We start from the raw sequence: 144,179 nt of genomic DNA, 5'->3' as shown, positions 1-144,179 counted from the left end.
TGGCCCCATCACTGCCAGCCTTGTTAGCCTGGTGGTTGTTTTTCAGCCATAGCTGTGACAGGGACTAGGAAGCTGCCTTTACTGAGGGACATGGAGGGATACCAGGCTGGGGAAGGCGTGTCTCAGACTCAAAGTCTCTCCTCCTCAGCTAGGACTGTCTTCCCAGTGCAATTTTAGCCCCATCAGACCCGCTCACTCCAGACTCGGCGCCCCACTAGCCCAGCAGACCCTACATTCAGCTACTTCAGCTCAATTTCCTCTAAGGCTGGATCAGGGAACTCTTCTGTTTTATTTGAATAAAAAATTGACCTCCATCTTCAATAGACATGATAAAAAGAAATTTTCTGTCTGGAAAGGTCCACAATATGAGCCCATTCTTTTACTATCCAGTCCTGAAACATTACCTTGGTATTTTTATCCTAAGCCAATCTTTCAATGTTTACTTTATGTATGTAAATAACATATGTTTCTTTTAGAAATGCTACATACATTCCAAAAAAGCAGTAATTCTAATTGCCCACTGCTGTCATTCCACTCTTAAGGGTTCTAATCCAGGTTCATGGGTGACTAGAGGCACTACCCTCATCCTATTGGGTTTATTATGAATAACACAAGGATAATGACACTTGTAATTACTGCCAGACAGCTTGCCATCCTCTTTGAAGTTTCCAAAAGCTAGATGTCCCAAATATGTGCTCATAGTTGTTTATTAGTTGGTCAGATTACAGAGCAAACCTTTGCTCAAAATAAAATGGCATTTTTTTCATTTTTTAAAAATTTGAATTACAGTGTTTCTAAGTTAAACAGAGTATAAATACTCATATGCATAATATAAATACATGAGCTATTTGCATGAAAGTACCATTATAAATAGAAGTCAACATATAACAACTTTTGTTTTAAGAGATTTATTGGAAAGAATTCAATGTCGGAAGTAGTCCAATTCCATTAAATAAAGATTATTTTCTTTAAAAGGCAAATTGTATGTTTCAATGATGATTCAAAAAGAATCATTTCAAATTGCTTATCTTAAGATTTTGGAGAATCTAATGTCTAAAGTCCTATACGCTCCTTGGTTTTCTCCTTCCCCTCCACATTATAGATTAAATGTCATAATATTGTTTTGAAGGTTGTTGTCCTCCTTTCTCTGACTCCACATCCTATTTTTATATAGTAAATTTGTTGACAATTTGACACCCCAAACTCTGTGCCTATTTTCATCTATCTCCATAGTAACTACATTCAGCACAATGTAAAACATTAAATGAAAGACAAAAACATATAACTAAAAAGAAATTGTCTTCTAAGTACTCTGAACCAGTCCAGTATTTTTGTGATGAATTCCATCATTAATATCTAGGTAATGTAATTAAGTATATCCTTTAATCACCCTTTTGGGAGAAATGACATAAAGCTGACATACAAAATTACGCATTATCCTAAAGGATTGCTTAAGATATAATGGTAAAGACTAAATAATTGCACAGGCTGAAATCTAAAGGGACGGCAAATTATGAGGTCAGATGTGGCCTTGGCTTCCCACAACTTGAGCAAAACTGTTACAGCACTTCCCCCCTCAAGGAGCAATTCCCCTTCTCAGCAGGAAACTCATAGACCCCTGAATCACTTGCAAATTGTTATGTTATAGATGTGACATCAACTCACCTCCACTACAAGCACAGTCCCAACATTTTTCATTGTAAACAGCTAAAGCCACGTGTGATGATTTCATAGGACTGAATGTTCTTTTGATAGCTAAAGATGACAGATTCCAAAGGAGATTTCTCCAAGTGACAGTAACCCTGTAGATGCTTGCCAGGAAGGCTGACCAGCACAAAATAGTAACTTACAGGTTTATATGTCGGCTTCCCCAGCACCCATCATTATAGTGCCTGAGTGTTGTAACACATCCAACATTACAACATAATAGACTGCCAAAGGCTTACACAACAACAAAGCCAAGCTCTCTTTGGTGAATGATTCAGATAATTACAATGAAAATAACATGAACAACATTCATAAACCAAAGGAATACTAAACAAATGAAGCTTTACTGTGTGGAAAAATACCCATAAGATTCTGACCTAGAATCACAGAATCCAATCATTGAAAAGAGCCTTAGAGTTCATCTAGTTCAGCCACCCACCTGATGCAGAAATTTATTCCACAGTGTTCTTGACAAGTGGCCATTTGGGCTCTCCTTGTTCATGTCCAGTGCCCAAGTGTATAGTATTGCTATGGAGTCAAAATTTGCCTTGCTGAAACTTCCACTCATGACTGTTTTCTAGCACTTTTAAATTAATTCTGCCAGTGTCTGTATTAGCTCAGTCATTTTTTAAAAAAATACATAATAATAATAATAATAGTAGCAGGCACTTATGCAGTACCTACTATGTATCACATTAAACTAGGTATTTATAGAACCATCTTATTTATTTAGTGATTTTAAGTGTAAACTCTGGAGCCAGACTGTCTGAGTTCGGATTCTGGTTCTGCCACTTACCAACTATATGACATTAGAAAAGTCATTTAACCTCTCTGTGCTTCAGTTCCTCAACTATAAAATAATAATAATAATAATAATGTCTACATGATAGGGTGATTTTGAAAATTAAATGCTAGTACATGCAAAGTGTTTAGAATAGTGGTTAGCACATCATAAAGACTATAAAAATGTTGTAATACACATTGTTATATTATTTCTCTTCCCATTTTACAGGTGAGAAGACAGATTTAGTTTAGTAAAGAGTTTACGCAAAATAAGTTTGGAATTTTCAATTATTGTTAAATCACATCTGGAATAGATTTATTATCTGATGTATTTGCTATTTCTTGTGTAATTGTTCTTCCATTTAGCTTTGTATATTAGTCTATTTAAATTGACTCAACTCTGAGAACTTTTTTTCAGTGTTTGATTTGTGGAACCAAGAATATGCCTCTCCAAAAGAAGCATTACTAATGTTACATTCTTTAATGAAACAAAATCATCCAGTATTACACCAAAGATGGTAATTTTTTGGTTGTAAAACTGTATTATAAAATGTATCAAGAATCATAAAATTATTCAAAACCTTTGATTTAATGATCCTACTCCTGGAAAGTTATTCTAGGGAAGTAATTGAACAAAACAGGTAAACTATATACCCCCCAAATCTTCCTTACAGCATTACCAGCTCCATTCTCCAAAATATACTAGGAGTATAGTTAGAAAAATTATGGTAAACAAACATGAAAGGAAATTATGTAATAGTTAATTAAATAATTATTATGACATATGAAACATAGAAAGAAGTTTATAGTAAATTCTTTAAAAAGAATGCAAAATTGAGTTAATATGGAATTATCAATATTAAAATATGTATGCTTAAAGATGAAACTGGGAGAAAATAGAAATAGTTCTGTTAAAATGGTACAATCACTGGCTCACTTCAATTTTTTAAAAATATTTATACAATAGGATACTATATGGTAGTGAAAACGAGCTAAAACTACATGTATCAGTATGAATAAATCTTGAGCAAAAAAAAAAAAATTCTGTAAGATGGATATGACCTAATTATATTTATACAAAGTTGTTAAAACGTATAAATACCATACCATATATTGTTACAAACACACATACACATGTGGTAAAAATTTAAATTCTGGATAAGTACAATAAACACCAAATTTAGCCTAGTAATTGCCTCTGGGACTAGGGAGGGAAATTTATCCAGGGAAAGATTCACCAGGAGAAAGTACTTCTTAAGTTAGATGGAGAGTAAACTAGTTATTTAACAACATTACCTTCTACCAGTGGTTCTCAGCCCATCTGAGAAGTTTATTAAAATACAGATGTCTGGGCCCCACCACTCTAGACTCCATTCGGTTTAGAGTAAGACCTGGACATCAGTAATTTGAAAAGCTCCCAGTCAATTGTAATGGGCACTCAGAGTTGAAAACTAATGCAAATTTTGGGTATATCTAAAATATATAATAATGAGTAAAACTGACCTTTAATGTTGCTATATTGTTTAAGCAATAAAAATACAAGGCTTTAAATTTATAGATATGTAGATACATACATACATACATGCATACATATCTTAGATTCTGCGTAACTCATAAAATTAGAGAACACTACAGCTCTCCAAGTCCAGGTATCTGTGGGCTCTCTGCTATCCACAGTACAAAGAACCAGCATGTGCATTATGCAAGAGTGGAAACCAAGCCCAAACAGATCAGGGAAACAGTACTGTTTAAATTGTCATGCCAGCAACAGCACAACTGAAAATGACACCCCCACAGTATTGTTTTCCCTGCAGAGTGAATTTCACAAGAGCTCCCTTGTAGGGGACGACTTCTATGCCTGTGGCTTCCTCCTCCTCTGGGCTTCTCTCTGACTGTAATAAAGGAGAGAAGAGAAAGAAGCCGATCTGTTCTGTCTCTGCAGGGCAGGCTTGCCAGATTTCCATGATGTCAGGCCAGCAGCTAAAGTAGCAGAATCACCCTGTGGGGCAACAAGGAAGAGAAACAACTGCCTTCTGAGCCAATTGAGGATGGTCTTGAAGTCAAGGGTGGGAGACAAAGGAAGCTACAGTGGCTGTGTCCTGGCCTCAGGTAGCTAGATGAGGAAGAGGAGCTCACATGTTGATGACAGGTCTTCTCCCACTCACCAGCTGTTTGCCCTCCGAAGCCTCTCCCTCTTCTCTGTTCCTTTCCTTCAAATTCTTTACATTGAATTTTGTCCTTATTCTTCTCCAGGTTTTCTTTAGAAACCAGATTAGGGAGGATAGTAGACAGAGATGAAGTCAAAACTTTTATGGCAAAAACAAAAATAAAAAACCAAAAACCAATTAAATAAATGAAATGTAGAAATAGTAGGGAGAAAGTCAGATTAATAGAATAACCTTTATAGATTGAAATGTGGTTCCTTCGCAACTTAAATTAGGTGCCCTTAAAGAGAAAAGAAATGCTGTCTTTTGGTGAAAACAACAACAAAAACACTAACTCACTTTTGCACTATTTACTGCACATTCTGGCATCATTGGAACCTAAGTTTTAACTGGACAATTGACACTTGAGGTTCTGTTAGTCCAGGGTTCCAGCATACCAAACTTTGGGAATATTTTCACCCAAGGGACTTGAAAATCCCACTGGGTCACGAAGGATTAAGCATTGGATTAAAAAGAAAGAAGGGACATAGGGAAAGAAAACACCATTGCTGAAATTCATTTTTATTAAATATCCCAAGGTTTTTAAATGGAGATATTTCAATAAAATATCCTGGCTAAGAGAAGTTAAGGAGTACCATGTTAAAAAAGACTTCCTATTCTCAGAAAAAGGAATTTGTATCGCCAAGTGGTTTTTATGGTCCATGTGTAGGAAGAAGTTAGTTTATAAAGGCTGAGAAAAGAAGCCCCTCAATTTTCTCCAGACCGAAGGAACAGTGGTTAATTCTGAGATGTTACAGATGAGTAAGCATGTAAACAAACGTGGGCAGAAGCAGGAGGGTAAGGAATGCTGGCTACCACTGCCATTATGCTGGCATACAATTGTTTTTTTAATTTATTTCTCCAGAGCTAATCATCCTAGCATCAGAAACAAAAGCTGAGGTATTAAGCTCTGTTCCAAGAACAGTTTTGATAATATTAATTACATTGGTAAACAAACTCAGAAACGATAAATCAAGCCATGTTTCAGTGACAGTGAAAACGCAATGTTTGCCAAAAAGGTCCCAATAACAAGGCAAAAATTATTTTCAAACTACTAAAAGAAGTCGGGCAATGAAGACTAAAGAAAACTAAAACCTCTAGAAAGGAAAGAGAATAAAGCAATTTGCTATTTTAATAAATATTGTAGTTATTTTTAAAGAAACAGAATGCTTTAATGATTAGTGTGTCCTAGTGATTCTCTGGAATATGTGATGAAATTATCTGATAAGAATATGTCTTGCAATTGAATAACAATAATTTTTTTTTAAAGACAATCTTTATAATGTAGTACCTGGAATAAAGTAGGTGCTTGATCAAAAAAAAAAAAAAAAAAGAATATGCCTTGCAGGTAATTAGTCATTTATACAGTCATCAAGCAAGGAATGCCAAGACTTTCGTATAAACTGATGTCTTCGGAAGCAAAGACCAGTTAGACAAGTTCTAGGTAGAAAGAAAAATAAAAGCGAACAAAAGTGCAGACTGAGATCACGGAGAACATAAAGCCTGTCAACAAAGAGAAGAAATATAATTATTTGTCCCATGTGAATTAAAAACTCACAGTCTAATTAATTTAAAATTCAACAAATCAATCAAATTACAAACTCAGTAAAAACTATCCATTATTATTTAGGTATCAAAATATACTACTTCATCCGCATCATTCTGAATTATAAACATGATAATAATAGTTTATACCAGCGACCTTCAATCGGTGTGCCACTGGAGGCACACCGGTGTACAGCAAGAATTAATTTTTTAAAGATTTTATTTATTTATTTTTAGAAAGGTGAAGGGAGGGAGACACAAAGGGAGAGAAACATCAATGTGTAGTTGCCTCTCACGTGCCCCCTACCGCGGACCTGGCCCGCAACCCAGGCATGTGCCCTGACTGGGAACCGAACTGGAGACCCTTTGGTTCACAGGCTAGCACTCAATCCACTGAGCCACACCAGCCAGGGCCAACAATTTTTAAAACATGCACTACCTATTTAGTCAGGGGCACTGACCTCTTTTCCCCTAAAGTATCAAATAAAAAAATGACAATAGAATATCAAATAAAAAAAATAACAATAGCTGCCTGGTGTGAAAGAATCAAAATTATACTTAATTTTTTTGGTCAAGTTAGCAAAAAATACATTTTTTGGTGTGTTGCAGAATTTTACTAATTAGTTTATATGTGCCATGAAATAAAAAAGGTTGAAAATCTCTAGCTTAAACACATCAGTTTCTTTCACATCAAGGTATAAAATGGCCATCTCATTAATCTCGTACTACTGTGAGGAAAATTTAAAATGTGATGAGAATATCGACAGTAAGTATACATACTCTAGAACACAGTTTTCAAATCTTAGGGCACAAGTCTTAGGCCATGTTCAAGTTGTTTGTCTTCCCACAATGTCATTGAATACATCTTCTGTATAATTATTATAATGCAGACTTCTTAAGTCGAGGGGTATAGACAGGTAAAGATGGTACATTAATACCCAATTTATATCAGATTTGTCCATCTCAGTTCCCATTTTGAGACAAACCCTCCCACCCCGATATTGCTTGGAGGTTGTATCTCATTGGTGGTGTCTACTAAAATAGTTTAGCTCTGCTATATTCATTCATTCATTCATTCATTCATTCATTCTTTTACTTATTCATTCACTAGAGATTCCAAGGGCTGTCATGAGGGAACATTAGCCACACACATTTAATCACTACCATTTCCTACAGCAAATACAATTTCAATTTCAATTCCAATTCAAGCTCCCTAATCTCCAATCCCAAGCAGATGATTACCCCTAAGCCATTTCTCTATTAAAATTCTGGAGACAGCACTACAGAATGTCTTGGACTTTCACAAACATTTTTTAAAATTATTTTTGTTCTTTTCATTAAATTAAGTTTATTGGGGTGATATTGGTCAATAAAATTATGTAGGTTTCAAGTGTACAATTCTATAATACATCATCTGTATATTGCATTGTGTGTTCACCCCTCAAAGCCAAATCTCCTTCTGTCACCATATATTTGACCCCTTTACTTCCCCTCCCCACCCCCTTCCATCTTATAACTATACACCACCATACTGTTGTCTGTGTCTATGAGTTTTTGTTTGTCTGTCTTGTTTGTTCATATGTTGTTTTCAATTTTTTATTGAATGTATTGGGGTGACACTGGTTAATAAAACCATACAGGTTTTAAGTGTACAACTCTATGACATATCATCTGCATACTGCATTATAGGGAACCGGTCTGCATGACAATGGCAAATTAGCTCAGCCCTGGTTCAAAAAACCAACAGGCATGATGTGGCACACAGGAGCCAGGCCCACAGATTGGCTTTCCCATGGGGAACCAGGCCTGAATTATATCTAGGCTGTTTGGAGGCTTGCTTTTGCTAAAACTCCCTCACCCTGAGTTAAGGCAGCAAATGTTTAACGCATATCTTTGAAGTAACTTCTTAAAGTCTGTGCTAAACCTCCCAAGGACAGAGTAACCAGTTCAACCACTTTTTCCCTTGCATCTGCAACATTCTTTTCTTTGTTATTGTAAGAAGTAATCAGCAACATCCTTTTCTGTGTTATCTGTAAAAGGTAATCACCTAAAGCAAACCTGTGCATGATGAATGAGTAATTTAACCAAAAAAAATTAAGTATAATTTTGATTATTTCACACCAGGCAGCTATTGTTATGTTATTTTTTTATTTGATACTCTATTGTCATTTTTTTATTTGATACTTTAAGGGAAAAGAGGCCCCTGACTAAATAGGTAGTGCATGTTTTAAAAATTGTTGGCCCTGGCTGGTGTGGCTCAGTGGAATGAGGACCTTCCTTGATGTAATGCTCCCAGAAAAGCAATAAAAGCCTGTCCAGGCAAGGCTTGGGGCACTCTCTCACTCAGACAGTGGCCATGCCGTCTGTCCCTTTTCTCCCCAGGACTTCTGCAGTCTGTGTGAATTTGTTCATCGCATCCACAACACCACGGACACTGCTGGTCGGAGTCCCCATTACTGCATCGTGCACTCACCACCCAAAGTCAAGTCTTTCTGCCATTATTTATCTCCCCTTTGCCCTCTTCCACCTCCCCCCACCCACCCACCTTTCTGTCTGGCAATCACTGTACTGTTGTCTGTGTTTGGGGTTTTCTTTTTTTCACTTAATCCCTTCACTTTTTTCACCAAGCCCCTGAACCCCTCTCAAACATTTTTTTTAGTCACTGGGCTTGACACTGGGGATGGGGCTAAGATCAAGCTCTGCCCAAGTTTTTATCCTCAGGACTGTAGAGTTAGGGGAGTCCCCACTTGGCTGAGGTGGGGACAAGATGGAATCAGGAAGAGAATTCTAATTACTCAAGATTCTTAAACTGGGAAAGACCTAGAAAAGAAACCAGGATGTAAACATTCCCTAGATATTCACAATTTAGCAAAACCAGAACCTATAATTGAAGTAGATACTCACAGTGTGCCTTTCAGAAATGATAATTAACAGTTATTGAGCATGTAAATACATAAATGGTTCCTGATTTACATGCATCTAATACTGATTGTGTCTCTAATACAGAGCGGAACACTCTACAGACAGATTGAAACATTTTCAGTCAGGTTAATTGTGGCTTTAAAGAGAGGTGGAATAACCTGCTAAAGAACACACTGTTAGTAACAGGGGATGATAGGATTGTAGTCCTGCCAGTCTGGCCCCAGGCCCTGTACCCTTAACAGCCATTCTGCACGAGCTGTTTATGCCACTAGTTTCACATTCTGGAACCCTTTACAACGGAATAACAATAATTACTTTGGACCAGGAGTTCTCTGTGATATCAGGAAAATAATTTCTGACTGGAAATTAGCCCTGTGAACAAGGACAATCAATGTCTTCACCTCATCACCTCTCAGTTCCCTCATCTAAAAAAGTGCTGACATGGAACTTAATGGTCTCAAAAGTCCCTTTCATTTGTAAAATTTAAGACTTTAAGAAAAATATATTCTAAATTAAGGATTATATATGTTAAATTAAAGAGTATGTCATAATTTAAATTATTAATCTTGGTCTACATGACATGTTTCAACTTGAGTATACTTTAAGCAAAACCCCACAGGACTTTTGTTTGTTTCATAGAGGGCTTTAAAACATTGAATTTTGATAATAATCTCAACTTAAAAATGATCTCATTTCATTCACCCTTTGCAATGCCTTGGACTCATGAAGCTCCTCTTTTGAGGCTGATCAGATATAAGCACTTTCTGAGTGGCATCTGGATACCTCCCCTGACAGTATGACATGTAGGTAGTGGTGATGGCCAGTGTTGACAGGAAATGGAGAGTAGCGGAATGTGGGCAGGTAGGAATGAGACAGGTGGTGGCAGAGGAGAGGGTGGGACCTGCCTGACAGAGTGACATCCCCAGCTGCCCACACTCATTATCAGTTGTTGACTTTGCATAAGGGAAACAAGCTTCACACATACTAGTATATAAGTGGTTACCAATTTATACACTGTGTGTACTGATTCACTCAGCCCTTCTTCTGGCATTAATGTCCCCTTTCTCCTTCTCTTATTCCAACTCTTGACTATACTTGTTTGAATCCCTTCCTAGACAGTAGCTTAGAGTTGGGGGACCCCTGTTTGTGCAAGAATGGTGACAGAATGCAGCTACAAAGAGAATTCTGGTATCTTGAGTCTCTTAAGCTCAGAAAGACCAAGAAAAAGATCCCAGAGGATGACATCTCTAAATATTCTCAGTTGTGTAAAGTTGAACCCTGAAACAATACTAGATACCATACCCATAGTGTTAATAGCTAGCACTTACTGAGAGCTTACCAAGCGGCAAGCACTGTTCTAAAGAATATATATGTACTAACTCTTTGTTTCCCCCAACAGCCCAGTCAAATAGGAACAATTATCCTATACTATAGATGAAGAATGTAGGCACTGAGAAGTTAGAACTGTGTTATAAACTGAAGTGGTCTAGTGCCAGAATCAATGCTCCTAATTGCCACCCTATGCTACCAAGATGCATAAATTATTCCGTGGAAACCCAGAATCCATCTTGTAAAACAAGGAAACCAAGGTCAGCGATGTTCAAAGGCTTGCCCACATCCACATAGCTGGTTAAAGGAATAGCCAAGAAAACCCTTACTCCCAACTTCTAGAACAGTAATTCTGTACCTTTTGCTGACTCTGATGGGTTTGGGAGTTGGGGACATCACAGGGAAATGTCTTCAGTATCTTATTCTTGCTTCCTGTAGTGCTTGTTCCTTGTGCTGACCAGTTCTGCTGCTCTTCTCTGCGAAGTTCTGGCTTTCCTAATGTGGCCTCCAAAACATACTCTGGCTGAACATCTCCATCAGCAGGGCCCAAGCAAGGGCCCATTGCCCTTTCTAAGATAGTTTGTCCCCTTTTTTAAAGAACAACAACAACAACAACAAAAACACAATAGCCACTCTGAACAGAATTTGCCCCAACTCTGATGAGCTTTTCGTTTTTCAAAGTCTCCTTCTTTCTCTCCCTCTCTCATATTCATACATGCACCACAGAATGCAGGCTCTTGAACCATACTGAAAAGGGCCTAGTTCCAGTTCTACCACTAACCACTGAGGAGACTAAGGAAAGTTACTGAGCATTTCTGTACCTCAGCTTCTTTCTCTGAAAAAGTCAAGATAATAAGCCTCACAGGATCATTGTGAGGACCTGCTGTGATTTAATATCTATCAAGCACTTCAAGTTAGATATTGTTATAGGTAACATTAGTTCTGCAAAGTTAGCCCACTCTGAGAGATGACTTATACATGTCTTGCAGATAAAACTTCAAAAAATCTCTCAAGTCCAATCAATATGTAGTTATATGTCTGAGATAGTCCAGGACAGCCCAGCATGAGCTTCAGTATTCCAAGTTCTGGGGCTCTCCAGTCTTGCCCTCTGTGTAACCTAAAGATGTGCCCTTCATTCTTTTAGGCCACTGTAGGGGTGAGTATTAAATGAAACACACACAGGATGCTGTCTAAGGAAAAACAATAATTCCCAAAGGCAATATACTAAGGTAAGGTATATTAAGAGAACAAAATCTCTCTCTCTATATATATAAAATGATCAGCATGTAGACCCATATCCACAGTGGAGATGGTTAGCATGCACATGACTGTTCAGTTGTACTAGCTTCTGTCTGTTGAGCTAGTTCCAAGCTTAACTGACCAAGCTCATTGTCCTGTATACAGATCAGGCCCAAACTCTTTAAGTGCAGCCTTTTTATTTTCTTCTTTAACAAGATTAGATTCTGCAGCAAGAACTCTCTCATCCCCTATGTTAATTTCTGCAAATTAATGATGGCAAACATGAGTTCATATAACTCTTCGTGCTGTATCCAGTCCCCAAGGAGTCAGAGGGTGGGGGTACAAAATTTATTGTCCAAGATGTGTTAATGTCAACATTTTTGTGTGTCTTTAGAAAAATTTCAGCATATTTGTTTTAATCAAATACAGTACAACATTTATGTACATGTATGCTGTTTTTTGTGTTTTAGCTGGTATATTAACACATCATAAAATATGCCAAAATCATGATAAACTTATTGATTTAGAGGTGCTTAGCCATCTCAATAAATTCAAAGCTATTTGTTTCAAATGCTTCATCTTCCTGATTAAACAATAAAAATAATTTGAGAAATTATCAAAATCAATCACTACTTGAAATGTATATCATTGCCTTCTATAAATGAAACTATGTACATCTATTTAAAAGTTGAGAACAATATTGTGGTTAAATCAAATAAGAGATAGGAAGCTGCAGTCAAACTTCTTACATTCCATCTTCCTCAGTAGTAATTTCAATATAAATAAATTTATTTAAATCAATTCCACCCTAAATTATATGCATAAATGCAATCAATGTGAATAGCAGAATGAGCAGATTCAGACAAATAACACTCAAAGACTAGTAGGATGAATAAAAAAGAAGTTGTCATTTTATTCTGATTGGTCAAAGAAAACATCGGGAATAAATAACAATTTGAGGAAGTCTGTAATACAAACAGTGACTTTGTGACCTCATAGAGGGGCCTTAATAGGAAGAAAGTCTTCAAACTAATTTTTGTTGAATCAATCCAAACAGATTTTCTGGACTTTACATCAATTCATTTTACTTGGTGCTAATCAACTTAAATTTTAAAAATAAAGATATATAAAAAGAAATCCAAATATAAAGTTTTAAGAAGTTAAATGAATTATTAATCAACATTATGAAATTTCAGCTTGTTTCTACCTTATCAGCCTATGTTTCACATTCATATTTATCTTATAGTATGCTTCCGGGTTTTATTCTAAGAATTATCATCAAAATAAAAAGTGAATATATATGAAAGTCATGTGAAGTTCTTACTCATAGAAAATATTCAGAGAGAAAATATTTTGGCATAAAGAAGCCAGTCTTTGGAGGTAACAGAAATTCTGATTTCTACTCTGCTACAATTACAGACTGAGTATGGATATTTATAAAATTAAAATTAATATAATGGCATTTTTCTTCATCATCAGCACCAGAATGTTATTTTATTGGATTTACTACCATTCTCTTGCCGGCATGTGACCCTATGTGACTGGATGGCAGAGACAGACCGTGTTTTATTTGTTCTGGGTGTGGTCTCATCCATGTTGGGGAGAACAGTGGAGCAAAGCAGGATGCACGTGAATGACCACAACAGAAGAATGCTAGCAGTTTTATGGGTTTTATGCTCAGTAGTGCTTCATATTAATTTCCTGTGATTTAGGTCTTAATCCTTAGTTATTTCATTTTGCAATCAACCACCAGCTGCAGATAATGCAGGTCACAGTCATCAGATTAGTCAGGCTCCCACTCCCAAGGCCACTCTGAACATTTGCCAACAGCATTTAAACAGCAGGCACCAAAGGTCACAACAGGCAGACGACTGGGTAAAGACAGCTGGTTTATAGCCATAGCTCTCAAAGTGTGATCCTGTACTACCAACATCAACATCCTTTGGGAATTTGTTAGAACTGCACATTCTTAAGCCCCACCTCAGACTTAGCAAATTAAAAAGTGAGGCCCAGCAACCTGAGTTTCAACAAGCCCTCCAGGGGATTCTGGTATTCACTAAAGTTTGAGAACCAGTGGAGTAGAGTGATTCCCCAACGCTATGATTCTTTTAAAATGTATAATACATTGATTTTATAACAAAGGCTCAAAGTACCAAGAAAATGCTCATGTTTTGTTTGTATATAGCTAAGAAAAATAAGGGGAGACTTCCAGCCAAGATGGTGACATAGGTAAACACAGTTCACCTCCTCACACAACCACATCAGAATTACAACTAAACTACAGAACAACCATCACTCAGAATCATCAGAAATTCAGTTGAATGGAAGTCTGATGACTACGAAATTAAAGAAACCACATCCATCCAGACTGGCAAGAGAGGGGGAGACACAGAATGGGCAGATCCTACATCCATGGGTGGTGGATAGAAATTCAGGGGGGAATATCTTGGGAGTAAGGAGTCCCAGCCCACCAGTTCCCCATCCCAGGGTTCCAGTGCCAGGAATATAAGTCCCCCAAATTTCTGGGCTGCAATAACCAGTGGGGGCTGGGTTGATGGAAGATAATTCTAGAGTCCCAAGCAGTTCTTCTTAAAGAACCCATATCTGAACTTACTCAGACTCACTCCCTCTGAGCTCCAGCAAAGAGATAGCAGCTTGCAAGGCACCAGTGGCATACAAAGAGAAACTGAAGTGTCTGGCATCAAGGTAAGAGCTGGGGGGCAGCTCTTTCCCAGACAGAAAGGTGGGCAGTGGCCATTGTCCCTTTCTTGAACACTCCCCCAACAGAGCCACAGAGCTGGCAGGTGGGTGCCATATCTGAGACTCCATCAACCTGGCTAACAGCATTGGCTCCACCCTGGAGACTCCCCAGAGACTCTGTCCAAGCCAACTTAAGGGCCCACCCAAGCTGTTAGCAGAGACTTTTCCATATGAATGGATGGTGTTGGCTCATGCTTCACAACTTCCTAAATCCTCTCAAACAAACTTCCTAAATCCTCTCAAGCACCAGCCCCTGTACCTCTTGCTAAGTGGCCCAAGGCCCCACACTAGCAGCAACCAGACTAGATTCATAGCTTGGCTTTGCCTGGGAACCTCCAATCCCAGCACAAGTAGCAGCCATCTCAGGCTGCTTTATAGAACAGGTAGGGTGGCCCCAGGCAAAACACAGGTGGGGGCTGACCTTCACCCTACACCACCTGGGAAACCCCAGAGCCTGCACACCCAGTGGACAGCTACAGACCACACTGGAGTACCACCACCCTGCCCCTGCTAAGTTGATCCTCCACAGACAGTGGAGGTTGGTGGTCAGTGGTCACAGCCAAGCCTTGCAGCTGACTGCCCTGGGTAAACCCCTTCCATTGACCTGCCAACAGCAATCAAGGCCTAACTATAAGAGGCAGGTGTACTCAGCCCACATGAAGGGCACACTTCAAGTACCCAGCTTGGGTGATAGAGGAGGCTGTGTCACTGGACCCTTCAGGACACCTACTATATTAGGCCACGCTACCAAGACACGAAGTCAAAGCAGCTCTACCTAATACATAGAAACACAGGAAGGCTGCCAGGACGAGGAGACAGAGAAACATGGCCCAAATGAAAGAATGGATCAAAACTGCAGAAAAAGAGCTAAATGAAATGGAGATAAACAATCTATCAGAGTTCAAAACACTGGCTATAAGGATGCTCAAGGAACTTAATGAGGACCTCAACAGCATAAAAAAGACCCAGTCAGAGACGAAGGATACACTAATTGAAATAAAGAACAATTTACAGGGAAATGACAGAGTGGATGAAGCTGAGAATCAGATCAATGATTTGGAACAAAAAGAAACAAAAACAACCACACAGAACAAAAAGAAGAAAAAAGAATCCAAAAAAATGAGGACAGTGTAAGCAGTTCCTGGGACAACTTCAAGCATTCCAACATTTGCACTATAGGGGTGCCAGAAGGAGAAGAAAGAGTAAAACATTACAAATCTATTTGAAAAAATAATGAAAGAAAACTTCCTTAATTTGGTGAAGGAAATAGACATGCAAGTCCAAGAAGCACATAAAGTCTCTTACAAGACGGATGTAAAGAGGCCCACTCCAAGGCACATCATTATTAAAATGCCAAATGTTAAAGAAAGAACCTTAAAAGTAGCAGGAGAAAAGCAGATAATTACCTACAAAGGAGTTCCCATAAGACTGTCAGCTGATTTCTCAATAGAAACTTTGCAGGCTGGAAGGGATTGGCAAGAAGTATTCAAAGGAATGAAAATCAAAGACCTACAACCTTGATTATTCTATCTAGCTAAGCTATCATTTAGAATTGATGGGCAGATAAAGTGCTTCCCAGACAAAACTAAAGGACTTCATCATCACCAAACCATTATTATATGAAGTGTTGAAGGGATTTACCTAAAAAAAAAATATAAAAACTATGAATGTTAAAATGGCAATAAATATATAACTATCAATAACTGAATCTAAAAAACAAACGAGCAAAACAGAAACAGAATTATTTGTACATATGGAAAACATTGGGATGGTGGTCAGTTGGGAGGGACAGAATAGGAGAAAAGGTGAAGGGATTAAGAAGTACAAATCAGTAGGTACAGAATAGGCAGGGGGGTGTTAAGTGAAAATATAGGAAATGGAGTAGCCACTGAACTTATGTACATGACCCATGGACATGAACAAAGGAGGGGGGATTGCTGGAGGGAGTGGGGGGCTGCTGGGTGGAGGGGGGCAAAGGGGGAAAAATTAGGACAACTGTAATAGCATAATCAATAAAAAATGCAATAAAACAATTAGGGGAAATGAATGTTGGAGATTTATGGGTATTCTAAAGAGCTTAATATTTAAAAACATGCCCAATTTTATATTTATGGACATGGCGTTTGGGTGGAGATAGGATGTGAATATCTTTTCCAAGACCTACACTGAGGCAAAGGCTCTTGGGAAACAGCTTCTTAGAGTCCCCAGAGATGAGGCTACTATCTCCTGGCAAGAGAAGCATGGAGACAAGAGCAGGAGCTCAGGCCATAGGACACTTGGATCACCATCACCAAATATTTAATAGGAATAGCTCATTCATGTCTGGTAATATTCCTTGCCCTCATTGAGTCTACATCATTGCTGAACCAGGCCAGGATGAGTCAGAACTGGCCCACCAAGGCAGGTTAAACTGGTATGCATACATTTTAATGGATGTAGGACACCTTTACCCATCCTTGTCCATTTCCCAAATCCAATCCTTTCCTGGAATCTCCCAGAAGGTTGTAGATGCTACCCTCTGACATTTAGCCTACTAGAGCCTTTTGGAGAATCAATGAATTTATCTAATATTTAACTGCTATGAATGAATTCAAGAATTCTAGAATTAATGTATAAAGCAAAACAAATCTTGAGTACTTTTTTCTTTATCAGACTTTTTTTTTTTTAAATCTTGTTCCTTGCCTGGGTATAGTCTACTGGTTATTATGGTTGGTTTTCCTTTTTTTTTTTTTTAATTGTTTTATTTTTAAAAACAAGCATAATGTTGCTTTTATGAAAGTGTTTATGGTAATATAAATTCATAGCCCTACTTTTTCTAAAAATAAATGTAGGCCACACAGTGGCTTCCAATAAGAGACACATATAAACACATTTATTGGGATCGAAATATAATACCAAAGTCATAAAAAGGAGGAGGAAGCATATACTCTAGCCTCAAAGGCTAACATGGTAACTGTGCATGATTATTAGTTCTCTTTCTGCCACCAGAAAATGAAGATTAATACAATGTGTTACTCTTAGAATGGGAAATAAGGAAACCAGTTTTTCAGAGGAGATTTTTCCCCCCCAGTACTAAATCCTAAAATAAAGTAAACCCATAATGTGATGCCTTATGTATGAGATATTGTAAGTTATTTTAGTCAATAACTTTACTAGTTTTACAGCAAATTTGGTCCTTGTACTCTCTAAAAGATAAACTCAGTAATGGGGATTCTGATGAGGACTAAGTTAATGTTGCGTAAATACATAGCTTTACAACGATCTAACGAAATACAAGGACAGCTCTTATAAATCACCAAAAAGTAGATGGATAACATGCCCCTTAAACAATCTTGATTAAATGTCATTTTTCTATGTTTAACTTTTGAAAAAGGTAAAGTAATGATAATCCGAGGTTACTCTCCAAATCGAATGTAGTGTTAGGATTTTATGTTGCTGACTGATACATAAATCTTTACACCAGGCAAGCAGGTAGAAAGGCTGAAATTCTATTAAGCAGGTTGAAAAGCCTGCCCCAAACTCTCTGCTCTGTGAGAAGGTGGACTGCAGAGTACCTGAGCCAAAGCCAGAATTGTCCCTCAAAAAACCTTTGCCTTCATTCTAGTACCTGGTTGAGGTCCCTGAGGAAACACAAATATGCAGAACTGCATGGGGCTCATTCTCCTATCAATGGTGCTTGGGCAGAGCCTGGTGTACATAAGCCTGACATGGAAAACTTTCAGAGCAGGTATCATCAGTTTTGCCACTTAGCCATAAAAAAGTCTGGTAATGTTCCTGTGGAACATTTCATTCTGAACAGCATAATTTCCTGACATGCCTGCCAGAGTGAATTAGCTGCAAACTGTACAGCAAGTCACCTGCACATCTTGACCTGTGGCATGGAGCTATTTGAATTTTGGTGAATGACCGTAGAAGGCAGAAACTGAAACCTGAGTCATTCTGGCAGAAGTTAAGACAGGAACAACTGCTTATAGAGACCACCCACAATACATGCTATTAAAACTGTATCATGAGCATACAGAGGTATATCTGTGTGATTTGCTATGGCAAAAGGGCTTGCATTCCAGTAATGAAAAAGTAGCCCCCTTGAGGTTATTGTAATGTAATATAATATAATATGAAATATAATACATATAATATAATATAATATACAGCAAAAGAAAGGTCAAGTGTTTAGTAATTAGAGACCTATATTAAACCCTATGAAGACCAACAGCAGGGTTTGTCCAATGAGTAAATTGGTTTGAACTGGTTTACAGGGCAATGAGATTTTCCTCCTTTTTTCAGTCGGAGGTGTTACCCTGAAACTCAGTTTCCCAGTAGAGTGGTGACCCCACCCCTATTAAGGTCTCCAGGTTCTGGGAAGCTATCACCTATGTTCAGACTGCTTTGTGCCAAGGTACATTTATCCCTGAGCCACACAAGACACTCCCATGCTTGCCACATTAAACAAGACAACAAGGGATGTCATAGTCCTTCTGCTGGTATATAGTCCCAAGGTGAGTTCAGCCACACCCCAGCCCAAACTTGCCTCTCTGAAAACACTGAGTGACTGGGAGTCTGGTACACCTGCTAACGCTGGGAGGGGTGCATCCTGTTATTTGGCCAAGCCCATTAGGAGACAAGGCCTTATAAGCCATAAAATGTAAAAATTGATTAGAACTCAGAGAATGTTGTAACAATTTTTCCTTGGACGAAACACCAAAGGAATCTCCCTTTTCCCCCATAGTTATAGCCTGGGGAAGATAGAGCTCTGTAACTTATCTCTGACACACTGTCCTATAGATTATTATTAATCCACAGTTTTCCTTATCTCTCCCTCACCCCTTTTTTGGGGAAAAGGACATGATTGGTTTGTTGTTCCTACAGTTGCTGTTTATAAGAGTTTTTTGTCAGTTGTGTTATTTTATTTTATTTTAAAATATATTTTATTAATTGTGCTATTACAGTTGTGCTAATTTTCCCCCCTTTGCCTCTGTCCTCCCAGTACGCCCATTCCCTCCAGCAATCCCCCACTTTAGCTCATGTTCATGGGTCATGCATATAAGTTCTTTGGCTTCTCCATTTCCTATACTATTTTTGACATCCTCCTGTCTATTTTATACCTACCAATTATGCTTCTCAATCCTCACATCTTTTCCCCCTCCCAGCTAATAATCCTCCAAATGATCTCCATATGTATGACTCTGTTGCTGTTCTGGTGGTTTGCTTAGTTTGTTTTTTTAGATTCAGTTATTGATAGTTGTGAGTTTATTACCCTTTTAATGTTCATAGCTTTGATCTTCTTTATCTTAAGTAAGCCCCTTTAACATTACATGTAATTATGGCTTACTGATGATGAACTCCTATAGCTTTACTTTGTCTGGGAAACACTTTATCTGTCCTTCCATTCTAAATGATAGCTTTTCTGGATAGAGTAATCTTGGTTGTAGGTCCTTGCTTTTCATCACTTTGAATACTTCTTGCCAGTCCCTTGTAGCATGCAAAATTTCTTTTGAGAAGTCTGCTGGTACCTATGAGAACTCCTTTGTAGGAAACTGTCTGCTTTTCTCTTGCTTCTTTTAAGATTCTCTCTGGAGTTCTAGCAAAGATGGAGGTGTAGGTAGAAACCCTTTGCTTCCTCACACAACCAAAAGGAGAAAAACAACCAATCTAAAAACAATAAACAACCAGAAGTGCCAGAAAGTCAAACTGCAAGGAACTCCAACAACAAAGGAATTAAAGTAACAGTCAACCAGACCAACCAGACTGGTAAGGCGGCAGACAGAGAGAAACCAAGGTGAGGTGGTGGACCGTGGGGGCAGGGCTGGCTGCCCGGGAGAGGCTGACTTAAGGGGAAACTGAGACTGAGAGCTGGCTGTGGACTATGGCAGTTGAGGAGGTGGGAGAAACTGCCAGTCTCACAAGAGAGTCTGTTGAAAAGTGAGCTAGAGATGAGCAGGCAAGCTGCATTGTTCCCAAAACTTATTGCTGCATTGTTCTGCAAAACTTATAAGGGGCCAAAACAAAGAAATAGGGCCAAAATGAAAGAACAGAGCAAAACCTCAGAAAGAGAGCTAAGTGAGGAGGATATAGCCAACCTATCTGAAGGAGAATTTAAAGCCCTGGTAATCAAAATGCTCATAGAACTGATTGAGCTTGGTTGAAATATGAAAGAACAAATGAAAGATACCCAAAATGAAATAAAGCAAAATATTCAGGGAACCAACAGTTACAGGAAGGAAACCAAGACTCAAAGCAACTATTTGGAACAAAAGGAAGAAATAAACATCCAACCAGAACAGAATGAAGAAACAAGAACCCCCCCCCAAAATGAAGGGAGGCTGAGGAATCGCTGGGACAACCTGAAATGTCCCAATATCCGAATTATAGGGATGCCAGAAGGAGAAGAGGAAGAGCAAGAAATTGAAACTTATTTGAAAAAATAATGAATGAAAACTTCCCCAATCTGGCAAAGGAAATAGACTTTCAGGAAGTCCAGGAAGCCCAGAGAGTCCCAAAGAAGTTGGACCCAAAGAGGAACACACCAAGGCACATCATAATTAAGTTACCCAGGATTAAAGATAAAGAGACAATCTTAAAAGCAGCAAGAGGGAAGGAAAGAGTGACCTACAAAGGAGTGCCCATATGGCTATCAGCTGATTTCTCAAAAGAAACCTTGCAGGCAATAAGAGACTGGAGAGAAGTATTCCAAGTCATGAAAGGCAAGGGCCTAAATCCAAGATGACTCTATCCAGCAAAGCTATCATTAGAATAGAAGGGCAGATAAGGTCAAGTTCAAGGAGTTCATCATCACCAAGTCCTTATTATATGAAATGTTAAAGGGACTTATCTAAGAAAAAGAAGATCAAAACTGTGAACAGTAAAATGACAACAAACTCACAACTCTCAACAAATGAAGCTAAAAAAATAAAAGAAAGAAAAATAACGAAAACAAAAACTAAGCAAACAACTAGAACAGGAACAAAATCAGAGAAATGGACATCACATGGAAGATTTTCAGTGGGGAGGAGGAGGGGAGGAATGGGGGGAAGGTACAGGGAAGAAGAAGCATAATTGGTAGTCATTAAATAGACAAGGAGAGGTCAAAAGTAGTATAAGAAACAGAGCTCAAATAATTTATATGTACAATCCATGGACACGAACTAAGGCGGGGATGCTGGATGGTTGGGGGGATGCAGGGTGGAGTAGGTATAAGGGGGAAAAATTGGGAAAACTGTAATAGCATAATCAATAAAATACAATTTTGAAAAAAATTAGCAAACCAAATCCAACAATATATAAAAAGGATAATACACCATGTCCAAGTAGCTTTATCATAGAAATGCATGGTGGGTCAACATTTGAAAATCAGTCAGTATAACTGACCACATTCATACATTTAAGAAAGAAAAAAAAATTCTCTTTATCTTTAACCTTTGGCATTTTAATTATGATGTGTCTTGGTGTGTTCCTCTTTGGGTCCAACTTAGGGACTCTGAGCATCCTCGACTTGTATGTCTATTTCCTTCACTAAATTAGACGAATTTTCTTTAATTATTTTTTCAAATAAGTTTTCAATTTCTTACTCTTCCTCTTCTCCTCCTGGCACCCCTATGATTTGGATGTTAGTACATTGAAAGTTGCCCTTGAGTTCCTAAGCCTATCCTCATTTTTTTTTAATTCTTTTTTCTTTTTGCTGTTCTGATTGAATGCTTTATCCTTCCTTGTGTTCCAAATTGTTGATTTTGATTATTGGCTTCATCTTCTCCACTGTTGGTTCCCTGTAAATTTTTCTTTATTTCACTTAGTATAACCTTCATGTCTTCCCTTATGTTTTTGTTGTACTAAATAAGTTATTTGAGCATCCTGACCACCAGTTTTTTGAACTCTGCATTTGATAGGTTGGTTATCTCCATATCGTTTAGTTCTTTCTCTGGGGTTTTGTTCTGTTCTTTCATTTGGGCCATATTTCTTTGCCTCAATTTGGCAGCCTCCCTGAGTTTGTTTCTGTATATTAGGTAGAGCTGCTTTGACTCCCTGTCTTTGAAAAGGACCTATAAATTATGTGGGTCAGAGCTTTAGGTAATCATCACAGCAGAGCAACCCACTTCACTGATTTGTGGCTCTGTGTTAGGGGAGGGCTCAGAGATGGGACAATGCTGTTGTCTGCCTTCCAGCTGCCTGGCACTCACCCCATTTCCAGTCACTTGACCCACTTCCCATATGTGACTGGTGTGCTTCCAGCTGTTGCCCTGGTGGTTAATACCAGAGATGATAGGTTTGTGTATGTTCTAAGTCTGTGTGGGCCCTTTAAATGGACTTTCCTGAAAATCCAGCAGTTTATTCTGTTGCCCCAACCCCCACTGATTTTTACAGCCAGAAGTTATGGGGATCTATCTCCCAGGTACAGAACCTTAGTCTGTGAGGTCTAGCTTGGGGCTGGGATTGCTCGCTCCCAAGGTATCCCTACTGAATTTTATCTACCATGCGTGACTATGGGACTGGCCATTCTGCTACCACCTCTGCTGCCTCTCACTGCCATATGCACCTCTCCTCCTGTCTCCACAACTCCACCCCTCCTACCCATCTGGATGAATGTGGCTTCTTTAAATCCTTGGTTATTGGACTTTCATACAGCTCAATTTTCTGACAATTCTGGTTCTTATTTGTTTTGAGATATAGTTGTAATTCTCTCTGTGGTTGCGAGAGGAGGAATAGTGTGTCTGCCATCTTGATAAGAAGTCCTCAGTTGTGTTATTATTAATACTTGATTGATTTGGGTCTATCTCTTGTCTATTTATTTCCATTAATTTTTGAGTAGCCATAAACTTCAAAAGGTATAAAAAATGTAGTAAAAGTTTCCTTTTTATCTTATTCTTCCAAATACTCAGTTCAGATTTCCAAGAGTATCAATTGTTAACAGTTTTCATATAGATTTTCTATGCATATATATTGTTTAAATAAAAACCCCACACACCCACCAGGGAGAAAAAAAACCCACCAAAAATATCCCTGACCAGTTTTGGTTCTGTTGGTTGAGTGTCATCCTGGAAAAGGTCACCAATTCGATTCCCAGTCAGGGTATATGCCTCTGTTGCAAGTTTGGTCCCAGGTCAGGGTGCATAGGAGAAACAACCTATTGATGGTCCTCTCACACGTCAATGTTTCCCTCTCTTTCTCCCTCCCTTCCTCTCACTCTAAAAATAAATAAATAAAATCTTTTAAAAAAACAAAAATAACAGAGCACACACTTTTGCACTTGATCCTTTTTACTCAACAATAGATCTAACAATCACTTCATTCATATTAGTACAAACAAATCTACTGTATTCATTTTATTTTATTTTATTTTTTGAGAGTATGTTTATTAAAGCTGGGGACAGTGAAACAAGGAAGGGCTTATGATAAAAGAAGCAATAAAAGAGAGCCTAGGTGGGGCTGCTTTGGCTCACAGAAAAGTCAGAGAAAGGGGGTCTTGGAGACAGGTTCAGGGGTTTGGTCTAAGATGGGCTACCACTGTCCACCAAAGATCTCAGCTCCTGTTAGCTGGTCCTCTCTACACAGCCCTCTGTGTCTCCAATTCCAGGAACCAGTCCTTCCCCTTGCCATCAAGGATGGCTTTGCTAGTTGCCACTAGGCACTGCATTATGTATGCCTTACTGCTTTTCTAAATCAATCTTATAGCTTTGTTTTTACTCTCTTCATTAAACTCTCCTTGAAAAAGTACAATTTAAATGTGCAGTCTTTTTCATGTCAGAACCCCAGTAAAACAACCATCTCTAATGCTGAGTATCATTAAGAATTTGGGCTATGGTTCTCAAGTAGTTTGATTCTTTTACCAGTGGGACATTGAATTGAGTTGGACTGGACATATGATAATGCATAGAAGAGAGTGAAAAAAAATAAGAGTGAAGCCTAGCACATGACTGGCACAAAGCTTGATACATTCTTGCCGAAATATGGACAATTTTTTGCCTCTTGAGTTTATGAGTGAGCACACACAGAGCAATACATTGTGCTGCTCAAACAGTAGCCAGGGCTGAAGGGTGACCAGGGGAGTAGCATATCAATATGGATGGGTGTTTTTATTAACAAGGCTATATATACTGTAGCAGTGATTGGTTATAACTATCTTTGGCTTGCTTAGTGTTTTATTCAGTCTTTTAACATTATCAAACATAACACCAAAGTTATAATATTTGAAACAGTGTCTTGAACTCAAAAACATCAAGAATAAGCTTAGTGTTTAAGCCTCGAATAATACTTATTGCTTAAACTCTTAGATATTAGGATTAAAATGCAAATTTATTTTGGAAGAAATAATATTAATAGATTACATGCATAACACAGTGGTTCTCAAATTTAAGAGTACATAAGAATCACCTCAGAAGCTTGTTAAAAATATAGACTCCTGACCTGTACTCCAAAGGTGCTTTTTTTCATTCAGATGTGGCCTACAAACTGCATGCTAAACAAGCTGTCCAGAGAATTCTGATACAGACCACATACATTAGGTATTTATTACTATGTAACAAATTACCCAAACTTAGCAACTTAAAACAACATATTTATTATCTCACGGTTTCTGAGTCAAGAATTCTAAAGTGACTTAGTGAAATATTATTGCCCCATGGTCTCTCATGAAGTTGTATTTAAGCTGTTAGCAGAGGCCGTGGTTACCTCAAGACTCAGGAAGGCTAAAGAATCTGACTTCCAAGCTTTCTTATATCAGTTATGTGTTTTTGGCCAGAGGCTTCAGTTTCCTGCCATAGGGGGCCTTCCCACTGGGCTACGCACAACCTGACAGCATATTTCCCCCAGAATGAGTAACCAGAGATAGAGAGAGAGAGAGAAGGAGCCCAAGATGGAACCCTTAGCTTTTAATAAGCTAATTTTAAAAGGGACATACTGTGTGACTTCAGGTCACACAGACCAATCCTCATGCAGTGTGAAAGGGGATTAAATAAGAGTATGAATACCAAGAAGTAGGGATCGTTGGAGGCCATCTCCCAGCATAGCTATTAGACATTTTGAGTAATTCTGGTAAAAATGACTAATATCAGCTCATAGTAAGAGCTGCTTCTTTCTGAAAATTTAGGTAGAGAGAACAGATGTTCCAGTAAGAAAATAGAAAAGAGATCCTGACCAACCTAGCACCAGACTGGCCCCTGTAAACCCAGACTTTAGACCAGCTACTGTAGACTTAGGCTCCAGACCCTACCCAGCATCAGGCCAGCAGAGCAGAATGCCCACATTAAGCACCACACTTAATGCCGATGGCGAGTGTCTTCTCTCCTGTTGACCTGAGCCCTTGTTTTGTATCTCATGCTCTTGTCCTGAATTTCTGGTCCCAGGGTCTGACCCTGCTGATTTGAACTTACTGCCTCGACCTGCAGAACCTCCATCACTTTTCACTCCTGATCTTGTTCCACATTCCCAGAACAGACCTCTCTGGACCTGACTTCCATCCTGTCTGCCTTAGGCACCAATACTTCCTCCTAATCTAGCTGAAATGTCCCTCTCTCGCTCCTCACACACTCTGGTCTGGCCTGGCACAACATGTCTTGATGTAGAATATCCATTGCTTTCCTCAGCCTCTCTTTTGGTGCAAAACTGAATGCAGCCAGTCTCTACCATTAAATACATCCCCTTTAAGGAAAAGATTTTAAATTGTCCAGGTACTATCTTTATATTAAAAAATATTTTCTGTCCTATGTTTTTATTATTCTATTTGTTTGTTCCTTCACTCAATGATTCCAACAGATATTGTTTGCCTACCATGTGCCCAGCATTTTTTTCCCTGCTTGAAATTTCCCATCCCTGTTCATACATGCCATTCCTCTTCATCCATAGTGGAATCTGTTTCCTCTCTCCTTACATCTGGCTGGCTCTGACCAATTGAATGCAGCAAAAGTGGCATCCTGCTATTTGCAAGCCTGGGCACCTTTGGCTTTTGCTTCTTGAGGTTCCTGAGCCACTATGTAAGAAAGTCCAGCCTCCCTGTTGAAGCAAAAGAGGCAACTGAGGCATCAAACATGTAGGTCAAGCATCTTGGATCTTCCAGCCCCAGTCAGGCAGTCTCAGTCAACACCACATGGAACAGAGACCAGCAGTCCCCACCCAGGCCTGCCCACATTGCATAATTAAAACAAAGAAATGGCTTTTGTTGTTTTAAACCGTAAGTTTTGGGGTAGTTTGCAATACAGCAATAGATGACGTATATTAAGAAACATGAAACTTCAAAACAAACAAATATGAAACTTGTAAAGTAACATAAAAAGTATATGGAGGGCAGAAGAGCCAATTTCTAGACCTATCACCTGTTCTCAGTACTAAATGGCATTGAATTTGATTAAAAAGGAAGTTATTGGTTTCAGTAAAGCAGAAGACTCAGAGTCTAGTTTATAGGGAATTAAGAAGTGAAAAAGTAAAAACATGCAGGTATACAATAATCATTCAGAAATTAGTATTAACAGAGTGGTTTCCAACCCTGAATATATCTTAGAATAGCAAGCACTAAGAATAGTCACTTGGGACTCTTCGGAAAATAAATGCAGATTTCAAGGCCCCACCCTTTAAGACCCTGTTTTAAATAATCTTGGGTGGGGTCGAGGATAGTATTCCAGATGCTTCTAAGGTTTAGAACCACAGATTGTAAGAATAAAAGTAAGCCTGTAGCTGCGGAAGTCCAGTTTGGGAAGATTAGATTATATTGGAAGTTCCAGGAAAGAGAGCTGGTGAAGAGAGTAGGGTTATAGATTTGGAGAGAAAGGAAATAATCAAAAGAACAGCAAAGAGAGAAAAGTACCAAACACACAGGATGTGTTGATTGAGTGGGTTTCTAAAGAAATTCCAAACATTGCCTGAATGAAACTATTGCATGCATATAAAATAATGCAAAAGAACGTAAGCCTAATTGGAACACAGAATATTTGGGGGATGGAGATTAGAAGGCACTTTTAGTTACTTGATCTTTTTTTCCATAGAGACAATTACTTTTAACAATTGGACAAAAGAAAGAAAGAGAGAGATTCTGAAAAAATTAAATAACTTGTAATCATCATTATTGGGGCTGGGATTGCTCCCTCCCAAGGTATCCCTACTGAATTTTTGTCCTATCAAATTTTTAAAAATATATTAAAATGTGTAAACCCAATATTGTTGAGACTAAGATAAAATACTGGAATATGAATTTGAAGTCATAAAACCATTCATACCCTTTGGCCTAATTCCACTTTAGGATTATACCTCAAGGAAATGACCAGAAAGAAAAGAAATAGTTTGTACAAAGATGGTCATAGAAATGCTATTTATAATACTGGAAAGTTGGAAAAATGTCAAAAGTTCAACAATGCAGTAAGGCTAAGCAAACTGCAGTGTATTATCAAGATGGAAAACTATGGAACACTGGCTAGTGTGGGGACTAAGTGGATACATGGAAATGCTAAGTTCAATAAAAAGACAACAAAATCCCTATGTGTGGATGGCAACTTGCAAAACAGAAATATATGAAATAACAAAGATGAGAGAATAATATAGAAGGGCATAAATTGTTATAACTTAATATCCTTTCTTCATTAAACTGGTTAAAATCTGGATTTTTGAAAAATCTGGTAGAATCAAGGGCTTGCCTTAGCAGAATTAACTACCTGCTGTGCTTCTTTTAATTTCCCGTGCCTGAGAACACCAGTGTTCTCCCGCTGCAGCAATGTGGTTTAACACCCACAAAAATAACGGGACACATAAGCCTCGGTAGAGTTGATTTTAATACATGACATGAAGTCAGTGTTTTGCAAAAATGGGTGCAGCAAAGAATATTCCAGAAAATACGACAATTGCAGATAAATAGAAGACTTTTTCTTTCCTTTTCATGCCAACGAAATGATAGCATATACTTATTAGATTACTTTATAACCAAAGGAAATGGAATGTTTAAATTCTTTAAAAAGATGAACTATCTCAAACATACCAAGAAGCAGAGAAAGTAATATAAACACCCATAAACTCAACACCCAGATCTAGCCAATCTGAATATCTGGAAATCCTTTTAGTATCCCTCCCTAATCTGACTCATTTCCCTCTCTCATCAAAGGTAAAACTATTTAAATCCTGGTGTGTGTCCTGCCCTTGTATCTTAAAGTATCTTTACCACATAAGTGTAACTCTATAAATAATACAAAATGTCATTTTGCTTATTTAAAAATTAAAATAGCATAGTAATGTATACACTCTACTGTAAGTTGTTTTCATTTAACATTGCTTTTGAAATATATCCATGTTAATGTTACCTGTAATTAATTTTGTTTTAATAACATGGCATTTAAAAAATTATTTGTATTATATTTTTAAATACAAAAATTAAGTAATGTAATAAACACTCATATACTTAAGACAAAATTTCATCATATATTAGTATTGTCCTATAATGCATATAAGTTCAGATCTTTTAAAAGCCCCAAAATTTATGGATACACTTGTAGCCCCCTGAACCTCTTTCCCTGATCTTAGTGCTCACGCTCCCTTCCTAGATACATGAATTTAGTCATTTTAATTCCCATGACCATTTTAATACTTTTCTTACTTATTTGTGATCCATAAACAATATACAGTTGTTTTTAGTGTTCTTTTAAAATTGTTATTTATTTATTTTTAGAGAGAGAGGAAGGGAGGAAGAAAGAGGGAGAGAAACATTGGCCTGCAACCCAGGCATGCTCCCTGACTGAGAATTGAACCTGTGACCTTTCAGTTTGCAGGCTGGCTCTCAATCCACTGAGCCACACCAACCAGGGCTAATGGTCTTAAACTTTATAATAATAATATATATATATTTTTGCTATTACAGTTGTCCCATTTTCCCCCCTTTATTCTCCTCCTCATTGCACATGCCCTGCAACCCACATCTCCCTCCCCTTTAGTTCATGTCCATAGGTCGTGCATATAAGTTATTTGGCTTCCATATTTCCTCTACTATTCTTAACCTCCCCTATCTTCTACCTACCATTTATGCTACTTATTCCCTGTACCTTTTCCCGCTCTCTCCCCCTACCACTCACCCGCTGATAACCCTTCATGTGATCTATATTTCTGTGATTCTGTTCCTGTTCTACTTGTTTGCTTAGTTTGTCTTTGTTTTTTTAGGTTCAGTTGTTAATAGTTGTGAGTTTGTTGTCATTTTATTGTTCACAGTTTTGATCTTCTTTTTCTTAGATAAGTCCCTTTAACAGTTTATATAATAAGGACTTGGTGATGATGAACTCCTAGAACTTGACCTTACTGGGAAGCACTTTATCTGCCCTTCCATTCTAATGATAACTTTTCTGGATACAGTCATCTTGGATGTAGGTCCTTGCCTTTCATGATGTGGAATACTTCTTTCCAGCCCCTTATTGCCTGCAAGGTTACTTTTGAGAAATCAGCTGATAGTCTTATGGGAACTCCTTTGTAGGTAACTGTCTCCTTTACTCTTGCTGCTTTTAAGATTCTCTTCTCTTTAATCTTGGGTAATGTAATTATGATGTGCCTTGATGTGTGCTTTTTTGGGTACAACTTCTTTGGGACTCTGTGAGCTTCCTGGACTTCCTGAAAGTCTATTTCCTTTGCCAGATTGGGGAAGTTCTCCATTATTTTTTCCAGTAAGATTTCAATTTCTTGCTCTTCCTCTTCTCCTTCTGGGACCCCTATGATTTGGATGTTGGAATGTTTCAAGTTGTCCTGGAGGTTCCTCAATCTCTCCTCATTTTTTTGAATTCTTGTTTCTTCATTCTGTTCTGGTTAAATGTTTCATTTCTTCCTTTTGCTCCAAACCATTGATTTGAGTCCTGGTTTCCTTCCTGTCACTGTTCCCTGTATATTTTCCTCTATTTCACTTTTCATAGCCTTCACTCTTTCCTCTATTTTGGAACCATACTCAACCAATTCTGTGAGCTTCCTGATTACCAGTGTATTGAACGGTGCATCTGATAGGTTGGCTATCTCTTCGTTGGGGGAGGGGTCCAAGAGGGAACAATCCCACTTGCTCAGCTCCCTGCTGGCTTTCAGTCACTTCCCCCACTACCCACAAGCAAATTGGGCTCTTCTGGTCCTGATTCCCAGGTGGATGGGTTTATGTATGTTCTAGAACCCTGTGGGTCTCTACAATGAAGTCTCCTGTGAAGCTGGGAGTTTCTCCCGCCCCCCACAAGTGTTTTCACTCAGAGGCACTGAGGCTTTATTTCCCTGTACTGGAACCCTGGATTGCACTGTCTCACTCCTCAGTTGTTCCTCCCAGTTTATCCACACGCAAATGTGGGACTGCCTGCTCTGCCAGCTGCCACCTTGCCCGCCCTGGTCCTCTAGCCACCACCTTGCCACCAGTCCTCTCTGCCCAGCTGTCCATCGCTGCCCCTCCTACTGGTCTGGATGAATGTTTCTTCTTTAACTCCTTGGTTGTCAGACTTCCACACAGTTTGATTTTCTGTGAGTTCTGGTTTTTGTTTTTAAATTTGATGTTGTCCTTCTTTTGGTTGTGTGAGGAGGCCCATTGTGTCTACCCACGCCTCCATCTTGGCCAGACTCTAATATACATGTTTTTAGCTATGTGATTTTTTTTCTTTTATCATGACTCTGAAATTTAACCATGCTAACAGATGGTGGTAACTCTAGTTCTTGTCAGATGTAGTTTTAGTTCATTTATTTTCTTTGCTGTGTATTTTTTTCATCACATGACTATACCACATATATTTATTGATTACTATATGGGAATTAGGTTGTTTCCAGTGTTTACTATTATAAATACTCTACGGCTGACCCTTGAACAAAACGGGTTAGGTGGGCTGACCTCCAAGTTGTCAAGATCCATGTATAACTTTTTTTCCTGCTTTAGATTTTACTTACTTATTTAAATTGAATTTATTAGGATGACCATACAGGTTCCAAGTGTACAACTCAATAAAACATCACCTGCATACTGCATCATGTGCCCATCACCCCAAGCAAATCTCTTTGTGTCTCCATTTTCCACACCTTTGCCCACCTCCACCTAGCCCCATTCTCCTTTCCATCTGGCTATCACCACACTATTGTGTCTGTGTATTATGTATATTTGTTTTTTAGCTAATGCCTTCACCTTCTTTCATCCAGTACCCCCCTCCCCTCTCTACTGATGCTGTCAGTATGTTCCATACCTCTGTTTCTATTTGTTTGGTTAGTTTATTTTTTTCATTAGATTCCACATATAAGTGAGATCACATGGTATTTAACTTTCTTTAACTGGCTTACTTCACTTAGCATAATAATCTCCAGGTCCATTCATGTTGTGGCAAAAGGCAAGATTTCCTTCTTTTCTACAGCTGCATAGTATTCCATTGTGTAAATATACCACAGCTTTTTTTATGCACTCATCTACTGATGAGCACTTTGGCTGCTTCCAAAACTTGGCTATTGTAAATAACACTGCAATGAACATACAGGTGCATGTACTCTTTCAAATTAAGTGTTGTGGGATTCTTAGGATATATTCCTAGAAGTGGGATTGCTGGGTCAAAAGGCAGTTCCATTTTTAATTTTCTGAGATAACTCTGTATTGTTTTCCACAGTGGCTGCACCAGTCTGCATTCACACCAACAGTGCATGAGGGTTCCATTTTCTCCACATCCTCACCAGCACTTGTTGTTTGTTGATTTATTGATGATAGCCATTCTGACAGGTATGAGGTAATATCTCATTGTGGTTTTAATTTCCATCTCTCTGATGATTAGTGACATTGAACATTTTTTCATATGTCTATTGGCCATCTGGATGTCCTCTTTGGAGAAGTATCTATTCAGATCCTTTGCCCATTTTTTAATTAAATCACTTGCTTCCCTGGTGTTGAGTTATATAAGTTCTTTGTATATTTTAGAAATTAACCCCTAATCAGATGTATCATTGGTGAATATGTTCTCCCATACACTGGGTTCCCTTTTCATTTTGTTGATGGTTTCTTTTGCTGTGTAAAAGCTTTTCAGTTTGATGTAGTCCCATTTTTTAATTTTTTCCTTTGTTTTCCCTGCCCTAGCAGATATATCAGCAAAAATATTGCTATGAGATATATCTGAGATTTTACTGCCTATGTTTTCTTTTAGGATTTTTATGGTTTCACCACCTACATTTAAGTCTTTTATCCATTTTGAGTTTATTCTTGTGTATGTTGTAAGTTAGTGGCCTCTTTTTTTGTGCATGTACCTGTCCAATATTCCCAACACTACTGAGGAGACTGTCTTTACCCTATTGTATACTCTTGCCTCCTTTGTCAAATATTAATTGACATAAAGGCATGGACTTAATTCTGGGCTCTCTCTTCTGTTCCATTAGTCTGAATGTCTGTTCTTATGCCAGTACATGGCTGTTTTGATTACAGTGGCCTTATAATATAGTTTGATATCAGGTATTGTGATACCTCCAACTTTGTTCTTCTTTCTCAAGATCGCTGAGGCTGCTCGAGGTTATTTTAGTTCAATATAAATTTTGGAAATATATGTTCTAGATTGTTGAAACATCCATTGGTATTTTAATAGGAATTGCATTGAATGTACAGATTGCTTTGGGTAGTATGGACATTTTAATGATGTTAATTCTTCTAATCCACAAACAAGGTATATGCTTCCACTTATTTGTATCTTCTTCAATTTCTTTCTTTGGTGTCCTATATTTTCCAAGTACAGGTCTCCTCAGTTAAATTTATTCCTAGGTACCTTATTTATTTATTTTGTTGCAATAGTAAATGGGATTTTCTTAGTTTCTCCTTCTCTTAATTCATTATTGGTGTACAAAAATGCCACTGATTTCTGAATATTAAGTTTGTATCCTACTACTTTGCCAAATTAATTCATTAGATGTAGTAGTGTTTTGATGGAGTCTTTTGTGTACAATATTATGTCATCTGTGAATAATGACAGTTTGACTTCCTCCTTTCTAATTCACATGCCTTTTATTTCTTCTTCTTGTCTGATTGCTGTGGCTATGACTTCCAATACTACGTGAATCACTGTGGTGAGAATGGACATCCTGTATTGTTCCTGATCTTAGAGTAAATGCTTTTAGTTTTTGCCCATTGAGTACGATGTTGGCTGTAGGTTTTTCGTATATGGCCTTTATTATGTTGAGTTATGATCGCTCTATTCCCATTTTACTGAGAGTTTTTATTACAAATGGGGGCTGGATTTTATCAGATGGTTTTTCTGCATCTATGGATATGTCAAGTGATTTTTACCTTTCATTTTGTTTACGCGGTGTATCACATTTATTGATTTGCAAATATTGTACCAACCTTGCACCCAAGAGATAAATCTCACTTGATCATGGTATATGATCTTTTTAATGTATTGCTGGATCCAGTTTGCTAGTATTTTGTTGAGGATTTTAGCATCAATGTTCACCAGGGATATTGGTCTATAGTTTTCTTTCTTTGCAATGTCTTTATCTGGTTGGCAATAATAATAATGCTGGCTTCGTAAAAAGAGTTTAAAAGTTTTCCCTCCTCTTGAGATTTTTGGCAATGCTTTGAGAAGTTTAGGTATTAGTTCTTCTTTGAATGTTTGTAAAGCCATCTAGTCCAGGACCTTTGTTTGCTGGGTGTTTTTTTTTTACTACTGCTTCAATTTTGTTAGTTGTAATCAGGTCTATTCAGTTTTTTTGCTTCTTCCTGATTCAACTTTGGGTATGTATCTAGGAATTTATCCATTTCATCCAGGTTGTCCAATTATTTGGCATAGAGTTGTTCATACTATTTTCTTACAATCCTTTGTAGTTCTGTGGTGTCAGTTGTTAGCTCTCTTTTATGTCCTCTTTTTTTCTTGATGAGTATAGTTAAAGTCTAGCCAATCTTGTTTATCTTTTTTTTTAATTAATTTATATTTTGAGAGAGAGGGGATAGAAGGGAGAAAGAGAGAGAGAGAAACATCAATGTGTGGTTGCCTCTCACACGCCTCACACCTGGGACCTGGACAGGAACCCAGGCATGTGCCCTGACTGGAAATCAAACCAGCAACCCTCTAGCTCACAGGTTCGCACTCAGTCCCTGAGTCACACCACCCAGGGCTTGTTTATCTTTTCAAATAACAAGCTCTTGGTTTCATTAATTATTTGTGGATTTTTTAGTCTCTATGTCATTTATTTCCACTCTGTTCTTTCTTATTTCCTTCCTTTTACTTACTCTGGGCTTTGTTTGTAGTTCTTTTTCTAGTCCTCTTATGTGTAGGGTTAGATTGTTTGTGATTTTTCTTGCTTCTTTAGGTAGGCCTATAATGCTATGACCTTCCCTCTCAGGACTTCTTTTGCTGTGTCCCATAGATTTTGGGTTGTCATGAGTTCATTTTTATTTGTTTCCAGGTAATTTTTTACTTCCTCTTTGATCTTATTGTTAACCCATGCATTGTTTAATAACATGCTCTTTAGCCTTCATGTGTTTGAGTGTTTTTGAGGTTTTTTTCTTGAGGTTAATTTCTAGTTTCATACCATTATGGTCAGAGAGGATGTTTGTTATGATTTCAATCTTCTTGAATTTGTTAAGACTTATTTTTTGTCCTAACACATGGTCTATTTTTGAGAATATTCTATGTACACTTGAGAAAAATGTATATTCTACTGCTTTGGGATGAAATGTTTCATAAATATCAATTAAATCTCTCCAATCCAGTGTGGTATTTAAGGTTGTTGTTGCCTTGTTGATTTTTCTGTCTGGAGGATCTATTCACTGATGACTGTAGGGTGTTAAAAATCCCTCACTATGACTGTATTGCTGTTGATCTCTCCTTCGAATTCCACCAAAATTTTCTTTATCTATTTAGGTGCATATATGCTTACAAAATATGTATGTTGGATGCATATCTGTTTACAAAAGTTATATTCTCTTGTTGGATTGATCCCTTTAATGTTATGTAGTGACCTTCTTTGTCTCTTGTTATGAACTTGGTTTTGATATCTATGTTTGTCAGATATAAGTATTGCTACCCCAGATTTTTTTCTTTCCATTTTCATGGAATATTTTTCCATCCCTCACTGTCAGTCTGAGTGCATCTTGTGTTCTGAGTTGGTTCTCTTGTAGACAGCATATATATGGGCCATGTTTTTGTATCCATTCTGCTACCCTATGTCTTTTGGTTGGAGCATTTAATGCACCTAATATTTAAGGTTATTATTGATAGGTATGTATTTATTGCCATTTTATTCTTTATACCTGTGTTCCTCTATTTCTTGTTCTTAAAGCAGGCCCTTTACCATTTCTTGTAATACTGGTTTAGTGGTAATAAACTCCTTTAGCATTTTTGTTTGTTTGTTTTGGCCTGGTAAACTCTTTAGTTCACCTTCAATTTTAAATGATGACCTTACTGGATATAGCAGTCTTGGTTGCAGGTCCTTGCTTTCATCACTTTGCATACTGCATGCTAATTCCTTTCAACCTGAAGTGTTTCTATTCAGAAATCAGCTGACAGCCTTCAGAAATTGGGAACTCACTTTTACAAACTGTCTCTCTCTTGCTACCTTTATGGAGACAACTGTACTTGAACAACAATTTAAAAAATTATATAAGAGATTGTCTCTTTGTCTTTAACTTTTGCCATTTTAATTATGATGTATCTTGGTATGGGTCTCTTTGGGTTCATCTTGCTAGGGACTCCATACTTCCTGAACTCGTGTGACTTTTTCTTCACCAGGTTAGGGAAGTTTTCAACCATTATTTCTTCAGACAGGTTCTCTATCCCTTACTCTCTTCTCCTGCTGGTACCCCTATGATGCACATGTAGCTACATTTGATGCTATCCCAGAGGTCCCTTAGACTTGCCTTTCCTTATTGTTTAAAATGCTCTTTTCTTTTTTGTGTCTGGTATTTTTGGTTGCTTCCATTTCATTTATTTTCTGGGAATTTCTCTTGTTCTTTCCCTTGGGACATATTTGTCTCTCCATTTCATTTCTGTACATTAGGTAGATCTGCTATGACTCCCAAACTTGTTATGATGGCTTTATGATGAAGGTGTCTTGTTGGGCTCAGTGGCACAATGTTCCATATCACCTGAGCTTCACGCTCCAGGAATATTTCTTGTGGGTTATGTGCTCCCTCTTATTGTAGTTGAGTCTTGAATGGTGTTGGCTCTTTCATGAGTGGAGTTAACCCTTAAGGCTGGCTGACTATATGGGTAAACCTCAATCACTGTGTATGAGATGCTGTGCAGGGGCTATCCCCTGAGGTAGAGTTGTTCCCAGCAGGGTCTGGTGCCTGCTGGAATCACCCTTTGGGTGTGCTTCTTGTGTGGCTAGTAAGGTCGAGCTCTGGTGTGGTCTGAATCCCACCATTGATTGTGTTGGCTTTGAGTCCACTTGGGCAGGGCTCAGGTACAGGTTGATGTAAGACATTGTGTGTAATAGGCCTTGGGCTACCTGTCTAGCATTACACTGTTTACCATTTGTGGCTGCAACTACTGGACCACGGCATGCATGGGAGGGGCTGGCTTCCTCCAGCTTAGAATTGGGGGCAGATCTTTAAAAGGATCAAGGCACCTTAAGGTCTGCCTCCACCTGTCAGCTACTCCACCTCCCCAAGGTTGCCTGGTTTTCCTCCAGAGCCTTCCAAAGAAAGACTGTAGAGTGGACCCAGACTACATAGGAAGCACACAGCCCCTTCCACAGGTTGTGAGTCGGGTAGGGTATAACAACCAGGGTCAGGAGGATACAAGTAATGGGTCCCCTACTTGGAGATCACAGTCAGGCACTCAATGAGGGGAAAGTAGCCCCTAGAGTCAAAGCACTCAGTCTTTGCCAGAGTCTCCAACTCTAGTTCCCATTGGAAGTGCTTGCTGTGGGTTCAGGTTGGGTGCAGCCAGCCATCCCCTCTGCCAGAGAAATCTCAGTTGCTCCAGGATCAGGGGGTCAAATCAAAAGAGTTTCCCATTGAGGGTAATGCCAGCCCAGTCTGCAGGAGGGGGCTAAGCACTTTGTCCCAGTTCCAGACCATAGCCTTTGAGTGACTCACCCTTTGAAGGTCCCAGCTCTGAGCTGTTCTTCTTTCCCCTCCCTGGATCTCAGCCCAGTGGGGACTTGGCAGGACTGATCCAAACAGTCTCTTATTGAGGGTGGTGCCTGCAAGCCTGTAGGATAGGGGCAGGCCCTTCTTCCCCTTCTTGGGGCAGTGCAGCTGAGTTTGCTGGGGGAGTAGGAGTGGCCCTCACCCCTGGAATGTAGCCGCACACCCCAGCCCCCACCTCTCTGGTTCCTGTGCAAAAGCTTCCATGGAAAACAGGACATGAAAGTCCCACCTGTGTGTGGCACTCTGGTCTCCTGCTTGGCTGAACTCAGCAGGATAGGGCCAGACAGGTAGGATGAGGGGTGCTGGCTGTGCACTTGAAGTGGGATGACTGGCCCTCTTTCCAAAGCCACACAATTTAGTCATTGTCTGGGTCTCTGCTAAGAGCCTCCCAGAAAAAGAGGGTCCCAAAAGTAACTGCTGGTTGCAGCCAGCAGACCCCTTCACAGGACCTGAGTGTGCCAGAGTGGCCTCATCAGCAGTGGGATATGGGGCAGTGCACTCCCCAGGCTGGTGCTGTAACAATAGGAATGCTCATCCCTGAAAAGGTGGGGTATGGGTCTCCCAGGAGGACTGACTCCCCACTGATTTTCACCACCAGATATTGTGCAGGTGTCTTTTCCCATCTCTGTTATTCTGGTTTGGGGGTCCCTGCACAGTGGGGTTGAGACCTCACACTCCTGGGGGGAGGGAGGTTTTCACCTTTGATACACCTCTAGAAGCTGCCACACCTGGGTGTGGGGGACAGCCCTTTCCACGTCTCCATCCTTCTTACCAGTCTCTATGTGGCTTCTTTTTTAAGTCCTTCATTATAATATTTCCATTCAGCTGGACTTCAGTTGATCATTCATGTTGATTAAAGCTGTAAATCTGGTTTGGGGCTGGGAGCAAGTAAGTGTAGCTTCCACTTACTCTACAGCCATCTTGGAATCCTCCACACATAAGTTTTGATTTCCCCAAAACTTAACTACAATCATCCCTTGGTATCCAAGGGAAATTGGTTCCAGGATCCCCCAAGATACCAAAATCTGCAGATGCTAAAGTCCTTTAAATAAAATGGTATATAATGGTACCTAAATTCAGCCCTCTGCATCTGTTGATTGCCAACTACAGATAGAAAATACTGTTTTTGATCCACTTTTGGTTTAATCTGTAGATGTAAAACATAGCAATAGGAAGGGCTAAGTATATATTTTTAAAAATCCATCTGTAAGTGGACAGTGCAATTCAAACATGTGTTGTTCAAGGGTGAACTGTACTATAAACCTTGTGGCAGACACATGGAAAAGCAGAGCCAAAATCTGCCTTCAAGGAAGGGTGATGTCTCAGCTGCTCAGAGCACTATAGAGTAGTCCCCCCTTATCAGCCGTTTCAGTTAATCTCAGTCAACTATGGCCCAAAAATATTAAGTGGAAAATTTGGCCCAAAAATATTAAGTGGAAAATTTGAGAACAATTCAAAATGCTATTCTGCGCAGTGTGGTGAAACCTCACTGTCCAGCTCTGTCCTGCCTGGATGTGAATTATCCCTCTGTCCAGCATATCCATACTCTATATGCTCCCCATCCTTTAGTCATCTAATATACATCTGAGTTATCAGATTGGCTATCATCGTACCAGATGGCTTGTGTTAAAGTAACCCTTATTTTACTTAATAATAGCCGCAAAGCTCAAAAATAATGATACTGGCAATTCACATATACCAAAAAGAAGCTATAAAGTGCTTCCTTTAAGTAAAAAGCTATGTATGTAAAAAAGAAAACATAATATATATAGGGTGTGGTACTATCCACAGTTTCAGGTTTCCACTGGAGGTCTTAGAATGTAGCTGTAGTGGTAAGGAGGACTACTGTACAGTTTTCATTTAGCCTTCAGCCCCTTAGAGAATGGTTTCAGCTTCATCTAATGTCATACCCATCCAGGGACAACCCATATCCAAATGACTGGGTAAATGTATAAACATATGGCCCACTGCGGAAGCAACTCAGCAAGAGCTGCCACAAGGTCAGGGATGTCAGGCCCTCACCACAGCTTGATCTCCTCCCCACTTCTGCTCCCTCCTCTTTCTCCCACAGGCCTTTATCCCAGGGCACATGTTAGATTTTATTTATTTATTTTTTAGAGAGAAGGGAAAGAAGGGAGAAAGAGAGGGAGATACACATCGATGTGAGAGAGAAATATGAACTGGTTGCCTCTCAAATGTGCCCTGACCAGGGACCAAACCTGCAATCCAGGCATATGCCCTTACTGGGAATTAAATATTTTTCTTTGTGGGATGATGCCCAACCAACTGAGCCCAAGGACACATTTTAGAAAACAACCCACATGTTAAACTCTGTCAACATTAAGAGATTAAAAAATGTGATTAACTCAATACATTAAGACAAACTACTCTGTGAAAGAGAGGGGCTTCACAGAGAGGCACAGAAGCCTCAGGCTCGTGAGTAAAACAATCATATTGGATATCCTACCTGGTTAAGCCCCAAGTAAGAACGACCCAGCTAAGCCAGTCGACATACAGAGGCAAGACAGATAATATGTAGTTGTTTTAAATCATTAAGTTTTAGGTGGTTTATTACAGAATAATATATAAGAGGACCAAAGGACTAAAAGATAACTTTCTTAGTATGATAATATGTGAGTAACAAAAGCTATGAAAAATAGTCCAAGAATAACTGTTTCTAACTGATACTGTTTTAGAGGCCTTGGCTATAACACCTGTGATAGGGAGAATTATGCCCCTCAGCCAAAGATGTTCATGTGCTAATCTGTGAAACCTGGAAATATGTGAGGTTACATGGCAAAGGGGAATTAAGACTGCAGATGGCATAAAGGTCATTAATTAGTCTACTTAAAAATAAGATTATCCTGGATTATCCCAGTGGACCCAATATAATCTCAAGGGTCCCTAAAAGTGGAACAAGACAGAAGTCAAATGTCAGACAAAGCCCTGGCCAGGTAGCTCAGTTGGTTAATATGCCAAGGTTGTAGGTTCAATGCCCAGTCAGGGCACATACAAGAATCAACCAATGAACGCATAAATAAGTGGAACAACAAATTGATGTTTCTTTTTCTATCTCTAAAACCAATTTTTTTTAAGTCAGAGAAAGATGACAACAAAAGCAGAATCTGTCTCTGAGAAGAAAAGGGATATGCTGTGGGAATTCTACCCACATTGCTGATTTAGGATAAAGAGAGCTAGCTATACACCTATGAATGCGGGCAACTTCTAGAACTGGGGAAGAGAATAGATTTTCCCCTAGAACTCCAGAAGAAATGCGGCCTTGCCAACACCTTGACTTAAGCCCAGTGAGACTCATTTCAGACTCCTGACCTCCTGAACTTTAAGATAATAAATTTGCGTTGTTTTAAGTCATGAAGTTTGTGGTAATTTGTTACATCAGCCACAAAAAACTAAAAAATATATATAAATTAAATATAAATATATACAAATGTAAATACATATATATATGAATAAATAATAAGGGATACATTATAGGAAAGTAAGGAAAAACATGTACCTGGGGATGTGTACACTGTTCTCACTCTCAAAAATATTTTTTATTTTTTTAAAGATTTTATTTATTTTTAGAGAGAGGGGAAGGGAAGGAGAAAGAGAGGGAGAGAAACACCGATGTTTGAGATACATCGATCGGATGCATGTCCCCAACCGGGGACCTGGCCTGCAACTGGGCCTGCAACCTGGCCTGCAACCCAGGCTCATGCCCCGACTGGGAATTGAACCAGAGACTTTTTGGTTTGCAGGCCGGCACTTAATCTACTGAGGCACCAGCAGGGGCTCAAAAGTATTTTTTTTTTTTTTAGAAATGCAGTTATTGTTTCACATTCTAGGGATTTTATTTTATTATGTTAAACTCACCTGGATTTTCTGTATTAGGTAAAATTAATACAAGAATGAGTATTACTGAAAGAGGAAGAATCCAAACCCCATCCTTAGAACTCACCTTAGAATCTGAAAAATCATTTCAAAAAAATAATGAAGCCATACTCTGAAGATCTGCCTCAGGAGATTTTGGAAGTCTATTTCTGTTCCTAATTTCTGAAACATTATTCATGATAACCCACTCAAACTGAAGCCAATTACTAGAATGTGAGCAGCACATCATATTCTCATTTTGCCCTTGATGTGTTATGAATTAATGAATGGAGAGTACCAAGGTTTTCTGTTTGTTTTTTAAAGCACAGATGGTGTTTGTGGCAGCCATGAGATTGCCTCTCAGATCTCTGAGCATAATACTGACACCCCAGCTGCTGCATTATGAATCCACCACACTTCCCACAGGTTGCTCCTAACCAATAACTGAGTTGTGGCAAGGAGAATTTGGCAGGCTTGTTGCTGAGAGACACAAAGCTCCTCTGACAGGTGACTTTGGCTTGAGGACTCTCCATTGGCTTACCAAAACTTTCTTACACTGCATTGCATTCTAAGATGTGTTCCACTGAACACACCTTTCTCCTCTCCTTCACAATCTATCAGTGCTCCGCTTTCCTCTGGCTTTCTCCCCATTTTCCCTCACAGGTGTTTTTCCAAAAGACCTCTTGCACATCTAATCCCATCTCAGTATCTGCTTCTTGGAGAATCTTAAATAACACAGTGGTTAAGTGTCTGAGTCTCACAGAATTCCCTAGATAGAGCATTAAGAATGAAATAGGAAAACTTAAAATTTAGGATATAAAGATTCTTTCAAAATGATATTAAAGAAGCATGTTATTCAAGACGTATTAAGTAAAAAAGACAGTTTACAAAACACTATTTATAATGGGATCCCCTTTTTGTAAATAAGCATAGAAAAAGGTATGAAAAGATATACAAGGTTTTAAAAGTGTCTTCTTGGTACTATTTAAAGTTTCCTGTTTTAGTTTATCTGCAGTTTCAAATATGTCTACAATGAACACAATTTACTTTTATAATAACAAAGTTTTTTTAAGCTTTAAAGAGATATTGCTGTCCTTAATTAAGCATGCTACTCCTCTTCATTCAGTCCAACATGAAAATTCGATTTTTTTATCAGACATAAACTTAGTTCATCTTCTCAGCTCTATTCAACTGCCTCTTTCTGAGGGTACTGCCTGTACTCCAGACCACCCACTGTTGCCGTCTTTGCAGAGCTGAATGGCTCACTCCTATCTGTGGGTGGTTGTTGAATCTATTGGTGCTTGAGCTGCTCTCTATTTCCAGGTTTGGCTGAAATGCCACAGTGCAGGACCCAAATTCTGGTTTCCTGAAGGGCTGGATGATACAACCTGGAATTGTGAGCTCCCTTTGGAGTAAAACTTCATTTTTTGGAAATGACAGATGAGAAGGAGCCAAGCAGACACACATTCCCTTCTTTCTCCTTTCCCATCACTCCACTGAACATGGTGTTTTCTTGCATCCCTTCTGGAGAAGCGCCTCTTGCTGAGGGAGAACATGTTCCAAGTGACCTACTATGTCTTATAAAAGTGGTGCTAGAGCAGTCAGGCATCACTTTGCAGGGCTTCACACTTTTCTTGCCTCACTTTTTTTCTTTTTCTCCCTCTTACCAGTTGGTAGTTGTAAAATAAGAATGGTTGGCCATAATAGATATAATGTAAAATACTAAAAAATAGTAGTCATGAACATGCACTATTCAGATCCCCTTTCAAGAAAATCCATACTTCCTAGTTGCAAAAAGGGGCTTAGTTGACAGCTTCCCGCTGATTAGCACCTTCAGGAGTCACCTTAGCTTTGAAACTTGGTCAGACACTTCTGACGGTGGGCCCCAGCCTATGATGAATTGTGACAATGGCAGTCGAGATAAATATTCTTCTTGGCTGTTATCCAATGACTGCACAAGGCTCTATGTAGTACCAAGGTCTAGCCATTTCCATCCAGCTTGCACCTCATCTAATACTACAGGTTACCCACTGGGCTGGCAGAGATTCCAGGCTGATGCCCCTCTACCCATCCTGTCTCCTCCCTTTTTCTTTCATAGGTGTTCCTCTCTATAAATCTTTTACATTCTTCATCCCCTCAGTGTCTGTTTCCCAGAAAGGCCAGCTGGCACAGCTGGTAAATAGAAGCAGTCTGAGAAAGCAGGAAGATGAGGTTTGGACACTAGATCACTCCCGACCTGACTAGCTATAATAAGCACCCCATTCTGAGTGATGGGTAGAGAACAGACAGCCCCAGCAAAAGGTGGGAGTTCTGTTTCTAAATTTTCACTGGTGGTGAGTTAGGACACTACACTAGTAGGAAAAAAATGCACTGCCTGGTGCAATGATTTAACCACTTGAAATGTAAGGAGAATGATAAATATAAGGATAATGGAATTGGAGGGTTGTTATGAAGTTTCATTGTCACCCTACAGACTGATAAAGAAAAGCTGGGGGTAACTAACATTGTTTATTGACACTGAGGTCACTCAGGACAAGAGAATTTAATATTTAAGCTGGGACCCTAAGGGATATTGTAACTTGCAGCTAGAGTGACTCCTAGAAACCTGGAAAAAGCAATGGCCTTCACAAAGCCTGAACTGAAATGCCATGGCATACAGAAGAGGAAAAGAGTAAAACACTCAGGGAAGTAGGAATGCTGGAATGGACATGTTACATGAAGCCAGAAGTACTATGTTTCCCAGGAAGGCCCAAAGAATACACCCTTTACCAAGGGTGCTAGAAATGTGCTGGTGAGAGGGGCTCTCCTCTGCAGACCAGGGTAACCAGCAGGAGAAGCAGTCACAGAATTTGACTCACTGAAAGCAATGGGGATAAGAAGGCCCAGGAGCAGGAGAGGCTGATGGTAGCATTTCCCCATCAGAACCCAGAGGGTCACAGCGTCCACAGTTAGGGGATGATTAATAAAATACAGCATCCCTAAGGGCGAAATAGCTGAGCAGCCAAAAGGCACTGCTTAATACTTTACATAATCAAAATAGATAAGAGTGGATAAGCAGGAGGTTGAGGGAAGTTGACACCCATGCCCACTCCCCCACCAACCTCTTGCCCAGTTTCTGGACCTAACTAGTTTTTGACTGGGTCCCAGTATGAAGAACCCTGAAATACATAATGATTTTCCCAAAGGGACCTGGGCCATGTACTCGAGTGACTGTTCACTGGGGAAAGGGAAGAACTCAGACATTTCAAGGACTGTTGAAGACACGGTCCAAGTTTACATTGATATCTAACTACCAGGAATTTCATCATAGGCTCTGTGTTAGAGTAAGGGATACAGGGACCAGGTAATAAATGGAGTCTTGGCCAAAGTCAGGGGCCACAAGTTCTGTGAACTTACCTGGTACTTATTTCCCTTGTCCCTAAATATATAACTGAGATTGACATACGTGGTAGTTGGAGTAACCCATACATCGGGCCTGTCAGTGAGAGTTCTAGTAGTGGGGGAGGTCAAGTGGAAGCCTGTGAAACCACATCCCTCAGACTCTTCATTGTATCTAAAGCAGCATAACCCTAGAAAGAAATGGCAGAGATTTATGCCACTCTTAAAGATGCAGGCATGGTGGTCATGGTGGTCCCTGAAATATCTATTTAATTTGCTATCTACTTCTCTATCTGCAAAACCAGATAGATCCTGGAGACTCTTGCTAGCTCAACCAAGAGCCAGCCCTGACCTCAGCTGCCCAGCCAGATGTAGTTTCTTTGCTACAGCAGATAATATGGTCTCTGGAAATTGTATGCAGATTGATTTGGTGAATGTGTACTTTTCTGTCCCAATCAGGAAAGATTAGAAACAGTTTCCTCCAGGGCCATGTTAACTATTCCACCATCTGTTGTAATTTAGGCTGAAGACATCTGGACCACCTGGACATACTGCAAAACATCACATTGATTCATTACATTGATGACATCATGCTGATCTGGTAGCATGAGTAAGAGGGTGCTAGCATGCTGGAGATTTTTGTAAGACACATGCACTCCAGAGGGAGGGAGATAAACTCTGTAAAAACTGAAGTCCTTGCCAACTCAGTAAAGTTTCTACACAGCCCATGGTCAGGTGCAAGCCAGGGCATTCCCTTCAAAATAAAGATAGATTGCTGCATCATGCATCTACTACTATAATGAAGGAAGAACAATGAATGTTAAGCCTCCTTAGCCTTTTGCAGCAACACATTCCAGTCCTAGGAAAACTGCCCCAGGCCATATGGAAGGTGCAAGCTTTCCATAGGGCTCAGAGTAGAGAATGGCTCTGCAGTAGGTCCTGGCTGCAGAGCAAGTAGCAAGTTTACTTGGAACAAAAACCCCAGCATACTCTATAATATTTGAGATATCAGTAATAGAAGATATGGCAAGTCCCAGTGGAAGAGTCACAACCCAGGCACATGGGGTTATGGAAGGTCACACCATCTGCAGCAGAGGATTATGCACCTTTTGTAAAACAGCTCCTAGCATGCTATGGGGCCCTGACAGAGTTGGAATGCTTGACTTTGGGATACCAAGTGCCCATCGTGAGTTGGCAACAAGTCAAAATGAGATGGGCCCAGTAGCAATCTGTCATAAAATGGAAATGGTACAGCTGAAATTGATCATGAACAGGAAGCGATGACACATCTAGGGACATGAGCAGCGGGTCCAGAACTCCATGGCATCCATTGTGTCCCGTCATGGCAACCACTACATAGTAGTGTACCTCCTTGGCTCACATGAATGACCACATAAGCCTCCCATTCAACCAGCTGAAGAAAGAGGAAAAACTCCTAGTAGCTTGGTTTATGGATAGGCTGATGCAATATATGGGTGCAAAACCAAAAGTGGATCTTGTCTTTATTATAGCCTTATTCAGGGGTGGCTGTGAAAGACAGTAATGAGAACCTGTGTGAAAGACAAATCTTTCCAATGGGCAGAGCTTCAGGAGGTAAACCTGGTCATCTACTTTATGCAAAAAGAGAAGTAGCCCAAATTCAAAATGTACAAAGATTCATGTGCAATGGTGAATGTTCATGGACCTTGAAGCAGAAAAACTAAAACATCACAGATAATGAAGTCTGGGGAAGAGACATGTAGATGGACATGTGAGAGTGGGCATAAGGTGTGAAGATTTTTATTGTACATTAATGCCCAATGAAAGCACTGACATGGTATGGATACCAAATAACCAAGTGGATAAAGTAATCTGACCAGTTGACATTCACTGGTATGATAGGCAGAGAGATGACATGGCCACAGTGGCAGAGCTGGAGGTTTTGCATGGATCAAAAAACATGGACTCCCATGTCCAAAGGCCAATCTAGTAGTTGCCTGCTTTGTATGTTCCACCTGCCAGCAACAGACAGCAACACTGAACCCCCACTGTGGCACTATTCCTTAAGAAGACTAACCAGTCACTTGGCAGCAAATGGTCTACATAAGAATTGGCCAGGAAGAAACACTGATTTTTGTTATTGGAATAAACAGATACTAAATCTGAGCAAGGGTTTGCCTTTCCCACCTACGGGGCCTCTGCTAGTATCACTGGCAGGCCACTTACAGAATGCCTGATCTAAAGACATGAAACGACTTAGTATCTTTCCAAGGAACCATTTTACAGATCTACTGGTCATGTCATATACTATTATCATCTAGAAGCTGCTGGCTAAAAAAGTGTTGGCATGGCATGCTGAACGAACAGCTAAAGCACCAGCTCAGAGGCAACACCCTGCAAGGATGGGGGTACCACCCTCCAGGATATGTATAAATGTTGAATTACAGTCCTTTATATGGCCCTGTGTCTCCAAGAGAAAGAATACATAGGTCTAGGCACCAAGGGGTGAAAGTAGGAGTGGTTTCACTTACTACCACTTTCAGTGACACACTGGAGGTCCCCACAGCTCTAGATTAAAGGTCCTGGTCCCCAAAATGGGTGTATTCTTGCCAGAGGATAGCAAAGATCCCATGGAACCACAAGCTACAGCTGCCACTTGTACCCTTTGGGATCTGTGTGGCCAGGAACCAGCAGGCAAGAAGAGGAATCACCATCTTGCCAGGGTAATTAATTCTGATCAGCAGAAGGTAGCAGGGATGCTTTTACATGATGGGAACAGGGAGGAATGTGTATAGAACCCAGGTCACCTACTGGGTGCCTCTTGGTAGGTATTACCTATTGTATGGCAAATGTAGTGATACAGTAATGGGGGCTATACACAGGTAAAGTTACCCGGAGTGCAGACCCTTCAAAAGTGATGATGTGGGAAACACCACTGCATGAGCCAGTGAGGCCAGCAAAGAATGAGGGATGTTAGAAAAGACGGGAGATATGAGTACCAGTTGTGGCCGTGGAAACAATATAGCCATGGAAACTATAGTTCATCCCTCTAACCCCCCTCTTGTAAGTCTTCCCTCAGGAAGAGAGGCCCACCAGAGCTCTGAAGGAACTGCTCTCCAAATATATTATGAAGTGGATCTGCATGGCACACAAAGTAAACTGTGGCAGACAGGAGATGTGTCAATCAGATCCTTCTTCAAGAAAGGACGCATTCCTCAGCTTCAAGGGGTGTGGTTAGCTGATAGTCCCCAGCTGTTTATTACTTCAGAGTCATCTTCAGATTTTCATCCTATGCTTTTCTCAGGGTGGTCCCCAGTCAGTCACTAAGTAAGGCCTAACGATTTCCATTAAATGGGGGAACTTCTTTAAGAAACAATTATTGCATCAGAGAAATAAAATTAAAACAATGAGATATCACCTCACACCCACCAGAATTGCTATCATCAATAAATGAACAAACAGCAAGTGTTGGCTAAGATGTGGAGATAAGGGAACTCTTGTGCACTGTTGGAGGGAATGCAGAATGGTGCAGCCACTATGGAAAACAGTATGGAAGTTCCTCAAAATATTTAAAATGGAACTGCCTTATAACCAACGATTCTACTTCTGGGTATATATCCAAAGGAACCCAAAACATATACATCCCTGTGTTCATTTCAGCATTATTTATAATAGCTGATTACCCATCAATGGACAACTGCAGCCTTGGCTGAATAGCTCAGTTTGCTAGAGTGTTATCCCAATACGCCAAGGTTGTAGGTTCAGTCCCTGGTTAGGGCACATACAAGAATCAACCAATGAGTATATATATATATATATATATAAGTACAACAACAAATCATGTTTCTCTCTCTCTCTGTCCTGCCCCCCCTTCCACTCCTTCTCTCTAAAATCAATAAATTAAGAAAAAACAGACGAATGGATAAAAAAGTAGCATTACAAATATATACAAGGGAATATTACTCAGCCATAAAAAAGAATGAAATATTACCAAATGCGACAGCATGGATGAACCTAGAGGGTATTACCAGCATGCTAAGTGAAATAAGTCAGTCAGAGAAAAACAAATACCATATAATTTCATTTACAAATGGAATCTAAAATAAATGAACAAACAAAATTAAAATGGATTCATAGATACAAAGAACACACTGATGGTTGCTAGAGGGGAGGGCAATGGGGGACTGTGTGAAAAATGTGAAGGGATTAGGAAGTACAAATTGGCAGTGACAAAAATAGTCATAGACATGTAAAGTACAGTATAGGGAATATAGTCAATGATATTGTTAATAACTATGCATGCCTGGTGGGTACTGGAAATACCCGGGAAAACCCTTTGTAAAGTATATGACTGTCTAATCACTATCTCTACACCTGAAACTAATACAAAGTAATATTGAATGTAAACTGTAATTGAAAGTAAAAATTTAAAAAAAAAGAAACACTTTTTGCTCTGAATCTCCAATCCTGCTTCAGTCCTTTTTCTTTCACAGGTGTTACACCACCCTCACCACCTTCCAATAACTTTTGGCGTTCCTGACTTCTTTTCAGTCTCTGCTTCTGAGAAAATCTAACTAGAACAGTTAGTTGTCCATCAGGGCCCTGAACTCAAGTTGTTCCTTGCTCCCAATCCTGGGATGTCTGACCTAATTAATCAGAACTATTTTCTCATATATAAAATTAAAGACATTTCTTTCATACATACTTTATATGATTATTATAAGGACAGAATGAGTATGTACAGGAAAATGCTATGTAATTTGAAAATCGTTATGTGAACTATTATAGTTTTTATTAAAAGTCCTAAAGATTTAAAGTATTTCCCAGATTACCTAACAATTCACAATAGTTTTAAAAAATTCAAACAGATAATCGTTTTCAAGCCCTTTCAAAGCTAGTATGACTATGTGGTTTTTCTGTAGTTTTACTTGTTCCCAGGGAGTAATTTATACACTCAGACATCTTGTTTGACAATCAGATATGGACCTAAATAAAGAATTGTAGTGTACAACCTTAGCCTGCCGTGGGAATTTTGGTTTGTTTCTTTTCATTTCTAGAGTAACAAGAACAATCGACACAACCCTTTTGACAAAACACAGTGACCAGAGTAATGAGGGAAAATATTTAACACCAGTGTGTTAACCAACCAATTTTCTTTAGCACTACTGTGATAAGACATAATTTTATGTCTATGGATAAATACTGCAATACATGTAAAAAATATTTCCTATCCCCTTTTATCATTCACTCTTATTCATATCTATGTACAATGTATTATAAGAAGGTACCTTGCGATCCTGTCACCTCCCCAACCCTGCCAGTAGCCACCTCCTCCTCCCTAACGTGGTCATCACTTTGTTTTTGTCCCTGAGGTGCTACCCTGTGCATGGAAGTAGTGCAATACCAATATGGCATGGACGAAGTGACCGCCTAGACCATCTCTCTGCTCTAAAAATCCATTTAATATGCTGTCCTCAATAGAGGATGTATCAGATGTTAAACTGATAAGAACAGATCTCTACACTTGATCTTAGCCAAAAGGCCAAGAAGGGATCATGTCATCACTTTTTATCAAAAAAAAAAAAAAAAAAAAACCCTTTTAGGAATAATTTTCAGCAGAAAAGAAAAATTTTTCTATAGCATGCTATTGTTTGCTTAGATGGTGATACAGATTTGTGATGGGTTCTCTTTCTTTCTACCTTTTGAAAGGTGTATCTCTGATTTGCATTTGAGAGTTGACACAGTTCAGTTACAAGCTTTGAAAATGTGTGGTTCCTTACAAAGAACTGCAAAAAGGTTTAAAAACCAGTCCTGTTCCCTTTTTGGTCATCCTGCCCAACGTGCCCCTCCCTTTTTTTCTTTTTTGTCAAAGCAGATCTGTATGTCTAAGTGTACTGCTGAGCAACAGGGCTAACATTTTTGGCTGTTTATTCAGGATCAGGACAACACTGAAGTAAAAGTAAGTGTAGCTGACAATGCACGGTCATTTCAAATGGCTTTGCATACATTTTAGAAACATGTATAAAAGTAACATAATGGATTCTTATTGTACTTTACTGTGGATGCTGAATGCCTGCAATATGAATTGGACACTAATAGGACAAAAATGCCAATGGCATAGGCTGGACTGTAAGATCCACTAACCAATTTTAAGAATGTGTTTCATCACAGTTCAGTACGAATAACAAAATTCTTCAGGTTTACATGATTTTTTTTTTTGCATGTGTATTTTGGGAACTCTCATAATTGAAGACAACTTCAAAAGGGCTCAAGTCAGTGATCTCAAAGTGAGGTTCACATAACTATACAATGATGAAACCTGAAGCAATAAAACACCGATGAACTTAAAAGTAAACATTCATACTATTAGGACATGACTGAAATTTCTTTTAATTTTATTTTGTCTTGGAGTTTTACTGGGTTGTCAACAGACATTATTATCCTTTCATATATTAAATTGTGTCTCCAAAATGTTAGGGCAGAATCCAACAGTGTGGAGGAACCCAAACAGTTTAGCACATGGTTCGCATAACGTTCAGGGTATTATCGTATTTCCGAATATAGGACTTATCAAACCCGACTCCCCCGTTCACCCAAAGGGGGGCAATGGAGCCGAACTTACATTTGAGGGCCCCCTACGAATGACTGGAGTGCGACAAGTCTGAGTTCCTCAGCCCTTGTTCCTTTTTCCCCAGGGTTCGGAGGCCCGAGGCCCGCGAGGCACACCTGTCCCTCTCACCCACTAAGAACCGGCAACCTACGAGTCTCGGCTCCAGCCTGTGGGAGAAGGAGGCTGCGCGGGCTGAAGGATGGAGACCAGAGCGCGCCTGCTACCGCCCGGAACCAGCAGGCGCCGAGAGGCGGAGCTGGCGCGCGTGGGCGGGCTGTGCGCGCTGCCGCAGCCGCGGCAGCGTCACCAGCGTGCGGCACGTGCCGGTGTTTACGTCCCTCCTGGAGCCGCCTACGTCAGCAACAGAATGGTAACATTGTGGCGATACTGAGGCTCGGAGTTTAGGAGACGCGTCCATCAGTCAGGCGGCTCTGGGCGGTCGGGAAGAGGAGGAGGGATATCGGCCTGGGCGAGCGGCCAAGACTCATATACAGCCGACCCCCAACCGCCCACCGGCCTGCTCGGCCCTGCGGGACCCACGCCTTACCTCCAGAGCGCCAGAGACGCAGCACCGCGGCCTCTCACGGGGGTGGCCGGGGCGGGCGTGAGGCGCTGCTGCAGTGCTGGGCTTGTAAACAGATCCGGCCGCACGTGACCATGTGAACTACCTGCTCTAGGGACGTGTATTGTCTGTCTTCCCTGCGAGCCCCTCCACAAAGGAGTGCGGTGGATCCGAGCACGCAGGGACAGGCGAGCGAGTGAGGAGAGCCGGCTGGGACGCTAAGATGGCTGAAGGCGCCCGGCGAGGGTGAGCGGGGGGCGCGGTGCAGCCAGCCGGTGAGTCCTCAAGCGGGCAGGACCAGCGTCGCCTCCGGCGGCCTGGCGCCGGAGCCACCATGTCGTTCGCGCTGGAGGAGACACTCGAGTCGGACTGGGTGGCCGTCCGGCCCCATGTGTTTGATGAGCGGGAGAAGCACAAGTTCGTGTTTATTGTGGCCTGGAACGAGATTGAGGGCAAGTTTGCCATAACCTGCCACAACCGGACGGCCCAGAGGCAGAGGAGCGGCTCCCGGGAGCAGGCTGGGGCGCGAGGGGGCGCCGAGTCTGGCGTAGCCGCGTCAGACGGGACCCGGGGGCCGGGCAGCCCTGCGAGCAAGGGGCGGCCAGAGGCCACTGGTTCTGGGACTCTGGGGAGGAGCCCAGGGCCCCGGAGGAGCCCGGCCTGGGCAGAGGGAGGCTCTCCGCGGAGCGCGCGCAACCTTCGGGGGGACTCACTGCTGCGGAGCTCAGCAGGCAAAGGAGCAGAGAGCCCTCTTAGGAGCCCAGTGCGGGCCAAGTCCAGCCCGGTCCGGAAGGGATCTGAAGGTAGAGATGTGGCGGGGGCCGCCGCAGTGTCAACCCCGCCGGCGCCCAAGGAGGCCCCGGTATCCTCTGTGCGGGTAGTGAGTGCCTGCGGGGCAGTCTCCGAGGAGATCGAGGTGCTGGAAATGGTCAGGGAGGACGAGGCGGCTCTGGCCTCCCAGGCGCTTTCAGACGCGGAGCAACAGCCACCCGCCGGTGAACTGGAGTCCGCGGCCGAAGAGTGCAGCTGGGCCGGACTCTTTTCTTTCCAGGATCTGCGGGCTGTGCACCAGCAGCTGTGCTCCGTGAACTCGCAGCTGGAGCCGTGCCTGCCGGTTTTTCCCGAGGAGCCCTCGGGCATGTGGACCGTGCTGTTTGGGGGGGCCCCTGAGTTGACCGAACAGGAGATCGACACTCTGTGTTACCAGCTCCAGGTCTACCTGGGCCACGGCCTGGACACCTGCGGTTGGAAGATCCTCTCCCAGGTACTTTTCACTGAGACCGATGACCCAGAGGAGTATTACGAAAGCCTTAGCGAGCTGCGGCAGAAGGGCTATGAAGAAGTGCTTCAGCGAGCTAGGAAGCACATCCAGGAGGTAAGTTTGGTCGGTCACAGCTTTTCGTTACTCAGTGCCAAAGGCTAGAGTCTCGGTCTAGGCTGTGCACATTTGGGACACTTGTTTTCCAAGACAAGGGAGAAGAAAGATGGGTGCCTGTGACTTACCTCCCTCTTCATTCCTTTCTGTCAGTGGTAGGTAAACTGGCTTTTCTTAATTGGCCCTCTGAAGGACCTTTGGTAAGTCTAGATTTCCTCTTTTATTTATTACATAGGTTTTATGTAGTAAGTGCTCTGTTTACATACTGTTACTAAGATTAAAGCCACTTTGATAAAAAGATGGTCCATGAAGGTAAGCTAAAGGAGCGTTTTTCTTTGCCCCTAAAGCTCTCTCTAGCAATAACTGTCCAGGTATTAACTCTGGTGTCATGTTCATTTACTCAAAATAGTTTGTCTTGTAGAGTTGGTCCGTCTTTACCTCCAAATATAGTTTGGCAACTTGGGCAAGTTTTAAATACTTGGTTCTCCAAATAAGTGGCCTGTCCAAATGAAAAAGTACCAAATGTCAATTGGATGCAAATGTATTTTTAAAGGTTTTATACACTCTTTAGGAATATCGAGTCTTTACAGATGGTTCATGTTTCATTCCTGTTTTAGGGAGAAAAAGATGCTCTGGGCCGGATTGTTTAGTATACTTCATACTTAAAAAGTAGTGCAGTATAGAGTAATATGGGGGAAGGTTGGAATGGGTATACAAAAGGAGCTGTATAATGTGTAAAATATGTAAAATTTGAGGTCATGCCTACTTAACAGCTTTGAAAGAACTTCACTGAAAAAGTATTTTCAGATATACTGTTTCCTCTAATGAACAGTAAAACATACTTTCTCAATTTATTATTTTTAATATTGAGGTTGGACTTGGGGTGGGAAAATTCCCCTTTTTATGGCGTTTATATTCCTGACATTGTGTTGTCATCTGTTAACTTTGCCTTTACTTATATAATACTTGAATCCTGCTATTAAGGCTAAGAAGGCTTTGGTTTCTTAGATATATAGCTTTTCTTTGCTAGACTTGAGGATTTCGGAAATGAGCTCTTTCTTACTTACTGCACAGTGCTCTCTTAAAACTTCCTGAATCCAGGTTTTCACTCCTTCCTATTAGTTTATGTTAAACATCACCCACCTGTATATATGATCCTGGAGATCCAGGATGTTTTTATTTTCTTTTGGATCATCTCCTCTCTCTGGAGTCTGTGTTCTACCTTAGATTGTTTTTGGAAGGAATTGACAGAACTCTTAAATGGCCACATGTATTTGCTCTGGAGTTTTGCTACTTATTGATCTATATTTCATTGAAATTGGAAGGACAAAGTTAGTGCTTCTTTCTCTTACTCCATTTTACAGATACATATTATACCGTTGTTTTTTTTAAACTTTGTATTTTTTAATTCCTAAGTCATCTAGGCAAGCATGTCTGGTTTTAATTTTATTGATACTCAGAAAAAATTTTGTTTGGATTTTTTAATTCAAATTGGGTTAAAAATTAGGGCTGCCAAAAGTATAGTTAATTAACAATTTTCTAGAACTCTTTCATGGAGTGGTTACATTTAAAAAAAATATCTTTTGCTAATTAAGTTTATATTGACCATAATATTTTATTCTCTTTAACAGAGAAAAATTTAGACTTTTAAAAGAGGATTTTGCATTTTGGGAAACACCTCAAAATAAATAAAATTTGTTATAAATTAATTGAACATTAAATACATAAACTTTTGGCACTTAATTTAGTTGACTTGAATGGTATTTAAAAAAAATTGCTGTCAAGGAAATCAGCAGGTTTAGTTGTAATGCCCACCCTGATTTCTACTAGAAAGTTGTATTGAAATTTATGAAGCTTAATGTGGGGAAAGGATAATGTGATTGATTAATTAGTGATGTCTGCCATGGACATGGTAATGGAGGTATATAGCACACCAGGCATGTATTTTTTTGTTCCCCAACTGCTTAATTTCTTTGCTATCTTAATAATTTGCAGTAACTTTTTTTTTAGGTAAAATCTTTATAGAACTTGTGTCATTTTTCTGTTGTTGATTTTATTGAGTTTAAGAATTACATCTAACTCAATGATTTTGTATTTCCAATTCTCAGGTTGATTTAACTCATGAAATTGGCTGTGGTTTTTCAAGCTAGGTGTATTTGGTAAATCAAACACATTCTTAAGTCTATGATGCTTAGAAAATTAAGTTGTTTGGTCATGTTTTTCCTTTAATTTCAGTGAATCTATTTTCTGGTCCCTTTTCCCATAGAGTTTCTTTTCCTATTCATGTAAAGGTTTCAGCTTAAAGACCACACCTGTTTTTGTTCAGGATGGTCAGTTAATTGTTGAGAGGAGTTTTGTGATTTTTTTTTTTAAATAGAACAGACTGTGAATAGAACGTAAACTTCTCAGGCACTGGCCTTGACAATATCTTGAAATTCTTTTTTGCCACCCCCTATCTAGTTCAGGGCCACAGGTCTTGTGAGCACTTTTAATATTAGTGGACAAAGGACCCAGTTTGTTTTTAGTATTGCAAGAATTTAAAGGTTTTGGAAGAAGTGTCTTTTTAATGTAAAGTTGTGTGTAAATAAGTTTTTATAAAATGATAAATGTAAATTACTCAAGGGACAATGTTATTGAAAAACTAAGAGAAGAATCTCTTAAAACTGTAAAATGACTTCCTAAATAAGGAGTTTTTTTTATCTGGAGTTGGTGAATTCCCTACAAATTGAGGGGAGGTATACATGAACTTTAATGAGCATGTAAAGTTTTATGTGCGTAGGGATATTTGCATTTCGGGGGTAGAAAGGTTTTTGTCAAACTCTTAAAGGTGTTTTTTCAAAAAGAGCTTAACCACAATTGTAAGTTACGTGCTTTGTAAATTAGCACCCTTGGCTGGTGTGCTTTGTAAATCTTATTGGAGTTTAATTTTTGGAATATACTTATTAAATATGGATTATAAGACATATTCCTATATCCTTGTCTTAAGAAATGTTGAATTAAACCTTAAGTTTTCTGCTAAAAGTTTTAATAATTCACAGATTTAGTCATCTGACTGTAAATAATAGTTTATAAGGAGCTACAATTTACACAATACTGAGCAATTATTTTTAGATTACATAAAAATTATATACTACTTACTTAGGACCTAAATCTTGAATGTAAATGAAATGTGAAATTTATTATAGGTTAGGTTTGTTTCGGACTTTTACAAGGGTTTACTATAAGTAGTGCTATTTATATAGCAGGCACTCCATTCCTGAATGAATCAGGTGCTACCAAGGCATCTTGGAATGGTTTCAGCAGTGGCCCTGGTTCTTGGTCAAAGTTGATGATTGTATAATAGTGTGTGTGCATGGTGGCCCTACTGTGGCTTACCTTTGATGAGTTAAGCTTTGTAAATAATGGTTTCTGTATTTTTGAAATTTTTAGTTGTGGTCCTTTAAGTAATAAACCTTAGTAACTATAATTGTAGGCTTGATTAAGATCTGAAATCAGTGTTCACTTTGGAATTTATTATGTTTGTAAAACTGTCCTCAATTCTAACTTCTTTCCAGTTGAAACCACTGTTTGAGAATAGTGTATATTTTCAAAAGTAGCCATCTACAAAAAGCACACAGTAACCAGAGCCTGCTTAGGGTTTGGAGTCTGGAAGACTTGGATTTGAATGCAGGCTTAATCACTTCTTTGACCTGCTTACTTATTTAAACTCTTTTAAACAGAGAAATGGGGAAAATGCTTAAAGGGTATCTGAACGTTTAGTGAAGATAATATGAAAAAGTGCCTAACAAAGTGGCACTTACAAAGGAGACTTCCAAGACGTGTTAATGGTCTCTACTTTCATGTAATAAGGATTCTCCAGAGTTTTCAATTCAATACACCTTTCAGGGAATGTATTGGGTTGGCCAAAAAGTTCATTTAGTTTATCCCCTACAATGGCTCTAGTAGTGCTTACTTGACTTTAACTTCACTCAAAACAATTTTGTTTGTATTATGACATCTGTCATATAAAAACTTATCAAAATTGGTGAATTTTTGTGCAGGCATTTTAATGTTGAAGACAGAAGATACGCAACATTTTCGGCATATTATGGTTTATTATTTCAAGAGAGGTAAAAAAAACAGCTAAAAGGCAAAAAAGATTTGCACAGTGTATGGAGAAGGTGCTGTGAGTGATTGAATGTGTCAGAAGTGGTTTGCGAAGTTTGTTGGTACTTCTGACACTTTGGCCAAATAATCCTTGCTGTGGGGCATTTGTCTTAGTCATTGGAAGATGTTTAGCAGCACCCCTGGCCTCTACGACCACTAGAAGCCAATAGCAGGAGACAGCTGACGTACTCAAAATATCCAAATCAGTAAGTCAGTAACTTACTGACAAATGTGGAAATGACAAATGTGTTTTTTATTTTACAGAAAAAACGTAATGGACATTTTGGCCATCCCAATGACTAATTTATTGGTTACTTAGGTATTGGGCACTTCACATTACCTATCTCCTTACTTCCTTCCTTCTATCTTTTGAGCTAAGTGGTGTTTTTTTTGTTGTTGTTTTTGGTTTTTTTACTATTTTGCTGAAGTAGGAGTTGAAACTTAAAGGTGTTACCCAGATTTGGTCAACATTAAACAGTTAAGGAGTGACAAAACTTAAGATTCAAACCTAGATCTGTCTTAATCCAGATGTGCGCCTTTTTTGCCATGCCTAGTTTCCCTGAAGACATTAGAAGGGATGTCAGTCTCCACTCCTGAGAATAGAGAAGTACCAGTATTTTAAAATTTTAATAAGTTGAATAATGACTTTTAAATTAAGTTGTCATTTGATTGATTTCAAATTAATTATGATTGGCATGGTGTGGGGTCTGCATGTTGTGTTGTATTTTATTTTTTTTAATATATTTTATTGCTTATGCTATTACAGTTGTCCCATTCTTTTCTCCCCTTTATTCCCCTCCGCCGTGCACCCTCTGTCCCACCATCATTCCCCACCTTAGTTCATGTCCATGGGTCATACATATAAGTTCTTTGGCTTCTCCATTTCCCATACTGTTCTTAACCTCCTCCTGTCTTTTGTACCCACAGATTATGCTTCTCATTTCTTGTACCTTTTCCCTCATTTTCCCCTCACCCCCTCCCTGCTGGTAACCTTCCATGTGATCTCCATTTCTGTGAATCTGTTCCTGTTCTGGTTGTTTTCTTAGTTCATTTTTTTTGTTTTTTTTAGATTTGCTTGTTGATAGTTGTTTGTCGTCATTTTACTGTTTGTATTTTTTATCTTCTTTTTCTTAGATAAGTCCCTTTAACAGTTCATATAATAAGGGCTTGGTGATGATGAACTCCTTGAATTTGACCTTATCTGAGAAGCACTTTATCTGCCCTTACATTCTACATGATAGCTTTGCTGGATAGAGTTATCTTGGATGTAGGTCCTTGCCTTTCATGACTTGAAATACTTCTTTCCAGCCCCTTCTTGCCTGCAAGGTTTCTTTTTGAGAAATCAGCTGATAGTCTTATGGGAACTCCTTTGCAGGTAACTGTCTCCTTTACTCTTGCTGCTTTTAAGATTCTCTCCTTATTTTTAATCTTAGGTGATATAATTAGGATGTACCTTGGTGTGTGTTTCCTTGGGTCAACAGCTTCTTTGGGATTCTCTGAGCTTCTTGAATTTCTTGGAAGTCTATTTCTTTTGCCAGATCCGGGAAGTTCTCCTTCATTATTTTTTCAAATAAGTTTTTAATTTTTTACTGTTCCTCTTCTCCTTCTGGCACCCCTATGATTCGGATATTGGAATGTTTAAAGTTGTCCCGGAGGTTCCTAAGCCTCTTCTGATATTTTGAATTTTTGTTTCTTCATTCTGTTCTGATTGAATGTTTCTTTCTTCCTTCTGCTCCAAACCGTTGATGTGAGTCCCGATTTCCTTCCCTTCACTGTTGGTTCCCTGTACATTTTCCTTTATTTCACTTTTCATAGGCTTCACTTTTTCCTCTACTTTGTGACCAACTCTACCATTTCTGTGAGCATCCTGATTACCAGTTTTTTGAACACTGCATATTATAGTTGGCTATCTCTTCATCGCTTAGTTGTATTTTTTCTGGAGCTTTGATCTGTTCTTTCATTTGGGCGATATTTTTTTTGGTCTCGGCAGGCCTGTTAAATAGTAAGGGGCAGAGCCTTAGGTGTTCACCAGGGCGGGGCAACCCATTTGACTGCTCTGTGATGCTGTATGTGGGGGAGGGGTCTGAGAGGGAACAGTGTCACTCGCTCTGCTCTCACCCTGCTTTCAGTCACTTCCCTGCTACCCACAAGCAAATTGGGCCCTTCTGGTGCTGATTCCCAGGTGGGTGGTTTTGTGTACGTTCTAGGACCCCGTGGGCCTCTCCAATGAACTCTCCTGTGAGGATGGGAGTTTCTCCCACTGTCACAACCCCTACAGGTTTTTTTCAGTCAGAGGTTTTGAAGCTTTTTTTCCCCATACTGGGACCCTGGGTAGCAAGGTCTGTCTTGCTCCCCAGTTGTTTCTCCTGGTTTATCTGCATGTAAATGTGAGACTGCCCAGTCCGCCAGCCGTCACCTCTCCTGGTCTCCCAGCCGCCCTATTGTAGTGAGTCGTCTTCACCCCCACTGCCCGTCTCCATCCCCCCTACTGGCCTGGGTGAATGTTTCTTCTTTAACTTCTTAGTTGTCCCACTACCATACAGTTTGATTTTCTGTCAGTTCTGGGGGGTTTTGTTTTTGTTTTTGTTTTTTAATTTGTTGATGTCCTTTTGGTTTTGCGAGGAAGCAAAATGTATCTGCCTACACCTCCATCTTGACCAGAAGTCCTGCAAGTTGCATTTTAGAAGAAGGAGTTCACCTAGGGGTGCAGGGATGGATTTATGGTAAGACAGGAGTGCCCAATCACTTTTATTCTTTGTATCTTAAAATGACTCAGCTATAAACAACTCCTGAATTCTGAGATTATTTAACAGAAGGCTCAAGGGACTCTAAGAAGACTTTGCTTAGCACCTCTTCTCCCAATTATGACTTCCCTAAGTTTTCTGGAAAACTCAGATGCGTTATAAAACTCTGAAGCCTTGCTGAAACCCCAACTATATACATTAGAGAAATGACAATCTTTTACGAGCCTTAGGATGCTCATCTTTTATTGGGCCAGGGAGCCATGACCCATTATATTAGGTAGGTATGATTAGTAGAATCAGGCCCAGGAAGGACATTATGTAGTTGCAGTGGAGAGAGTTGTTCTGCCAGTATATCCCTGTAAAAAGAGTACAAACTGCTATCTTGCTGTAAAACACATTTAAGGAATAATGAAGCTAAGAGAATTTTGTGGAATTCTTGAGAGTTATAAGTTTGATGAAAGACTTGAAAGCTGGAAGCTGTTAAAATAATGACTTAGATACTAACCATTTTTTTCAATTCTCTGTTCAAGTAAACTTGGCCATTTTTCACGTCACCAAAAAAAGAGGTAAGTGTAGGGAAAAAAAGATGAATATATGTCTCTAGGTTAGTACCCTGTAAAGAAGGAAAAGTGGAGGCTGGTGGCAGGATGGCAGTTTTCCTAATAACTAATTTATGTGGCGGTTTCTTTGCTTGCCGTTTACCATCACGTGATGACCGATACACCAGATACTTCACAGACATGAAATTAGGCATGTTTCTTCCTTGCTAAAACAAGGTCAGCTTGGATACTTTAGTAATGTGAATACAAGGGGGGGGAGGGTGTCTGTGTGTGTGAAAGAGAGAAGGTGAGTAAAAAGTTTGGTTTGTCAAACATAACAGCTGTGTTTGAATTTGCAATCTTCACTCCCACAATGTTCACATAACTTTAATCATTCTTTCACTGTTTTCCGTTGTTGCTTTACTTGACCTTTCATTGACTGTAGAATATTATTGGAAGTGGAACTCCAGAGCACAAGGTGGCCTCCATAGGTGGTTAAATGTATTTCTACTTATTTATTCACTTTTTTTTTGTAATGGGAAGTTTCCAGTGGCTTGTTTTACTCTTTAATAGACCAGAATCTGCTACCTCTGAATCTGACCCATTCCCTTAGTTGCTGATAGGAAAAAAATTAAGTCGCATGGGTAAGAAGCATAGGCAGTAAAGGCTAAATAATAATTCTTGGTGCTTTTTTGTGGGGGTGGGTGGGTAGAGGTGGTAAAATTCATTTGGTTTTTTAAGCTTCTTACAGGCGACTGTAAATACCAAGTAGCCTTAACATAGTATCTAAGTTATTAAAACCAGAGAAGACCTAATTTAGCAAAAAGCTAGAAAATTTTGTGTTCTCCTAAATGTTGGAATTGGCTTCTTAACACTTGTCCTTGAATTTTAAATTTTATATGGTCGTAATTGCATGATAGACTCTTTTTCAGACCGTAGTAAGGGTTATGTAGACTAGGCTAAGAAATGAAGCCTGATGTGCTAGACATTTTATAGAGGAGAATAGTTTAAGAATAAATGTATGAAGTTCCTTTAATGATTTGGGATATTATTTTTAACTTTAAGGTTTGAGGGTGATGGCTTGGAGCTTAGTTTATTCAACAAATAGTACCCTCACGTAATGTAGGCATTGGGAAAAGACAGTGATGAACAAGAATGGTCATTTTCTTTGTGACAATAAAATTGGTTACCAGGTCATCCTGGTGATAGATATAGATAGGCTTAGTTGAGGCAGAGTACTTTTAAAGAAGTGTCTCACTATACTGCCTTTAATTAATGCTTAGTGGAAAGAAAATTTTTTGGACATGGCTCAAGAAAATCTGTGTTTTTGCCCTAATTCTGATATTTGTTGCTTGGTCTTAGGTTGTCACTTACCATCCTCTGGCCTTAGTTCCTTTTTGTAAAGTGAAGTAACAGTGTCCTTTTTAAGGACCTTAGGGTAGTTTAGAGGCACAGTGTGGCATGGGTTGGGACTTGAACCCCTTGTTTTATGTGCTTGTGTCCAAGTTTAGACCATCCTACATTAATGTGACTGTCCAAGTCACAGCACTTTAATGTTGCTTGAGTTTATAGGCTCTGAATGCAGAGAGCATTAGAAGAGGGCAGGACTAGTGTTTCTTCCTGTTTCAGGATTTGTTCTGTTCTCACTCTTTGTTCCTTAGCTCTACTTGAAGTTTTTTTGTGCGTGTTTTCCTATGGCTTCGGTATTAAAACTGCTTTTCCCATCAGTTTTTAATGACTTGTTGAAGTTACACTAATAAAATGAATGTTTAATTACTAACCCTTTCTTCCTCTTCACCTTCCCTCTGTCCTCTATGGACTCCAAGAAGGTCATAATTGGAGTGATCTATGGATAGAGAATATGAAGGCTTTAGTTTTCAATAATCACAATAACTATTCTTTTTTAATGTTTCCTGTGGTTCAGGCACTGTGAGGAGGTCTTTAAATATGTTATCTTGGTTAGCATGAAGATAGAAGTTAAGACGTAGGGTTCAAGTGAGTTTGAGCCAGGGCTTCTCTACTTAACAGCTTTGTGAATTTGGACCAGCCTAATTCAGTGCCTTAGCTTCCCCGTCTGTAAAGTGAGAATAATAATACTGTAGCCTCACAGTGATTTAAAAATAGGTAAAATACTTAGAATATTAAACACTTGGTAAATGTTGACTTTTATTTATATTAATCTTCACATCAACCTAAGAGGTAGGGGTTTTGCAGTACAGGAAATAGTTTCAAAGAAATTAGATAAATTTGCCAAAGATAACATATCTAGTATAAAGAACCTGATTCAAATCTGAGCCTAACAGATTCCTGGCTGCTTTCTTAGCCATTTGGACCATCTTCATCCCGACAGAAAGGGAAAGAGGCTGATAAACTTAACCATTGTCAACTTGAAGTGCATGATTAATGTCTCATCACTGGACAAAACATTCATAGTAGCTGGCTGTTTTTGATAAACTTTGATTATGTACATATACTGTAGTCAACAATGTTGTCTGTGATTAGAGAACCTTGTAATCCCAAAGGAGGCTAATTTAAATTTGTGTCTGCATTAAATTCTGTTTTATATTAAGCTCACTAAGGGTGAGTTGGTTTGGACTGTTTGATAATTTTCCTTAAAAGTCTTTGTATGTATTGGGTTGGCCAAAAAGTTCTTTTAGTTTTTTTCTGTACAATGCCTGTAGTAGTGCTTAGTTGGCTTTAACTTCATTTGAAACAATTTTGTTACATTGTTTTGGGACAGCTGTCATATAAAATCATCAAAATTGATGAATTTTTGTGCAGGGTTTTAATATTGAAGATGGAAGGAGATACGCAACATTTTCGGCATATTATGGTTTATTATTTCAAGAGAGGTAAAAACACAGCTAAAAGGCAAAAAAGATTTGCACAGTGTACGGAGAAGGTACTGCGAGTGATTGAATGTGTCAGAAGTGGTTTGCGAAGTTTCTTGGTACTTTTGACATTTTGGCCAAATAATTCCTTGCTGTGGGGCATTTGTCTTAGTCATTGGAAGATGTTTAGCAGCACCCCTGGCCTCTACCCACTAGAAGCCAATAGCAGGAGACAGCTGACGTACTCAAAATATCCAAATCAGTAAGTCAGTAACTTACTGACAAATGTGGAAATGACAAATGTGTCTTTTATTATATGGAAAAAATGTAATGGACATTTTTGCCAACTCAATATGTCTTACTCTGAAGAAAACTTATATTGTCCCCAAACATTTATAAATACTCCCCCCAACCCCATGGTAGGACTAGGGCATTTGGTATATTCTAAGCTAAGACCTAAAATCACCTCCTCCCTCTAACTGTTTATTCCCATTTTAATTAATTAGTCCCCAACACCAAATAGTTAATATTATTCTCCCCTTCCTCTCATAACATTACCCTATAATTGCCTTACTTATTGGCTAAATTTTTCTGGCTAGGCGGGAGAGGAAGACAGTTACGGATGTTAACTTCTCTTGTTTTATTTTCATTTGGAAATCCTGCCTGCTTTTTTTTTCTTTTATATTAGGTCATGGGAATTTTGCTATTGGAGTTGCTAAATGAAAGTGAAAAGGTTATGACAAGTGGGGTTAAAGAAAAGAAGAATTAAGAGAGAAAAGGGACTAGAATTAACTTCAGAGTAGCAATATTTAAACTTAAAATATTCATGGGAATGAATAGGACTCATTATTTCAGTAAAAGGAAATTATGTGCCAGCTCACAGTGAAGCCTGTCTAGATGCTTGTAAATAACGTGTTATAAAGTCTCTGGCTCCCAGGAGGGTGTTGGCTCATGAGCAGGTTTTACTCTATATATTGAGCCTTGTGAGACCTAAAATTTGAAATAAGACTTTTATTTATTTGTTTTAAATGAAATTGCCTTTTTTAAAAGTGTTGGCATTTGTTTTTGTTTGCTCTTGCAAAATGTATTCTCATATTTTTCATTGCATTTGTACAAATTTTCCTCTATTTTGGATAGCCATTATTGTGGGTTATGTTATTAAGGAGTTCAGCCACCACTTAAAATACTGTCTTTATGGGGAAAAACAAAAACACAAATGTGCCTTTAGGGTACAACATGTTTAACAATCAACTTTCCCTCCATCTTCATTTATTTAGTATGTTTTCAAAGGATTCAGAATTCTGTTTCTTATGAAGAGAAATTAGGTATTAGTATATGCTGATTTTTTTAAGTGAATTTATTTGAAATTTTCTATTCATGTTTGATTGAGGAGTGGAAAATTAATCTGGTTTAAGACAGTTGGGCACATACCTTTAGTATTTTTTAAAAATAAGTAATATGATTAATATTATTCTATAGATACAGTGTTGGATTTTGTAAGCGTTCTTATCACAGGGAAGGTCAAGCATTTTGGGGTAGAGGATCTAGATGGTTAATGTAGACTTTGCTTTATCTCACCTCTGAATTATATACATAAATGTAAGTACCCTGGCTCACTGACCAGTCTTTCTGAAATGTGAAGCCATTTGTACAAAATATGTGCCGAGCTTACCTCAGTCTTTACCAAAAAACAGCACTGTAATTGCAAATGTTTTTTTCCTGGAGGCAATCCTAAACCCCTTTCCTAGCTTAATGACTTGAAAAGTGTAGCAGGGCTGGACAGACTGAAGTACTTTTAGGGTAAAGTAGCCATCTTGGAAAATACAATGAAATAGTTGGTAGATTGAGGGTTGTAGTACATTACTGTTGTGCTACAGGTCATAGTTTTTAGAGTTGTTATAAATTGTTGATTTTTATTCATTTCTTATGTAATATGTGGATAGGTTGTTTTTAAAACTGGTGTTTAATTCTGTATATGCTTGTGTGTGTTTCCCTGGCATCTTAAGATGTTAAGTTGTGTACTCTTTTTCTGCTCTGTGGTCATTTCTCATCCCAAAGCTCCAGTCCTGCATTTCCAACTTTCCTTTGCACCTGGATGTCCTGCTGTTCTCCTGTTACTTCATTTACCCAGAGCACATCCTCCACCTGCCATCCCTGACTTGGTCTATGGCTGTCTGGTGCAGCCACTTTTAATCTGAGTCTTTCCCATTTCCCTGGAAATGCTTCACTCCCATCAGTTCTCAAAACTATTCCAATTCTTCCAAATCTGGTGTTTGCTGGTTCTGATTGATTATGTCAACTGATCATTTTTACAACAGTTTTTCAATGTGGGCAAAACAACACTTTTTATGTACACTTTCATTTGTAAATGCATACTGATTCAGAAATGTTAAATACAAATTTTAGAACTGAAGAACTGTGGAATCACACTTATGTATTAGTTACTGCTTTCCCATGTTGCTGCTCCTACTGCCATTTTAGCTTACTCTCTCACTCTCATCCCTAGACTGGTTTTAGCTTTCTTCCAGTGTCTTCCTTGCAATGTAGACTTTCTATATTTTGCTCCCAAACACACATACGCACACCCAATGAACTCTTCCATTCCTGCAGAGTCCAAATTGCTAGCATTCAGGGTAATTTTGGTCAGCCAGCCAGTCTTATCTCTTCTCCATGTGAACCTTTCATTACCCTAGCCAAGCTTTTTTAACTATTGTTCACTGAACTCACCATATACCATGCTCCATTGTACAGGACCCTCCCCCTTCCCCTATGTCTTGAATTTTTGCTTGTCTAAGTTCCACCTATAGTTCCGGAGCTAGATCCAGTGCCCCTCCTGTATAAAGTCATTTCTGACCACTGTCAGAAATTTAGAAATCAGAGAGGTCTTATGTTGCATATGGCTCATATCATCTATGACTGCTGCCCTGTGGTTTTCTCTTTATGGACCCTACCTGCCCTTTAAAATACATTGTAAGTCCCTAAGAGACAAAGATGGGTTTTGCTGTTGTCGGTTTCTAATGCCTCAAATTCCTTAGTGCTTCTTTACACGATAGGTGCTCAGAAGATATTCTTTGGTCTGTTTTAAAATTGGTTTCTGTACATGACATGTTTGCATGTAGTTAACATTTTAACTAAAAGCATGTATTTATCTGGGATTAAAATGAAGTCAAATTCATCACTTATCTATGACGTAAAGAATCTGAAAATTAGTTTTTAAAATACCAGAATAAACCATTACTGTCAGTAGCCCTTACACTTTCTAAAACTAGATTTTAGCATTAATAGTTTTTAACAAATAATGATTCACATAGAAATAACATAAAATGATTTGGTTTTTTAACATATCCTCAAGCTTTTATTGTCACATAATAAAACAAAATATGAAGCTTAGAACTGGCTCACTTGGCCCTTTCTCTTTTTATCTCCTCCCAGTTCAAAATGCTGGCATCTCTTAATAGCCAGTATTCTCTTAGATATGAGTTGGACACAATGCATTTAAGCCTTAGCACAATCTTTGTAGTTTTAGTCTTTTTGCGGAAAATCGGCTTAGTCTGCCCACCATAGCCACTCTGTTGTCATAATGCCAATTTCCCTGTGCAGAGAATCCTTGCCCTTCTTGTACTGTTACTTTGTAGGGTTGATGCTTGCCACACTATTTTACAGAAAGTCAGGTGGATTTTAGGAACGTTTACCATGTTCGGGAGAAAGCTGTTGGCATGGAAAGATGATTTAACAGCTTTACAAAACAATAACAGAGATGAGCAGTGTGCTTTGTCAGTGGAATATTTGTGTGACATTGGTCCTCAGTTAAGGAAACAGACCTGGTAGATCCGAGGGATGGGGAGTTCCCAGAAGAACCACAGGTCCAGTTTCATTGCTAGGATAGACCTTTCCCTTTTGAGCTACCCCAGTGCTGGTCTGAGTCACCGCTTTTCATAATTATTTGCATGTCTTAATAATGTAATGGTGAAGATATTACTTGTGGAATATGTTGTTTCCTAAATAAGGAGGCATTCAGTTTTGGGTTTGACACATTAGAGATGGGGAGAAATTTATGAAGCTATCCACAAAAGTGTCTAGCTTCTAAATTTTATATCTAGGACTTCAAAAATTATTCCAAGATCTTGAAGGATAGTAGCAGTCCTATAATCCTGAAGTCAGAGAGATGACCCTTAAAGTATGATGGGCAAGGTACAGGATGGGAACTCCTGAATTTAAGCACAGTAGGTGTCTTCCTCTCCTCTTCTATTTGTAATTGGTTACTGGGTTAGAAACCAAGTTGACTAGCCCTGGGGAAAATAGTAAGTGGCACAGGGTGGTTTTGCAGTTTTCTATGTTGCAGTGATTATCATAGGGTCATGAAAAAATGTTTTTAACTGTTATTAGTGACTCCTTTAAGAACCTGGTAAAAGACGGGGGTCCTTGCCCTAGAGAAGTTTTGCAATAGGCAGAGCTTTGTTTTAAGAATCAGTAATTGAGATCTCATAGGTTAAGAGCCTAGTATCAGGATTAAATCAGGGAGCCCTTCCCCCCAAAAAAGGTATCCAGAGAGCAAAATAACTTCCTAAAATTACATGAGAGATGTGTCTATTTTTGAAGCAGGACCTGTCCAGGCCCCTGTCCTCAGCCTGTCCTTTCTTTCCTCTGCATCTCTGTATTGTGCATCTTTTCTTTTGTTTGTTTGTTTGTTTGAATTCTGTTCTCTTTATTCTTTGTGTGTCCTTTTGTAGGATTTTGGTTTGTGGTTACCATAGGTTTTTGTATATCATTCTATATCTATAGCAGTTTATTTAAGCTGATAAGTATTTAAGTTTGAATATACTCTAAAAGGACTATATTTGTACACCCCTCTCCACGCTTTAAGTTTTTGATGTCATATTTTAAATGTTTTTGTGTTGTGTATCTTTTAACTACTTACTGTAGTTTTGAGTTGAGTTTGGTACTTCTGTTTTTTGACCAAAATGCAGTAGCTTTTTAAAAGTCTGATTTGCTGTATTTATTAACTGTTTGGCTTTATCTGTGATATTTTTCTTTTCTCATATTTTTTTTACTTCTGGTTAGTGTATTTTGTGCTTCTTGATATTGTGTTGGTTGTATTTGAGCCCCTGTAAAGTCATCCTCTGCAGGTATTTTGTGTTCTCATTCACATCCATCTACATTCTGACTCAGTTTGTGTCCATTAGTGGGTTTTCTCAAATTGAGCAAACCTGCATTTTCCACATTTTAAATTCAGGCTTTCCCTAAGACCCCAAATATCCTTAATCCTAATTAATACCACTCTCTCCAATTTTTTCTATTCTGTGTGTGCATTATTTATAGTACCTTGCACATTTTGCGATTTATATGACCTATAAATGTTAGTAGCTTAAGTTTATTCCCTGGGTTTCATCAGTTTGGGTTAGCAAAATAGAAAAGCAAATTTTATTATAACAGGTTAGTGGTTATGTTCTTTTATCAGTTGAATTCTCTTATCATGGGTTTTAGGAAATGGTTTAGACTAAAAAGTCTTATTAAACTGCATATTTTAAAAGTTTTAAAATGCATTTCCTTGACTTTAAGATTATTTGCAGATATTTAGATTAAAATAGATTCCCCTTTGGAAGCCATAATTGGTTTTAAGGTAATCCAATGTTGGAAAACCATGAAACTTTATAGCAAAGAACACAAATTAATAAATTAGCAGTGTTAGTTGAGATGCCTTGGGCTTCTCTGCAAGAGTATTAGGTTTAGTTGCTGCCTAATAGCATTGTAAAGTACTGTTCTGTTTGAGGATAAAAAAGGCATGTGGGAAATAATATATAAATGTGTTTAGAATAATTGATTTTCTTTCTTGTTGAGTGCACATAGTTGTGTAGAGTGAAATTGTGATTTAAACATATAGTGACTATGTTTGTGTTGGCAGAAAATTGTATCTGAATTGTTTAGAGAGTTAACATTTACTTTAGTGTCTCTGTAAGAAGAGCTCAAAGAAACCTAGTGCCTTGAGGATTGTCTTACTGTTGAATCGTGGCATTTGATCACTTATAAATGACTCTGGGGAACTTTATTATTGACATGTTGCTGCTGTTTTGGGTTTTTCCTCATTCTTTTAACGGTTCTGCTATTCCTGTGTTGAAAATCGTTTCAAAGAAAGTGTTCCATTTTCTTTTTTTTTTCTTTTTAAAGATTTTATTTATTTTTAGAGAGAGGATAAGGGAAGGAGAAAGAGAGGGAGAGAAACATCATTGTGTGGTTGCCTCTCACGTGCCCCCAACTGGGGATCTGGCCTGCAACCTAGGCATGTGTCCTGAGTGAGAATCAAACTGGCAACCCTTTGGTTCACAGGCCTACACTGAACCCACTGAGCCACACCTGCCAGGGCTGAAATTGCTCCATTTTCATTCAAGCGGAATAAAAAGCTAAAGAGCTTCTGTGAATGTACATTTTCTTGTAAGGAGAGAATTATTATTGCCTTTAAAACTATAAAAGAATAGTTTGTAAGTTCATTGTAAGGACTATCATTGTACCTCTTTTTTTTTTTTTTTTTTTTTTTTAAGTTTTCTTGTTCTATCCTTCTTTAATCTGGTTATGTTGTTTCTGATAATGCTGCAGTCTTAAGGTGGTAAATCTGTGGTGGAAGTGAGTATTTTGCCACCAATTAGAATTAATTTCTGGAGCTTGAGAATAGTGTAGTCATTGTAAATTTATCATTCACACAGGTGCTCTTCCTTTCATCATCCTACTTTTCAACTGTAGCTTAACATAGCTGATTCGACACAAGATTTATCTATTTATGAATAATAGGTAGGTGGGCACAGAAAGAGAAGCATGTATTTTCTTATTTCTCACACCTTATCTTTTGGAAAAGTTGTGTAGTTTTGGATATTGTGGCAAAGGGGATCACTTAAATTTTCCTTTTTTTTGAAATTGTTCAATTATAGTTGTCCCAATCCCTCCCCTGCCCCACGCACCACCACCAGCACCCCTCAGTCAATCCTCACCCTGTTGTCCATTACCACGGGTCCTTTATACATGCTCCTTGTTAAATTTCCTTTGTTCTTTTTATTTATAAGCCAGAAAAACCTTCCATTTCAGATGCAGGGGTGTCCATCCTTTTGGCGTCTGTGCCACACTGGAGGAAGAAGAGTTGTCTTAGGCCACACATTAAATACATTGCAACATGTAATCCCCCAAAAATATCACAGTGTTTTAAGTAAATTTAGGATTTTGTGTTGGACCGCATTCATAGCCATTCTCAGCCGCATGTGAACCTTCCTTAAGACATACAGATGGCCAACAAACATACGAAAAGATGTTCAACATTACTAACGCATTTATTAGGGAAATGCAAGTCAAAACCACAATGAGATATCACTTCATACCTGTCAGAATGGCTATTATCAAAAAAGATAAATAACATGTTGGAGAGGAGGTGGAGAAAAGGGAACCCCAGTACTTTGTTGGTGGGATTGTAAATTGCTGCAGCCACTGTGGAAAACAGTATAGAGGTTCCTCAAGGTATTAAGAACGGAACTACCATATTATCCACCAATTCCTCTTCTGGGTATATATCTGAAAAATATGAAAACACTAATTTGAAAAGATATATGTATGTACTCCTTTGTTCAGTGTAGCATTATTTATAATAGCTAGGATACGGAAACAGTCATGATGGACCTGATGGACAAAATGGTTCGAGGTAAAGATGTGGTATATACAGTTAACCCTTGAACAACTCAGGTTTGAGCTGCTCGGGTTCACTTGTAGGAGGACTCTTCTCACCGAGGATATATCCATTGATTTTAGAGAGGGATGATGGGGGTTGGGAGGGAGCAAGTGAGCGAGCACAAAACATTGATGTGAGAGAGAAGCATTGATCAGCTGCCTTCCCTATGTACCCCAAAAGGGGATTGAACCTGCAGCCTAGGTTTGTGCCCTGACTGGGGAATCAAACCTGCAACCTTTTGGTGTATGGGACGGCACTCCAATCAGCTTAGCCACCTGGCCAGGATGTAAACTTAATTTGTTATACTTTAAAAATTAAGCACACAGAGTGAAATATAAAATTATGTCTTTGTATAGGTTTATATCATGGTTGAAAAATTGCTAGACTTTGATTTATATCAGCTTCAGGTTTACAGAAAAATTGATCCGAAAATACAGGGTTCCCATTTACTCCTTCATCCCTATTATTAACAGTTTGTGTTGGTGTTGTACATTTGGTACAGTTGATGAACCAATATTGATACATTATGACTAGTTCATAGTTTACATTAGAACTCATTCTTTGTTGTACAATTCTCTGGGTTTTAACAAATCAACGATGCTGTGTGTCCACCATTTTGCTATCATACAAAATAGTTTCAGTGCTCTAAAAACCCTTGTTGCATTACTCATTGGAGTGCACCATCTCTTCCAATCCCTGGCACCCAGTAATTTTTTTTTTTTACTGTGTCCATATGTTGCTTTTTCTAAAATGTCATATAGTTAGAACCATACAGCATGTAGCCTTTTCAAATTGGCTTCCTTTCACTTAGCAATGTGCATCTAAATTTTCTCTTTTTGTCCTGATGTTTTATTTCTTTTTGTTGGGTATTCCATTGTATGGATGTACCACATTATTATTTATTTATCTATTGAAGGACATTTAGGTTGCTTCCAGGTTCTGGCAGTTATGAATAAAGTTCTATACCATGATGTCATGGGCAGGTTTTTGTTTGGACATAGGTTTTCAACTCATTTGAGTAAATATGAGGACCAGGGTTGCTGGATCATATGGGAAGACTATGTTTAGTTTTGTAAGGAAGATGATATCATGCCAATACTAATGAAAATAAAGCAGGAATAGCTCTATTTCAGTCCAAGCAGACTTTGGAACAACGAAAATTATCAGGGATAGAGGACATTACATAAAAATAAAAGGTTTAACTCTCAAAGAAGAGCCAATAATCCTTAATATGCCTAACAGCTGAGCATCAGAATATGTTCCCTCCCACCAGCAATGAATGGGAGTTCCCTGCATCCTTGTTAGCATTTTGTGTTGTCAGGTGTGTAGTGACAGATTATTGTTTTATTTGCAATTCCTAAATGACAGTATGATGATGAGCATCTTCTCATATGCTTACTTACCATCTGTATGTCTTTGGTGATGTTCAGATCTTCTGCACATTTTTAAATTGTGTTGTTTTCTTACTATTGAATTTTAGGAGTATTTTGTGTATTTTGCATAACAGTCCTTTATCAGAAATGTATTTTGCAAGTGTTTTCTTCCTCTCTTCATTTTTCTTGATAGTGTCTTTAACAGAGAGGTTATTAATTTTAATGAAGTCCAGTTTACCAGTTTTTTCTTTCATGGATCAGGCATTTGGTATTGTGTCTTTAAAGTCATTTTCAAACCCAAGGTCACCTAGATTTTGTCATGTATTATTTTCTAGGAGTTTTGCATTTTATATTTAGATCTGTGATCAATTTTGAGTTAATTTTTGCGAAAGGTATAAGGTCTGAATAGAGTAGATTTCTTTGCACGTAGATAGATGTCCCCTTGTTTCAGCACCATTTGTTGAAAAGACTGTCCTTTCTCCATTGAATTGTTTGTTCCTTTGACAAAAGATTACCTGACTAATCTTTTGTTGTGTGGGTTTATTTTTAGACTCTCTTTATTATGTATATATATTATATATAAAATATATGTATATATTTTTTACCAGTACCACACTGTCTTGATTACTGTAGCTTTATAGTAGCTAATAAAGTTGGATAGTGTCAGTCTTCTGATTGTGTTCTTCAACGTCCTGTTGGCTATTCTGGGTCTTTTTTCTTTCCATATAAATGTGAGCATTAGTTTGTTGATACTCACAAAAGAACTTACCGAAATTTTGATTGACATTACATTGAGTCTGTAGATCAATTTAGGAAGAACTAACATCTTGATTATATTGACTCTTCCAATCCATATATATGGGATATCTCTCCATATAGTTATATCTTTGATTTCTTTCATCAAAGTTGTGTAATTTTTTCATCTAGACCTTGTACATATATTAGATTTATACCTAAGGGGTTTTTTTGTTCTTGTTTTTTTTGCCTGCTAATATAAATGGTATTTGGAGGGGTTCTTTGGTCCACAGAGACAACAATGTCATCTGGGAACAAAGCAGTTTTATTTCCCTTCCCAGTCTGTATTTCCTTTCTTCCTTTTCTTGTCTTATTGTATTAACTAGGGCATCCAGTTTGATGTTAAGTAGGAGTGGTTGGTGAGAGAGGACCTCCTTGCCTTTGGTCCTCATTTTAGTAGGGAAACATCTAGTTTCTCACAGTTAAATGTGATGTTGGCTCTAGGGTTTTTGTTAATGTTTTTTATCAAGTTGAGGAAATTCCCCAGAATTCCTAGTTTGCTAAGTTTTTATCATGAATGACTGTTTTCCTTGAATCTATTGATATGATCATGTGATTTTTTTCCCCAGCTTGTTGATATGATGGATTTCATTAATTGATTTTTGAACGTTGAACCAGTCTCGCATACCCAGGATAAATCACATTTAGTTGTGGTATATAATTCTTTTTATACACCGTTGGATGTAATTTGCTAGTATTTTGTTGAGCATTTTTGCATCTTTGTGCATGAGAGATGTTGATTTGTAATTTTCCTTTCTTGTAATGTCTTTAGTTTTGGTATTAGGTCAATGCTAGCCTAATAGAATGAGCTAGAAAATACTCCCTCTCTGTTTTCTTGAAAAATTGTAGAAAATTGGCATAATTTCTTCCTTAAACATTTGGTAGAATTCACAAGTAAACCACCTGGGCCTAATGCTTTCTATTTTGAAAGGTTATTAATTATTGATTCAGTTTCTTAAATAGATTTAGGCCTGTTCAGATCATCTATTCTTGTTTGAGTTTTGTTAGATTTTATCTTTTAGGGAATCCATCCATTTCACTTAAGTTGTCAAATTTGAGGGCATAGAGTTGTTCATAATATTCCTTTATTATCCTTTTAATGTCCATGGGATCAGTAATAATGTCCCCTCTTTTGTGTCATATACTAGTAATTTGTGTCTTCTCTCTCTTTTTCTTGCTAATAACCATGCTAGAGATTTATCAATCCTATTGATCTTTCAAAGAACAAGACTTTTTGGTTTTATTGATTTTTTTTCCTATTGATTTCTTTTCTACAAATCCATTGATTTATGCTCTAAATTTTATTTCATTCTTTCACTTTCTTTGAATTTAGTTTGCTTTTCCTATTTTCTTCAGTTGAAAGATTATTTTTTAAACTTATTTTTCCCTAATATATGCATTCAGTGCTATCAGTATTCCTTTAAGTGCTGTTTTTACTGCATCCCAAATTTTTTGAAAAGTTGTTTTCATTTCATTTAGTTGACAATATTTTTAATATCTCTTTTTTTTTTTTGACGCATATATCATTTAAAAGCGTGTTGTTTATTCTCCAGGTATTTGGGGATCTTTCCAGGAATCTATGTTAATGACTTCTAGTGTAATACCATTGTAGTCTTGAGAGTATATTTTGTATGATTTTTGGTTTTTTAAAAAATTTTAAATAGACATTATGGCTCATAATGTAGTCTACTTTGGTGGATGTTCATGTGAACTTCAGAAGAAAGTGTATTCTACTATTGTTGGATGGAGTAATTAATAGATGTCAGTTATATCCAGTTGATTGCTATTGCTGGTCAGTTTAACTATGTCCTTACTTATTTTCTGCCTCTTACATCTTGTCCATTGCTAATAGTGGGGTCTTGATGTCTCCAACTGTATTAGTGGATTTATCCTTTTCTCCTTACAGTTATGTCAGTTTTCTTTTTCTTTATTTTAAATATATTTTATTGATTACGCTATTACCGTTGTCCCATTTTTTCTCCCCTTTATTCACTCCTCTTCCCACCATCATTCTCCCACCTTAGTTCATGTCCATGGGTCGTACATGTAAGTTCTTTGGCTTCTCCATTTCCCATACTGTTACTAACCTCCCCCTATCTATTTTGTACCCCAAAATTATGCTTCTTATTCCCTGTACCTTTTCCCTCATTCTCCCCCCTCCCCACTGATAACCCTCTATGTGATCTCCATTTCTGTGAATCTGTTCCTGTTCCACTTGTTTGCTTAGTTTGTTTTTGTTTTTAGATTCACTTGATAGTTGTGAGTTTGTTATTTCACTGTTCATATTTTTGATCATCTTTTTCTTAGATAAGCCCCTTTAATATTTCATACAATAAGGGCTTCATGATGATGATCTCCTTTAACTTGACCTTACTGGGAAGCTTTGCCTACCCTTCCATTCTAAATGACAGCTTTGCTTCATTACATCAAGATGACATAGAGTCATCATGGATGTAGGTCCTTTACCTTTCATGACTTGGAATACTTCTTTCCAGCCCCTTATTGCCTGCAAGGTTTCTTTTTAGAAATCAGCTGATAGTGCTATGGAACTCCTTTGTAGGTAACTGTCTCCTTTTCTCTTGCTGCTTTTAAGATTCTCTCCTTATCTTTAATCTTGGGTAATGTAATTATGATGTGCCTTGGTGTGTGCTTCTTTGGGTCCAACTTCTTTGGGACTCTGAGCTTCCTGGATTTCCTGGAAGTCTCTTTCTTTTGCTAGATTAGGGAAGCTCTCCTTCATTATTTTTTCAAGTAAGTTTTCAATTTCTTCTTCTTCCTCTTCTTCTGGCACCCTTGTGATTCAGACGTTGGAATGTTTAAAGTTGTCCCACAGGTTCCTAAGCCTATCCTGGTATTTTGAATTCTCGTTTCTTCATTCTGTTCTGGTTGAATGTTTCTTTCTTCCTTCTTCTCTAAACCATTGACATGAGTCCCAATTTTCTTCCCTTCACTGTTGGTTCCCTGTATATTTTCCTTTACTTCACTTTGCATAGCCTTTATTTTTCTCCTCTATTTTGTCACCATACTCAACTATTTCTGTGAGCATCCTGATTACCAGTGTTTTGAACTCTGCATCTGATAGGTTGGCTGTCTCTTCATCGCTTAGTTGTATTTTTTCTGGAGCTTTGATCTGTTCTTTTTTGGGCCATATTTTTTTTGTCTTGGCGTGCCTGTTTCGTAGTAAGGGGTGGAGCCTTAGGTATTTGCCAGGGACCCTGGCTGCTTTGTTGTTGTGCTGTATGTGGGGGAGGAGTCTGAGAGGGAACGATGCTGCTGGCTTAGCTCTCAGCCAACTTTCAGTCCCTTCCTCTGCTGCCCACAAGCAAATTGGGCCCTTCTGGTGCTGATTACCAGATGGGTGGTTTTGTGCATGTTCTAGGACCCTGTGGGTCTCTACAACGAACTGTCCTGTGAGGCTGCGAGTTTCTCCTGCCACCTCAACCCCCACAGGTTTTTTCAGTCTGAGGTTTTAAAGCTTTATTTCTCCTTGCTGGAACCCTGGGTTTTGTGGTCTGTCTTGCTCCCCAGTTGTTCTTCCTGGTTTATCTGCACGCAAATGTGGGCCCACTGGTCTGCCAGCCACCACCTTGCCGCTGCCCATCTCCACCCCTCCTACTGGTCTGGATGAATGTTTCTTCTTCAACTCCTTGGTTTTTGGACTTCCATACAGTCTGATTTTCTTTGAGTTCTGGTTATTTTTTGTTTCTAAATTTTTTGTTGTCCTCCTTTTGGTTGTGTGAGGAGGCAAAGTATATCTACCTATGCCTCTATCTTCGTTACTTTTCACTTAAGATATTTTGATGCTCCATAATTAGGGACATATACATGAAGGATTATTATGTCTTCTTGAAGAATTAACCTTTTTATCACTACATAATGCCCCTCTCTGTCCTGATAATTTTTTTGCTACAAAGCTGGCTTTATATGAAATTATTACAGCTACTCCAACTTTTCTTCTGATTAATGTTAGCATGGTATGTCTTTCTTCATCTTTTTACTTTTAATCCATATGTATCTTTATATTTAAAATGAGTTTCTTCTAAATAGCATATATTTGGACCTTATTTTATATTCACTCTGACAGTCTCTTTTAATTGGTATTTTTAGGCCGTCGATGTTTAAACTGATTATTGATAGAGTTGGGTTAAATATCCGCCATACTTACTTTCTGGTCATTGCCTTATTTTTTCGTCTTTGTTTTTGTCTTCCACTCTTTTTCTGCCATTGGTTTTAATCAACCATTTTATATAATTTTTTCTTATTTAACATACCAATTATGTTTTTAGTGGTTGCCCTGGAGTTTGCAATATATATTTGCAATTAATCCAGGCTTTCTTTCAATAATACTGTAGTACTTCACGTGTGTTTGGTTGACCAAAAAGCTTATTTGGTTTTAGAGTAAAAGACACATTTTTCGTTTTCACCAATAACCTTATAGAACAACATATTCACCATTTTGTCCCTCTACCTTCTGCCGTGTTTCAGGCAACTTCATGAGTCCATCTTCCCAAAACTTTTTCTTTTTGAGCAAAGAACTGTTCCACGTATCTCTTGCAGTCTTCTAAGGAATTGGAATTTCTTCCATTAAGATAGTTTTGTGAACACCAAAATGAATGGAAATCTGAAGGTGCAGTGTCTGGTGAATATGGTGGATGAATCAGAACTTCCCAGCCAAGCTATACCAGTTATTGCCTGGTCATCAAAGAGACACATGGTCTTGGGTTATCCTGATGGAAGATTATACGTTTTCTTTTGACTAATTCTGGACATTTTTGTTGAGTGCTGCTTTCAGTTGGTCTAACTGGGAGCGGTACTTGTTGGAATTAATCATTTGGTTTTCCAAAAGGAGCTCATAATAGAGGAATCCCTTCCAATCCCACCATGTGCACAACATCACCTTCTTTGGGTGAAGACTGGCATCTGTTGTGCTTGCGGCTGGTTCATTTCGCTTTCCCCATGATCTCTTCCTTCCCATATTATTGTAAAGTATCCACTTTTCATCTCTCATCACAATTTGTTTTAAAAACAGAATGTTTTCTTATGTTTAATTAGAGAATTGCATGTGGAAATATGGCTACAAAGGTGGTAGGGTGTTTTTTTGCCTAACTTATGTCAAACCCCCAAATCAAAGGAATTAACAAACTAGTGCAAAATACTTGATTCTTTAGTATTTTGTCTATCTCCGCATGGTATAATGTTGATTGTTCTCAATGTCTCCATTTGATCACTGTCAACTTCCACTAGTCTACCTGACTGTGGATCATCGTCCAATGAGAAATCTCCAGCACAAAACTTTGCAAACCACTTTGACAACGTTTGATCAGTCACAGTACCCTCTTCATACTACTGTATAAATCTTTTTTTGCATTTTAGTTGTGTTTTTATCTTTCAAAGCATATGCTGAAAATGTTGCTTATTTTCTTCCATCTTCTACATTAAAATGGCTATACAAAAATTCACCAATTTTGATTTTTTTTAAGTGCACGCTAATATGGCAGCTCTCACAGTACAGTCTAACAAAATTGTTTCAAATTAAGTTAAAGACAACTAAGCACTCCAAGTGCCATCTTACAGAAAAAACCAAAGGGACTTTTTGGCCAACCCAATAGTGCCAAGTTACTTTGTAAATATATTCCTGGTTCTTCCCTCCTGTCCTTTTTTCACATTGCTGTGATTCATTTAACTTTGCAATAAGCTATAATCATTCAGTGCATATGGCACTATTTTTAACAAACTATTATCTATTAGATCTGTTAAAAATAATAAGAAAATGTGTTTTACCTTTATTTACTTCTTCTTTAATGTTTTTTCTTTTTTATCTAGATTAAAGTTTCGTACCTATTTCATCTTCCTTCTTTCTGACCAATTTCTTTTAACATTTCTTGCAAGATAGGTCAACTGCCCTCAAATTTTCTTGGTTTATATTTGTTAGGAAGTCTTTATTTCTCCTTCAGTTTGAAAATAATTTTGCTGGATACAGAATTGTAGATTGGTGAGGTTTTTCTTCCAAAGTCTAATTTCACTTTACTCTTGCTGGCATGGTTTCTAAAGGGAAGTTTGGTGTAATTCTCATCTTTCTATAGGTAATTGTTCCATGCTTCTTGGATATTCTTTTTTATTCTCCTGGTATTTCAGTTTTGGAAGTTTCTCTTGCCATTTCTTCAAGCATACAGATTTTATTTCCTTTGGTTGTTTGCAATCTAATGATGAACCCATCAGAGGCATTTTTAAATTTCTCTTACAGTGTTTTTGATTTCTAGCATATCCTTTTAATTATTTCTTAGTATTCCCAACTTTCTGCTTACATTACCTATCTGTTCTTACATGTTGTCTATTTTTTCCATTAGATCCCTTAGCATATTAATCATAGTTCTTTTAAATTCCTAGTCTGATAATCTCTACATCCCACTTATATCTAAGTGTGGTTCTGATGCTTGCTCTGTCTCTTCAAATTGTGCTTTTAAATATGCCTTGTAATTCTTTAAATTGACAACTGAACATGATGTACTAGGTAGAAGGAGCTTTTACTGTGAGGTTTTGTTTATCTGGTTAGAGGTAGACTGTATTCTAGGCAATAGCTGTAGGTGTCACAGGCTAACATTTCCTTTGGTGTGTTTGTTTTTATTTCCCTTGTTGTTTTGGGTTTCCCTAGTTACTTTTAAATAAGCTCTAAGACATGTAGTTTTTTTTAGTTTATATTGCCTTGTAGCTGTATTAGTTGTATATTGCCCTGTATTGTTACTGTAGCCCTGCTGGTGTAGTGGTTAGGTATTGGGGAGTGGGGAGGTGCTAATTACAGCTCTGTGATCACATTTCAGTCTTTTAGGGCACCCATGTCCTTGGGATGTCTTTGCAGTCCCCTCTGCCGGCCTTACCCCATAGGAGGGACAGAAAGGCTAGGGAGGTCCAGAGTTGGGCATTTCTCTCCCCCTAGGTCAGTTAATCTCTGGTAAAATAGTTTCTCTTGAGGGCAAGCCTTGTTAAGAAGAACAGATTGCCCCATGCACATTTCATAATGGCTGCTTTATCTGTTACCCTGTCAGAAGTACAAGGAGGTTTTCCTCCAGTTTCACTGTGAGAATCTGGTAGAGCTCATGGGGGTAAAACTCAAACAAGTATAGCCTACCCCCCCTCGACCCCCGCAACTCCTGGAGTCTTAACTTTCAAACCAGTTCACAGTGAGACACTAACAATTTAAAATTTGGTTTAGGTTTAGGTTTCCCTACCCCAGTATTGGTTCCCACAGAGGTTTTTGTTATTTTGCTTCTACCCCAGTAAGTTGTGATTCTCTGTGTCTGCCTGTCTTGCCAATTACAGCAGAAGCAGTTTGCCCTGTGACCTCAATTCTTTGATGGATCTGAGGGTTTGTTGATTTTGTTTGATTAATTTTGTTCTTTAAAAAAAAAAGATTTTATTTATTTTTAAAGGGGAAAGGAAGGAGAGAAACATCCATGTGCAAACAAAACATTGATTGGTTGCCCCTCTCACACCCCCAACCTGGGACCAGGCCTGCAACCCAGGCATGTGCCCTGACTGGGAATTGAACTGGCAACTTTCCAGTTTGCAAGACACTGAGCCACACCAGTCAGGGCCACTTTGTTGTTAATGTGGATGGGAGTAATGATTTCCAAGCTCATTACCTGATGGATGAGAAACTGTCCTATGAATTTTGATAGGTTGTATTTTCATTATTAGTTCAAAATATTTTCTTAATATTTCTTCTGATTCGTTCTTTTGACATGTGGATTTTTTAAATTCCATTGTTTTCAAAAAACATGCACTCTATTTCAGTTCTTTAGAAGTTTTGAAATTTGTTTTATGGCCTTAGTATATGGTTTGTCTGGATATTATATACCATATGCACTTAAAAAGAATATATTAGATTAAGATGGTTGATGGTGTTATTCACATCTTTGTTTTTGCTTTTTTCCCAGTTCTGTCAGTTGCTGGGAGAGGAGTGCTAATATCTCCAACTCTGTTGATTTGCGTTCTCCTTTATTTTTGTCCATTCTGTATCATGTGTTTTGAAGCTCTGTTATTAGCTATATACACATTTATGATTGTTGTTTCCCCATGAATTGACTCTTAGTCATTATGGAATATTCTGTATTATCTCTGGTAATCTCTATACTTTGAAATCTACTTGATAGGAAATTAATATAGTCCCTCTTTATGCTTTACTGTTTGTTTTCTACTTTTCATCTCTTGTGGGTCTTGCTTTTTTATTCATTCTGACACTCTCTAGCTTTAAATTAGTACTTTAGTCAATCTACATTTAATGTAATTTTTGACAAGATTATATTTAGGACTGTTTTCTGTTTGTATTCTCAGATTTTTCTTCTTTCTTGCCTTTTAGTTTCATTTACTGTATTTTACGGTTTAATCTATTGAGTTCATAGTTATACTTCCTTGCATTATTCTTCTAGTGGTTGCCATAGAGATTATACCATATTTATTAAAGTTAATATTATAACACATTATATTAAACATAAGAACCTGTGTGTCAATATAGGTCCATCTCTAACCCCATCTCATATGTATTATAGTCACATACATTAACTCCACAGTATAATATTAAAATATTTTGCTTTAAATACTCATGCATTTTATAGAAATGAAGAGGTGAAAAATAGGCTTTTTGTATTTCCTCATTTAACACTTCTAATATTAACTGATTCTGTTTTTGAAAATCCAAGTTTACATCTGTAATATGTCCCCTCAACCTGAACAAATTAAAAAAAATTCTTAAAGTGTCATTGATGAGGAGTTCTCTTAGTTTTTATTTATCTGGAAATATGTCTACTTTGTCTTTATTCTTGAAGGGTATATTGTTTTGGGAATGGAATTCTGGATTGATTTTTTTTTCTTCTCAACTGTAAGATGTCACAGCAGTGCTATTTGTTCTCCATCATTTCCAATTTAAAGTCATCACGCATATGTATGCTTGTTCCTCTTTATGTGGTGTTATTTTTCTCTGGTTGTTTTTAAGATTTTCTCTTACATCTTTGATTTTCAGTAGTTTGAGCCTAGTCTTGGGTTACTGCTTGGGATTCTCAGATCTTCTTGAATATATAAATAGATACCTTTCATCAAACTTGGGGTTTTTTGGCCATCACTTCATGAAATTTTTTTTGTCCCTTTTTCTCCTCTTGAACTCCAACTAAATGTATCTTATACCTTTTAGTATTGTCCCATGGATCCTTAAGGCTTTTTTGTTCTTTTTCGGATTGGTTACTTTCTCTTAGTCTATCTTCAAGATCACTGACTCTTTTTGTCTTTACTACTATACTCTGCATCCATCAAGCAAGTTTTTTTTTTTAATTCAGGTATTGTATTTGTTAGTTCTGAATGTCCTCTTTTCAAAAAAGTTTGTTTCTTTTTTTAGATTTTTCTGTCTGTTTATTCTTTATGAGCATATTCCCTTTGTGTCCATTAGCATTATTATAGTAAGTACTTTAAAATCTTTGCTAAATCCACATTTGTTTCATCTTGCAATTGGTCTCCATTGATTGCCCTTTGAGTATTGACTTTTGTTTCCTATTTCTTTATAGATCTGCTAATTGGGATTGTATTCTTGATGTTATAAATGATACCTTGCAGAGCCTCTGGACTGTGTTATATTCCTCCAGCAGGTGTTGATTTATATAGTTTTGTTTTAGCTTTAGCAGTTTATTTAATTCAAAACTGCAAAATCTGCCTACCTTGCCAAGGGCAGCAGCTAAAATATTAAGATTTTATGTTTAGCTGCAGTGCTTTGATCCTGTCCTGTGTATCATAATTTCAGTAATCAGCCTGAGGTTTTAGTTCATTTATGTACATATTTGGGGTTTTTCTCCTTTGACTTTTTTCCTATTCAGTATTTTCCCCTTAAGTACTTTGTAGCTGCCATGATTGCTCCCAACTCTGTTCTCTGATTCTCTTCATGCCACCAAGGCTGTGGGTTCCTTTTCTGTGTTGTAGCCACACTCCTTTACTCTTTCAGCAGCCACTGGGACCTCTCCCCAGGCTAAAAGCCATAAATTTAAACTCAGGGCTTTCCCTACTTCCAGTTATTGATGATTACTGATGGAGTAGGCAGAATACTAAGTGCCCAGGTGCTGCTGCACTTTGGTCCAAGAATCTGGGTAGGAAGTGAATCCAAAGTATAGATTCAGCATAGTAATGTATATTACAAAATGTGGTAGTCAAAACAAGAAGTTGGAGGAGGAAGATAGTAGTGGAAATTTTAGATATGAGAAAATAAAGCAGCATTTTGTGCCTATGGGCAGATGACACTGTCACCAAGTAAATGGACACTAACAATAAGTATATAAAATATTTTTTTGCTACATGGTTCTTTTAGAGGTCCTTTAAATTTCAGCTTAAGCTTTCTTGGGCAGCCTTCTGCTTACTTTAAAGTATTATAGGTTGCAGTTTATGTAACACCACCTCTCCACCTCCTATTCTTTCTCATGGGACCCATTGTGTTACTTTTATACTTTCAAAACATAAAATAATCTTCATTACATGTATTACTGTTTATAATATTTTAAATAGTGCTACACTGTAAACTCTATGACGAGAGGGACCGTGTTTTTCTATGCCCAGCACCTAGCCCAATGCCTAGCATGTTAGATGCCCAGTCCATATTTGTTGAGGAATGAATGAATATATATATAAATACGCATACATGCATACTTATATACTTGGGTGCCAAGTTATGCAAAGTAAGAGTTATACACATCTGTTATAGTCAATCTTAAACTCTTCAGTAGAGTTGAAGGGGTTTTTTTAACCTAGATTTTTAAGGAAGTAATAGGCATGAGTTTGAAGAAAGTTAATTCAGTTCCAAATTGGGAGGAGGAAAAGAGTGGCAAGAAGATATGGAGAAATGAGTAAAATAATACTGGGAAGAGTTAGTACTTTGTAGATTAGCAATAAATTTTTTTTTAAATAAGGAGCAAGGTACTAGATTGTGGAAAAAGATTTTAAAGAGCTTACTAGGCAAATAAATACTGTGGAGTCCTAGAAAATACAGAGAACAGGCATAATATGGTGAAAGTTTGAAAAGGAGAATTGCGGCAGTGATCTTGAATAGTAAGACACCAGAGGCTTAGAGATGAGTGATAAAAAGAAATCACTACTTTTTGTTCTCTCTTGCTTCTGTGTTTTAGGGTTCCCAGGTCCTCATGAAAGGGAGCAAAAAGCAAGTATTTATAGGCTGTTATAATCGGATTTCTTTGTAGTGAAACTTTCTTGTTCCATAGCTCTTGGATAAGCACAAGAATACAGAGAGCATGGTGGAGCTTCTGGACTTGTATCAGATGGAGGATGAAGCCTACAGCAGCCTTGCAGAAGCCACAACTGAACTCTATCAGTATTTACTACAGCCATTCCGAGACATGAGAGAACTTGCCATGCTACGAAGACAGCAGATCAAGGTATTTTTTTAAAACCTAAATAGTAACCTGCCTGTTGCATAGTTCCCAACCTGGCTGGCCATGCATTTTAATTACTAGAGGAGCTTTTTAAAAATGTACATATCTGGTTCTTCATCCCCAAAGATTCTAATTTGGTAGGTTTGGGTTATATACAATCTGAACACAGTCTTAAAGCATCTCAAAAGACAATTCTACTGGATAGCCAGGGAGAACAAACTAGAAAGTACAGTGAGAGATACCCTTCCTCCTTTCCTGTACTTCTCTCTCAACTCCTGTCTCCTCTACCATGTAGTCCTAGACTTCTTTACCAGAAGTTTTGGAACATTTGTTTTGGGAAGACCTTGTTTTGAAAGTTAAAAGGATATAATGGTAGAGCTTTAAAATTCATGACATTTAATTTTCATGTGTAAAGTATATATTACATTACTTTGAAGCAGGTGTTTAAGGATTTGTTTTTATAGCTGACCTCAAATAACTATTTCTCTGTTTAAATCCCATGGAATTTTTGCTGAACTAGGACAGGAAAATTGTGTTTTTGCATAATGGGTTAAGTTGGAACAAATTACATAAGAAATGTGTATTTGATAAATTAAGCGGCAGGCTCTCTCTGAAGCATGTCCACACCTTTCTTCACTCTAGGGTATGTATCTTTACTTAGGCCCTGACTCGGTCTCAGTTGGTTAGAGCGGCCTCACAATATGCAAAGGTTGAGGGTTCAATCCCCAGTTAGGGCACATAAGAGAAGCAACCAATAAATGCATAAACAAATGGAACAACAAATTGATGTTGTTCTCCCTCTCTCCCCCCTCCCTCCCTCTCCTCCCTTCTTCTCTGTCTCTAAAATTAAATTTTAAAAAAACTTTTTAAAATTTGATTTTAGAGACAACAGGGTGGTGATTGCTGGGGGCTGGAGGGTATAAGGGGACTGAATGGTAATGGAAAAAAATATAATAAAGATTATATGTTTTAAAAAAAATTTTTAAAGAGAAGTTAGCAATTACTCTGGGAACTTTACAGTTGGAAGCAGAGCAAGGTTGAGTAGTATATTTGATAAAGCATGTGTGTGTATTTCTTTCCCTTTACCAATGAATCAGGATACAGAGCAGCACAGGCTTAGTCACACAATTAACATATACTCTCCTTTGTTAATACTTTTGAAAACTATTGGGTTGTCAGTCAGTTTATTATAAACTTGGCATTTTGGTTAAAATGGTAACTTGAAAATAAGCTACCATTTTTAGACACTAGTGTATCCTCCAAATTTTTCAGTGAACTGTGGATATTTGTCCAATGAGAATTTGAATGGAAGGCCAGGAATGAAGTGAATGACATGGGGGCCCCACCCACTTATAGACTAGGCAGGCATAATCTGTATAGCTCAGCACTGACTATCAGAATCTATGCATTTTTACTTTCATATTATGTCAAGATTTGTATTGAGAATTAACGTTAGCAAATTGATTGAACCTACTTGTCCACTAGCATTAGTTATTGCTCCATTTTTCCTGGGGAGCAGGACATAGGTGAAATGGAATAGACAACAAAATTTTTAAATTTGTAACTTTTTAAAGGTAAATATGATAATTTACTGTACTTTTATATTACTCCTAAATGGCCACTCACTCATGACTACTTTTTTTTTTTTACCATTCTTATGAAGTTTTAAATAGAAGTATTAGATTTAGTTTGTAAGCTCATTCAGTATGTTAGACAAGTATATTAAATGGTGCTGTTGTATAAAATATCTCGTTTAATCCTTACAACAACCTTATAATTTAGGTGCTGTTATTGTCCCTACCTCATAGATAAGAAAAATAATGTTGGATTAGAATGATTTATGTAACATGTTCATAGCTAGTTAGTAAGTGGCAGAACTGGTGCAGTGCTCAAATTTAAGTCTTTTATCTAAAAGAATTTGTTTTTTGTTTGTTTTGTTTTTATTGCATTACTGGTTACCAGTTATATTTAAGTTAGAAACTTCATACTCAGTGAAAAAGCAATTATAATTGATTTGGTAAAGTATTTGTTATAAGAAATACTAAAAACTATCATTTATTTTGTATGTTGTTATTCTGTGAATGTTTGCCATAGAAATACTTAGTACTTATGAAGATAACTTACAGCCAACTAACTTATAATTAGACCATTTGTTTTTGTGTTTTAAAATATATTTGTGTTAATAAATTAGGCTAGCTTTATTAATAAAAATATCTGGTACATCCTGGCAAATTAATCTTTGAATCTTAATTTAGTAAGATCAGTTTAGTAAGTTTTGTGTTACCAAGGTACAGAATTGGTGCCTAAAATAGAGGAAAATTTCATTCTGACAATAGTGCCATTGATGTGGTGTGTGTTTTGTGCACTGAGCTAATTAAAAAAGAAGGAAAAAAGAAGTGTAAAGTAGGGGAAGCGATTGAATGTGTATTTAAATCAGTTGTAGTATTATTAGTATTCTGACTTACTCTAGTGGAATATTATTTTCTTAAGTTCCAGAAAAAAGGAGTGTGTTGAATTGACTATAGATGCTTTTTCTAAGACTAGCCTACAGTAATTTTTATTATTCCAAAATTTCAGTGCTTCCATGTTGGAGAAACAAGTGCCCTACAATTGCCCTATCTAAAAGCCTAATACAGTCTGGCAGGGCTAACTGATATTTCTGGAAGGACTTACTCTTTCTAAGGTTTTTCTTTTCATGATTTTTTTTTGCCCTTGATAAGATAAGGGATGACACTAAAGCCGTGCTTATAGAGAAATTTATAACTTTAAGTGCTTATTAGAGAAGAAGAAAGGTCTAAAATCAATGATCTAAGCTTCTGGTTTTAAGAAGCTAATATAAAGGAGAGCAAGTTAAGCCCAAAGTTAAATAAAAGTAAAAAAAAAAAATTAAGAGTGGGAATCAATGAAGAAGGAATCAAGTAATAGATACAAATCAGTGAAACCCAAACCTGATTATTTGGGGGGAAAATCTGATATCTTTCGTAAACCTAGCTAAATTGATTTTTTTAAAGAAGAGAACCACATGGCTATATTAGTATTGAAAGTATAGCTAATACTATCGATTCTGTACATTTTAAGTGGCTAATGAGAATATGAACAAATCTCTACCAAATAAATACAACCTAGATGATATGGAAGCCTTTCTTTGAAAAATACAGACTATCAATATGGATTCATGGAGAAATAGAAAAATTTTGATAGCCCTGTATTAACAAAGTTGAACTCATAACTTTTAAAACCTTCCCAGAAAACCCCAACTCCAGATGACATCATTGGAGGAATCAAACATTTAAGGAAGAAATAATACCAGTTCTACACAAATTCTTACAAAAAGCAAAGTAGAAAATACTTCTCAACTTATTTTTCAAGGCCAGTGTATCCTGATAACAAAACCAAATGACATTTACAGAAAAAAGATTACAGATAAATACCCCTTATGAATATAGATTCAGTATTCATTAACATAATACTAAAATAGGATCCAGTACTCTATAAAAAGGAAGATATGCTCTGATTAGGGTTTATCTCAGAAATAGTATACGGTTGACTTAAGATTCAAAAGTAAATCAGTGTAACTCACCATATAATGAGAGTAAAGGGAAAAACAATATATTATTTCAATAGCTGCAGAAAATCACTTGACAAATTTCAGTATGTGTTCATCATAAAAACTCAACAAACTAGTAGGAGAGGACAACTTCTTCAACCTGATGAAGGGCATATGTGAAAAGTCTATCTAACGTACATTACTGCTTTCCCCATAAGGTTGGGAATAAGGCAAGATCATCTACTTCTACCAGTTCAAGAACAGAAAAAACAAGGCATATAAATTAGAAAAGACAAAGTAAAGCTCTCTTTATTTGTACATCACATAATCATGCATGTAGGAAATCTTAAGGAATCAAAAAACTACTGGAAATAATATGTATAATTTTAATTATAGGGTCAGTATTAAAAATTTAGTTGCATTTTCTTCAGAAATGAAACTGAAAATCAAAAATTTTAAAAATGCCATCTATATTAGCATCTTAGAATATGCAGTGTTTTAAGAATAAATTTTACAAAATATATAAAAGCCCTGTATATTAAAAATTATAAAACCTTGCTGAGAGAAATGAAAACATATTCAAATAAATGGAGAGATAGACCATGTTAATGGATTGGAAGACTCAATAATATTTAGATATGAGCTCTCAATTGATCTGTGGATTCTAATGAAAATTCCAGGATGGTATTTTTTAAATAAAAACTGATGAGCTGATTACAAAATTCATGTGGAAAGGCAAAGAACCTAGAACAGCCTTAATATTTTTGAAAAAGAAAAAAGTTGGAGGACTTATTACCTGATTTCAGAACTTCCTGTAAATATAGAGAATCCAGACAATGTAATATTGGCATAGAATAGACATGTTAATCAAAGAAACAGAACACGAATCAGAAATAGACCCTCAGTTATATACTCGGTTTCCACAAAGGTGACAGGGCAATTCAATTGGGAAAAGAAGCCTTTTCAGCAAATGGTGCTAGAACAGCTGGATACCCACACAGAAAAAATGAACTTTAGTCTTTACACTGTGTACAAAAAATTAATTTGAAATGCCTTAGACCTAAACATAGAAGTTCATACTATAAAATGTAGAAAACATAGGAGAAAATTTATAGCATCTTTGGGAAGGAAAGGCAAGGGGTTTTTTTAGATATGATGCAGAAAATTTGAGCCATAAACTAAAAAAAAAAAGATAAACTTCACCAAAATTAAATTTTGCCCTTTGAAAGATTGCTGAGAAAATGAGAAGACAACCCACAGATTGAGAGAAAATAACTTATACCTGAGAAAGGAAGGGTATAGCTTTATTAGACAAAATCAAAACTTTTGAAAATGGGCTAAATATTTTAAAAGACACTTAAAAGGCTAATAAACACTTGCAGAGATGTTCTACATGGTAATCAGGGGTATCCAAATTAGCACCATAATGAGATAACTATTTCATACCCATTAGAATGAATATAATTTAAAAATGGCATTCCCAAAGGCTGGTGAGGATGTAGAGTAACTAGAATTCTCATCCATTGCTAGAAGGATTTTAAAGTGGTACAACCATTCTGGAAAACAGTTTGGCAGTTTTTTCAAAAGTTGAACATACTAGGTCTGTCCAGAAAAAGTCCAGCCATTGTTAATATAACAAGAACAGATAGCAGGACATTGATGTGGCCTGGCAGCCAAGGAGAGCAGACTGGAATGTGCACGTGTGAACAATGATGACTTCACTGTATTGGTCAGTGGCGGCGGTAGACACCTTTGAGTGAGTATGTGTACTGTGTGGCTGTCACAGTCAAAATGACTGAGTAAATAAAGCAACAGATATGCATCAAATTTTGCATTAAGCTTGAACATTCCTCCACGGAAACTATTTGGATGATTCAGAAGGCTGCAGCTGTTGGCAACTGGTCATTGGCACCTTCACCATAACAGTGTGCCTGCTCATGCATCACGCACGCTTTGTGCCATTTTTTGGTGAACCATCAAATCACCCAGATGATTCAGCCTGCCTACAACCAAAATTTGGCACCCCTGAGACTTCTGGCTTTTTCCAAAGCTAAAATCAACTTTGAAAGGAAAGAGATTTCAGGTTATTGATGAGATTCAGGAAAATACGATGGGGCAGCTAATGGTGATTGGGAGAACTGTGTGAGGTCCCAAGGCTTGGCCTACCTGGAAGGGAACTGAGGAATCATTGTCATATGTACAGTGTTTCTTGTATCTTTAATAAATTTCTCTAGTTTTCATAGTATGTTGCTGGATACTTTCTGGACAGGCCTTGTATATTGGGTTGGCCCAAAAGTTCATTTGTTTTCTTCCGTAAGACGCCGGTAGTAGTGCTTAGTTTTCTTTAACTTCATTTGAAACAATTTTGTTAGATTATATTGTGAGATCTGTCATATCAGCATGCACTTTAAAAAAAAAAAACATCAAAATTGGTGAATTTTTGTGTGGCCATTTGAAGATGGAATAAAATACACAACATTTTTGGCATATTACACTTTTATTACTTCAAGAAAGGTAAAAATTCAACCGAAATGCAAAAAAAGATTTGTGCAGTGTATGGAGAAGGTGCTGTGACTGATTGAACGTGTCAAAAGTAGTTTGTGAAGCTTTGTGCTGGACACTTATTGCTGGATGATGCTCCACTATTGGGTAGACCAGTTGAAGTTGATAGAGACCAAATCGAGACATTAATTGAGATCAATCCACATTATACCACAAGTGAGATAGCAACCATACTCAAAATATCCAAATAAATAAAGTTATTGGTGAAAGTGAAAAATGTGTCTTTTATTTTATGGAGAAAACCATGCAGACTTTTTGGCCAGCCCATTACATACCTTGACAACTCAGCTGTTTGACTAATAGTTATTTATATAAAAGAAATGAAAGCATCTTTCACAAAAAATTTTTGCACACTAATTTTCATACCAACTTTATTCACAGTAAACCCACATTGTAACACCCCAAAGGACCAACAGGTGTATTAATAATCAAAATGTGGTAATTCCATGTAAAAGAACACTCTGTAATGCAAAGAAATTACATATTGATAGACACAACATGGATAAATCCCAAAGTCATAGACATACTAAAGATTATACTGTATAATAGTGTAAATGGATGGCTGGCACAGGGTATGAGGAATCTTGGAGGTGATAGAAATCTCCTGTATTTGATTGTAGTGGTTGTTTCTTAGGTGTATACAGCTATCAAAATTCATCAAATTGAGCACTTTCAATGGATTCATTTGACTGCAGGTAAATTAAACCTTAATAAAATAGATTATCAAAAATTCTGATGAACAGAAGACACCAGATAGAGTATAAACTGCGTATAAACTAAACAGAAGACGCCAGACACAGAGTATAAACTATTATCTATTTCCATGAATTCTAGAAATGATCATTTTGATATACATTGACAGAAAGGTAAACAGAATTCTGTTGACAGCAGGTATAACAGAACCTTTTTGGGTGATTGATATACTCTAAATTTTGATTATACTGGCTGTTACATGGGTGTATGATTTTATCAAAATCTTTACTTAAGATGGGTACATTTTGTTACGTGTAAATTATAACTCAATAGAGGTGATTTTTTTTAAAAAGAAAAATAAGTGAGCAGTATATACAAATTTATGTAGAAGCACACAAATGGGGTGATCAGCACTGCCTAAAGATAACATGGGAAAGGGGGATTATCAAGAGCAGTTCAGTAGGAAGTGGTTACCTATGTCTGTGTTGGAGATTGGAATTCAGAACACTACAGATAGACATAATATGAAAACAAGAATGGTATATAGTAAACAGGAGTAGTACTTATACTTATTGTCACAATAAGTTATTGAAACAGATTACTGAATCATCATACCAATTTAGCGCCATGGGAATATGCCAGTAAGTGACAAGGCTGAAATTGAAACACATGTCTGTCTGACCTGCAATGCCTCTGTTTTAGTCACACCACAGAGTGTGAATTGTTTGGAATGCCTCAGGTCTAAGGTATGTTGTAGAAAATGAAAGGAATGGTGGTCAGGGCTAGAATGCTATGGAGTTTGACCTTTATTCTTTAGTCTCTTTAAAAAGAACTTAATTTCCAGTTGTTCAGTCCCCTAAATATTAAATTATGATAGGAAAGAAGTTAATTTGGCATCCCAAATGTATAATGTATGTATGTATTTTTGTATTTGATATTTTATGATGTTACCAGTAGTCTTACTATTACATTTATATAAATGGAAGTTAATAAAGATTTTTCACTAACCCTCTGTCTCATCTGTAAGAATTAAGTAGCTAGTTCCGCCCTCCCCAGCATTTCTTTAGGTCTCGAAATCTTTCTGGGATACACACACTTCAAGGAGCTCCCAGACTCTTAAGTCTTAATACATTTGCTCTAAATAATGTGCCAGCCATCCCCCGCCCCCAGACTAGAAGCATCAGTATCACCTGGGATCTTGTTAGAAGTACAGATTTTTGTGCCTTACCTCAGATCTCCTCTACTAAAACTCCAGGAAGGGGTTGTCAGCAGTCTTTGTTTCAACAAGCCTTTCAGTTGATTATGATATACACTAAAGTTTGAGAGACACAAGTCTGATAAAACTTGAAACAGCTAAAGGATGGAGCACACTTAACTCAGAAGTTGCAGTCTTTCTGGGTGTCAGTTTTCTCTTCCATAAAATGAGATTTAAACTAGATGGTTTTCTAGATTTTTTTACCCAGTGTCTTAATGAATCTGGATTAGTTAGTGAGGTGGCCTACTGATCATCTTCCTGGATCAGCTATAAGCACTTTAAACATACTTTCCTAAGTTATTTTTAATAACTTGCTGAAAGTAAATAAGCTAGAAACTAGAAGGCATCCTCAGCTCTTCCCTCCCCTTTGTAGCCAGTCACCACACCTTACAGTTTATCTCCTAGTTGAATTTCAAATGTGCTCTTCTGCCACCTCTTTTCTTCCCCCAGCACCAAGCAAATCTGTAGCTGTCTTTGTGAAATAGAAAAAAGATCCCTATCCCCCCCAATTCCAGCTGATAGATTAGAACCCCCTTCCTCAACCCCCCCACCAGGCACATGCAACAGTACACATGGCTCGGCGAAGCACAGGCTGGATTTCAGTCTCTACTCTGCCCCTTGGTTGGGTGCTCTTGTGCAGGGTACAACTTTTATACCGTTGGACCACTGTATTCTATTATATGCACACTATAAACTATATAGTACCGCCACTATCCATTAAAGTCCTTATCCCTTACCTGAACTATTTTTTTCCTTGGTTTCCTTGCCTTTAGATTCCTCTCACTTTTTAAAAAAAATAATACATTATTTCACACTTTTTCCTGAGACTATTACATCAGCTATTTGCTTTGACTATAAAAATGTATGGATATATGCTGCCAAAGTTATCATATCATTCTGTTAATAGTCACCTTCAGGTGACCCCTAGGTCTGGAAAATTTGCATTTAAGGGTATTGCTACATCAGTATACTCACAAATTTATCTTGGCGTTTGTTTCATCTGAGGTTTTTTTTCCTCTTTTTCTCTCTCCCAGCAATAGACAGTAATAACACTTAAGTTTCTCATGTAAAATCTGGTATCCAAGGAAGTTGGTGTACTCTATAATAAAGTAATTCCATGCCAAGAAACTTGTATTTATAAACTAGTCTCACTGTCCTAGCTACCTAAACTGACACATACTTTTTTCCATGTTAAAAACAGGCACTGTTTTCTTTCTAGCTCTAAAATTGAAAACAGAGGTGTCATTGTTTTTAACACATGATCCAGCTGACCAATGCTGTACATCTTCAAATTTTCCCAGTTAGGAAAAGAACTTATCCTATCCTAGCTTAATGTCTTAGGTGCAATAAACTGTAATCACTTTTTTTAACAGTTGGCTGCGACATTACTTACTAAGTTTCAGAAGTCACTTAAAAAACAGCATTAAAAAAGCAAAGCGTGTGCTCTGTGTATTTGAATATACATATACAGTGGAGGTAAAGATAATCCAACAACAAAGTACAAGTTATCTTCAAATAATTACCACTAGATTTTTTTTTACTTTTTCTGTTCAAAAAGCCATAACTCACATTTTCTCACTTCTGTGTACAGTGTTTAATTGTGCAAGTGAAAAGAATTTCTATTTTAATGATTTGGGTTAAGAGTTTTGAATTTTTAACACTGTTTATTAAATTTCTATTCCATAGTTGTGTCTTTAGGGGTCTGACTGGAAAATCAAACCAGTTACTTCAACAGAGGGACTTTAATGTAAAGAATTATTAACTAGGTATAAAGTGGTTAACCACATAGTTAAGAAGGCAGGACCATAACTCTGTATCAGAGTTAACAATTGCCAAAACAGCCAGCACTTCTAGGATTAGAGGTCACAAAGGAAAGAGGTGGTAATTACTAATTCTTTAGTGAAGCAGTTGAGCCTGGGCCTGGTAAAACCAGTCTGAGGAAGAGGATATTGCTCGTCTAGTGCTGATGTGTCTGAGCTGCACTTGTGGAGAGAACCTGATCTCTGGGGATATGGTACTGGTGAGCTTGTGCTGGTTTGTCTTTCTGGAATGGGTGGATGGGTTGGCACACGATGAAGCTGGTTTTGGAAAGATGGGAAAACGGTGAACTGGGTTCTGTTAACTGCTTCAGGAAGGAACTACAGATGCTGGATTGAAGAAGCAAGTCTGGGATGATGCTTACAGAAACAGCAAACAGTAAAGTCAATGATGCAGGTGGGAAGAAGCAGCAAATCTCTTTTTACCTCTTCCAACCCTGAAATCTCCAACCCTTCCTCTTAGCAAAGCCCAAATGTGGTCTGTAGAGCTTAAACCCTAGTATCACAAGGCAGGATGTTGAACTTGGAGCTGATAGACAAGAATTTGCGTATGTATCAGATTTTCAAAGTTGGGGGGAAAAACTTAGTAACCTAGCTTATATGGTCTTAGGGTAATTTAAACATAGAAGTTCTTTAAAGAGTACAAGGTTTAATCATGTCATTGAAAAGGACTTCTATTCATAATATATGAAATAAGAATTTTACATTTTGACTGCCATGTTCAATTTATTAAATTTCTATTCTATACTTGTAAATTCTAATCTTAGGCTTTTTAACTTGCGTGTTTTAAAATCAAGTAATTAAAACAAAAAGCACAAACCATGGTGGTTTGTTGTAGCAAACAAGTCTTCTAGAACCCTTAAATCTAAGCTGTAGTATAAATGTGCTTCTTACTGCTAAGAATCCCACAGTGGTATCCCATTGCCTGTCAAATTAAATACAGCCTTCTCAGCGTGACATATAAAGGGCTCCTCATAGTGATCACAACCTCCTCTTCTAGTCCTATTTCCCATTACATTTATCTATTTTACCTAAGCGCCAGCCAGGCTGGACTACTCTCTGTCCCTTATCATGCACTGAACTTAGCTGCCTCTGGTCTTTTGCTCAGGTTAATTCTTGCTTCCAGTATGCCTTTTGAAGATGGTTCTCTTTCCTCACATACTCCATTTGTACCTATCAAAATCCTATCCCTCTAGCCAATGCTTCTGCAGTTATGAACCTCAATAAGTCTGTTCTAATCTAAACAGCTAGGTTCTCTCTCACTAAACCTGTTTTCTTAAAGGTCTTAAAATACCTTTATTCCTTTTTACAGAGACACTTTCCATCATCTGTAATACCTGGCCAAAATTCCATTTACTCTTCATTCCCTTTAGAAAGTCTCCCCATGCTTTGCACCCCAAACTCCACAGCTGATGCTCCCCATGGTATCTTAGACACGCTCTTTCATGCCATTTTTCATACTCTGTTGTAATTCTTATTTGGGTGTCTATGTTCTGCACTAGGCTGAATATCTTGCTATCTCTGGTGCCTAGTACAATGCTGGCACTGAGCATATAGATACTGTACAAGATTGTTTTGAATGAATGATTGAATGTTGTTATCTGTCAAAGGTCTCACAGCAAAGCTAGGTCTCCTAGCTTCAAGACAGATTTCTTAATCACAGATATCTCTGCTCAGACACCCCCCACCCCCCAGTTAGATTGTAAATTTTGGGGAGGAGATTGTGCATGTTACTCATATATTTCTTCTGAAGCACCCAGTACAGTACTCTCTTTATTCAAATTATATAATTGAAATGATTTTCAGATACTAGCCATGGGAAAATCTAAAGGGAAAATAATCAACCAGTAGCATCATTTTAATTTGACTCCTACAGTATGAAACTGGAGGTACAATAATCATCTGAGAATTAAAAAAAAAAATCCAGTCCAGATGAGTAGGGAATTGGCTATCAAGAATCCAAGCTGCTGCTACTGGCTTAATTGTCTTTGCTTGACACTATATTTATAGTCCTAAAAATGGTGTTTATACAAATCTGTTTCCCACTTAATAATGAAAACATACAGGTTCTGATCATATCCTCACTTTTCCCTATCCATTGGGAAAAAGAGGTAAGTCTCATAATTTTGCCACTTTCTGGGACTTATATATGAAAACATAAGCTCATTGTTGGCTTGACTATAAATAGGAAAATCAGGACAACAGTAATAGCATAATCAATAAAATATAATTTTAATGAACCTTTAGAAAAGATACAATAAAAATTAAATAATGGAAGAAAGAAAAGTGAGAGGACCCAAGTAAAATTAGAAATGAAAGGGAAGTAACAACTGATACCACAGAAGTGCAAAATTATTATAAACAACTGTATGCCAAGAAATTGGACATCCTGGGCAAAATCGATAAATTTCTAGAGACATTCAATCTTCCAAAACTGAATTGAAAAGAAGCCAAAAACCTTACTAGACCTATAACAACTAGTGAAATCAAAGCAATAATTTAAAAAATGCTGACTCTCAAAAGGCCTTTGAATGGTTTTACCAATCATTCAAAGAACTAACACCTATCCTCCTTAAACTGCTCCAGAAAATTCAAGAAGAGGGAAGACTTCCTAACACTTTCTTCAAGGTCAGTATTACCCCAATTCCAGAACCAGATAAAGAGACAAGGAAGAAAGAAAATAACACATCAATATCTCTGATGAACGTGGCTGCAAAAATCCTCAACAAAATATTAGCAAACTGGATCCAGCAATACATTAAAGAGATCATACACCATGACCAAGTGGGATTTATTTCAGGGATGCAAGGATGCTACAATATCCACAAATCAACAAACTTGACACATCACATAAACAAAATGAAAGACAAAAATTGCATGATCATAACAAAGGTTTCAGAAAAAGCATTTGGTAAAAATCCAGCACCCATTTATGATAACACTGGCCAAAGTGGGAATAGAGGGTGCATACCTTAACATAATAAAGGACACTTATGTAAACCTGCCAACATCATACTCAATGGGCAGAAAGTAAAAGTGTTTTCATTAAGATCAGGAACAAGACGGGGGTGTCTGCTTTCATAACTCTTACTCAACATAGTACTAGGAGTCCTTGCCACAGCCTTCAGACAGAAAAGAAATACAAGGCGTCCAAATTGCAAAAGACGTAAAGCTGCTGCTGTTTGCAGATGACATGAAATGGTACATAGAAAACCCTATAGGCTCCACCAGAAACACTACTTGACCTAATAAATGAACTCAGCAAAGTAGCAGGATACAAAGTCAGTATCAGACATAGGTGGTATTTTTGTACACCAATAATAAACTAGCAGAGAAACTTAAGAAAATAATCCCATATACTGTTGCAACAAAATAAAGTACCTTGGAATAAACTTAACCAAAGAGGTAAAAGAACTGTACTTGGAAAACTATAGGACACTGGAGAAAAAAATAGAGGAAGATAGAAACAAGTGGAGAGCATGGATTGGAAGAATTAACATCATTAAAATGCCCATACTACCTAAAGCAATCTATAGATTGAGTATAATGCCGGTTAAGAGGCCAATGGCACATTTCAAAGGTCTTGAACAAATATTTCAACAATTTATTTGGAACCAAAAATGACCCCAAATAGCCTCAGCAATCTTGAGAAAGAATACCAAAGTTGGAGGAATCACAATACCTGATACCAAACTATACTATAAAGGTCACTGTAATGAAAACAAAACCGTCTGGTACTGACATAAGAACAGAAACAGATCAATGGAATACAATAGAGAGCCCAGAAATAAACCCACATCCTCATGTTCAATTAATATTTGACAAAGGAGGCAAGAGCATATAATACAGTGTCTTCAGTAAATGGTGTTAGAACTGGACTGCTACATGCAAAAAAATGGAACTAGGCCCATGGTACATCATACTAGAATAAACGCAAAGTGGATAAAAGACTTAAAAAGTCATGATACCATAAAATTCTAAGAGGAATACATAGTAAAATTTCAGGTATATCTTGTAGCAATATTTTTGCTGAAATATCTCCTAAGGCAAGAGAAATAAAAACGAAATGGGACTACATTAAATTAAAAAGCTTCTGCACAGCTAAAGAAACCGACTACATAGCAGAACATTTTTGCCAAGGATTCATCAGACAACAGTTTACCCTCTAAAATATATAAAGAACTTTACAACTCAGCATCAGGAAGATAAATGATTCAATTAAAAATGGGAAAGGACCTGAATAGACAGTAATCCAAGAAGGACATATAGGTGGTCCATAGACATGAAAGAATGTTCAACATCACCAGCCATCTGAGAGATGTAAATTAAAACCACAATGAGATATCACCTCACACCTGACAAAATGGTTATTAATAAATCAAGTGCTGGTGAGTATGTGGAGAAAAGGGTACCTTACTGTACTGTTGGTGGGAACGTAGACTGGTGCAGCTGCTATGGAACATAGTATGGATTTCCTTAAAAAACTAAAAATGGAACTGCCTTTTGACCCAGTGATTCCACTGCTTGGAATATACAGGAACTATCCTGAAACACCAATATAAGAAAGTATATGCACCCCTGTGTTTATAGTATTGCTATTTATAATAGCCAAGATTTAGAAACAGCCTAAGTGCCCCTCAGTAGATGAGTGGATAAAAAAACGATGGTACATTTACACAGTGTTACACTATGCAGCTGAAAGAGAAAAGAAATTCCTACTGTTTGCAACAGCGTGGATGGAACTGGAGACCAATGCCAAGTAAAATAAGCCAGTCAGTGAAAGATAAATACCATATGATCTCACTTATAAGAGGAATCAAACGAGCAAAATACACTAATGAGCAAAATAGAACCAGAGGCATAGAATCTCAGAACAGGCTATAAAAGGGGAGGGAGAGGGCACTGACTGAAAGAAAGTGAAGGCCCCAGCTGGTGTGGCTCAGAGAATTGAGTGTTGGCCTGTAAACCAAAAGGTCGCTGCTTCAATTCCCAGTTCAGGGCACATGCCTGGGTTGTCTGCCAGAGTCTCAATGGGTAGATGGGTTGATTTTTATATACTGTCAGTCTTAAAATCTAAGTTTTTATTTTATTTTTCAGTTATTCAATAAGTATTTTATTAGTACAAATAATTCTTAACCTGAAAATTTAGTTAGGACAACGGAAGAAATGAACTACTCATTATCTCAGCACCCCAAAATAATTAGTTACAACATTTTGCTGTACGTCTTTTGTTTATATATGGTGGAAGAAAGGATGAAAAATTAGATAGAGAAGAATGAAGGGGGAACAAATCTTATGTCAGTATCAACATTATTGTTAATTTACTTATTTTATGACTTACTAGCTTGTGCTCTGAAGCAGAGAAAAATAAGTATTCTTTGTTTTTAGATCCAAGCACAATACCTGATACACAGACATGCAGCAAATGGTTAAGAAATTAATAAAAGAAAGAAAAAAATGAACTGCTTAATCTTGTTGTCTCTCTCTCAAGATTTCCATGGAGAATGATTATCTGGGTCCACGAAGAATTGAAAGTCTACAAAAAGAAGATGCTGATTGGCAACGGAAAGCTCACATGGCTGTGCTATCTATTCAAGATCTTACTGTCAAATATTTTGAAATAACAGCTAAAGCTCAAAAAGGTGAGTTTCCCAGTAAAATTATCCTTGTTTACTTTTGAAAATGAGTGATTTAAATACTTTATGTTCACAATAACTATATTGAAAAGTATATAAATACCACTCATAATCCTAGCAGTTAAGGAAGATCACTGTTAACAAACATACATTTTCAATCTTTCCTAGGGATATGTGTTTACATACACCAACTGTAAAAAATAATAGTAATGGGATATTAGCATCGTGTAATTCAATTCTGACACTTAATTTACAGTTATCCCCACAGTTCAGAGTCACAGCCTCCAACAAGACTATCCTCACCTCAGACACTACTCACTAATTTGGAGGTTGTCTTTAGGTCATCTGAACTTCTAACCAACTGGCTACAAATTTGGGGGTTTCTGTAGCCCTTTTAGATTCAGTAATTCACTACAATGACTCACAGAACTCAGGAAAGTGCATAATTAGAGTTTATAAAGGGTACAAATCAGGATAAGCCAAATGAAGAGACACATGGGGCAAGGTCTGTGAAGATTCATTTCTTTCAACTTCCGTCCATAGAAATCATTTAATGGCTCCTTAATATGCAGTTCAAAATAAATGCTGTTCATTATTTTAATAATCTATCTCTCTACCTGGCTTTAATATAGGTTAACATCCAGGGTATTCTTTCAGTAAGTCCACGTTTTCTTAAAAATGTCATTTAAAGGAGTTTATTTCTTTATAATGCCAGTGCTGAATGAGAATACTTTGCTTAATTCCTCAGCATCATTTGGCACTATCATTAACAAAAATAAGACCAACAATTTGATAGGTGAAAAATAGGATTATGTTTTTAAAGTTTGCATTTCTTGGGTTATTATTGAGTATAGATCTTTTTTGCTTTCATTAATAATTGGTATTTGTACATTCTTTTTATTCAGTTAACATTTTAATGTATTTTTATAGTGGTTTTTTGTATGGATCTGTAAGAGCTTATATTCATTGATTTTTAAAAGTATTTATATTATAGTTATATATTAACTTTCTGATATCTCTTTCAAATATCTATTCTTAAATTTTCTTTTAACTTGTTTATACAAATTTTGTTTGTAAAAACTATCAACTTTTAAGAATGATTTCTTTTCACATCTTTAAATTACATTACTTAATTTGTTGTATTTTCTAAAGTAAGTTTCTGTGTTCCTCCATATAGTTAAAGCCTAGTAAAAATCCTCTTATGTACTTGTCATATTATAAAAAGCATTTGGCAAAATACAACATTATATGTGCTAAAAATACTCAGAAAACTAAATAGAAAGGGATTTCCTTAATAAAGGGCATCTACAAAAACTCTAAAGCCAGTATCTCAATTAATGGTGACAGACTGAATGCTTCCCTCCTGAAATATGTGAAAAGTCACAGTCACAGATGTTCACACTCACCACTGCTATTCAACCTAATGTAGTAAATCTTAGCTAATTGTAATGAGGCAAGAAAAAGAAATAAAAGCATGTAGTTTGGAACGGAAGAAATAAAAATAGTCCCCATTTACAGATGATAATATTGTATGGAATCTATTTTTTAAAACTTTTGGAACTAACAAATTACTTTCTCAAGGTCACAGGAAGTAAGGTCAACAACACACAGAAGTGAATTATACTTATCTATAAAAGCAATGAAGAATTGGAAATCAAAAAATTTAAAATAATAACATTTAAATAGTTCTCCCAACAAAATATTTAGGTATAAATCTAACAAAGTGTACAGGATTTGTATGTTGATAGTTACAAAATACTGCTGAAAGAAATTTCAGACCTAAGTAAATGCGTAGACATTTTGTTTTTGTGGATTGGAATACTTAACATAGTGACAGTGTCAGTTCATCCCAGAGTGATCTATAGATTTAATACAATGCTTAGCAGAGGGTTTTGTTGTTGTCATTATAGATTTAAATGGGATGGTTCTTATTTATATGGAAGGGTGAAGAAACTAAAATAGCTAAAACAGTTTTGGAAAGAGAAAATTGGAAGAATCACATTACCTGACGTTACAAATTACTGTAGAGCTACTGTGGCTTGGTATTGTGGAAGGGATAGACTTGTAAGTTGAAACAATTAGGAATACAGAAATAAACTCATAATGCATGATCAGTTACGCTTTGACAAAGCAAAGCTGTGGAAAAAAACAAATGATATTGGAACAATTGGCCATCCATATGCAGAAAAATGAACCTTGACTGAAGCCTCATACCTTATACTAATTGTAAAACTTCCAGAAGAAAACGTAAGAGAGTTTTTTTTAACCTATATGTAAGCAGAGAGTTATTAGTAATGACTCCACAAATACAGACTGTATGTGATATAAGTGATGATGACTGAATCATAAAAGAAAAAACTAATCAAATGAATTTCATCAAAGTTAAAAACTTTTACTCTGCCAGGTACTATTAAGAGAATGATGAGACAATAGAGTATTTAAGAGAAAATATTTGCAAATAACATATCAACAAAGAACTTGTGTCCATAATATGAATTTTAAGTATCTTAAAATTCAACGAACGATCCAGTGAATAGAGGGGGTAAGAAAATACACAATCCAGTTAATAAATGGGGAAAGGACTTGAACAGATAGTTTACCAGAAGATAAAGATGGTAAATAACACTTGAAAAGATGTCCAACATCATTTGTCCCTAGGGTAATGCAGATTAAAACCACAGTGAGATACCAACAATGATTATTAAATTTGCTAAAATTAAAAATACTAAGAAAGCCATGGCTGGGTAGCTCCATTGGTTAGAGCGTCATTCTGATATGCCAAGGTTTTGGGTTCATCCCCAGTCAAGGCACATAAAAGAAGCAATCAATGAATGCATAAGTAAGTGGGGCAATAAATCGATGTGTCTCTCCCTTCCCCTCTCTCTAAAATCAGTATGAGTGGATCAAAAAACTGGTATATCTACACAATGGAATACTACACAGCAGATAGAAAGAATTCCTACCTTTTGTGACAGCATGGATGGAACTGGAGAGTATGCTAAGTGAGATAAGCCAGACAGAGGAACACAAATCCCATATGATTTCATTCATAGGTGGAATCTAATGAACAAACTGAACTAACAAGGGAAATGGGGTGTTAGACTCATAGATGGAGAGCAGATGACAGCTAGTTGGGGGGCAGTGAGGGAGTGAAGGGATTGAGCAAAAAGGTAAAGACTCATGGACAACAGTGTGGTGATTGCTGGGGGAGGAGGGTATAAGGGGACTAAATAGTAATGGGAAAAACATAACAAAAAACACTAAATCAAAAAAAATAAGGAGTTCAGAAAACTAAAAAAAAATAAAACAATAGGATAATTAGTTACTACCTCCTTCAGCTTTTAGGCTTTCCTAGTGTTCTGTAAATATTTTGGTAATTACTAAATGATGTCTGCATTCTTCCTGGATGACCTATTTCAACTAAATTATACGTACAGTAGTTAAGACCCAAAGTACTGAAGTTTCTATAGTTCTTCTACATTTTTTGAGATGAAAATAACAATTGCAAATATTAATATATTTATTTCTACTAATAAAGTCAATTAATTTTTTAATTAGAATCACAGACCTAGAAAGCTCTTAAAAATTCACATGTCTAGGCTCTACCCAGACCAATTAAATCAGACTTTGGTTAAAGCTTTAAAAAAAATAATAATACATAAATAAAATTAAATTAAAATTAAATCAATAAATTTAAAAAGAAAATTTTAAAAAATATGAACAATCCCAAGTGCAGACAGGTTACGGAGTAATGGGAACCCTTCTTGCATTACTGGCAGGAATGCAAAATTGTATAGTCTCTAGAAAATTATTTTGCAGTGTCTTATGAAGTTAAAGATACACTTACCATATGACCCAGCAATCTCATTTCTAGGTATTCACCCTAGAGCAGTATGATAATTAGGGGAAAAAAAACACAATACATTATATTAATAGTAACTTCTTTGAATGTTTAAAGATGACTCCCTACTATAAACTATTTTTATAAAAACTGTGTGCTTGGTTTAGACTACCTTAGATGCACTGTTTTCTGATGTTTTAAAAAAAAGTCCTTGTATTGTGATTAAAGAATATATATATCCAGTGCAGAAAATTTAGAATATTAGAGGAAAAGAAACTCCACGTCTGTAATCCTATCAGCTTTATGTGACCACTTTGTGTCTGTTAATTTTTTTGGCTTATTACATAATTGCCATAATTCTGTATATATTCTCATGTATATTTCATAGGTCATTGGTTCTAGTTGTATGTAATTTTTGATTATTGCTCTTATTTTATAATTTGTTTCTCCAATTTTAGGCTAACATTTTTCTATGTGGTAAGTGGCATTCTAGGCTTCCAATTGCTTCCTCAAAGTCATTGTGGATTTTTTATATCTCAGTTCTGGTGATTTTATTCTAGCAGGAAGATTTGAGCCCAGACAAGAGGAGATACTTAGTTTGCTTGATCTTTTAATGTTTTGTTTTTGGTTTTTTTGAGTATGTTTTCCTCTTCCTATGTAAGAGAAACAGAATGAAGATTTCTCTGTGGCTTTATGCTGTTGAGAGTAATAGCCCTCCTTTATGTTTGCAATTAGAAGGTAACCTTCTCTTTTTAGAAGAAAAGTAAAAAGCCCTTATTTTATTTCCTTTCTTATACAAAGCCAGATATAACCCAATTTTGATATATTACTACTTAGCTTTTAAAAACATCCTAAATGGGCCTGTTTCTGACAAGTATACACATATGTTAGAACATTAAGTTTTTTAAAAATAGATTTAACATGGTACCTTGTAAACACCAGGACTGTGTCACCTTCAGAGATTTTTTACATTTAATGATCATCATAGAGTATCATTACGGAGTTGTTACCTGATAATGTAAATGGTCATCTTAGCAAGAATCTTTATTTTTGCCAGCAGAGGGAGAGAAGAATCTGTCTTAGAGGTATTCCAATATTGTTCTTAGGGGTATTCCAATTATTCACAAATGATATTTCTCATTATCTTTTATATTCCTGGGCTGTTGGGAAATAATTACAAGTGAAGTGAACAGCAATTAGACATAAGAATGAGTTCCATCTAAAGGTGTTGGAACACAAAGTATTGTCTAGGGCTTGTGGTAGGTAACAACCTGAGACTGAATTAGGACAGGGAGCTCCTCCCTAGACATGGTCCTGAAGTGGGGAGCAAGAGAAAAGGCTCCTGACTATTTGTGAGTGTGCAGAATGTTTGACTATTTGCTGTGATTATAGTTTCAGGTAAAAATGGTAGAGATAGTAGACTCGGGGCTTAAGCAAATTGGGTACCTGTTTTCACTTTACTTGCTGTAGGTGTGTGACCTTGCTTTTAAGTTACCCAAACTTCTCAGATATGTGTATCTATATAGAAGGTGTCAGTAATGCATACGTTACCTATTCTATAGGATTGCTGGGTAGATAGAGATAATATATGAAAACAGTACTTTGAAAATAATATAACTTCATATAAATGTGAATGATTGTGGTGGTTTTGCATGAGAAAGAAAGAAAAGAAAAATGGAACAGACCATATATTCAATTAATGTTGCCTTGTGAAGTGGGAGAGACATTTGAATACCTATCATCCTCATTTAATTCCCATAAAAGCCTTCTGACTAGGTTTTATATGTCCGTCCTTTTTTCACTCAAGGGAACTGAGACCAAGAACAGTTAGATTTTTTGTCAGAAGTTACCTGTCATGTATGGTTAGAATTGGGAATTTAACTCAAAGCTCTCTAACTCCAAACCTCCTGCCGTTTTCTTTTCCTGCAGTGCACTACAATATTGATCTTGTATTTGCATAAATATTGTAATACAATTTTAAAAGATGGGCAGAAATTTAAGAGACAGAATCATTTCATATTTAACCAACATGACTAGAAACCCTAAAATTGAGGCACAGAGTAAGATTATGAATTAAACATTACCTCTTACATGTTAGCGTTTATTGGGTTGGCAGAAAAGTTCATCTGATTTATTCCGTAAGATGGCTCTAGTAGCGCTTACTTGTCTTTAACTTCATTCGAAACAATTTTGTTAGATTGTATTGTAACAGCTGTCATATCATCATGCTTTTTAAAAAATTCACACAAAGTTGGTGAATTTTTGTGTGGCCATTTTATTAAAGATTAAAGAAAATACACAGCATTTTCAGCATATTATGCTTAATTATTTAAAGAAAAGTAAAAACACAACTGAAATGCAAAAGATTTGTGCAGTGTATGGAGAAGGTGCTGTAACTGATCGAACATGTCAAAAGTGGTTTGTGAAGTTTCCTGATTTCTCACTGGATGATGCTCTATGGTTGGGTAGACCAGTTGAAGTTGATAGTGATAAAATCAAGGCATTAAATGAGAACAATCAACATTGTACCATGGAGGAGATAGCCAATATATTCAAAATATCCAAATTTAAAGTTAATTGATGAAAAGGAAAAATGTGTCATTTATTTTATAGAAAAAACTAAATGGACTTTTTGGCCAACCCAATAAAAGCCACAGAAAAACAAGGAAACTGGAAGAACTGATACCTTAGAGAAGAGATTCTAAGTAGGCAAATTTTTCATCCATCATAATAGGATCTCAACAAATAACTTTTTTAAACTGTGAATAAGAAATAGCAATATTTCTGTTTGGAGGTAACCACCAGAAGCAATTAAAAGTTGGTCGCATTTAGGCATTGGGTTAATAAGAGTGGGGAAGAGCCGATCATGAGAAACTGATGTTTTTCATTATAAGGCTGTCTACAGTTTTAATTTTTAAGTATGTACATGTATTATTGTAAAAAAAAATTAAGATTTCATAGAAGTCTGAGGCAAAGCTTTACTAAGTATACTTTGTAAAAGATGGTAGGACATAGTAGCAGTACAAAATATCACCTCAGAACATATATGAGAAACTACTATTGAATGTATACTGACTTACAGATGACATTAGGTACTAATCAGATTGTGGTTGGACAGAGGGATGGTTGGGCTAATTGTGTAACAACCCAGGATGAGCCAGTACCATACTATTATCAGTCATAAGCTTCTTTAACAGGAAGATAGTAGCTGTTTGATTGTCAAGAAGTATCTCTTGATCCAGGCCTCTGCTGTAGCAAACTAAAATGTTTTCCCTTTCTCCCTTTGTGTGTGTGTGTACATATGTGTGTATGTGCAGGGGCTGGGTGGTAAGTTGAGTGTCTTCCTTGGTACTTGCACCACTTTAACCTCATAATAACCTCCATGTTAACATCTAGGATTTATTTCTTTTTACATCAGATCATTAGAATATTGTTGAAGAAGCCAAAATGATGAATTTAGCACATGGTTTAAATAATTTTAAATAATCTCAAATATTTCAACTAACATACACAGAAAAATGTACAAACATTCAGAGAGTAACGTTTTTTATAGAAACTTTGAAATTTAAAGTTTTGAAATTAATCTGACAGCTCAGTTTCATTTTCATAAAGTTATTTTTGAGGATGATTACTTAAATTTTTTATTGAAGATACTAAAATGTAGGATACTATTTAATTATATCTTAGGGTCATTATAGGTAATTTATCATTGTGGTAGGATTTGTGCGTTTATCTTTGAGTGGTCAGTGAAAGCTAAGCCTTTCAAATTCTTTAGTATCAAATTGTATGTCTTAATGTCTTTTTTTTTAAATTATTAATAGCTGTGTACGATCGAATGCGAGCAGATCAGAAGAAATTTGGTAAAGCATCTTGGGCAGCAGCTGCTGAACGTATGGAAAAACTCCAGTATGCGGTTTCTAAGGAGACTCTGCAGATGATGAGGGCTAAAGAGATCTGTTTGGAACAGAGGAAACATGCACTAAAAGAGGAGGTAACACAAAGCTCAGAAAAATAATAAATTTTTAAAAATTAAGTTTGATTTTTATCTTTGTACAAGACTGGCATTTTTCTGACTTTACACGCAGCTGTTTATTTTGCACTGACCCATGAGATGGTATCACTCGTAACAGGGCCTATGATTTGGGTTGCCACTAATAGAAGAGTTGGAAACACGGTATTTTTGCAGCATCACAGTAGGAATGCAGGCAGCAATGCACTGTTAAAACAAAAAGGTTGATGTCAGAATTTCTTTGCTGTCTTTAAAATTTTTATACTGTAACATTCAAGGGTTTTAGACAATTACTAAGAAAGTTTCACTGCCCAGAAAATTTAGCAAAAATCCTAAGTCAGTAACATTTTGTTAGACTTGATTATACTATGCTGAAACCATTACCTTTGGAACTTCCATTTTATTCTTTCTGGAACAAAACAGGGTTAATAGAGGTCCAATTTTCTTCACTGTGCTTCATTAGGACATCTTCATGGATACAAAAAAAGCAAAGAAAGAAAGAAGTTGTTGAAATCCCTGGAAAGAGTTGCTTATAAATATATATCATATCTAAAATGAACTTTTAAAAATTAACCATTTTCATTGTTATCCTGTTCATCAGTGGTTTTAGCACTGAGTATACCATTGATGCCCAAGTCTTGCTTGAAAATATTGCAGCCATTAAATGTATAATAAATGTATACCTTCTAGATCATTAGTTTTGAAATACTATTATATATTATAGGTTTTGTTATTAAACTGGGTGAGAACAGATTGCTTTTTTAAAAGGGTTCTTAAATATCTCCATTGGTATTTGCTGATAGTTTTTCTAAGTCTTAGGGTCTAGGAGTGCAGTATTTTTGAATATAAGTAAAATATATAGTTGAACAAAGATTAAAACTAGTGTTAGGGATGAATAAGAGGGTGTTCTAAATGGCAGGTAGTAAGATTTGATGGTTTAGGCACAGCCATTTAATTTATGCCTTTTGTACACAGAGTTAAAACTCAAAAATACTTCAAAGATGAAAAGCAGTCAAATTATTAAATAAATTTTAGATTGCTCTTCCTTTTATTTATTCATTTTCTACCTTATTGATATAATTAACAATTTATTGTATCACACATTTTACTAAGTCATTTTTCAAAAAAAAATGAAATCACTTTTTTGGGCCAATATGCCATACATGAAATATTTATAAAACCAAACTCCTTCATTTCCCCATAGCAGGTCTTCTTCAAATCTCCCCTTTCTGTTAAGGGCCCATGGTTCTTCAAGGTCCTCCAGGCCCAAAACCTTATAGTCACTTTTACCTCTTCCCTTTCCTTTGCCTTCTCTTTTCTCCTTTTAGAATTCTCCCCAACTCAAATGTCTCTGCTCAGTTTATTCATTCAACAAATATTTATTAAGTGTTTTTAGTGTTTTTGCTAGGAATTATAATGGGTGCTAGGGATAAAGAAATGATTAATATCCTCTCTCCTCCACATACACACACTTTTTAAAAGCATAAAAAGGTGCAATCATGGTGTCTTGAGTTCTTAGAGTATGGTGGGGCAAGACATGGGCAGTGTGAAATGGCAGGTATCATTACATGCAAAGTGGGCCATTGGAGGAGTACTCAGCTTTGACCCGAAGGTCATAGGTGAAGAGGACTGCATGTTCAGGAGGCCCAGTAGGGGCAGGAAGAGTCAGCCTTGTTATTTGGAGTAGTAGTGAGAGAGGAGGTTGGAGGAGTAAGCAAAGTTTAGGATTGGCCTTCTGTGCCCTGCCAAGAGATTTGAATTTTACTCTAAAAACAGTTTAGAGCCATTGTAAGATTTTAATAAGGAAATAACATGATCAGATTTGTTTTTATGAAATATTAACTCTCGTCAGTTTATAGAGAATTGATTGGAAGGCCATTCTTAAATCTTTAGCCCGTTTCCTTTACACAGGAAACACTTTTCAAATTTTGTTTCACTGTGATCCCTGAAAGCAAAACATGCCTCATAAATGAGTATAAATGCCTGGAATATGGACCCTTAATTCTTTAATGAAAGAGGTTTGAGTTAAAGGCAGTAGGGAATTGGAAAAGGTTAAACCTACATTATATTCTGGCAACTTGAAATTGCTGCTTTTAAAGCTACTCAGGATTGCTGGGTATTTCTTCACATTTGAAAACTGAGTGAAGATCCAGATTGCACATGCCCGAGCTCCTTCTGAATGTACATGAGCTGTGCCTTTGTTCAGGTAGCACTGCATTCATCTTGAATAGGCTCATAAAGGAGGCAGGAAGTGTGGATTTTTATGGGGCAGAGGAAGATAGGCTGAATGAGGTAACTAAATTTATAGTAGTTATTTTTAAGAGAGCAGTTATACTTCAGAAGGATTAGATAAGAATGTTATTTGATTCATTAGATTTGTAGTACTTTGTATCACAAAATGATTTTTAAACCATATTTTGAGATGTAATTTGCACACCATACAATTTTCCCATTTAAAGTGTACAGTTCAGCTCTGTCCGGGCAGCTCAGTTGGTTGGAGTGTTGTCCTGTACACATGCAAAAAAAAAAAAAGGTTGTGAGTTTGTTCCCCAGTCAGGACACATTCCTAGGTTGCAGGTTCGATCCCTGATCAGGGCACTTAATGGAGGCAACCAATTGATGTTTCTCTCCCTTTTCTCTCACTCTGCCTCTCCTTTCTCTCTAAAATTAATAAACCTATTCTCAGGTGAGGATTAAAAAAATTAAAGTGTCCAATTCAGTGGTTTTTAATGTATTTAAAGAATTGTGCAGCTGTCAACACATTCAACTATAGAGCATTTTCATAACCCCTCATAGATCTGTGTCCATTAGTAGTCATTTCTCATCCCCCCATCAAATCGCCCCAGCCCTAGGTAACAACTAGTTTACTTCCAGTATCTATAAATTTGCTATTCTGGACATTTTTCTATAAATGGAATCATAAAATACATGTTTTTTTGACTTAGCAACTTAGCATAATGTTTTCAACGTTGATCCCTGTTGTAGCATGCATTGGTGCTTATTTTCTTTCTTCTTACTCCTCTTCTGCCTTCTCTTTTGCCATTTCTTCCTGTTTCTCCTCTTCCTTCGCCTTCTCCCTCCTCCTCCTTTCTCCCCTTTTTCTTCCTCTTCTTTTTTTGTGACACTTTTATTACCTGATTATACCACATTTGGTGCATTCATCAGTTGATAAATGTTTGGGTTCTTTCTTCTTTTGGAGCTGTTATGAATAATGCTACTATGAACATTCATGTACAAGTTTTTTACTTATCTTGGTATATACCTAGGTGTGAAACTAATCAACCTTTTTAGGAATTGCCAATCTGTTTTCCAAAGCAGCTGAACCATGTACATTCCCCCTAGCATTGTAGTAGGGTTAAAATTTCTCCACATCTTTCTTTACATTATCAGTCATACTTCTTACAATTTATCTTTTCATTGTAGCCATCGATCGTGGTGGGCGTGAAGTGGTATCTTGTGGTTTTGATGTGCATTCCCTGATGGCATTGATGTTGAGTATCTTTTTGTGTGCTTGTTGGCCACTTAGATAGCTTGTTTGGGTAGACATTCAAATCTTTTGCCCATTTTTAAGTTGGGTTTTTTCTGTTACCAATTTAAAAAGTTCTTTGTATATTCTAGATATAAGTCTTTTATCAAATACATATATAATTTATAAATACTTGCTCCCATTCTGTGGATTGACTGTATTGGTTTTTAAAACATCGATTACATATTTGTGAAAGAAGTACATTTTTGTCTGTAGAGAACAAAATATTATCTCTGCTTTTATTAATACAGCTTTATGAAACTTTTGGGGCTTAGGAGGAATACCAAGATAGTCCTCATTGGCATTTTTAAAAGTGCATATATTTATCTCATTTTAAAAATGGTTTATGAGCTACTCTAATGTATCATGGCTGTGATCTAGAAAGAAATCTTTTTGTGAATGAATTTTAAATTGTAGTTTTATTTTTCCCTTACAGTTTCTTATTTGGTACTGTTGTGAAAGGTAAAATTGGAACTTGTCTTGTCCTGGAACTTCTTCACATTTCATATGCAGAATCTCTTTACAAGGATTTCAGCTTCATCTCATGTTCCTCTGAGGCATTTCTATTGCAATCCCCTTTTCTAGTTAGTTTTTTCTCTTTATGTTATGAGCTGTCTCAAATTTTCTTAAATTCCAAAACTTTTAAAACTTACAGCCCTAGCGCTTGATTGCCCGTGAAGTAGCTTTAGTACTCTGAGTTGTACTGACACCGTAGAGTGCCTAAAAGAGCTGCTGTGGGTAAGAGTTCTGACCACTTGCAGGAACGTTGTTCTGACTGGAATCCGTTAGGGTGGTAGAGGAAGGGTGAGGCTGGAATGGGCCTGAGAATCTGGGGTGATGATTATCTGTGGGTTTGTTTTCCCTGAGGCCATCCTGTTACCTTAATAGTCTGTTTTTTTAATGTTCTGTATTGTATTTGAATTCGTCAAAGGTTTTGGTAAAACTGTCAGTCATTCTTACCAGGTCTATGCTTGTTGTGTGTATATAATATATGCATTGTGCCTTTTACATGTATCTGTGATGATGTACTGTACCAGTTTTATTTGCATTAATATAAGGTGACCGCATTACTCATGAGAAAGAACAAATGTCAGTTGTTATGCCCGTCCCAAACAAATTGGCCAGCGGAGACTTTGTAATACAGTATTACCCTATGATTTAAGTTAATGGGGAGACTTTTCTTTTAAAAATGTCATTGTGTTATGTTTCCTTAGGTTATTTTAAAGACAAAAAACTTCTTCCTGATGTGACACTTCAAAAATTAAAACAGGAATTAAATTGAAAATATTGAGTAATATTTGCCATGAGTATAATGCTAAACTTGAAATAAAATTTCTAAATTAATGCTGAAATATTAAATGTCACCTGGGCAAGCAAAATTCTGTTTTAACTTTTTAAATTTTCTCTAACTAGACTAACCAGTACTTAGGAATAAGTACAATGCCTTTTAATCTATCTCCTTTTTAACCGTTACTGAGTCTTGATTGTAGTCATTCTTACCTTTTTTAGGCACAGACTACTTGCCCCTTTAATAATTTGAAAGCTGGGAACCCTGTGCTCAGAGAAATGCACCTATGCAGAGCTTTGCACAAATTCAGTAGATTCCCAGATCATCTATCTGTACCTGAGCCTCCGGCCAGATTGTCTGCTGGTATTCAAACTTTCCCATCAAAAATTCTTGAAAATTCCAATGTCTTTTTGTCCTGATACTTTTGAAAGGGTGAGTGTAAGTAGTTGTGATTACCTTATTCCATTCTTTCAATAGTATACTCCACATCAATCCAGATTTAAAAAACAATAGCACAATCTAACTATCCAAATACATCTTTACTTTCAGATCTTTATTATTTACAGATCATAAAAGATATATTTTAAACCACTGGATAAGATTAAATTACATATAATCACACAGGGTTAAGATTGTGAAATAAGGGATTCTCTTTATAGCTATTGATTGAAATAAGAGATACTGAAATTAAGGTTCCATCACAAAACAAATCATAGAAAATAGTTAGTCTCAATTAACTTGTGGACTGTTATCTTCTGTTAACGATGTTCTCAGGTTAATAGAGAATTAACCAGAAAACCCTCTGGATTCCAGTGCTTCTGGTTGACAGTTCTAAACATGTATCACTGTGCTGACTTGTCTTGGCACAGGATTTTGACCATTCCCATTCATTTTTTAAAAACTGTGATTCTGAAGTCATCTCTGTGAACATACATAAACTTCTGGAATATTGAGCTGAATACACATACACACCCCCCCAATCCTGAGGCTAGTTCCTTCTATTTCATTATTTTGTCTTTCTCCTAAAAGCATGTAGCTAAATTATGATTGATTAAGGTTATAGCCTTCTGGGTCAGTTTATTTAAATCATCAAGTATTTATTGAGCATTTACAGTATGCTATAGTGGGCATGAGCTTATGCTGTAGAGACAGAGCTCATTCAGCAGGACTTCCTTCAGGATGGAAATGTTCTATATCTGCACTTTCCAGTAAGGTTAGCTACTAGCCACATGTGTATTGAGACTTATGTGACAGAGGAACAGAATTGTGAATTATGTGTCATAGAAACAGAGTTTTTCATTTTATTTCATTTAAATAGGCATATGTGGCTTGTGGCTGCTATATTGGACAGAGTTAAAGATTTCCCCTTAAGTGAATTACTTAACCTCTCTGTAAAATATAAATAATACATACCTTCTAGGAGAGTTATAAGTTAATGTGTATAAATCATTTAGCAAAGTGCCTGACATAAAGTAAGAACTCAAAAATAAATATTAGATATTATCATTCCGATCTGTGTATCAGGTATCATGGAAGGGAACAAAGGTGGGGAAAATGTAATTCCCATGCTTACAATGTTTATTTGCAATTTCATATGGGCCTTTACAAAAAGAACATAGGTTGTAAAACTGGGGTGCTTGTTGAGGCAGAGAGGCTGGCTTTGTGTTTTTAATTTATTTATCAGTAAGCAGATGGAGTGTGTTTCGTATCTGCACATTAGAAATTTCAAAGCCTCTAAGTACAAAAAGCTAGGTTCCACTCTAAAAACTATAATATTACTTAATTATGAAATTCTATTTTAGCTATCTAAGCTACATTTTGATAGTGGTTACAAACAAAATAAATATAAGAGTTTTAAGTGTTTCAGGCCTTGTCCGTAGTGCTTTGTGTGTATTATCTCATTTAATTTCCAAACATAACCCTTTATGCTGTAAGCCCATAAAGCCATTATCTGAAACCCCTAAAGCCACATATATTTCAGAATTCTTGTTTTTCAGATTTTTGAAAGCCAATTTAGGGCATATAACTACCAGACAAGTGTTAGTATTCCAGTGATGAAACATACAGATATTTACATTACATAGAATAAATAGGGACTCTCATCAGTTCAAATCATCTTCTCAAATGGATTGTGAGATTAGGTTTTGACATCAAAGAAATTGTGGGTATTTTCCATTTTTAAAGATTTCTGAAATGCGGAATTTTAGATGATTCTGTCAGCTTGTATACATTGTCAGTATTTGTGTAGCTGTTATTGGTGGAACCCCAGGTTTGTCTGGTTCTAAATCTCATGTTCTTCCCATCATTTCCATATAAAAAGCCTAGTCTTTTTTGTGTGTATGTGGGATAACAGGCAATTTTTATTTTATTTACACTGCCCTTCAGTTTCTAAATTATCTACGTATTTTTCTATGTATATGTATATAATTTTAAAGGCATGAAGACCTTTTTTTAAAATTTATTGTTGTTCAGTTACTATTGTCCCCCCATTTTCCCCTTTGCTCATCCCTGCCTTCCCCACTCTCACAGTCAGTACCCCCCTTGCCCGTGCCCATGAGTCCTCTGTTCGTGTTCCTTTGCTTGCCCCCTCCCTTTCTTTCCCCCATTATCCCTCTCCCCCTTCCCCTGTGGTCACTGTCAGTTTGTTCTTTATTTCCTAGTCTGGTTCTAGTTTGCTCATTTGTTTGTTTTGTTGGTTAGCTTCCACTTATAGGTGAGATCATATGGTATTTGTCTTTCACCGCCTGGCTTATTTCACTTAGCATAATGCTCTCCAGTTCCATGCATGCTGTCACAAAGGGTAGGAGCTCCTTCTTTCTTTCTGCAAAAAGGCTAGTCTTGATCGTTTGCCAAGCTTGCCTTTAATGTTATTTCTCTTATGCTGTGCATGGTTTTATTAACCACTCTGAACCCTTGCATCATTTCTTGTTTACTGCCATGTTCTCTGTAACTCACATACTGGTGGGGACTCAGTGGGTATATGTTGGCTACTGTGTTGGCTCAGCCCACAGATATTCTAAAAGTTCTGTTTTTCACAGACCCTTGTATGTCAAGGGGTTTTCTAGCACAGTGGGGTGAAAGACAAGACGGGCATAATTAGTTTATATAAATTGCTTTATGTTTATTTTTATGGTATAATATAGTCAGTAAAATAGGTGTACATGAAAACTATATCTTTATTGTGCATGGGGGGAATGAACGATCATCTGTGGGGTCAGTAGTGTATGATGTACTTATGTGGACATAGGATGTCAACTAGTGTTTCATGTACTTTAATTTCTTGCTAGATTTACTGCAAAAACATTTTTCTTTGTTTCCTTTTTCATATTTACTGGAATGGTGCTCCCCACTTTTGTCTAGTGGAAAGACCACCCTTGTAAGAATTGGGAGAATTGGTACTAGTTTCAACATTGGTGGTACTACCTGGATTACATTAGAAAGTCACAGTTTGCTTTGGGGTCTTGATATCCTGGGATCAAAAGTTTTGAAGGGTGAAAATTGAACTGAGTAAAATTTCAAGGTAGCAGAGTTTTCATTGGCAGTGATTTATTTATTTATTTATTTATTTATTTATTTATTTATTTATTTATTTATTTTGCGCTTAACCTACTCCTTAGGCTTCCTTCTTGTCTGGGAAAGCACTGCCCCATGTATAACAAAGATGTCTCATCTATGGCACCTGCCCCCCCTGCCTAGCTCCATTGTCCAGAATTAGTGCTTCTTCCACTCTGGCTTCCCTTTCCCTTAGTTCTGTGGCTGTCAGCTGAGTTAGGTACCAGGGAAAAAGCAGTCCAGAGATTTCAGATGTTATAAGGAAGAGATTTGGAGCAATGTAGCCTTTGTGTACCTATCTCTTCATGCCTTTTACTGAAGATATCACCTCCGTGCTGAAGTTTAGATAAACCTCAGAGCACTGTTTTGCCCTCCCAGATTTCCCTGACTTGTCTTTAATGCCCTTCTCCTTAGCTTATCCCGTGAAAGTCCTTTCCACAACTCCTTAACTTTTCCTGAGGCCCACCACTGCCCTATTGTTTGTTCTCTCAGAGGTTGGTATTTAACAGATTCCTTATCGGCACTTCTGTCTCTGAGAAGGTTTTGTCCTCCTTTAAACCCTGCCATGGCAGATATACCTCTGAACTCTCTTGTTCTGAATGGAACTCACTCAACCAGAAAATTGGGGGTGAGGTCACTTTTGTTAGAGAATACCCCCTTCCTTTTCTTAGTTTACTGTTTGATATTCGCTGTAGTGTGGTATCACTATGCATCTCCAGTGTTTTTAAGGTACATTGACCCTGGGCAGGAATCAAAGTATTGTTCTTGCAGTTGAGGCATTTGACAATGGAAAGGGATGCCAGCAGGGGACTTTGAACTTCCCTGCCTAGTCAAAGGATTGGATAAGAGAGTGGTAGGGGAAGCCTTAGCATAGTGTCAGAACATGGCAGATGATGGTCACTTCTAGCTGACAAGAACTGGGGGTAGTAAAGATGTAACTACCAAGCCTGGGCTGGACCTGAATGAGTATCACTGGAGAACTGATCATAGATGAAGGCTTTTAGACTGATTCACAGCAAGGCTTTACTGATTATAATTCCCACTTAGAGAATAAAGCCTTCTAACATTACATACTTTACCTATTTGCATGCTGTGCTCACAGAGTGTGTGGGTGCAGATAACAGAGGAAGATGCATCCTGGGGCTTTGGTCTCCAGACATGTACGAGAGCCCCAAGATAGTATATAAAGAGATGTTTGTCATTAAAAGTGAGACTGGCTGGTGTGGCTTAGTTGGTTGGGTGTCATCCCACAAACCAGAGGGGCATGGGTTCGATTTTCAGTCAGGGCACATGCCTCAGTTGCGGGTTCAGTCTCCCGTCGGTTGGGGCGCATCCAAATGGCAACTGATCTGTGTTTTCATATCATCAGTGTTTCTTTCCCTCTCTTTCTCCCTCCCTTCCCCTCTCTCTAAAATCAGTAAGCATGTCCTTGGGTGAGGGTAAAAACAAAAAATGAAGTGAGACTAGGAGTCTGAGGAAAGAAATCACTCCTAAATTCCTCTTTTATGACTTAGGACAAAAGCATCAGGATTTCATTTTGTAAAAATTCTCTTCCATGCACCACTATAATTAAACCCATTTGGGATTTGTTCCCAATCTATTGTTTGTCGCTTATACCATACTTCCTAATGTTGCAGGATCACTCACTTATAAATTATATAACTTACTAAATTTTTATTTATAAAATCTTTATAACTTTTATTAAAATAAATAGCACTGTATTTAATTCATCTGGTTATTTTAAAATACCGTCGCACATTTAGACCACAGCCTAACTGTTGCTTTGCAGTTCAAACTTTTTATTAAAGGAATTGGAAATTACATACTAAGACAAAAACATTAAAATGATTGTGTAGCACTGTATGGATATCTAGAATGTAAAGGAAAGCTGAAATCTTATTTAAAAATACTCTTTTTATGTGCTAACACGTTTCACCAACCTCACCAGCCAGAAGGGATTATTCTGTAGCAATAAGGATTCACTGTCTTTGATGCCATGGCTCACCCAGGACTACTAGTCAAGTACGTTGCTGGTATTCTGGAAGCCCCAGGTGATGTCTCACTTGAGCTCATAGATTTCTCTCATTTTCCTCTCTGTTCTTCCCTCGCTTCCTTTGGTAGTCACTCCCTGGCATGTCACCTCCCACCAGTCTTCTAGTTCCCAGAAAACTGATACCTGTGCCACGACTCTCCTGGACTTCTAAGCATGAACCTTTAAACTCTGGGGTGGTGGTGCCATGTTCTTATAAGAACTGTTCTTGGAAGAATGCTTACTCTCTTGGAAGAATGCTTACTCTCTCACACCAGAAAACTGTGCCTATACTTCCCATCTTACAGACTCATGAAAAGCTGCTGCTTGCACCTTTCTCCAAAGAGCCACATAGGAATATATGGGAATAGTGGTGTTAGGAATCATTATCTGCTTTATACTTTCCCCTACAGTGGTTTTCTTCTGATGCCCGGCAAAATAGCTTTTCCTTCTCACTTCAAGACTAAAAACCAACCAACCAACCGAACAAGTCTCATGCAAGACCACCCACCACTTCATGAGACATGCACAGAAATTTCTGAATCCCACCTTAGGTTCATTGTAGGACTCTGAGCTCATCTACTTGATACTAATAGTGATCATTATGTAGCTTGTAAGGATTTCCACAGAAGGCATTTGTCATGCTGCTCCAACTCAACATCTACTCACCTTGTTCTCCAGTCAACAGATCCTAGCAGCTAGTCAGGCTGTGACCTTGAAGCAAAACAAAGCCCTGGATGTGTGAGGTTGACCAAACTTTTACCTTTCTGGTATAACTAACCAAGTATGGCCTAACCTTACTCATATACCTTACATGAAAAGGATAAGTGCATAACTAGCAACCACTTTTGAGAGTGAAAGGGACACCATTAATATTTATGTCGGGACAATTAAATATTATTATCCTAAATATGGATGAGCTATAATAAGATTTTAAAATCTTATTTTTACTATGTTTGCCTAATTGTTTTTAAAACCATATATTTTAATTATTACTGTTTTACATCAGTTTTAAAATCTTCATTCTTGCGTGTAAGTTTCTTAAAATAGTTGCTTTGTGGATATATCCTGTCTGATTAGTTTTCATTTCTAATTATAACTTAAAATGTGATTTTTTTCTTCTCCCCACCAACAAGAAATGTTCTTATGTTATTTTTAATGCAGATGCAGAGTTTGCAGGGTGGTACAGAAGCCATAGCCCGATTGGATCAGTTAGAAGCTGATTATTATGATCTGCAACTTCAATTGTATGAAGTACAGTTTGAAATCTTGAAGTGTGAAGAGTTACTATTGACAGCACAACTGGAAAGCATCAAAAGACTTATATCAGGTATTGTGTACATTTAACCACATAAGTCCACAAAAGATTGAATGCTTTTAAGAGATAATGGCTTTTCCTGAGGTGACAGCGCCAGTATGTGGATTAAAACCCTGTTCTGTCTTCTGCAGTCTATGCACTTAACCCTCACCCTTTGTTGCTATTCTATAACAGAAAAGAGAGATGAAGTGGTGTACTATGACACTTATGAAAGCATGGAGGCCATGCTGGAGAAGGAACAGATGGCCGCGTCGGTGCACTTACAGAGAGAAGAGCTGCAGAAACTTCAGCAGAAAGCACGCCAGCTGGAAGCAAGACGTGGACGGGTTTCAGCCAAGAAAGCCTACCTCAGAAATAAAAAGGTATAATAGGTTACGTATTTATTGAATATATAGTCTTAATTTTAAATATTGCGTTTGTTACCTAATCCTTGATTCATAGCTAATAATCCTAACCTACTTTGTCACTGATATTTGCATATCTTTTTAAATGAAGTAAATTATTATGGGGTGCTGCTTCAGATCCTACCAGAGTTATTTGGTAATATCACCTTTTTAAAATCTGGAAAAAAAATTTTAATTTTAAAACTCATCTGACCTCTGTTCTGGGTAAGGGATTATGGACCTATATTCTCATAACCAAGGAAACCAAGACGTAGCAGTTAATTTATGACCCAACCAAAGGTGGTTAGTATGGGGCAAGGTAAGATTCCATCTTAGGTCTGTATGACTTAGAAACCTGAGTCCTTACGTCACCGTATCATGTCACTACTACTGTGTAATACTACCTTTGTTTCCCCTGGAGACTGCCTTGGATCGGTTCATTTCATGATCAGTAAATGTAACCCAGTGTGGGTGAAAAATATAATACAGTTGCTTTCAAAAATAATTTACTGGCTACAAAGGTTATTCCTTAAATGCCTTTCTCTGGTTAGAAGAGTAATTTTTTGGTATAGCTCTGATAATGTTGGAAACTAATATAAACCCTTTTATGTGGAGGACTTTTCCAGAAGGATACAGAGAAAATGAAGACTTGGCAGAGTGCCACTAAAAAGTTGCCAGATAATAGCACATTATTTTTTAAAGAAGCACATATATCCCATTTTATTATTATGTTTTTATTTTCATGTGATTAGAAAAAGCATACCTATATTTTCTTTATAATTCTGACATTCTAGTCTTTAAGGTCTCTTTTAGTTCTCAAGTCTGTGCCCAGAAGTTTTGAGATTTCATGATATGGATTAAACCATTCTGGGCAAAATCATGTTCTTTAAGTCATCAAAGAGAGTGTAAGAATACAAGTTTTAAGCCAAGAGTTGTTTATCCTAGACAGTTTAAAGTGTACAATAAGACTTAGAATCTTCTGGCCACAGACTTGAGAGCTGAAAGAGACCTTTGAGGTTATATAAGGATACTCCCTTCCACTCTACCTTGCCCCATCCCTCTTCCTCCAAAAAAAGAAGAGAAATGAGGAGGGTCAGAGAAGTTTTAATAGTTTGATACAAGAGTCTTTTAAGATCCTGATGATTTGGTTTATGTAGCTTCAGAATTCCTAATGAGAAACCAGAGGTGGTTTACTTGGTATTTTGCTGCGTAGGTATATGTAAAGATTAAAATTTAACTTCATCAAGTAATATCAAATAATCACTGGATTATATTTAACATAAGTTATATATATATAATCACTGGATTATATTTAATATGTTTCACTTATATTAAAACACATTTTATGTATTTATAGGAAATTTGTATTGCAAAACACAATGAAAAATTCCAGCAGCGCCTTCGGAGTGAAGAGGAATATAGAACCCATCACACAGTACAACTAGTAAGTTTGTATTCTTGGAGTCTTAGAATAAAACTTTGATTTTTACATGTATCAAAATGAATAAAATTTATAGAGAATTTTAAAATTTTAATTATACACATTAGTTCACTGTAATATGTGCACATACTTTAGAGCAATTTTTGGCATAAAGCACACACATACAGCTTTTCTACTAACCAAAAACCCATACAAGCGTGGTACATTTGTTACAATCAGTGAACCAACATTGACACATCATTGTCACCCAAAGTCCATAGTTTACATTAGAATTCATTCCTGGTGTACACATTCTCTTGGTTTTGACGAACGTATAATGACATGAATTCACCATTTATAGTATCATACAGAGTATTTTCATTGCCCTAAAAATCCTCTGTGCATCCCTCTCTCTGTCCCCAAACCACTGGTAATCACTGATATTTTTACTCTCTCCGTAGTTTTTTTATTCCAGAATTTTAATTGGAAACATACAGTAGGTAGTTTTTCATATTGGCTTATTACATTAGTAATATACATTTAAGGTTCTTTCATGTGTTCATGGCTTGATAACTCATTTGTTTTTAGCACTTAATAATATTCTATTGTCTGGATGTACCGCAGTTTATGCATTCATCTACTGTTGGTTGCTACCAAGTTTTGGTAATTATGAGTAAAGCTCTTGTCAATACCATACAGATATTTATTTGTATGTACATAAGTTTTAAACTCTTGGGTAAATACCAAGGGGCATAATTGCTGGATCATATGGCAAGAATATTTAATTTGGTAAGAAACTGCCAAATTGTTTTCCATAGCAGCTGTACCATTTTGCATTCCCACAGCAATGAATAAGAGTTCCTGTTGCTCTACATCCTCACCGACATTTGATGTTGTCAGTGTTTTGGATTTTAGCCATTATAATAGACGTGTAGTGATATCTCATGATTGTTTCAGTTTGCAATTTCCTAAGGCATATGACGTTGAACATTTTTTCATGATACTTATTTACCATCTGTATATCTTCTTTCGTTAAATGTCTGTTCAGATCCTTTGTTCATTTTTTAACTGGGATGTTTTCTTAATGTTTAAAGAATTTTTTTGCTCTGGCTGCTGATGCTCAGTGGATTGAGCACCAGCCTGCAAACCAAAGGGTCTCCAGTTCAATTCCCAATCAGGGCACATGGCTGGGTTGCAGGCTGGGTCCCCAGTAGGGGGCGCATGAGAGGCAACCACACATTGATGTTTCTCTCACTCTCTTTCTCCCTCCCTTCCACCTGTATAAAAGTAAATAAAATCTTTAAAAAAAATAAATAAAAGTTTTCATGCTTTATAACAGTTCTTTATCAGATATGTATGTCTTTTGCAAGTATCTTCTCCAAATCTACACCCTGTCCTTTCATTCTCTTGAGTATCTCTCACAGGGCAAACCTTCTTAATTTTAATAAAGTCCATTTTAGCCAAATTTTCTTTCGTGGGTTGTATCTTTGATGTTCTATCTAAAAAGCTATCGTATTTCTTTCCTAATTATATTCAAGGAGCTCTATGGTTTTGCATTTAGGTCTGTGATCCATTTTGAGTTGATATTTGAGTGAGTTTGGAGGGTGTAAGGTCTGTGGATAAACTTTTGTTTGTTTGCATGTGGATTTCTAGTAGCTCTAGCACCATTTGTTGAAAAACCTGTCAACTCTCCATCGAATTGCCTTTGCTCCTTTGTTAAAAATCAGTTAATTACATTTGTATGGGTCTTCTTTTGAGCACTGTATTCTATTCCATTGATGTAAGTCTTTGTCTCTGTATAGAAACGTTTTTAACTTATATTTTATTGATTATGCTATGACAGTTATCCCAATTTTTCCCCTTTGGCCCCATTCCACCCAGCAGTCTCCCCACCATTGTTCATGTCCATGTGTCTTGTGTGTAAGTTCTTTGGCTTCTCCATTTCATATACCGTATACTACATCCCCATGGCTATTCTGTAAGTACCTATTTGTACTTCTTAATCTTCTCACCTCTTCAACCATTCCCCATACCCTCTTCTCATCTGGCAACCATAAAAATGTTCTCTGCATCAATGAATCTGTCTCTGTTCTTCTTGTTTGCTTAGTTTTTAGATTCATTTGTTGATAAGTATGTATTTATTGTCATTTTATTGTTCATGGATTTGATCTTCTTTTTCTTAAGTAACTCCCCTTAACATTTCATATAATCAGGGTTTGATGATGGTGAACTCCTTTAGTTTTTTCTTGCCTAGGAAGATCTTTATGTGTGCTTTGATTCTAAATGATAGCTTTGCTGCATAGAGCAATCTTAGCTGTAGGTCTCTGCTTTTCATGATTTTGAATATTTCTTGGCAATCCCTCTAGCTTGCAAAGTTTCTTTAGAGAAATCAGCTCACAGCCTTACGAGAACTCCCCTGTAGGTAACTAACTGCTTTTATCTTGCTGCTTTTAAGACTCTCTTTATCTTTAACCTTTGGCATTTTAATAATGATGTGTCTTGAAGTGGGCCTTTTTGCATCCATCTTGTTTGGGACTCTGTGCTTTCTGGACTTGCATGTCTGTTTTTCATTATTTTTAGGGAAGTTTTCTTTCATTATTTTTTCAGATAGATTTCTAGTCTGTCTCTTTTTTTGCTCTTTCTCCTCCTTCTGGTACCCCCATGTTGCAAATGTTGATAATTCTTGAAGTTATCCCAGAAACTGCTTATACTGTCTTCATTTTTTTGGATTGTTTTTTCTTCTTGTTGTTCTGATTGGTTGTTTTTTGTTCCCTTATGTTCCAAATCATTGATTTTTGATTCTTAGCTTCATCCACTCTACTGTTGTTTCCCTGTAAATTATTTATTTCAGTTAGCGTTTCCTTCGTTACTGACTGGATCTTTTTTACGCTGTTGATGTCCTCACTAAGTTCCTCGAGCATCCTATAAACAGTGTTTTGAACTTGGCATCTGATAGATTGTTTATCTCCATTTTGTTTAGCTCTTTTTTTGGAGTTTTGATCTGTTCTTTCATTTGGGCCATGTTTCTTTGTCTCCTAGTTTTGATAGCCTCCCTGTGTTTCTATGTATCTGGTAGAGCTGCTTTGACTCCGTGACTTGGTAGTGTGGCCTAATGTAGTAGGTGCCCTGTAAGGTCCAGTTGCACGGCCTCCCCTATCACCCAAGCTGAGTACTAAGCTGTGCCCTTCGTGTGGGTTGATTACACCCTCCTCTTGTAGTTGAGCCTCAGTTGCTATATGAGATCAATGGGAGGGATTTACCCAGATCAGTCAGATGCAAGGATTGGCTGTGACCACTGACTACCAACCTCTGTCCTCCATGGAGGATAAGCTGTGCAAAGGCAGGATTGCAGAGCTCTGACATGGTCTGGTCTGTAGCTGTCCACTGGATGCACTGGCCTTGGGGTTTCCCAGGTAGAGTAGGCCAAGGTCAGCCTCCACCTGTGCTTTACCCAGGGCCACCCTGCCTGAGCCATAAAGCAGTCTGAGTTTACTGTTACTTGTGCTAGGCTTGGAGATACCCAAGCATAGCCAAGCTGTGAAATCTAGGCTGATTGCTGCTGGTGCTGGGCCTGGGGCTCACTGAGGTCAGCCCTTCCTCATTTGAGAGGATTTAGGAAGTTGTGAAGCATGAACCAAGACCAGCCATTCATATGGAAAAGCTGCTTGGGTGGGCCCGTAAGTTGGGTGGTGCAGAGTCTGTGAATTTCCCAGGTGTGTCAAACAGTGTTAGCCACGTTGATGGAGTTAGCCCCCTCCCCACTAATAACCCTCCATGTGATCTGTATTTCTGTGCTGCTGTTCCTGTTCTAGTTGTTTGCTTAGTGTTTTTTGGTTTTTAGGTTCGGTTGTTGATAGTTGTGAGTTTGTTGTCATTTTACTGTTCATATTTTCGATCATCTTCTTTTTCTTAGATAAGTCCCTTTAACATTTCATATAATAAGGGCTCGGTGATGGTGAACTCCTTTAACTTGGCCTTATCTAGGAAACACTTTATCTGCCCTTCATTCTAACTGATAGCTTTGCTGGATAGAGTCATCTTGAATGTAGGTCATTCATGATTTTCATGCCTTTCATGACTTTGAATACTTTCCAGTCTGTTCTTACCTGCAAGGTTTTTTTTTTGAAACATCAGCTGATAGTCTTATGGGAACTCCTTTGTAGGTAACTCTCTCCTTTTCTCTTACTGCTTTTAAGAGTCTCTCATCTTTAATTTTGGGCAGTTTAATTTTGATGTGTCTTCGTGTGTTCATACTTGGGTCCAACTTCTTTGGGACTCTGAGCTTCCTGGAGGTGTGTGTTTATTTCTTTTGCCAGATTAGGGAAGTTCTCCATTATTTTTTCAAATAAATTTTCAGTTTCTTGCTCTTCCTATTCTCCTTCTGGCACCCCTATGATTCGAATGTTGGAGGTTTTAAAGTTGTCCCAGAGGTTCCTAAGCCTCTCCTCACTTTTTTGAATTCTTGTTTCTTCATTCTGTTCTCGTTGAATGTTTATTTCTTCCTTCTTTTCCAAATTGTTGGTCTGAGTCCCGGTTTCCTTCCCTACACTGGTGGTTCCCTGTATGTTTTCCTTTATTTCACTTTTCATAGCCTTCCCTTCTTCCCTTTGTTTGTATCCATCTTCAGTCAATTCTGTGAGCATCCTGGTTACCAGTGTTTTGAACTCTGCATCTGATAGGTTGGCATTCTTCTCATCACTTAGTTATTTTTCTGTAGTTTTGATCTCTTCTTTCATTTCAAATATTTCTTTGTCTTGGCACACCTATTACATTGTAAGGGGAGGAGCCTTAGGTATTTGCCATGGTGTGACAACCCAATTTGCTGCGTTGTGGCACTGTATGTGAGAGAGGGGTCAGCAAGGAAACATTGCTGCTTGTTCCGGTCTCACTCCACTGTCAGTCACTTCCCTCACTGCTCACAAGTGAATTGGGCCCTTCTGGTGCTGATTCCAGGGTGGGTAAGTTTGTGTATGTTCTAGGTCCCTGTTGGTTCCTCCAACGGACTCTCCTGTGAGACTGGCAGTTTCTCCCGCTGTTGTAACCCCCACAGGTTTTTACAGCTAGAGATTTTGAGGCTTTATTTCCCCATGCTGGAATTCTGTCTCTCTCACTTCCCAGCTGTTCTTTCCAGTTTGTCCCTATGTGAATGTGGGACCACCCAGTCCGTCAGCTCCCACCTTGCCCACCTGGTCCTCTAGCCGCCGCCTTGCCACGTGTCCCCTCTGCCCTAGCTACCAATCTCCACCTCTACCCATCTGGATGAATATCTCTTCTTTAACTCCTTGGTTGTAGGATTTCCCTACAGTTAGATTTCCTGGCAGTTCTAGTTGTTTTGTCTAAATTGGTTGTTACCCTTCTTTTGGTTGTACAAGGAAGCAAAGTGTATCTACCTATGCCTTCATCCTGCAACTTTGCTTTAATCACTTATTATTTCCAAGAGTTTTCTTTTTCTTTCCTTTTTTTTTCTTGTGTCAGTTCTTTCAAATTTTCTGTGTAGACAGTGATGTCTCCTGCAAATAAAAGACAGTTTTATATCTTCTCTCCCAGTCTGTATACCTGTTTTTGTTTTTCTTTGCATTAGCTAGACCATCCAATACAGTGTTGAAAAGAAGTGGTCAGGGGAGACATCTTTGTCTTTTCATGTTCTGAACAAGAAAGCTTCCACTTTCTAACCATTAAGTATGATACTAGCTGTGGCATTTTTGTTAGTGTTGTTTGTCAAGTTGAAGAAGTTCCCCTCTATTGGCAGTGTGCCCCTCCATTGGGAATAGTTTTTTCAAAACCTTCCACTCCCAGTATTTTTTGTACCTCGTCATGCCTGCAGTCTATTATTCTGATATTAGTTTTTTCAGACACATCTTAGGTTAGTCAACACCACTGATTTATATTTCATTAAACAGTAGTAATGATGACATGACCACATCACTATATATGCTTGATGAAAAGTTTTCTTCAGTGTAACACACAAGGCCAAATCTGTCTATACTATCACTGAAACTTATTTTGGCATATGTTAGCTGAAGCCCCTTACTTTTTGATTTTAAGCACATAAAAGTAGCCAAACTACCCATTAACTGTATGGTTCTTCTTTTTCTTATCAGCTAGAAATAGGTAAATTAATTATTTCAGTTTTATTTTTTACTATTTTCATGGGTCAGAAACTGGTTTATAAGGAAGGTTAGACTTAGCAGAACACATGTGTCAGAATGCCCTCTACTATCACCAGCAGCACCTACACTATCAGCTTGTTTTTGAGATCCCTTAGAATTTGTTCCTTACTACATGAAGATTTTTGGCTTCTGATAAAAGGCTAATACTTTGGTGGATGGCATAACTAAGTGCTTTTAGAAAGAATATTAAATCCTTTCTCAAAGAGTTTTATGGGACAATGAGGAAATGGATACTTGGGGAAATCTCAAAAATAAATGTCATATGTGTAATGTCATTTGCCGAATACCAGCTTTGGGTAGAATTCTTCATTGTGTGGGAGAATGAATTTTTAATTATCTAGTAATCTTTAACATGTATAGATAGCAGAAAATGAAACTTGTCTTAGATCAGGATAAATCACTGTTTTTCAAAGCTAGCTTTATACTACCTTTTTCAGCAGTTGGGTGGTAGATTATTTAAAATGTAGATCCCTAGATGTTAGCCTTATTATTTCAAGAATTTCTTCTAGAAGTCTTTGCAAATTAAATATGTAAGTAAGACTGTGGAGGTTTAATATTTGATCATAAGCTGAAAAACAATAGTTATAAATGTAAAATTACTTGCTTATTACTTTTTTTTAAGCTCAAACATTTTGGGTAAAGAAAGAAAATGGTGGTCAGGAAACAAGTCAGATCTTTCCATTAAAAAATTCATTCTTGTTTTATGTAACCACACTCATTCATAATTCCTGAGTTTCACTTCAAGAAAGTACACATGGGCCCTGGCTGGATGGGTTGGTCGGTTGCAGCATCACCCCTTACAACCCATAAGGGAGTCTGGGTTCGATCCCAGGTCAGAGCACATATGAGAGGCAGCTGACTGATGTTTCTCTCTCACATCTGTGTTTTTCTTTCCTCTCTTTCTTTCTCTCTCTCCCTTCCTCTCTCTCTAAAATCAATAAATGTTGATATTCTCAGTTGAGGATTTTTAAAAAGGGGAAAGAATAAAAAAGAAAGTACTCCTGGAATACATACGTTTAAGCTGTAGAAGACTGTACTTTCAGGGATCATTTCTATAGTTCGTTTAAGCTGTAGTTTATGGAAATTCATCAGAACTTTTTCAATTATTTTGCTCATGATGGCTTCTTTTAATACTACCTATTTCCTTCATGCTCTGATACGCACCCTGACTAATCATTGTCTGTTCTTATCTTCTTAAAAAAATACTTTGTTATGAAAACCTTTTATTGCTTTTTTGAAGTATAATACATACATAACATACATACAGAAAAGTATATAGCTCATAATTATATAACATGAAGAATTTTCACAAGATGAACATACCTGTATAACCAGCACCTAGATTGATAAACAGAATGCTACCAGGTACCCACTTTGGGTTGCCTTCTGTCACCATCCAGTAAATAATCCCCGCCACAACTTAACTTTTCCTGAGTTTAGTTTGATTCATCTTGGAGATGATTGGATTTCATTAAGATACTATTTAGGAACGTTTCATGGTTGCTGTATTTTTTGAGTCTGGTAGTTTGGGAATGCTTGTCTGTTTCCTTTATTATACATAAAGGATAATTTGGCTGGATGATGCTGTCATATTTCCTTTTCATCTAAATTTTGAAGACATTACCACACTGTCTTGTAGCATTGAATGTTGCAGTAGAGAGGCCTGAAGTAACCTCTCCCAATCCACACCCCCTTATGAGACTTGATTTTTCTGCCTCGATATCCATAAAAAATCTTTCTTTACTCTAGAAATCTAGTAACTTTACCAGTTGATCACCGTGTATGAGGGTTTCCTGAAAATTCATGTACACTTTAGTCTGAAGATTCAAGTCATTTTAGATTTTGATATAATCATCCAAGGCAAACATAGCAGTAAACTGCCATTAGAGTTTATATTGTTCAAGGACAAGTTGGTGGGAAGAAAGAAAGAGGTACCAGAAAAGAGAATAATGGAAAATTGATTTTGGAAAAGACAGCAGACAAATGGAAGAAAGGTTAGACAACTTACAGGTGATTCAGGAACACAGGAAAAATTTTAAATTTTTGTGCAGATAAATAAATGTCAACTATAAGTTGAGATAGTTGATTCAAATGATTCATGTATAATGCTGGAAGTACTCCCCCCCCCTTCCGCAACTGCTGGCTATATTGGTTGCCTAAGGTGTAATATGTAAATTACTAACCAAGTGGTTACTGATTTTATTTTTAAGATCTATTATTTGAGTTAGCAGAATATAGCAGCTGCAAGTATTTCATACTAAAATTGGTTAAGTCAGAACCCCAAAAGTGAAACTTTTTTAATTTAAAGATTTTATTCTATTTTACGGAGTAAACATCTTTAATTGGAAGTAAATGCAAAAAGTAAAATATTTTGTTCAGCCCTGGCTGGTGTGGCTCAGTGGATTTGAGTGGTGGCCTGCAAACCAAAGGGTCGCCAGTTTGATTCCCAGTCAGGGTACATGCCTGGGTTGCGGGCCAGGTCCCCAGTAGGGGGCACACAAGAGGCAACCATACATTTATGTTTCTCTCCCTCTCTCTGTCCTTCTCTCACCCTCCCTCTAAAAATAAATAAATTTTTTTAAAAAACATTTTGTTTAATGTGTCATTCTTTGGAGTGACCTAGATTACTAATATACTGGGAGAACTCTCTTGTTTTTTCCTGTTAGCGATAAAAAGAAATGGGAAACATCATAATGAAATTACTATTAATTTTCTTACCAGAAGAGAGAAAAATTACATGATGAAGAAGAAAGAAAAAGTGCCTGGGTTAGCCAAGAAAGACAGAGAACACTGGATAGACTTCGAACTTTTAAACAGGTAATACAAGTATGATCATTGTATTGTTTTTCATTGCTACATGCACATTTCTATTGTAAGATTTATTTGTATGAGAAAAACTTGGTTTTCCCTTTGTTATTTAGAAAATAATTATATCAGTCCTTTTATGTTTTTAAATTAGTAGCTTGATTGCATAGCTACCTTTCCTCTGGTTGTTTCCAGAATTAATATTCTTGTAACCCTTGGCCTACCACTTCAGTGTAGTATCAGGGGAATGGTCATGGCCTCCGGGGAGCCTGGATTCCTCTTGAGTTTTATAAAGTTAATTAGTTTATAACCAACTCCATTTCAAGCATCGACCTCTGGTAATAATCTATAGAAATGACCGGTGACAGAAATAGAGGGTGGGTCCGCATACCTGAGAAATGGCCTCAGCAGTTTTCTTACCAGGCTAACCCTCGACTCTGGACACTGATATCACAGCAGCTAAATATTTCCTTTTAACTGCGTGTAAGCTGAGTGATTTTAGTTGTCAAGGTGCTCAGGAGCCTTATTTTCACTGTCCGTGGTGAGAGATCATCTTATAGGTGAAGGAAGCTTTTGATAAAGTCCTCTTAGTATTATAGTAAAAGGGGGAGGGAGTGTAGATGGACTAGTCCTTAATATAAGGATAAGCCTTGAGTTAAGTAAATACATTAACTCAATGCATTTCACTGTAGTAAAAACATAGTATGAGAGTCTTGTATGGCAGTTACTACTACAAAAAATTTTGTCTGTGAGCAGGTGTATATATAGTGTGTTAGACATCATTTATGTTGTATAATTTACATTGCTATCATATTTTCATCTAAATGCATGCTTTTATGCAGTAAAGACCTTTTATTAATCCTATGGTAATTTTGAATAATTGCTTAAGTCAATAAAAGGATACAAGGCCTTGATAAAGAATTTGATAATAAGCAAATAATAGTTTGGTGGTAACTGTTTGAAAAGTACTCTGGTTTTCTGTATATATTAAAGAATTTTCCCTGAAAATTACAAAATCTCCAAATAACATCTTTCATTTGAGGGAGAAAATAGCCATTTGTTCATAAGTTGTTTTAATATAATTTAACCAATTATGATAACTTCTGATTTTTTAGAGGTACCCTGGTCAAGTTATACTTAAATCAACCAGATTGCGACTGGCTCATGCAAGAAGGAGGAGTGCCACCAGTCCTGTGCCCTGCGAGGACCAATGCGACTCTGTACCAGGAGCACTGCAGGTAGAAGAGAAAAGTGAAGAGGTAGAGGAAGGAAGAGGCAAACTTGGGTCATCACAGAAAACAGAAGCCCAAAGCCTCATACAACTTGAAGATACTTCGTTAGTACAACTTGAAGACACTTCATTACCTCTCAGTGGTGTTACCTCGGAACTGTCTCCCACTGTTTCTCTTTCACTTTTGAATAATAATGACCTTGAACCAGGTTCTGTTACCACAGATCCAGTCCCACCACCTCTTCCTCCAACACCACCTCCCCCCCCACCACCTCCTCCCCCTCCCCCCCCCACCACCACCTCTGCCTGTTGCTAAGGACAGTATCCCAGAGACACTGGAGAAAGGTCTGCCTAGAATGGAGGGGACCGAGAAGAGGATCCCTAAGTCTGCGAGTGCCCCTTCAGCACACCTCTTTGATAGTAGCCAGCTGGTCAGTGCCAGGAAGAAGCTCAAAAAGACTGCTGAAGGTTTGCAGAGAAGGAGAGGTAAGTTAAAAAGAGATTTTCATGTTCAACTGTTGAATAAAGTGAAGCACAATCAAAGGATTTTTTATTTCATAGGACCTTACAAAGCTTAAAATATTCTTTTATTTTTAGACATCATTTGGTAGCAGGTAGGTTTTCAGGGTCACTGCAAGGCAGAATTCTTACCAACCCACATCAATAAATGTGTACAAATAAGAAATGTGTACCTTTAGTTATTACGTATGTTTTTAAAAATATATCTTCTGAAGTGATTCTTGATATATTTGGTAATACTTAGTATGTGGCTCCTTTTGTGTAAGAAAGTCTGATTTTTAAACCTTGGAAATACAAAAAAGGTATTCACATCAGAAAGCTTAAGTCATCTGGTCAGAATTGTCACATTAGGATGACACTGGCAGGACAGTATAATGTTTGGTCACGTGTTTATTGAGGACTTTGGCACACTTTTTGTATAAAGAAGCAAAGAAGAACAGGGAGTAATATGTACAATTTCTTGCATGTCATTTACGCCTAAAAGCTATTTTTGAAGAGAACAGAGAATAATCCTGGCCCTTACGGAGCTTTAGCTTGCATAAGGAGAACATTATATAAAACATTTTGCATGTTGCATTTTAATCTGAGAGACCATGCTGTAAAATATTTTTTACTATAACCCAAGTAGAATTTCATGTGTAAAACAACTAAATGAAAAGTCACTATAATAAACCAAAATTTAATTTTTTTAAATTGAATGTGTTAACCCAGTCACTGTCTGAATTTGGATTGGGCTGGTGCATTATGGAAATTTTTGGAGGCCTCACCCATGCTATTACTAAAGACCACCTTCTAGCTCCCAGTCTGTTCCCTTCTCTCCCATGGGAAATGATAGAAATGCCAAATAATACCTGACATGGAATTTGAGTCTTGAGATTTCTTTTTATAAGCATAATGGATCCCCTGTGCTTTGGCAGTCTTTTCTGTTCACACTTCATGGTCCATTTTATAGATGGTTTTTCCAGTGTCATGGGCTGTCACAGTCCTAAAGTCTGGAGGTTATACTGTAGTTTTAAGTGTGATCCTAACTGTAATTGTTCTCTTTCTTTTTCTAAAGTGAGCTCACCTATGGATGAGGTGCTAGCTTCCTTGAAACGTGGTAGTTTCCATCTGAAAAAGGTTGAACAGCGAACTCTGCCTCCTTTTCCTGATGAAGATGATAGTAATAATATCTTGGCACAAATAAGGAAGGGGGTGAAATTGAAGAAGGTGCAGAAGGAAGTTTTGAGAGAATCCTTCACGCTGCTGCCTGACACAGACCCTTTAACACGGAGCATCCATGAAGCTCTTCGAAGAATCAAAGAAGCGTCCCCTGAGTCAGAGGATGAAGAGGAGACTTTGCCTTGCACAGAATGGGAAAACTGACAAGTAAATGGTCTTTCCTTCTTCAGTAGCATTTGGTAACATAGCTTTTATATTGTATAATGAGGTCTGTTATATTTTTATTGAGTCTGAGGTTTACTATTTATTACACAGTTTAATTGTAATTAAGTCATAAATTTATAAACTTCAGGTTTTACTTCTGTAGTTTCTAGAAACTTAATGGAAAAGCACTTTTCAAAGATACTGCTTTGTAAATGCTGTTTTTTACATCCAGCTCACTAAAAATTCTGCAGTATAGCTTTGTCCCAAGTAAAGAAGATAGTCTTATTTGAATAACATGATGTCGTCTTCTAGCTTTAAAACACAGAAAAGGCTTTTTCTAATTGAAGTATTTTGATTACAAACTTATACATACTGAATTTTGATGTCTTATTAGCTATCCAAAATGGAATTTTTGAAGATCAGTCTAGAAAAATAATTGTATTATCTGATTATTTAGCTTTCTAAGCCTTTAAAACTGAGGTTTATCACTTTAAGACTTACTATAGTTAGTGCATTAGTTAAAATTGCAGTTAACACAAATGTAAAGTTTACACAACACACACACATTTACCTTATTGAGTTACCCCAGTTGGGTATTGGTTACACATTTGGCATTCTCCTAACATAATAGAGTTATACTCCAGTACATTTTAACAAGCTAATTACATAAATTAAAGAGTATATAGCTTCACAACACTCACCAAAAGGTGGAAGACTCATAGTCCTAGAGGGAGTAAGGAAAGGAGTCATAAACTTATTCATTAGCACAGCTATTCTTAAACATGCTTGGGATTACCTGGAAAGCTTATTAAAAGTGTAGATTCCTGGCCTTCAGTCCCCAGGATTCTGACCAAGTAGATCTGATGTATATGCAGGAATACATCTGTATTTTGAAGACTTAATGCAAAAAAAAAACCTATCATTAATTTTTATATTGATTACATGTTCAAATATACTATTTTAGACATCAGATATTACTAAAAGCAGTTTTACCTGTTTGTTTTGGGCATGGGTCCATCAAGAGAATGTTCCTCCTCTACACTCCCAATCCCATCTCTCCCTAGCAGCATCTGCAAAGATCAGTAGTTTAACAAAATGGGTGGAAAAAATCACATTCTTCTTGGGAGGTGGTTGTGTATTACCTTTAATGTGCTAGAGCCGACATTCCAGAGTACCGTGGTCCTCCCATGGGTCTTGGGCTTTTGGTGTCCGTTTTCCTCAGGGCCTTACTTATAGAGGTCCTTATTAACAGTCACTCTGTAGGACTTTCTGGATCCTCGGATAATTTCAAAGCATTTGGGTTTATACATATGTGCACTGTGCTTTGCAGAGGGATATAAATATATCAGTGTGTCTACTTTGTGTGTTTCTGTCCAGAGGCCCAGGTGTGTCTGACTGGGAATCTTTTCCCCTCTGGATATTTGTAGATTGTCTCCTACGTTACAGTGCATGCCACCTGTTGCCTTGTCTCCTGTGCCTCAGTGAGCTGCTCAGTGAGGTCCTCAGCCTATGCCTCACAGTCCCATCTTAGTGCTGATTGGTTAATCCTTAGCTGGGCCTTTCACACAGACAAGTTTGTTTAGTCCTTTTATTACAGTTTCCTGCGGTGGCCCAGTCAGGGTGCATGGCCTATCAGCAGTTGCTCAGGCCAGCCCATTCTTGTTTGTCGTTTTCCATCCCACCAGATCCTGCCCAAACACATAGACACTGCAGCAGTAGTTCCTGTGTTCACGTGCTGGGCTGTTATTTGTAGCTTTGGGCTCTAATTTAGCCTTATATCAGATATTAAGAATATGTTCATGATAAATACCACTTTGAAAATTGTCTAAAGCTTTTCTTTATTTGACTGGATTTTTTATGGCTGGTGTATGTAGTATAAGAGACAATTTTCATTGTTTAACAGAAACAATGAAATACTTCCAGGCAATCAGTAGACTGGGTGTACTCCCCCTGCATTGAGCCGGCGGTGATAAAGGAGTAGTGTTTCACTGCCTGTTATGTGGCCCTGGGAAATCCCTTTTAAAGGTTCTGAACTATTAGATACTTCGCTGAAGATAGCTGAAAAGGCTATAATTTGTATTTCCTATTTTGAATTAGCATCATTCTTAGAGGTTTTAAATCATTAATGTAATTGCATACTTCTTTGAAGAGCTAATTTCTCAAAACTCCATGAAGTAAAACAAGAAGATGCCCCATTCTGCTCTTTTCATAGGTTACTATAGGTAATAGTGTTCTTGAAGGGCATTTCTAAACATAAGGAAATTTGCAGATTATATACACTTTTTATTGAGTTTCTAATTTGTTTCCTGGGGGGTCCTTAAACTTATGAAGTCAGTATAATAACGCTGTCTAATAGAAATACAGTGTGAGCCACAGATAGGATTTTAGAAGTTCTAACAGTCATATTTAAAAAAGGTAAAAAGGAATGGGTGAAATCGATTTTACTAATACTTTACATGATATATTCAAAACAGTGTCTTTCAACATGTTTTCAATATAAAGTTTATGATGTAATTTATATTTTTTTTGTACTGAGTCTTCAAAATCTGCCTCGTACACTTGTATAAATTACAATGTAGCACATCTCAGTTTGGATGCTAAATATTCAGTGATAAAAAGTGAAATGTACTAGCAAAACAATAAAATTGTATTTAGTGGACAAATATTTTACAGTACTTCAGATTTTAATTTAAATAAAATAAAAAATTCGGCTTCTTAGTCACACTGGCCATATTTTAAGTGCTCAGTAGCCACACATACGTAGTTACAGTATCAGATAATGCAGAACTATAAAATAAGTTAGTATCGGGTTGGCCAAAATTAAGTATAACTTAATTTGAAGCAATTTTGTTAGATTGTATTGTGATAGCTGTCATATCAGCATGCATTTATTTAAAAACTTACTAAAATTGGTGAATTTGGGGTAGCGATTTTAATATTAAAGATGGCAGAAAATATACATTTTCAGCATATTATGCTTTATTATTTCAAGAAAGGTAAAAATTCAACTGAAAAAGCAAAAAAAAAGATTTGTGCAGCATATGGAGAAGGTGCTGCGACTGTTTGAATGTGTCAGCAGTGGTTTGTGAAGTTTAGTGCGGGAGATTCCTCCCTGGACGATGCGCCACGGTCGGGTAGCCCAGTTGAAGTTGACAGTGATCAAATCGAGACATTAATTGAGATCCGTCAATGTTACACCACGTAGGAGACAGCTGACATACTCCAAATATCCAAATCAATGAAGTTATTAGTGAAAATGAAGAATGTGTCTTTTATTTTAGAGAAAAAATTAAGCAGCCTTTTTGGCCAGCCCAGTATTTTATTCATGTGCATTGTCAGCTTTCATCTGATAAGTGGGCCTTTTATATAAATGCTCTGTGCCATAGGTAAGCACACATCTCAAACACAACTATTTTGAATTTTTAAAAGTCCTGGTAAAACATTTAAAAACTAGTATTACCATATTTTTTGGACTATAAGACGTACCCCCCCCCCATTTGGGGGAGAAATGGGGGGTGCGTCTTACAGTCCAAGTGTACCTTACCTGGCTCACTACAGGATTTCTGCTTTAAAGGATGTTAGTAAATATTTTACCACATTTTTTGCTTCAAAAATTTTTTTCCTATTTTCCTCCTCTAAAACCTAGCTGCATCTTATGGTCTGAAAAATGCGATAATCCTATTCTCTGAATGTCAGTATAACAGAAATTGTTCCCTAGTAAATTTTAAAGATACCATTTAATTGTTATTACGCTGGCAGTTTGTGAGGCAACTATTTTTAGATTGTATTTTTCTTTTTTGTATTTTGCTTCGACATAAATGTTAGGGTAAAAGGAATAAAAATGAAAATGAAAATAACATACAACCTTTTACAGAGATCAATATCCATATGTAAGGTTTTTATTTTTACCGCTTTTTGAATACAAGCATATCCTTTCTTTTTAAGTGTCTCATACACTGGCTGTATAAATGGCCATTTATAAGGAAAAACATCAGTGTTCATTCTGGATATTGCAAAAGGTACGAGAAAGCATATATATACACACTTCCCTTTCATAGGTTGTCCTTTCATAATACACTTTATTATTTTGTTTGTAAACAGGTGACTCAACAGAAAGAAAAACATCTGCAGTTGAAGATCGATTCATATTCTTTTGGAAAACAAATATTAAGCACTTGGTTCCACAATTGGATTCCATTAGATCCAAAATGTATTGGCTCAGTGTGGAAAAAAAAGGAAGCACAATTGGCAAGTTATCACTTTTCCAGTCATTCCAATAGATGGTGGAGTGTTAGATGTGGATGCTCCTGACTACAGTGAAGAAAAGGCCTTTCAAGGAGATCCTTGGGTTGTTGTTTTTTTAAACCACCTTCCCCTCCTGTCCACCCATTAACGTACTTGCAGTGCCAGTAAAGCTAGTGGTCACTATGAATTGGAAGAACACGGGCTGACAGGGGTCTACTGTGAGCTGTATTGGGACTGCACTGAGTAGTCAGTCATCCGCTTGAAAGTTACAGAACTTCTTCTATATCAGCTTATATAAGTAGTGTGACACTGACAAAGAACTTCATCTTGATAGCTATAGGCCAGGAATTGAAAGAAAATCAGAGAGAAATATATCTGATGAAAATTTCCACATTACTCATCTCCAAAGGAATTTTCATAAAGATGTTGAACAACATCTGGAAAGATATATAACTATGGAGATACATCTGTTAATGTGTTTACCACAACATGATACATTTAACATGGCATATTTTTAGAAGACCACACACTCTTATACTTTGTAAGTTTTCAAAGAAAAAATTTCCATGCTTTTAAATAGCTCTTCATAATTGTGAATTTATAATAGTTTGAATTTTATGTGCAGCTTTGTTTATGAGAAGCAATAAATATTTCAAATTTTTTTAGTCTTTTGTTTGAACTATTGTTTGATTACTGTAACTCAACGTGACTTTCCTATTGAGAATCAAAAATCATGATTCTATAATAGGGATGCAGATCTTAAGTCTCCTTGTCATGCACCATTTAAGTTTTTATTTTTATGCTCCCCAGTGAAAAAAATGTGTGCTCAATGTTCAACAAATATGCAAAGAAAGTAGATAGTCAGAAAAGCCTCCTTAACTGGCATTTTACTGTCCTCACATGCTTAGAGTGGAATTGTGGGGGAGAGCCTGTGTCACTAAATTTTCAAACAGTAGCTGACTTTGTGGTAATGGAGTCCCGAAGGTGCAGTTCCATGAATGGAGCCATTACGAATTCTCAGCTGGACTGCCGTGGGCTTGAATGAAGGTAGATATGTTGGGCTCACTTTCCAGTACTCTGTAGAGTGTAGTTCTTCATAAGACAGCTCTTGGCCTTATGTGAAGGGAGTTAAGAACTGAAGTACCAAAAAGAACTTTTCTTACAAGGTAATTCTCTGGCCTAGACTCAGTAGTCCCAGTGTAAAAGCCCTCCAGTGAACTGGTCTTTTCCAGAGGAAAAAAGAAATGTGTACATCTTTGTCATTTTAAAGAGTTATTTCCTTCAAAATAATTATGGAGGAAATTTTCTGGCTACAGATTATATAAAACAAAGTCTTACTGCTTCAATGTTGGTAATACTTTTGTTGATAAGACTAGGAGCTTTTGCACGGCATTTTCACAATACATTGGTTTATTCTAACTGTTCTCACCGTCTGGGAAGATTAAAAATACAGATAAAATACAGAAGATTAGTTTTATCTAATCTTCATCCCATGATGGGGAATGGAGGTAGATTTTTTTTTTCTGTATACCATCATCAGTAAAGCATTTAAGCATGTTTTTTAACCCAAAGAATGGTTGGTTTGATTGTTAATGTAGTTGAAAAAACATTTAGGACATTTGTAACCCTTAAAAAAAATCATGTATCAATTTTATGCCTTTGGATGCTTGTTCACAACATGTTTTGTTGTGTTTTTCTTTTCCTTCAGTGACATTTAGAAAACACTGGATAATATAGTGTTAAATTAACAGCAAAAGCACTAGAACTCTCGTGTCTAGAGGGAATTGCTACGCATTTATTTAGTGTTACTGCTGAGATTCATTTAAAAGACAGGCAGGCTCACTTATAAAAATGTCCTGCAATTGATTTTCCTGAGCCATGTTATAATAAGTCTCTAGCAAGTGATGTAGGGTGTGTAGACTCCCCTGGTCCTTGTAGGGGTGTGCCCACAGCTCTGAGCATGTCCCGCTGCAGTACTTGGTAGAGGTTATCTCACACTTGAAGATGAGTGGGTTAAAGCAGCCAGCTGTGCTTTCATTCTCTGGTAAACAACCTTGTGTCGCACATGCACTTCCCTTCAACATTCCTATTCCTCCTTCCACAAGACTGCATGTTGCCACAGGTCAGCAACCTTTTAGAGTTCGCACAAATAATAATAAAATTTTAAATGACTGTGGTTGGACTATCCATCAAGATGAGATGACCAGTTGAATCCTCATTTTAATTTTAAAGCAGTTTCAAAACCCAACAAGAATTGCATAGGCATAGTTAGATTCTTTCTATTTTTTTGCCCCTAATCAGATAAGCATCTTTGGCCTTAGTATTATATTTGTATGTATTTAGTTATGATGGTACTTATGATCACGTTACCAGTTACAAAGTTGCCTGTACTATTCATAAGGTTTTAAATATTTGACAGTTATATTTCTGATAAGGTATCACTTCCATATTAAGAAGACACAAGCAGCTGCTTGCTTGTGCCTAAATCCATTTATAAGTTAATTTACCAAACTAGTCTCAATTGTACCATATTTAAAAATAGGGAAGCAAGTAGAGGTTAATGTTACTGCTCACTTGAATGGCACTTTTAAATATTTCTTCTAATGCAACTAAAATTATGTATATATAACCAATGTGGCATGTATAAAAAAGGTATTACTAATGGTTTAAAATCTTAATGGTACTGTAGTATTGCCTGGCTAAAGAGGATTTTTAAAAGATAAGCAAAATTGTCTTGCTTATTTGATGTACATTTTATAGGCTTACTGAGTTTGTGAGCAGCATAAAAACAATCGTTCCTTAATTCTTCGTTGTGGAACAGAAACATTTCTATAAAATGCAATTTTCAAATCCATTTTCAGATGGACTCTTAGACACAGTTATGACAGGTGATCAGGTGTAGTATTTCTACAGTGGGAATGTGGGGCTTTTCTTACATGAAACCATAGAAAATTTTCAGCACTTTTATGTATAATGAGAGGGGGAAAGTTCTTGTTTCTCCAAAGCTGAACTTGGTGGCAATATCTGGTAACACAGGGCGTGGCACTTTTGTAAAGCATGCTTTGGCTGTAGCACTTGCGAAGAATCAAAACTCTAGTATCAGTGGAACAAAAATGAGTGGGGAGCATCCTCTGTGTTTGATGGGACCAGTATACAATGAATACAATTTAATGTTATACATTCCCTAAGACTCCAGTTTTTAATTACACTCACTGAGTATGTATATATATTTAAGTCAATGCTTTTAGCCTAAGAAAAGTCTTCTTTCACTAAATATAGGGTTTTTTTAATCTTTATAATTTCATTATTATGTACTTAACATCAGATATCAGCCTGTAAAGTACTAATGGGTCCTTAAAGGCCTTATCAGGGAGTTGAAATTTCATATACTTCACCAGGTTACTTGTAAAAAATCTTTTTGAACAGATGTAAAACATTTAAAAACTGTGTCAGACTCATTGTTAACATGCAGCCATTTGATAGTGAAAGCAGAAACCTTAACAAGTTTTGCCTAATTCTTGCACTGAATTTAATTAATATAAATGTGCATTTTAAAACAGATTTTATTCCCCATTTATTGCTTCGCATAGAAGAACTATGCTTAGTGTTAGAGGATTGACTGGCAAGATTTATTTCAGATGGAAGAGAAGTAGGAAAGTAGAAGCACCTTACTGTCGGAGCATGTTGCATTTATTTAGTGCTACTGAACAATTCAGTAGTTATTTCTGAACTTTGCTGCAAAGTGCTCTTTAGTTAAAGCACATTAAAAAAATCTCTGCTTAATTGCTTTGTAAAATGAAACAATGGTATTTTTTATCCTATAAATATAGTCTAATTTAAAAGTTTTTCCTAAAAAAATGAGTTTATATTGCCTAAACTATCATGTATGTAAACAGAGGCTTTTTAAAGGTGAAAGGGAGTCTGGATTCTGTGTGTGCGCCTGTGTATGTGTATTAAATGTTGGCTCATTGAGTTATTTCAAAGATGTATTCATTCTGAAACTTCCTCTTTGCCCACAGTAAGTGTACAGCTTGGTATTTGAGGAATTTAATTGAATTCCAAATTTATACATATTTCTCCCCTTCTTCATACATTTATTATGACACTGTAAGGTGCATGTACAGAAAATACCTCTGAGATTGACATATTGAAATACCAATGTTATTTCACACTGAATCTCAAAGCAGTCATTTGTTTTGAGGGTCGGGGGGGGTGTTCTTGGGGTTTTTTAAAGTCGGATATAACTAAGAGTGGCTTATTTGGGGGAGTTCAGGAAGGACGGTGGAAAGTAATAATGTAGACATGTACAAAAGGTGTAGGTGTTGGTTATACAGGTCAGTTTCAACAAGGGAAGTTTTGAGCTATTTTTTTAAACTTGCATGTTTTATGGTTAACTATCAAAGAGTGTAGCAAGTTATTCTAGCTTTTCCCAATACTAATTATATTGGTTTTAAGTACGCATACAATCACAAGATGGCATTTTCCCTTTATTTACAAACCAAAAGAAGTAGACAGTACAACCCGTACAGTGACTTCAACTTGAACGGAGTCCCCACTGTCTCATTGAATCCCTCATCTGTACTGTATGTATTGCCAATGTTGAAACCATACTATATAGTTTATAAAAAATTGAAGGCCACACATCATTTTGCATGAATAAAGCCCATTAGGGCTAATGAAACTGATATGTTTTTTATCCTTTCCGGACAAATGAAAATTTTAATGGCAAACCAGTTCTAGCTTTGTGCAATATTACAATGGTAGAAGCAAAACACTAGTACATTGTGCTTGGCTTTTAAGGATGGCTTTTACACTGTTACATTACACAGGCAGTGTGCACAGTGTATTGTAAATGCCAACTCTTGCAAATTTACAATACTTCAATATGCTCAATTAACATTCTAAAGTATTAAAAGTTCAAAGAAAAAACTAAGCAAGCATTTACAGCAATACTCTGATATCTCCAATAATTGTTTTGATTGTTGCCTTTTGCTCATTAGTGCAACTTTTCTGCATTGTAATTATCATGTTGCTTTGTATTTCATGTTTTTTACACTCATGACTTCAGAGTTAAGTACTTGTACACCAAGTATTGCAATCATCTTTCTCTTCCTGTACATGCTATGTAACAACATACAGTTTTGGTGCTTAACAATATTCTGGTTTTTCTTTAATAAAAGATATTTATTGAGTTAACCTTCTTTTGTTTGTTTAACATGGATGGTAGATACTGTCACTTCATTTCAAATAGAAGGAGCATAGCAAGTTGGATACTTGTTACATTGAACAGGATTCAGAGGCTCTTCACCCTGGTACTTCTGGCTCTTCCCAACCATTATTTATAATAAAATACTTTAATGGCACCCTTATTTGTGCTAGTAAACAACCTTATTCATATCATCTGTGTTAACTATGCACAAACTTTGGAAATACTGAGTTTCAAAATTGGAAGGTCCTTAAATGCCTTTCATTATGGCAGTCCGTTTGTGATCATCTAATTGGGCGAGAGTATTAGCTTTACACTTAAACACAGGACTAGCTCAGCTGGATCGCAGCAGTTGCTCTTACCCAGTGCTGACTTAATGAAGCTAGACACTTGTCTAAGGGACACGTCCTTTAATGGATTTAGGTCCCAGATGCTGCCAAACCCTCCTTTTTTTTTTCCCAGTCCTCGTTTATAAAATAATGGGCTGAACAGGTGGGTTTTGGGATTTGTTTCCAGCTCCAGGATTCTGTATTTAACCATACTTCCCAAGCGCTCAGTCCCTCTGCCAAAGGATCCCCTTTCCACAGAGAGCCCCACAACCTTGTTATACACCAGAATCTTTGTTCTCCTTCACTACTGGCATGTTCTCCAGCTCTCTCTAGTAATAATCTTGCTCACCACTTGTGTACGCTCATTTTTCTCTAAACCTGTTTGTCCACTGCTTAACTTCTAACAGACTGATGACCTGTTAGTTCTCCTACTGAGTTCATACAAGTCCACCCTCTTGTCGCAGCAGCCACCTCCTTTCCCTCCCCTGCCGCCTCCATTTGCTCTTGGCTATTGCTGTGACTAACTCTGTGCCCAGGCCATCCAGCAGCTTTAATCTCAGATTCTTCCCTGTCACTAATTCCAGTGGCCAGGCCCTG

The 144,179-nt window shown here is 37.3% G+C and overlaps 1 protein-coding gene, 1 non-coding gene and 1 pseudogene across 2 annotated transcripts; 2 read left to right on the top strand and 1 right to left on the bottom strand.

The window, feature by feature from the left end:
* Positions 1-50,109: 50,109 nt before the first annotated feature.
* On the bottom strand, positions 50,110-50,293 carry LOC112307572 (U2 spliceosomal RNA). Its single transcript, XR_002975061.2, has one exon. It is a non-coding gene; the product is annotated as a U2 spliceosomal RNA (small nuclear RNA).
* A 1,370-nt stretch (positions 50,294-51,663) lies between these two features.
* On the top strand, positions 51,664-143,238 carry JMY (junction mediating and regulatory protein, p53 cofactor). The gene is given in 12 exon segments (XM_053912264.2): positions 51,664-53,286; positions 84,666-84,839; positions 100,202-100,352; positions 108,009-108,178; positions 119,756-119,921; positions 120,084-120,271; positions 121,650-121,736; positions 130,604-130,699; positions 131,803-132,201; positions 132,203-132,404; positions 133,495-133,812; positions 137,904-143,238. Coding segments are annotated over 11 exon segments (2,982 nt in total). The 5' UTR covers positions 51,664-52,245; the 3' UTR covers positions 133,803-133,812; positions 137,904-143,238.
* LOC112307574 (small nucleolar RNA U3) lies at positions 128,910-129,001 on the top strand (annotated as a pseudogene).
* Positions 143,239-144,179: the final 941 nt, after the last annotated feature.

This window comes from Desmodus rotundus, chromosome 1 (assembly GCF_022682495.2).
Source record: "Desmodus rotundus isolate HL8 chromosome 1, HLdesRot8A.1, whole genome shotgun sequence".
Classification (NCBI taxonomy): Eukaryota; Metazoa; Chordata; class Mammalia; order Chiroptera; family Phyllostomidae; genus Desmodus; species Desmodus rotundus.
Note: the sequence above shows the minus strand (reverse complement) of the source record. Positions and strands in the feature narration are given on the sequence as shown.